Source organism: Triticum urartu, chromosome 4A (assembly GCF_056163025.1).
Source record: "Triticum urartu cultivar PI428250 chromosome 4A, HENAU_Tu73, whole genome shotgun sequence".
Taxonomy (NCBI): Eukaryota; Viridiplantae; Streptophyta; class Magnoliopsida; order Poales; family Poaceae; genus Triticum; species Triticum urartu.
This window is the reverse complement of record NC_141876.1, coordinates 572,151,732-572,295,910: the sequence shown is the minus strand read 5'-3', so window position 1 is coordinate 572,295,910 and position 144,179 is coordinate 572,151,732. Positions and strand designations below refer to the sequence as shown.

The following is a 144,179-nucleotide window of genomic DNA, read 5'->3' as shown; positions in this document are numbered from 1 at the left end:
GGTCGACTGGATTATGCGTGGTAGTTACAGGGGGTGCGAACCCTTGTGCCAGATGAGGGGGTGGCTTATATAGAGTGCGCCAGGACCCCAGCCGTCGCTCGTTACATGATACGTCTCCAACGTATCTATAATTTTTTATTGCTCCATGCTATATTATCTACTATTTTGGACTATATTGGGCTTTATTTTCCACTTTTATATTATTTTTGGGACTAACCTATTAACCGGAGGCCCAGCCCAGAATTGTTGTTTTTGCCTATTTCAGTGTTTCGGATAAACTGAATATCAAACGGAGTCCAAACGGAATAAAATCTTCGGGAACGTGATTTTCTCACCGAACGTGATCCAGGAGACTTGGACCCTGCTCCAAGGAACAAAAGAGGCGGTCACGAGGGTGGGGGCGCGCCCCCTAGGGCGCGCCCCCTGCCTCGTGGGCCCCTCGTTGCTCCTCCGGCGTACTTCTTCCTCCTATATATACACACGTACCCCCAAACGATCAGAACAGGAGCCAAAAACCTAATTCCACCGCCGCAACTTTCTGTATCCATGAGATCCCATCTTGGGGCCTGTTCCGGAGCTCCGCTGGAAGAGGGCCGTCATCACGGAGGGCTTCTACATCATCATAGCCTCTCCGATGAAGTGTGAGTAGTTTACCTCAGACCTTCGGGTCCATAGTTAGTAGCTAGATGGCTTCTTCTCTCTCTTTGAATCTCAATACAAAGTTCTCCCCCTCTCTTGTGAAGATCTATTCGATGTAATCTTCTTTTTGCGGTGTGTTTGTTGAGACCAATGAATTGTGGGTTTATGATCAAGTCTATCTATGAATAATATTTGAATCTTCTCTGAATTCTTTTATGTATGATTGGTTATCTTTGCAAGTCTCTTCGAATTATGCATTTGGTTTGGCCAACTAGATTGGTAGTTCTTGCCATGGGAGAAGTGCTTAGCTTTGGGTTCGATCTTGCGGTGTCCTTTCCCAGTGACAGAAGGGGCAACAAGGCACGTATTGCATCGTTGCCATCGAGGATAACAAGATGGGGTTTATTTCATATTGCATGAATTTATCTCTCTACATCATGTCATCTTGCTTAAGGCGTTACTCTGTTTTTAACTTAATACTCTAGATGCATGCTGGATAGCGGTCTATGAGTGGAGTAATAGTAGTAGATGCAAAATCGTTTCGGTCTACTTGTCACGGACGTGATGCCTATATACATGATCATGCCTAGATATTCTCATAACTATGCTCAATTCTGTCAATTCCTCAACAGTAATTTGTTCACCCACCGTAGAATACTTATGCTCTTGAGAGAAGCCACTAGTGGAACCTATGGCCCCCGGGTCTATTCTCATCATATCAATCTCCATTGCTTTAATCTTGCTTTGCTTTTTACTTTGCCTTTACTTTTTACTTTGCATCTTTATACCAAAAATACCAAAAATATTATATCTATCAGATCTCACTCTCGTAAGTGACCGTGAAGGGCTTGACAACCCCTAATCGCGTTGGTTGCGAGTAGCTATCGCTTTGTGCAGGTACGAGGGACTTGAGCGTGGGCTCCTACTGGATTGATACCTTGGTTCGCAAAAACTGAGGGAAATACTTACGCTACTCTGCTGCATCATCCCTTCCTCTTCGGGGAAAACCAACGCAAGCTCAAGACATAGCATTACACATGGTTCAATGTACATTAAGACAGGGCGTTACTGATAACGCCAAATATAAAGAGATATAAATGATCTTAAATACTGCAGAGTGAACGCCTTACTGTTGCCATCCTGAGTGGCTTTAGATCTTTCGTACTCCGAGTGGTTTCTTGTATGGTTGAGTGACTTCTTCTTGGTCGAATGGAATTGGGGTATCTGAGTGAGATAATTGGTCGAGTGGATTGCACTCCATGGTTACTTCAGTCGGTATCCTTTGTTGCACTTTGAACGTTCTTGACTCTAAGGTAGTGAACTTGGGTAGGGCGTCTTGGCAGGCCCATGACCCTACCCTAGGTTAATGGCATCGTCAGTCGCTTAGCCTTTCAGTGAGCATTCCTAGTTCCCTTGTGATAGAGTGTTGAATTTCGACATCTTCTTCTTCTTGTGAACTGCCATAGTGTGAAGAATTTCCCCTTAACCTTCCGAATAAGATTCTAGATCTCCATTTTCAAGTTTCATCTTTTCTTCGTGAATGGACAATAGTTTCATGACCTCGATATAGTGAACTTCTTCATAGTTTGGTCTTTGCTTGATTTCAGCTACTATTGGATCGAAGGTTGCATCAAGAGCAGTCGGTAGCTTGTTGCCCACATCTCTATCGATGATATAAGTTACGCCTCGTTGATGAAGTCTTTCAACAATGTTGGTAAATTGATCAATGAGCTCCATGGCACTTTCCTTATGAAGACTCCTGAAACCAGCAAACATGGCACGAAGCATTTCAGTGTGAGAATCTGTTCTGGTAATAAATTCTTCATGCACATTTTTGACGGCATCCCAGAGTTGCTTTGCGGTGTCAAGATTTTGGAACCGAATGAAAATGTCCTTAGAGATACTTTCACAGATGATGTCTTTGGCTTGTGCATTCAACCGCAGCATAGCTTTGTCATTAGTATTTGGAGAATCAGCGTGTTGAATGGTATATCCATTTTCCACAGTCTGCCACAGTTCTACGTTGATAGCTTCAAGTCTGATTCTCATTCTTTCTTTCCAGTAAATATAGTCATTTCCATCAAACATAGGAAATCTCTCAGACTGCGAGGATCTACCTGCATACGACATACTCATAACTCCATGGTTGTTAGACCTTTAATAAACAGAGACAGGGAGTACCCGCTCTGGTACCAATTGTTAAGACTGAGAGTATATCGACCAGAAGGGGTGAATGAGAGATTCAAAAATTATTTCAATGTTTTTAATAGATCCCAAACATAGCAGCGGAAATAGGTTCGACAGAATATAACTTAACTGATCACACTAGAGAGGAACATATTTTTCGAAGAAGGCAACAATAATCATTCGAGCATGGGTTAACACAGGTTTGACTATGATGATGGTAACACAATATGCAAACAGGTGCAGCAGCATGAATGAAAACGGGGTATGAATGATGAAGGATAATGCGTGAATGAGCACGGACAACGTGAAAGAAAATGATATAGGGAAAGCACACCAGAGTAAGTAAGAGCGAACATAATGTATAAAACTAGAAGGACTAGATCAAAAGAAGAGAATGTGATAGGGTGAGTGACGAAGGACAACTGAAGGGATTGGTAGAGATGATAGATACGAATGATATACTATAAACAATAATAGATCAGATAAACTATCATCATAGAGCATTGATAATCCCCAAGTGCAGGGAATCATCGTAGCAATTTCCAAAGGTGGAAGTGATAAGAATGGAGTGTCGAACCCACAAGGAGCTAAAGGTAAGATCAATATTCTCTCAAGCCCTATCTGCCAGTGATACGACTCTACGTACACCGAACGTTTGCTTCCAACTAGAAACGAGAAATAAAACTATGTTGTGGGTATGAAGTGGATAACTTTGTATGATATCAGAGAGCTAAAATATATAAGTAGGTGATGTTATCATAAAGTTAGAATATATTACTAAATATTATAAATAGCGAGTGTGGAATAATGGTGGATCGGTGTGCGGAATTGTCCTAGGCAATTGTTAACAAGATCGGTAATCACTATTGCAGTTTCATAGGAGGGAGAGGCATAAGCTAACATACTTTATCTTCTTGGATCATATGCACTTAGATTGGAACTCTAGCAAGCATCCACAACTACTAAAGATCATTAAGGTAAAACCCAAAAATAGCATTAAAGCATCAAGTCCTCTTTATCCCATACGCAACAACCCCCTTACTCGGGTTTGTGTTTCAGTCACTCACGAAACCCACTATAAGCAAATCATAAACGTATTGCAACACCCTACAGCGGGAATCCCTCACGCTTGCGTGACTCGGAGGGCACCATAGGACAGCACCAAAGTAAAACATACAACTCATACCAATCTAGATCATCAATCAACCCAAAGACAAAGGATCTCTACTCAAAACATCATAGGATGGCAACACATCATTGGATCATCATATGTAGCATAAAGCACCATGTTCAAGTAGGGATTACAGCGGGGTGCGGGAGAGTGGACCGCGTAAAAGAGATGAGGATGGTGGTGATGATGGTGATGTTGATGAAGATGATCACCGCGGCGATGATTCCCCTCCCGATGGCACTCTGGTGCCACCGAGAGAGAGGAGGAGAGGTTCTCCCCCTTGTGCTTCCTCCTCCATGGACTCCCTCCTAGATGGGGAGAGGTTCTCCCTCTGGTCCTTGGCCTTCATGGTGATGATGGCCCCTCCGGGATCCTCCTCCATGCCCTCCGGTGATGATGGCCCCCTCCGGCAGGATGCCAGAGAGGGCCTAGATTGGTTTCCGGTGGCTACGGAGGCTTCTGGCGGCGGAACTCCCGATCTAGGTTATTTTCTGGAGGTTTCTGTATTTATAGGAATTTTTGGCGTCAGTCTCACGTCAAGAAGGTGCCCGAGTCGTCCACGAGGCAGGCCCACGCGCCTGGGGGGTGGGCGTGCCCCCACCCTCATGGACGCCCCGGGACTCTCCTGGCCCAACTCTTTTACTCCGGGGTCTTCTTTTAGTCCATAAAAAATCGTCAAAAATTGGCACGTCAATTGGACTCCGTTTGATATTCCTTTTCTGTAAAACTCAAAAACAAGGAAAAGACAGAAACTGGCACTGGGCACTAGGTTAATAGGTTAGTCCCAAAAATCATATAAAATAGCATATAAAACATCCAAGGTTGATAACATAATAGCATGAATACTTCATAAATTATAGATACGTTGGAGACATATCAGCATCCCCAAGCTTTAATTCCTGCTCGTCCTCGAGTAGGTAAATGATAAAAGAAATAATTTATGAAGTGTGGATGCTAGCAAGTGCATAAGTTTCATGAATGATAGTTCCAATCACTTTTTCTAGCATCATTATATATCATAACAGTAGCTCATTTTCATAAAACTTTTCATGATCAAGTAACAAGCTAATCACATGTTAAAGTATAGATCATAAACTCTCTTGAAACTAACAAACTATATTCTCAGTCATCAAACAATTACAATTCATCTTATTTTCAGGAAGGATCTATGTCAGAGCTTTGATTTAGCAAACTCCACATACTCAACTATCATTTAGTCTTTCACAATTGCTAACACTCACGTGATATTTATGGGTTCAAAGTTTTAATCGGACATAGAGAAAGATAGGGGCTTATAGATTCGCCTCCCAACCTTTTACCTCAAGGGTAATGTCAACAATAATAGTTCATGATAACTTACATCGAATTGGATATATATATATATATATCAGGATCTTTCCAACACAATGTGCTTGCCAAAGGAAAAAATGTAAAAGGAAAGGTGAAGATCACCATGACTCTTGCATAAGGGTAGAAGATAGAAGTAAAAGATAGGCCCTCCGCAGAGGGAAGCAGAGGTCGTCATGCGCTTTTATGGTTGGATGCACAAAATCTTAATGCAAAAGAACATCACTTTATATTTCCACTTGTGATATGGACCTTTATTATGCAGTCTGTCGCTTTTATTTCTTCCACATCACAAGATCATATAAAGCTTATTTTCTCCACATTAATAGATCATACATATTTAGAGGGTAATTTTTATTGCATGCACCGATGACAACTTACTTGAATGATCTTACTCAATCCATAGGTAGGTATGGTGGACTCTCATGGCAAAACTGGTTTAAGGAATATTTGGAAGAACAAGTAGTATCTCTACTTGGTGCAAAGAATTTGGCTAGCATGAGGGTGGAAAGCAAGCTCAACATGTTGGATGATCCAAGACAATATACTTTATTTAGGATATAAGAAAAAAACATAACCCATTACGTTGTCTTCCTTGTCCGACATCAACCTTTTAGCATGTCATATTTTAATGAGTGCTCACAATTACAAAAGATGTCCAAGATAGTATATTTATATGTGAAATCTCTCTTCCTTCAATATACTTTCATGAATTGTTCAAGTGACCAATTCTATGTTTGCTAACTTTCAATAAGTTTACTACCTATAATTATTCGATGTGAAGTAATTACTCCCCATGGTATAAGCATATCAAACATATATAAATTCAGATTTATGATATTCAATTCATTCAACCATTACTCATAGGATATATGTGAAGCACGTGAGTAAACGACAAACTACTCCAAAAAGATATAAGTGAAGGACAATGAGTAGTGAAATAATTAACTAGCCATGGGAGGATTCTTTTTTATTATTATTCAAGATTTCAGATCCAATGATTTTATTCAAACAGCAAGTAAAATTGAAAATATGCTCCAAGCAAAACACATATCATGTGATGAATAAAAATATAGCTCCGAGTAAGGTATACCAATAATTTTGAAGACGAAAGAGGGGATGCCTTCCGGGGCATCCCCAAGCTTAGGCGCTTGAGTCTTCCTTGAATATTACCTTGGGGTGCTTTGTCCATCCCCAAGCTTAGGGTCTTTCCACTCCTTATTCTCCTCATATCGATATCTCACCCAAAGCTTGAAACTTCAATCACACAAAATTTAACGGGACTTCATGAGATAGGTTAGTATGATAAAGAGTAAACCATTCACTTTAGTACTGTCAAAGACAAGGATCATAATTGTTCTCACACAATGCCTACTGTACCATATCATTTCTACAATTTATATTGAGGAATATAAGCCATAGAAACTAGAAAACAAGCAAACTATGCAATGAAAACAGAATCTGTCAGAAACAGAACAGTCTGTAATGATCTGAACACCAACCATACTTCTGCTACTCAAAAAATTATGAAATAAATTGGTGGACGTGAGTAATTTGTCTATTAATCTTCTGCAAAAAGAATCAGCACCAAATCACTCTTCTATAAAAATATGGCAGCTAATCTCGTGAGCGCAAAGTTTCTGTTTTTTACAGCAAGATCACATTAACTTTCACCCAAGTCTTCCCAAAGGTCTTACTTGGCACTTTATTGAAACAAAATCTATAAAAAATGATTACTACAGTAGCTTAATCATGTAAACACACAAAAATAGTAAGGGTAAATATTGGGTTGTCTCCCAACAAGCGCTCTTCTTTAATGCCTTTTAGCTAGGCATGATGATTTCAATGATGCTCACATGAAAGATAAGACTTGAACATAAAGAGAGCATCATGAAGAATATGACTAGCACATTTAAGACTAACCCACTTCCTATGCCTAGGGATTTTGTGAGCACACAATTTATGGGAACAAGAATCAACTAGCATAGGAAGGCAAAACAAGTATAACTTCAAAACTTTAAGCACGTAGAGAGGAAAACTTGATATTATTGCACTCCTACAAGCATGTATTCCTCCCTCATAATAATTTTTAGTAGCATCATGAATGAGTTCAACAATACTACCATCACATAAAGCATTCTTTTCATGATCTACGAGCATAGAAATTTTACTACTCTCCACATAAGCAAAATTCTCCTCATTCGGAATAGTGGGATCACTAGTTCCTAAAGTTGACACTCTTCCAAACCCGCTTTAGATAATAGTATTATTCATACTCCAAAAGATATAAGTGAATTTCATGGATCATTCTACAATTAATATAAACTAACCAATGTCCAATCTCAAAATGTATAAGTGAAGCACACGAAGCATTCTATAAAACCATACTCAAAAGATTTAAGTGAAGCACAAAGAGCAATTCTATAAGATCATACTTAAAAGATATAAGTGAAGCACACGAAGTATTCTATAAATTGATGAAGGGACATCTCATACTAGCATGGTTATTAAAGAAAAAGAAAAATACAAATGACACAAATCATGTGAACAAAACAAAAACCGAGGTATACCGATATTTGTTGAAGAAGAAAGATGGGATGCCAACCGGGGCATCCCCAAGCTCAGATGCTTGAGTATCCTCTAAAATATTTACTTGGGGTGCCTTGGGCATCCCCAATCTTGAACTCTTGCCTCTCTTTATTCTTCTCATATTGATAGCTCCTCGATCTTCGAACACTTCATCCACACAAAACTTTAACAAAAACATTGTGAGATCCGTTAGTATAATAAAGCAAATCACTACCTTTAGGTACTGTTTCAAACTCATTCCAATTTCATATAAGAACTATATCTATTGTTCCAACTTCACCATGGTTCATACCCCCCGATACTACCCATAGATTCATCAAAATAAGCAAACAACACACGAAAAACAGAATCTGTGTAAAACAGGACAGTCTGTAGTAATATGGAGATTTAGTAAACTTCTGTAACTCCAAAAATTATTAAATAAATTTGAAAATTTTGTACAGAAGTAATGTGCAAAAAGTTTCAGACACATTTTACTTTCTAGTAAAACATGTAAAATCACGCGCTACAGCCAAAGTTTCTGTTCTTGCTCTGCACATAGTAAACAAGCAATCTAATCATCCTAAAACCAAAGCTTGGCACATTATTTTTATAATACAATTGATATATATAAGGGGATAATTATTTACATAGAAACTTCCATGAAAAATTCTACATTGTTTCTGTGAGCATGAACACAAGTGCTCAAGGTTGACCCTCACTTCTTCAATGCATAACTTTCCGATCACTTCTCTTTTTGAAAAACTTTTTAGGCATGAGAGGCAAGTAATTTTTTTATATTTTTATTCTTTAATTTTTTTTGTATGTTTCACCCACAACTAAACAAAAAGAAAAAGAAAAAAACAAAATCTACTTAGTGAAGAAGGCAAACAAGCATACATGAGAATATCAACCCACGCTATTGCTCCCCGGCAACGGCGCCGGAAAAGAGCTTGATAATCCCGAAGTGCAGGGAATCATCGTAGCAATTTCCAAAGGTGGAAGTGATAAGAATGGAGTGTCAAACCCACAAGGAGCTAAAAGTAAGGTCAATATTCTCTCAAGCCCTATCTGCCACTGATACGACTCTACGTACACCGAACGTTTGCTTCCAACTAGAAACGAGAAATAAAACTATGTTATGGGTATGAAGTGGATAACTTTGTATGATATCGGAGAGATAAAATATAAAAGTAGGTGCTGTTATCATTAAGTTAGAATATATTATTAAATATTAGAAATAGCGAGTGTGGAATAATGGTGGATCGGTGTGCGGAATTGTCCTAGGCAATTGTTAACAAGACCGGTAATCACTATTGCAGTTTCATATGAGGGAGAGCCATAAGCTAACATACTTTCTCTTCCTGGATCATATGCACTTATGATTGGAACTCTAGCAAGCATCCGCAACTAGTAAAGATCATTAAGGTAAAACCCAACCATAGCATTAAAGCATCAAGTCCTCTTTATCCCATACGCAACAACCCCCTTATTCAGGTTTGTGTTTCAGTCACTCACGCAACCCACTATAAGCGAATCATAAACCTATTGCAACACCCTACAGCGGGAATCCCTCATGCTTGCACGACACAGAGGGCACCATAGGACAGCACCAAAGTAAAACATACAACTCATACCAATCTAGATCATCAATCAACCCAAAGACAAAGGATATCTACTCAAAACATCATAGGATGGCAACACATCATTGGATCATAATATGTGGCATAAAGCACCATGTTCAAGTAGGGATTACAGCAGGGTGCGGGAGAGTGGAACGCGTAAAAGAGATGAGGATGGTGATGACGATGGTGATGTTGATGAAGACGATCACCGCGGCGATGATTCCCCTCCCGATGGCACTCCGGTGCCACCGAGAGAGAGGAGGAGAGGTTCTCCCCCTTATGCTTCCTCCTCCATGGCCTCCCCCTAGATGGGGAGAGGTTCTCCCTCTGGTCCTTGGCCTTCGTGGTGATGATAGCCCCTCCGGGATCCTCCTCCATGCCCTCTGATGATGATGGCCCCCCTCCGGTAGGGTGCCGGAGAGGGCCTAGATTGGTTTTCGGTGGCTACGGAGGCTTCTGGCGGCGGAACTCCCGATCTAGGTTATTTTCTAGAGGTTTCTGTATTTATAGGAATTTTTGGCGTCGGTCTCACGTCAAGAAGGTGCCCAAGTTGTCAAGAAGACGCCCCTGGACTCTCCTGGCCCAACTAATTTTACTCCAGGGTCTTCTTTTGGTCCATAAAAAATCATTAAAAATGGGCACGTCAATTGGACTCCGTTTGATATTCCTTTTCTATAGAACTCAAAAACAAGGAAAAAAAGCAGAAACTCGCACTGGGCACTAGGTTAATAGGTTAGTCCCAAAAATCATATAAAATAGCATATAAATGCATATAAAACATCCAAGGTTGATAATATAATAGCATGAATACTTCATAAATTATAGATACGTTGGAGACGTATCAAGCATGAAAGTAAACTGCTGAATGTAATGCAGTAAATTAGAGTGAACTAGTGGTGCTCGATGGCGATAGAAGGACTTGGTGGACCAGCTCGCCCTTCTACCAAAGGACTACGTCTGGTTGGAGGGGTTGTGATTTAACACAGAAGATAAACTCTCTTCGCCCTATTCTCCTTCAACTCGGAGCTGATTGGACTCTAGTTGATTTCACTCATGGTACATACTTGTCGGCGATCTCCAAACCTTCAGACGAACTTCGCAAACCACAACAACTCTTGGTTGCTGAAGATCTAGCTCGGTGAAGAAAACGACTCTTCAATACTCGAGCCAAAACCTATCTGTCTAGAGAGTGCGCATCTCTCAAGAGTAATAGGTACAAGAACTCTAACTCAGATCTATTGTGATGCTCAACCACTATCTAAGTTTGGGATCTTGCTTTTTCTCTCGGTGGATCTTAAACTCAAATCACTCGGAGAGGGAATGCTCAATCAATCTTCTCAGAAATCTTAAATGGGGCATCCAACGGACAACGTTGGAGCGGGGTGACTATTTATAGCCGCAACCTTCCCAGATGGGAAAAGACCAAATTGGGCATGTGCAGCAGCCAATGGTCGAAGGACACGAGTCCAACGATCAGAATTGAGCACAACGGTAACATTACTTGCGGAGAAAGTAATGCTAACTCCTCGGTTCGAAGGATATCTCCTGCACCACGAAGAACAACGTCTACTGCTGCCAGGTAATCATTCGAAGCATAAAGAGATTTCTCTTGCATCTTGCATAGGTTTGGGCTAAGCATCATAGCGGATCTAAACTTCGAGAACCTATACCCCTATTAATAGTATAGAGGTCCTATGACTCAAATAAATGAAAGAAGAACAACGAAATGGATATTGCCTCTTCACTTGTCTTCGACTTCCATTCGATGCAGTCATTTTTCTTCGGTCAGAAACTCCGAACAAATTGCTTCACGTCAGCAATAAAGCTTCGAGAGGTTAACTCCTTCACAACAATATTTTCGCCTACATGTCTTCAATAGATGTAGCTCGTTCTTCTCTGCAATGCAGATATTCTTTGGTGAAGTTCCTCGAACTTGGCACCGGAGATAGCATTCTCTTCAATTCTGCATGGACTATTTCTCTCTGTGTGCACTAGCAAACAAATTAGTCCATGCATGTTTCTATCAACAATCTCCAAAACACAATAGGGCAAATATTGCACCAACATTAAGTTTGCATTTCATACTCGAACTATGTTAGTTTGCATGCTTTGTACTCAAACTATGTTTAGGTTTGCATGTTTAAAACTTTGAATGTTTGCATGTTTGGATCAAATTTGCAATGATGTAGGTTAGTTTCTATGGTTTGGTGATCTAAACTACTTTTTCAATGCCCTATTTTAGGGCAGTTGTTGGAGATGCTCTTAAGGAGTGAGACACCACTTTGTTCTAGGTTGGCATCTGTCAAGTTATACGGATGGATCCATCTCGTTTTAGACAAGTGGAGGGATCGAAGATGTCGATTAGAGGGGTGGGGTGTCATATAGGACTAAAAATTGTTAGCATAACTTCCTATTTTAGGGGTAATGTATATAAAGTAAGTTCCCTGGATATGCAATTGTGGTGAGAACAACCTGAATGGAAAGCAATCTAATGTACTAGATAAGAAAGAGCAATAAGATAGCTAGCAATCACAAGAAGTAAATGTACAGAAATAGATTAACCACACAGCTATGGACGATGATGTATCATAAAGTTCACACTCATGGCGAGTTGATAACTCCGTTGAAGAGGTGGAAATACAAAAACCCCGATGAGGAACAATAGATTAGAAAAATAAAAATAAAATCCTATGTCACATTTGTTTGGCTGCTTCTAGATGCTTCTATTGTAGTCCAGTACTTATTTTCTTTTCTCAACCCTAGCAACTGTTTTCTAGAGTCTTCTAGCTATGAGTAGAATGGTGAATCTTAGTAATGTTTTCGGGAGTGTTCTAGCCATAAGTAGAAGTGAGATGTGAAGAATTCCCAAATCCCTATAAATAGAGATCCTCACCTTTAGTTTGTAAACCAGAATATGCACCCCCACTACATATAATAGAACTTTGTGTTCTTATCTAAGACCTTGGACTAGATGTTGTGCTCTAGGAGTTTTGGAATGAACTTATGCTGCCATATTGACCCTATCTCTGCCTCTAGAGCGATATCTAGCACAACACGTTGAAGTTGTTCCTTCAACACTTGTGTTGTACACATTGTAGCATCAAGGTGGAGTTGCTCTTCCACATCCTTGTGCTACTTCAGGTGGTATCAGAGCCCTGATGATCCATACTAGTTCTTGTTGCTCTCTTTGAGAGCGAGCTACACCAAGCAATTGAGCAATTGGAGAAGAGGATGGATGTTGCAGAATGACTAATCAAAGAGTTGCGTGAAGATCTTAATCAAATATTAGACTAGCTAGTTGAGATGATGATAAAGGGTGTTCCCCTGCTGCCAATGAAGAATATTCATGTAAAGAAGAAGAAGATTTCAATGCTCAAGAAGGGGAGGTAATCTTGGAGGAAGACCACCACAACAACATGCAGTTCATGTGTACTTCAAGAAGGCCAATTTACTTTGAAACTTCTGAAGGTGAAGAATATGATGATGCCCTTGAAGAAGCCGATCTCTATGCATATCGGAGAGTGCCAAACCCTACATATGTAAGGGATACATACAAGGTGAAAGTTGAGATCCCCACTTTTAATGTAAATATTGATATTGAAGGGTGCCTTGATTGGTTATATGAAATGGAGACTTTCTTTGAGGTCATGGAGGTTCCGAAAGATTGTAGAGTTCCTTTGGTCGCGTACAAGCTGGAAGGAGGAGCCGGTGCATGGTGGCATCGTGTTCAAGAAGAACACAGGCTAAGAGGAGAACCTTGTGTGAGAACTTGGTGGTAAATGAAAAGTCTTTTGAAAGGGAGATTTTTACCCGCTGACTATGATCATACCTATTTATCCAATTCCAAAATTATGCTCAAGGAAATAGGACTGTACTACAACAGCCTATGCTTTTGCAGGTCATCAAGTATTTTCTCACGCTTTTGCCGGAGAGCATAATGCTTAGTCATTACCTACCCGCTTGCATATAGTTTAATTTGTTCATTCCTATTATCTTACTGTTTTATCCTTAAAACAAAGCAAATAAATAAAATACTAATCATGTCTTCCGAGATTTATCTCAATGAACTGAAGAAACATGTGATGGAGGACAAAAGCGACACAAGCCCACACCATTGGCTATCGACCCTTTCGAAGAGGAAAAAAGATGACGTGGTAGTTTTTTGGGGGGAAATCTCGCCATCTTTATTAACTTAGAGCAATGTTCATAGGTACAATAGCTAGATCATGTGGTGACCGAACCAAATATGACGACCACTATCTATAGAACTAGCCTATTTGGCAAGATTGTGAGCTTCAAGACTAAAATTCCTACACTCAATAACAAAATTACAAGACTGAAATAAAGTCCTACGATGTCCTATTTCCGTTATGACCGCTCCATGAGGGTCGTCCGGGCCCCGAAGATTGTCTTGGATAACACCTTGGCAATCTGATGCAACACAAATGTTGTGCAGTCCAAGATCTTCAGCAATTGACAAAGCTTCCCCACATGCAAATGTTTCAAGTATACTAGGATGGGCAATACTACTAAAAACTACCAGTGAGGACCCAAGGTAGCCTCCCGTGTGCTCTCTACAAATTGCAGCCGCTGCTCCTTTGTGTACGCCATATGCTCAAAAGCTCCATCAACATTAATTCTCATTGTGCCCGCAGGTTGTGGAACCCATTGTTCAGCCACAAACCAGCCTTGAAGTCCTGGTGCTGCGAGACTGTTTCACCGGTTGAGCCGCCGTTGCGAGATCACGCAGGCGCAAGTCGATAAAAAGCGGGGGTATCACTACTGGAATCAGGTACTTTGCCATCTGCTAGCTCTTTGCCGTCAGCTAGAGGACGGCAAAGAAGCTCTTTGCCATCAGCTACCAAAAAGCAGACGGCAAAGAACTGGCTGATGGCAAAGACCTAATTTGCCATCAGCCAGTTCTTTGCCGTCGGCTAGCGGACGGCAAAGAGGGAGGGGGCCCCACTGACGAGCTGCTTAAAAAAACCTAATGCCCCCCCTCCCTCTTTGTCGTCCGCTAGCAGACGGCAAAGAGAAAATAAGCGAACGGCAAAGGGGGGCGGACGGCAAAGAGGGAGGGGCCCCACTAACGTTAACGGCCGCGCCCCACCCCGCCCCCCTCTCTCTCTCTCTTTCTCTTCTTCACACGCGCGACGCCGCCCCCAGCACTCGCCGCCGCCCCGTCGCCCCACCACCCCGCGCGCAGCCCCCCCGCTCCGTCGCCACTGCCGCCCGGCGCCCCACCGGCCCCCCGCCCCGTCGCCCCCGCCGCCCTGCCGTCTGGGCGCCGCCACGCCCCAGTGCCCCGGCCCCCCCGCGCCCTGTCGCCACTGCCTCTCGGCGCCGCCGCCCCAGGCCGCCCCGCCCCCCTCCTCCACCCCAGGTGAGCTCTGCCTCCTTTTTTCCCTTTTTCTGTTTTTTTAGTTTAAGGTTTATGTTTATAGGTTTAGTTTTAGTTTAGTTTTAGGTTTAGATTTAGTTTTTTTCCTTTTTTCTGTTTTTTTAGTTTTAGGTTTAGGTTTAGTTTAGTTTTAGGAAAGAAGAAGAAGAGAAAAAGAGGAGAGGAGGAGAAGAAGAAGAGGAAAAAGGAAAGGAAGAAGAAGAAGAGGAGGAGGAGAAGAAAAAAGAAGAAGAGGAAGAAGAAGAAGAAGAAGAAGAAGAAGAAGAAGAAGAAGAAGAAGAAGAAGAAGAAGAAGAAGAAGAAGAAGAAGAAGAAGAAGAAGAAGAAGAAGAAGAAGAAGAAGAAGAAGAAGAAGAAGAAGAAGAAGAAGAAGAAGAAGAAGAAGAAGAAGAAGAAGAAGAAGAAAGAGGAGAGGAGGAGAAGAAGAAGAGGAAAAAGGAAAGGAGGAGGAGGAAGAAGAAGAAGAAGAAGAAGAAGAAGAAGAAGAAGAAGAAGAAGAAGAAGAAGAAGAAGAAGAAGAAGAAGAAGAAGAAGAAGAAGAAGAAGAAGAAGAAGAAGAAGAGGAAGAATAAGAAGAAGGAAAAAAAGGAAGAAAAGGAAGAAGAGGAATAAGAAGAAAAGGAAAAAAGAGGGGAAAACCCGTGTAAGTGCATCTAGTCCCACCCCTAGTTGGTTTTGGAGTATTGATGACAAACCTAGTTGAGGGACTAATGTGTTTGTGAGAATTGCAGGATAACACAGGTAGAAGTCCCTCATTGATTCGGTTTTCCTACCAGAGATGACCCCTAAAAATGTATGAAGACATTGATGTCAAAGGTGGTATGTGAAGATATTCACATTGAAGAGTATGACAAGAGAAGACATCGCATGAAGCCTATGGAGCTCGAAGACTTAGATCTTTCGTAGTTCTCTTTCTTCTGTGTGAGTCATAGGAACCACCGTACTGTTAAGTGGGGTCCAAGAGAACCAGTCAGAATGACTGAAGTGATGCTTAACCAAAACCTATGTCTTCGAGTGAAGACTATGAGAGCGAATCTTGTCCAGAGTCGGACAAGTCAGCTTTGCTTGTAGCCCAAGTAAAGTTGCCGTGTGTGTTTGAAATCTGACTGTTGGAACACGTGTCAATTCCTTAGTGACCCAGGGTCATTTCGGACAAATCAGGTCGGGTTGCCTAGTGGCTATAAATAGCCCACCCCCTACAACCATAAACGTTGGCTGCTCAGAGTTAGAGTACGGCTTTTGTCGTTTGAGAGCAACCCACCTCGAAGCCTTTGAGAGAGAATTCCTTGCGAGGATAAAGCCCTAACCACCCAGAGCCAAAGAGTGTTAGGCTTCACTTAAGTCTTCCTGTCTGTGTGATCTGAAGACTTATTACACTTGAGGACTGTGAATCCTCCAGCCGGTTAGGCGTCGCATTCTGAGCATCCAAGAGTCATTGTGGATTGCCGGTGAACGAAGTCTGTGAAGGTTTGGGAGTCTACCTTGCAGACTTACCAGAGTGATTGGGCGAGGTCTGTGTGACCTTAGCTCAAGGGGAATACGGTGAGGACTGGGTGTCCTGAGCTGCGTGTTCAGGACTGGGTGTCCGGGACTGTGTGTCCTCAGGTTTAAATACCTAGCCGCCCTAACTAGACGTACAGTTGTCATAGCAACTGGAACTAGTCTAACAAATCATTGTCTTCAACGAGTCACTGGTTTCATCCTTCCCTTCCCTTTACTTACTGTTGGTCCTTGTGAAGTCATTGTATGATTGCACTATGTTTTGTCTTCACTGAGTGACTGCGTGTTCTGTTTGGCTTCATAATATCTTCCTACCTGATCCTAACTACCTAGCTGCTATAGGTCATTGTGCTTTCACTTCATTGAATACTTGACTATGGTTTGCCTAGTGTAGTCTACCTTCCGCTGCATGGTAATAGGTCTATTTCTATCGTTTGTCTTCGAAACTTCCACATTTTGAAGACTTTCATAAAATCGCCTATTCACCCCCCCTCTAGTCGATATAACGCACTTTCAATTGGTATCAGAGCAAGGTACTCCCTTGTTCTGTGTGATTCGGTTTAACCACCTGGAGTTTTAGCTATGTCGACTGCAGGGATAATTAAAGTCTCCGCTGCATGTCCCGTCTTCGATGGAACTGAATATCCCTACTGGAAGAATAAGATGCGCATGCACCTTGAAGCCATTGATGTCGACCTATGGTATGTCGTCAAGAATGGCATTCCTAAGGCTGGTGAAGGTGTCACCGCTGCTGATGTCAAGAAGTTCGTTCAACTGGACTCCACTGCAAGAACATCATCTGTGGTCATCTGACCAAAGGACAGTATGGCCGTGTAAGTGCTTTGGAAACATCTAAGCTAGTATGGGACTGGCTCTCCAAGGTCAATGAAGGCATCCCAACCCAGAGAGATCAGAGAATTAGCGTCCTTCGCAACCTCTTCAACCGCTTCAAGAGAAATGACAATGAGAATGTCCAGCTCACATTTGATCGACTCACTGATATCACAAATGAGCTTCAAGCTCTCGGCGCCACTGAGATCACCAAGCATGAAGTCGTCAAGACACTCCTGAGATCACTTGATAGCTCGTTTGACACCCTAGCCCTGATGATTCAAGAACGTCCTGACTTCAAGACACTCGATCCGTCTGACATACTTGAGAGGCTCAACACACACGAGTTTCAGCTTTCTGAGAAAAGAGACATCTACGGTCCCAACTATGGGCAAACTCGTGCCTTGAAGGCAAAAGTTGTCTCCACATCTGAAGAAGAATCCGATAGCAGTTCTGATGATCCTGAAGACATTGGAAAGGAGCTTGCTATGCTTGTGAAGAAGTTCCAAAAATTCACCAAGAAGAAAGGCTTCAGAAAGTCTTCACGTTCAAGCTCAAGGAATGATGAAGCTTCTGCTTATGACTACAAGAAAAGATCATGCCACAAGTGCAAGAAACCTGGCCACTACATCTCTGAGTGTCCGCAGTGGGACAATGAGAACAAGAAGAAGAAGAAGAAGAAGAAGAAGAGCAAGGAGTATGACTCTGACGACAAGAAGAAGAAGAAATACTCAAAGTCTTCTTCCAAGTCTTCCTCCAAGTCTTCATCACACAAGAAGAGCTCATTTGGCAAGCCACGTGCGTTTGTTGGCAAGGAAATGGATTCAGAGGAGGAGTCTGCTTCTGAGGAGGCGGAGGTGGAGTCTGAGGAGGAGTCTGATTCTGGCGTTGCGAGTCTGGCTACAGCATACGTTGTCAAGTCCATCTTCAACACTGAAGACATCGACTTCATCACCGACACCGATGCAAATGACAAGGACTACTCCGCTCCTACCTACTGCTTCATGGTACGCGGTGCCAAGGTAAACACACGCACTACTCTCTGTCAAACATCTAGTGAAGATGACTCTGATTGTGATTCCAAACCCAGCTACAAAACACTTGCTAAAATTGCAACTGAACAACAGAAAGCTATGGAACATATTCAAAAACTGTTAGACAAAAGCGATGATATGCTAGACGCTGAAATGACTCGATCTCAGTCCTTAATTAAAGACATAAAAAATCTTCATCTTAAGTATGAGGAACTTGAAAGTCGTCATGAAACGCTCTCAACAACTCATGAAAGGCTTTCCTATGATTATCTTCAAAGGAAGCAAGATCTTGAGAAATTGAGAGCGGCTCATGAAGATCTTCAAAAGGAAAACGAGTCACTTCGTGCCAAACAGATCAGTTCCGCTCAGGAAGGATTTGAACCACCATGCCTTAAATGCATTGAGCGTGATAACGCTACCTCTGTTGCTGAATGTTCTACTGCTGCTACTATTGCAATATCTTCAACTGTTGATGTGGTAACTAACCCCTCCGCTGAGGATACCACTGCTATTGCTGATGAGAATGCTAGGTTGAAGACACTGCTCGAAACAGGGATGTACAAAAGTCTCAAAGGGCATCAGACACTATGTGATGTCCTCAAAAGGCAGATCCTGAACCGAAACCCTAGGAAAGAGGGTGTTGGGTTCAAAAGGAAAATGAATGTTGATGGCTCTTACTGGAAACCTGAGCAGTACCCAAAACCACGTGGGTTGCTGCAAAGGAACCCTCAGCGGATCCATCCACCCTATCTGGGTTCACTTGTGCTAATCCCATCGTTATTGATGAATCCTTTGATGCAAACTATAAACTGTTTAAGAATCAAAATGGTGAAGTGTTTGCCAGGTATATTGGTACTAACTGCAGGAATGGACCGCCTATGAAGAAGATCTGGGTGCCGAAAAGGTGTTTGGAGAATCTTCCTATGAATGTCATCATGACACCACAGGTGAAGAAGATAAACCCCAGACCACAGGCTTCATACGGTCCAAAGGCTTCATACAGACAGAGGACTCACCTTAGTCGCACTAACGCAAATGTTTTGCAGGGAAGCCATACTCAGGCCTATGAATATGAGCGCGGTTCATCAAACCGCCATGTTCATAAGACCAAGAACTGTTATGCTTATTCTTATGAGTACTATTGTCCTCCTGCAAGACTTTTTGCTAGGGCTCCAAAGCCAAAGTTCTCAGATGCTGCACTTAGACTTATTGCTTCTAAGCCACCCTTGAAGATGTGGGTGGCTAAGAAAGCTTAACTCTCTTTTGCAGGGAAGGGTCTCCAGCAGAAAACCAAAATCGTCTGACGCTATTGCTGGGGACCTTAAACATCTTGTAGGGCGCAAGATCAAATGCCCGAATGGTCTTATTATGTACTTTGTTCCTGAATCGCTTGCGACTCGCCCTATCAGTCCAAATCTCGATCTAAGCTTTCATAACCCACTGGTTCGTCAAATGTTTTTGCTTCACAATTCTCTTCGTGAAGCCTATCCCCCTAACTGCACTGTAGGGTACGACACCAGCAGCTTTAGAATGGATTATTGATAGTGGGTGTACCAATCACATGACTGGCAAGAGAAGCCTTCTTATGGACTGAACCTTACGTCCATCCGACAAGAGTCACATCACATTTGCTGACACTGGTAAAAGTAAGGTATTGGGTCTAGGTAGAGTTGCAATCTCAAAGGATCAACACATGGATAAAGTCATGCTTGTTGAATCCCTTAGTTTCAACTTAATGTCTGTCTCAATGCTTTGCGATTTAAATATGATCATGATGTTTGGAAAATATCATTGCCTTGTTCTAATGGAATCTGACAAGTCTCTAGTGTTTGAAGGGTATAGGAAAGATGATTTGTACATGGTAGATTTCTCAGCAGGACCACAGCTTGTCGTATGTCTTCTGGCAAAAGCTTCAGAATGCTGGCTCTGGCATCGGAGGCTAGGGCATGCTGGCATGAGGAACCTCCACACCCTTGCAAAGAAGAAGCATGTCATAGGCATCGAGGGCGTCAAGTTCAAGAAAGATCACTTATGCGGTGCCTGTGAAGCAGGAAAGATGATGAGGGCCAAGCGTCCCTCGAAGACAATCATGACAACAACTCGACCCTTCGAACTGCTACAGATGGATCTTTTCAGTCCCACTCATTACTCAACTCTTACTACTACTGCTTGTCTCTATGGCTTTGTCATTGTTGATGATTATTCTAGATATACTTGGGTGCACATAATCCTCTACAAGACTGAAGTGCAGGATGTCTTCAGACGCTTCGCCAATCGAGCAATGAACAACTATGGCACCAAGATAAAGCACATCAGAAGTGACAATGGCACTGAATTCAAGAACACTGGCCTTGATACATATCTTGATACTTTGGGCATCACACATGAATTCTCAGCCCCGTACACGCCACAGCAGAATGGCGTCGTCGAACGCAAGAACAGAACACTCATTGAGATGGCCCGAACGATGCTTGATGAATACAAGACTCCAAGAAAATTCTGGCCTGAAGCCATTGATACTGCATGCCATACAATCAACCGTGTTTATCTTCACGAGCTTCTGAACAAGACATCTTATGAGCTCCTTACTGGCAAGAAGCCAAATGTCAGTTACTTCAGAGTATTTGGCTCCAGGTGCTGGATCAAGGATCCACATCACACTTCAAAATTTGCACCAAAAGCACATGAGGGTTTTATGCTTGGATATGGAAAGGATTCGCACTCCTACAGAGTCTTCAATCTCTTTCATTATAAAGTGGTTGAAATAGTGGATGTGCGGTTCGATGAGACTAACGGTTCACAAAGAGAGCACCTGCCAAATGTGCTAGATGAAGTTCCTGTTGGAAATATGCCCTAGAGGCAATAATAAAAGCATTATTATTATATTTCTTTGTTCATGATAATTGTCTTTATTCATGCTATAACTGTATTATCCGGAAATCGTAATACACGTGTGAATACATAGACCATAATATGTCCCTAGTAAGCCTCTAGTTGACTAGCTCGTTGATCAACAGATAGTCATGGTTTCCTGGCTATGGACATTGGATGTCATTGATAACGGGATCACATCATTAGGAGAATGATGTGATGGACAAGACCCAATCCTAAGCATAGCACAAAGATCGTGTAGTTCGTTTGCTAGAGCTTTTCCAATGTCAAGTATCTTTTCCTTTGACCATGAGATCGTGTAACTCCCGGATACCGTAGGAGTGCTTTGGGTGTATCAAACATCACAACGTAAATGGGTGACTATAAAGGTGCATTACAGGTATCTCCGAAAGTGTCTGTTGGGTTGACACGGATCGAGACTGGGATTTGTCACTCCATATAACGGAGAGGTATCACTGGGCCCACTCGGTAATGCATCATCATTATGAGCTCAAGGTGACCAAGTGGTTGGTCACGGGATCATGCGTTACGGTACGAGTAAAGTGACTTGCCGGTAACGAGATTGAACAAGGTATTGGGATACCGACGATCGAGTCTCGGGCAAGTAACATACCGATTGACAAAGGGAATTGAATACGGGGTTGATTAATCCTCGACATCGTGGTTCATCCGATGAGATCATCGTGGAGCATGTGGGAGCCATCATGGGTATCCAGATCCCGCTATTGGTTATTGACTGGAGAGTCGTCTCGGTCATGTCTGCTTGTCTCCCGAACCCGTAGGGTCTACACACTTAAGGTTCGGTGACGCTAGGGTTATGAAGATATGTATATGCAGTAATCCGAATGTTGTTCGGAGTCCCGGATGAGATCCCGGACGTCACGAGGAGTTCCGGAATGGTCCGGAGGTAAAGAATTATATATAGGAAGTGCTGTTTCGGCCATCGGGACAAGTTTCGGGGTTACCGGTATTGTACCGGGACCACCGGAGGGGTCCCGGGGGCCCACCGGGTGGGGCCACCTGTCCCGGGGGGGCACATGGGCTGTAGGGGGTGCGCCTTGGCCTATATGGGCCAAGGGCACCAGCCCTACTAGGCCCATGCACCTAGGGTTTCCACCACGGAGGAGTCCAAGTGGTGGAAGGCACCCCGAGGTGCCTTGGGGGGGAGGGAAACCCTCCCCTGGCCGCCGCACCTAGGAGATCAGATCTCCTAGGCTGCGCACCACCCCCCCCCCTTGGCCCTCCTATATATAGTTGAGGAGAGGGAGGAATTCATACCTCAGCCTTTGGTGCTTCCTCTCTCCCCGTTACGTCTCTCTCTCGCAGTATAGGCGAAGCCCTGCTACTGTGACGCCCTGCATCCACCACCACGCCGTCGTGCTGCTGGATCTTCATCAACCTCTCTTCCCCCCTTGCTGGATCAAGAAAGGAGGAGACGTCATCCGTTCCGTACGTGTGTTGAACGCGGAGGCACCGTCCGTTCGGTGCTAAGATCATCGGTGATTTGAATCACGTCGTGTTCGACTACATCATCCCCGTTCTTTGAACGCTTCCGCTCGCGATCTACAAGGTACGTAGATGCATCTAATCACTCGTTGCTAGATGAACTCATAGATGGATCTTGGTGAAACCGTAGGAAAATTTTTGTTTTCTGCAACGTTCCCCAACAGTGGCATCATGAGCTAGGTCTATGCGTAGTTCTCTTGCACGAGTAGAACACAAAGTAGTTGTGGGCGTTGATTTTGTTCAATATGCTTGCCGTTACTAGTCTTATCTTGATTCGGCGGCATCGTGGGATGAAGCGGCCCGGACCGACCTTACACGTACTCTTACGTGAGACAGGTTCCACCGACTGACATGCACTAGTTGCATAAGGTGGCTAGCGGGTGTCTGTCTCTCCTACTTTAGTCGGATCGGATTCGATGAAAAGGGTCCTTATGAAGGGTAAATAGCAATTGGCATATCACGTTGTGGTCATTGCGTAGGTAAGAAACGTTCTTACTAGAAACCCATAGCAGCCACGTAAAACATGCAAACAACAATTAGAGGACATCTAACTTGTTTTTGCAGGGTATGCTATGTGATGTGATATGGCCAAAAGGATGTGATGAATGATATATGTGATGTATGAGATTGATCATGTTCTTGTACAAGGAATCACGACTTATATGTCGATGAGTATGACGATCTACAAGGATGATCATGGAGCCCCAAGATGGAGATCAAAGGAGCTGTGTGATATTGGCCATATCATGTCACTATTATTATTTGATTACATGTGATGTTTATCATGTTTTGCATCTTGTTTACTTAAAACGACGGTAGTAAATAAGATGATCCCTTACCACCGTTGCTACAGTTCGTCGCTTCGAAGCACCACGGGTTAATCGGGTGTGATAGATCCTTTCGTTCACATACAACGGGTGTAAGAAGTTTTACACATGCAAAAACACTTAGGGTTAACTTGACGAGCCTAAGCATGTGAAGACATGGCCTCGGAACACAGAGAACGAAAGGTCGAACACGAGTCGTATGGAAGATACGATCAACATGGAGATGTTCACCGACGATGACTAGTCCGTCTCACGTGTTAATCGGACACGGATTAGTTGACTTGGATCGTGTAACACTTAGATGACTAGAGGGATGTCTAATCTGAGTGGGAGTTCATTAATAATTTGATTAGATGAACTTAATTATCATGAACTTAGTCTAAAATCTTTACAATATGTCCTGTAGATCAAATGGCCAACGTTGTATTCAATTTCAACGCGTTCCTAGAGAAAACCAAGCTGAAAGACGATGGCAGCAACTATACGGACTGGGTCCGGAACCTGAGGATCATCCTCATAGCTGCCAAGAAAGATTATGTCCTACAAGCACCGCTAGGTGATCCACCCGTCCCACAAAACCAAGACGCTATGAACGCTTGGCAGACACGTACTGATGACTACTCCCTCGTTCAGTGCGGCATGCTTTACAGCTTAGAACCGGGGCTCCAAAAGCGTTTTGAGAGACATGGAGCATATGAGATGTTCGAAGAGCTAAAAATGGTTTTTCAAGCTCATGCCCGGATCGAGAGATATGAAGTCTCCGATAAGTTCTTCAGCTGTAAGATGGAGGAAAATAGTTCTGTCAGTGAGCACATACTCACTATGTCTGGGTTACATAACCGCTTGACTCAGCTGGGAGTTAATCTCCCGGATGATGCGGTCATTGACAGAATCCTCCAGTCGCTTCCACCAAGCTACAAGAGCTTTGTGATGAACTTCAATATGCAGGGGATGGAAAAGACCATTCCTGAAGTATTTGCAATGCTGAAATCAGCAGAGGTAGAAGTCAAGAAGGAACATCAAGTGTTGATGGTCAATAAAACCACTAAGTTCAAGAAGGGCAAGGGTAAAAAGAACTTTGAGAAGGACGGCAAGGAAGTTGCCGCGCCCGGCAAGCAAGCTGCTGGGAAGAAGAAGTCAAAGTATGGACCCAAGCCTGAGACAGAGTGCTTTTATTGCAAAGGGAAGGGTCACTGGAAGCGGAACTGCCCCAAATACTTAGCGGATAAGAAGGCCGGCAACACCAAAGGTATATTTGATATACATGTGATTGATGTGTACCTTACCAGTACTCGTAGTAACTCCTGGGTATTTGATACCGGTGCCGTTGCTCATATTTGTAACTCACCACAGGAGCTGCGGAATAAACGGAAACTGGCGAAGGACGAGGTGACGATGCGCGTCGGGAATGGTTCCAAGGTCGATGTGATCGCCGTCGGCACGCTACCTCTACATTTACCTACGGGATTAGTTATAAACCTCAATAATTGTTATTTAGTACCATGTTTGAGCATGAACATTGTATCAGGATCTCGTTTAATACGAGATGGCTACTCATTTAAATCCGAGAATAATGGTTGTTCTATTTATATGAGAGATATGTTTTATGGTCATGCTCCGATAGTCAATGGTTTATTCTTAATGAATCTCGAGCGTATTACTACACATGTTCATAGTGTGAGTACCAAAAGATGTAAGGTTGATAATGATAGTCCCACATACTTGTGGCACTGCCGCCTTGGTCACATAGGTGTCAAACGCATGAAGAAGCTCCATGCAGATGGACTTTTAGAGTCTCTTGATTATGAATCATTTGACACGTGCGAACCATGCCTCATGGGAAAAATGACCAAGACTCCATTCTCAGGAACAATGGAGCGAGCAACCAACTTATTGGAAATCATACATACTGATGTGTGCGGTCCAATGAGTGTTGAGGCTCGCGGAGGCTATCGTTATGTTCTCACCCTCACTGATGACTTGAGTAGATATGGGTATGTCTACTTAATGAAACACAAGTCTGAAACCTTTGAAAAGTTCAAGGAATTTCAGAGTGAGGTTGAAAATCAACGTGACAGGAAAATCAAGTTTCTACGATCAGATCGTGGAGGAGAATACTTGAGTCACGAATTTGGCACACACTTAAGAAAATGTGGAATAGTTTCACAACTCGCGCCGCCTGGAACACCTCAGCGTAACAGTGTGTCCGAACGTCGTAATCGCACTCTATTAGATATGGTGCGATCTATGATGTCTCTTGCCGATTTACCGCTATCTTTTTGGGGCTATGCTTTAGAGACCGCCGCATTCACTTTAAATAGGGCTCCGTCGAAATCCGTTGAGACGACACCATATGAATTATGGTTTGGGAAGAAACCTAAGCTGTCATTTCTAAAAGTTTGGGGATGCGATGCTTATGTCAAGAAACTTCAACCTGAAAAGCTCGAACCCAAGTCGGAAAAATGCGTCTTCATAGGATTCCCTAAAGAAACTATTGGGTATACCTTCTACCTCAGATCCGAAGGCAAGATCTTTGTTGCCAGGAATGGATTATTTCTAGAGAAAGAGTTTCTCTCTAAAGAAGTAAGTGGGAGGAAAGTAGAGCTTGATGAAGTATTACCTCTTGAACCGGTAAATGGCGCAACTCAAGAAAATGTTCCTGAGGTGCCTGCACTGACTAGAGAGGAAGTTAATGATGATGATCAAGATACTTCTGATCAAGCTCCTACTGAAATTCGAAGGTCCACAAGGACACGTTCCGCACCAGAGTGGTACGGCAACCCTGTCTTGGAAATCATGTTGTTTGACAACAGTGAACCTTCGAACTATGAAGAAGCGATGGCAGGCCCGGATTCCGACAAATGGCTAGAAGCCATGAAATCCGAGATAGGATCCATGTATGAAAACGAAGTATGGACTTTGACTGACTTGCCCGTTGAACGGCGAGCCATAGAAAATAAATGGATCTTTAAGAAGAAGACAGACGCGGATGGTAATGTGACCATCTATAAAGCTAGGCTTGTCGCTAAGGGTTATCGACAAGTTCAAGGGGTTGACTACGATGAGACTTTCTCACCGGTAGCGAAGCTGAAGTCCGTCCGAATCATGTTAGCGATTGCCGCATTCTATGATTATGAGATATGGCAAATGGACGTCAAAACGGCATTCCTTAATGGTTTCCTTAAGGAAGAGTTGTATATGATGCAGCCGGAAGGTTTTGTCGATCCTAAGAATGCTAACAAGGTGTGCAAGCTCCAACGCTCGATTTATGGGCTGGTGCAAGCATCTCGGAGTTGGAACATTCGCTTTGATGAAATGATCAAAGCGTTTGGGTTTACACAGACTCATGGAGAAGCCTGCGTTTACAAGAAAGTGAGTGGGAGCTCTGTAGCATTTCTCATACTATATGTAGATGACATACTTTTGATGGGAAATGATATAGAACTCTTGGACAGCATCAAGGCCTACTTGAATAAAAGTTTTTCAATGAAGGACCTTGGAGAAGCTGCTTATATATTAGGCATCAAGATCTATAGAGATAGATCAAGACGCCTCATAGGTCTTTCACAAAGCACATACCTTGATAAGATTTTGAAGAAGTTCAAAATGGATCAGTCCAAGAAAGGGTTCTTGCCTGTTTTGCAAGGTGTGAGATTGAGCTCAGCTCAATGCCCGACCACGGCAGAAGAGATAAAAGAGATGAGTATCATCCCCTATGCCTCAGCCATAGGTTCTATTATGTATGCCATGCTGTGTACCAGACCTGATGTAAACCTTGCTGTAAGTTTGGTAGGAAGGTACCAAAGTAATCCCGGCAAGGAACACTGGACAGCGGTCAAGAATATCCTGAAGTACCTGAAAAGGACAAAGGACATGTTTCTCGTTTATGGAGGTGACGAAGAGCTCGTCGTAAAGGGTTACGTCGATGCTAGCTTCGACACAGATCTGGATGACTCTAAGTCACAAACCGGATACGTGTATATGTTGAATGGTGGAGCAGTGAGCTGGTGCAGCTGCAAACAGAGCGTCGTGGCGGGATCTACATGTGAAGCGGAGTACATGGCAGCCTCAGAGGCAGCACATGAAGCAATATGGGTGAAGGAGTTCATCACCGACCTAGGAGTCATACCCAATGCGTCGGGGCCAATCAAACTCTTTTGTGACAACACTGGAGCTATTGCACTTGCCAAGGAGCCCAGGTTTCACAAGAAGACAAGGCACATCAAGCGTCGCTTCAACTCCATTCGTGAAAATGTTCAAGATGGAGACATAGAGATTTGTAAAGTACATACGGACCTGAATGTAGCAGATCCGTTGACTAAACCTCTCCCTAGGGCAAAACATGATCAACACCAGAATTCCATGGGTGTTCGATTCATCACAATGTAACTAGATTATTGACTCTAGTGCAAGTGGGAGACTGTTGGAAATATGCCCTAGAGGCAATAATAAAAGCATTATTATTATATTTCTTTGTTCATGATAATTGTCTTTATTCATGCTATAACTGTATTATCCGGAAATCGTAATACACGTGTGAATACATAGACCATAATATGTCCCTAGGATCCACATCACACTTCAAAATTTGCACCAAAAGCACATGAGGGTTTTATGCTTGGATATGGAAAGGATTCGCACTCCTACAAAGTCTTCAATCTCTTTCATTATAAAGTGGTTGAAACAGTGGATGTGCGGTTCGATGAGACTAACGGTTCACAAAGAGAGCACCTGCCAAATGTGCTAGATGAAGTTCCTGTTGGAAATATGCCCTAGAGGCAATAATAAAAGCATTATTATTATATTTCTTTGTTCATGATAATTGTCTTTATTCATGCTATAACTGTATTATCCGGAAATCGTAATACACGTGTGAATACATAGACCATAATATGTCCCTAGTAAGCCTCTAGTTGACTAGCTCGAAGATCAACAGATAGTCATGGTTTCCTGGCTATGGACATTGGATGTCATTGATAACGGGATCACATCATTAGGAGAATGATGTGATGGACAAGACCCAATCCTAAGCATAGCACAAAGATCGTGTAGTTCGTTTGCTAGAGCTTTTCCAATGTCAAGTATCTTTTCCTTTGACCATGAGATCGTGTAACTCCCGGATACCGTAGGAGTGCTTTGGGTGTATCAAACGTCACAACGTAACTGGGTGACTATAAAGGTGCATTACAGGTATCTCCGAAAGTGTCTGTTGGGTTGACACGGATTGAGACTGGGATTTGTCACTCCATATAACGGAGAGGTATCACTGGGCCCACTCGGTAATGCATCATCATTATGAGCTCAAGGTGACCAAGTGGTTGGTCACGGGATCATGCGTTACGGTACGAGTAAAGTGACTTGCCGGTAACGAGATTGAACAAGGTATTGGGATACCGACGATCGAGTCTCGGGCAAGTAACATACCGATTGACAAAGGGAATTGTATACGGGGTTGATTAATCCTCGACATCATGGTTCATCCGATGAGATCATCATGGAGCATGTGGGAGCCATCATGGGTATCCAGATCCCGTTGTTGGTTATTGACCGGAGAGTTGTCTCGGTCATGTCTGCTTGTCTCCCGAACCCGTAGGGTCTACACACTTAAGGTTCGGTGACGCTAGGGTTATGAAGATATGTGTATGCAGTAACCCGAATGTTGTTCGGAGTCCCGGATGAGATCCCGGATGTCACGAGGAGTTCCGGAATAGTCCGGTGGTAAAGAATTATATATAGGAAGTGCTGTTTCGGCCATCGGGACAAGTTTCGGGGTTATCGGTATTGTACCGGGACCACCGGAGGGGTCCCGGGGGCCCACCGGGTGGGGCCACCTATCCCGGAGGGCCCCATGGGCTGAAATAGGAGGGAACCCAGCCCATAGTGGGCTGGGGCGCCACCCCCTATAGGCCCATGCGCCTAGGGTTTCCACCAAGGAAGAGTCCAAGTGGTGGAAGGCACCCCTAGGTGCCTTGGGGGGGAGGGAAACCTCCCCTTGGCAGCCGCACCTAGGAGATTGGATCTCCTAGGCTGCGCACCACCCCCCCTTGTCCCTCCTATATATAGTTGAGGAGAGGGAGGACTTCATACCTCAGCCTTTGGTGCTTCCCTCTCTCCCCGTTACGTCTCTCTCTCGTAGTATAGGCGAAGCCCTGCTACTGTGACGCCCTGCATCCACCACCACACCGTCGTGCTGCTGGATCTTCATCAACCTCTCCTTCCCCCTTGCTGGATCAAGAAAGGAGGAGACGTCATCCGTTCCGTACGTGTGTTGAACGCGGAGGCACCGTCCGTTCGGTGCTTGATCATCGGTGATTTGAATCACGTCGTGTTCGACTACATCATCCCTGTTCTTTGAACGCTTCCGCTCGCGATCTACAAGGTACGTAGATGCATCCGATCACTCGTTGCTAGATGAACTCCTAGATGGATCTTGGTGAAACCGTAGGAAAATTTTTGTTTTCTGCAACGTTCCCCAACAGTGGCATCATGAGCTAGGTCTATGCGTAGTTCTCTTGCACGAGTAGAACACAAACTAGTTGTGGGCGTTGATTTTGTTCAATATGCTTGCCGTTACTAGTCTTATCTTGATTCGGCGGCATCGTGGGATGAAGCGGCCCGGACCGACCTTACACGTACTCTTACGTGAGACAGGTTCCACCGACTGACATGCACTAGTTGCATAAGGTGGCTAGCGGGTGTCTGTCTCTCCTACTTTAGTCGGATCGGATTCGATGAAAAGGGTCCTTATGAAGGGTAAATAGCAATTGGCATATCACGTTGTGGTCTTTGCGTAGGTAAGAAACGTTCTTGCTAGAAACCCATAGCAGCCACGTAAAACATGCAAACAACAATTAGAGGACGTCTAACTTGTTTTTGCAGGGTATGCTATGTGATGTGATATGGCCAAAAGGATGTGATGAATGATATATGTGATGTATGAGATTGATCATGTTCTTGTAATAGGAATCACGACTTACATGTCGATGAGTATGACGATCTACAAGGATGATCATGTAGCCTCAAGATGGAGATCAAAGGAGCTATGTGATATTGGCCATATCATGTCACTATCATTATTTGATTGCATGTGATGTTTATCATGTTTTGCATCTTGTTTACTTAGTACGACGGTAGTAAATAAGATGATCCCTTACAACAATTTCAAGAAGTGTTCTCCCCTAACTGTGCACCGTTGCTACAGTTCGTCGTTTCGAAGCATCACGTGTTAATCGGGTGTGATAGATCCTTACGTTCACATACAACGGGTGTAAGAAGTTTTACACATGCAAAAACACTTAGGGTTAACTTGACGAGCCTAGCATGTGAAGACATGGCCTCGGAACACAGAGACCGAAAGGTCGAACACGAGTCGTATGGAAGATACGATCAACATGAAGATGTTCACCGGCGATGACTAGTCCGTCTCACGTGTTAATCGGACATGGCCTAGTCGACTCGGATCGTGTAACACTTAGATGGCTAGAGGGATGTCTAATCTGAGTGGGAGTTCATTAATAATTTGATTAGATGAACTTAATTATCATGAACTTAGTCTAAAAATCTTTACAATATGTCCGGTAGATCAAATGGCCAACGTTGTATTCAATTTCAACGCGTTCCTAGAGAAAACCAAGCTGAAAGACGATGGCAGCAACTATACGGACTGGGTCCGGAACCTGAGGATCATCCTCATAGCTGCCAAGAAAGATTATGTCCTACAAGCACCGCTAGGTGATCCACCCGTCCCACAGAACCAAGACACTATGAACGCTTGGCAGACACGTACTGATGACTACTCCCTCGTTCAGTGCGGCATGCTTTACAGCTTAGAGCCGGGGCTCCAAAAGCGTTTTGAGAGACATGGAGCATATGAGATGTTCGAAGAGCTTTTTCAAGCTCATGCCCGGATCGAGAGATATGAAGTCTCCGATAAGTTCTTTAGCTGTAAGATGGAGGAAAATAGTTCTGTCAGTGAGCACATACTCACTATGTCTGGGTTACATAACCGCTTGACTCAGCTGGGAGTTAATCTCCCGGATGACGCGGTCATTGACAGAATCCTCCAGTCGCTTCCACCAAGCTACAAGAGCTTTGTGATGAACTTCAATATGCAGGGGATGGTAAAGACCATTCCTGAAGTATTTGCTATGCTGAAATCAGCAGAGGTAGAAGTCAAGAAGGAACATCAAGTGTTGATGATGAATAAAACCACTAAGTTCAAGAAGGGCAAGGGTAAAAAGAACTTCAAGAAGGACGGCAAGGAAGTTGCTGCGCCCGGCAAGCAAGCTGTCGGGAAGAAGTCAAAGAATGGACCCAAGCCTAAGTGCTTTTATTGCAAAGGGAAGGGTCACTGGAAGCGGAACTGCCCCAAATACTTAGCGGACAAGAAGGCCGGCAACACCAAAGGTATATTTGATATACATGTAATTGATGTGTACCTTACCAGTACTCGTAGTAACTCCTGGGTATTTGATACCGGTTCCGTTGCTCATATTTGTAACTCACCACAGGAGCTGCGGAATAAACGGAAACTGGCGAAGGATGAGGTGACGATGCGCGTCAGGAATGGTTCCAAGGTCGATGTGATCGCCGTCGGCACGCTACCTCTACATTTACCTACGGGATTAGTTATAAACCTCAATAATTGTTATTTAGTACCATGTTTGAGCATGAACATTGTATCAGGATCTCGTTTAATACGAGATGGCTACTCATTTAAATCCGAGAATAATGGTTGTTCTATTTATATGAGAGATATGTTTTATGGTCATGCTCCGATAGTCAATGGTTTATTCTTAATGAATCTCGAGCGTATTACTACACATGTTCATAGTGTGAGTACCAAAAGATGTAAGGTTGATAATGATAGTCCCACATACTTGTGGCACTGCCGCCTTGGTCACATAGGTGTCAAACGCATGAAGAAGCTCCATGCAGATGGACTTTTAGAGTCTCTTGATTATGAATCATTTGACACGTGCGAACCATGCCTCATGGGAAAAATGACCAAGACTCCGTTCTCAGGAACAATGGAGCGAGCAACCAACTTATTGGAAATCATACATACTGATGTGTGCGGTCCAATGAGTGTTGAGGCTCGCGGTGGCTATCGTTATGTTCTCACCCTCACTGATGACTTGAGTAGATATGGGTATGTCTACTTAATGAAACACAAGTCTGAAACCTTTGAAAAGTTCAAGGAATTTCAGAGTGAGGTTGAGAATCAACGTGACAGGAAAATCAAGTTTCTACGATCAGATCGTGGAGGAGAATACTTGAGTCACGAATTTGGCACACACTTAAGAAAATGTGGAATAGTTTCACAACTCACGCCGCGTGGAACACCTCAGCGTAACGGTGTGTCCGAACGTCGTAATCGCACTCTATTAGATATGGTGCGATCTATGATGTCTCTTGCCGATTTACCGCTATCCTTTTGGGGGTATGCTTTAGAGACTGCCGCATTCACTTTAAATAGGGCTCCGTCGAAATCCGTTGAGACGACACCGTATGAATTATGGTTTGGGAAGAAACCTAAGCTGTCATTTCTAAAAGTTTGGGGATGCGATGCTTATGTCAAGAAACTTCAACCTGAAAAGCTCGAACCCAAGTCGGAAAAATGCGTATTCATAGGATACCCTAAAGAAACTTATGGGTATACCTTCTACCTCAGATCCGAAGGCAAGATCTTTGTTGCCAGGAATGGATCCTTTCTAGAGAAAGAGTTTCTCTCGAAAGAAGTAAGTGGGAGGAAAGTAGAACTTGATGAAGTATTGCCTCTTGAACCGGTAAATGGCGCAACTCAAGAAAATGTTCCTGAGGTGCCTGCACTGACTAGAGACGAAGTTATTCATGATGATCAAGATACTTCTGATCAAGCTCTTACTGAAATTCGAAGGTCCACAAGGACACGTTTCGCACCAGAGTGGTACGGCAACCCTGTCTTGGAAATCATGTTGTTAGACAACGGTGAACCTTCGAACTATGAAGAGGCGATGGCGGGACCGGATTCCAACAAATGGCTAGAAGCCATGAAATCCGAGATAGGATCCATGTATGAAAACGAAGTATGGACTTTGACTGACTTGCCCGTTGAACGGCGAGCCATAGAAAATAAATGGATCTTTAAGAAGAAGACAGACGCGGATGGTAATGTGACCATCTATAAATCTCGGATTGTCGCTAAGGGTTATCGACAAGTTCAAGGGGTTGACTACGATGAGACTTTCTCACCGGTAGCGAAGCTAAAGTCCGTCCGAATCATGTTAGCAATTGCCGCATTCTATGATTATGAAATATGGCAAATGGACGTCAAAACGGCATTCCTTAATGGTTTCCTTAAGGAAGAATTGTATATGATGCAGCCGGAAGGTTTTGTCGATCCTAAGAATGCTAACAAGGTGTGCAAGCTCCAACGCTCGATTTATGGGCTGGTGCAAGCATCTCGGAGTTGGAACATTCGCTTTGATGAGATGATCAAAGCGTTTGGGTTTACGCAGACTTATGGAGAAGCCTGCGTTTACAAGAAAGTGAGTGGGAGCTCTGTAGCATTTCTCATACTATATGTAGATGACATACTTTTGATGGGAAATGATATAGAACTCTTGGACAGCATCAAGGCCTACTTGAATAAGAGTTTTTCAATGAAGGACCTTGGAGAAGCTGCTTATATATTAGGCATCAAGATCTATAGAGATAGATCGAGACGCCTCATAGGTCTTTCACAAAGCACATACCTTGATAAGATATTGAAGAAGTTCAATATGGATCATTCTAAGAAGGGGTTCTTACCTGTGTTACAAGGTGTGAAATTGAGCTCAGCTCAATGTCCGACCACGGCAAAAGATATAGAAGAGATGAGTGTCATCCCCTATGCCTCAGCCATAGGTTCTATTATGTATGCCATGCTGTGTACCAGACCTGATGTAAACCTTGCCGTAAGTAGGAAGGTACCAAAGTAATCCCGGCAAGGAACACTAGACAGCGGTCAAGAATATCCTGAAGTACCTGAAAAGGACTAAGGAAATGTTTCTCGTTTATGGAGGTGACGAAGAGCTCGTCGTAAAGGGTTACGTCGACGCTAGCTTCGACACAGATCTGGATGACTCTAAGTCACAAACCGGATACGTGTATATGTTGAATGGTGGAGCAGTGAGCTGGTGCAGCTGCAAACAGAGCGTCGTGGCGGGATCTACATGTGAAGTGGAGTACATGGTAGCCTCGGAGGCAGCACATGAAGCTATATGGGTGAAGGAGTTCATCACCGACCTAGGAGTCATACCCAATGCGTCGGGGCCAATCAAACTCTTTTGTGACAACACTGGAGCTATTGCACTTGCCAAGGAGCCCAGGTTTCACAAGAAGACAAGGCACATCAAGCGTCGGTTCAACTCCATTCGTGAAAATGTTCAAGATGGAGACATAGAGATTTGTAAAGTACATACGGACCTGAATATAGCAGATCCGTTGACTAAACCTCTCCCTAGGGCAAAACATGATCAACACCAGAATTCCATGGGTGTTCGATTCATCACAATGTAACTAGATTATTGACTCTAGTGCAAGTGGGAGACTGTTGGAAATATGCCCTAGAGGCAATAATAAAAGCATTATTATTATATTTCTTTGTTCATGATAATTGTCTTTATTCATGCTATAACTGTATTATCCGGAAATCGTAAATACACGTGTGAATACATACACCATAATATGTCCCTAGTAAGCCTCTAGTTGACTAGCTCGTTGATCAACAGATAGTCATGGTTTCCTGGCTATGGACATTGGATGTCATTGATAACGGGATCACATCATTAGGAGAATGATGTGATGGACAAGACCTAATCCTAAGCATAGCACAAGATCGTGTAGTTCGTTTGCTAGAGCTTTTACAATGTCAAGTATCTTTTCCTTTGACCATGAGATCGTGTAACTCCCGGATACCGTAAGAGTGCTTTGGGTGTATCAAACGTCACAACGTAACTGGGTGACTATAAAGGTGCACTACGGGTATCTCCGAAAGTGTCTGTTGGGTTGACACGGATCGAGACTGGGATTTGTCACTCCGGATAACGGAGAGGTATCACTGGGCCCACTCGGTAATGCATCATCATTATGAGCTCAAGGTGACCAAGTGGTTGATCACGGGATCATGCATTATGGTACGAGTAAAGTGACTTGCCGGTAACGAGATTGAACAAGGTATTGGGATACCGACGATCGAGTCTCGGGCAAGTAACATACCGATTGACAAAGGGAATTGTATACGGGGTTGATTAATCCTCGACATCGTGGTTCATCCGATGAGATCATCGTGGAGCATGTGGGAGCCATCATGGGTATCCAGATCCCGCTGTTGGTTATTGACCGGAGAGTCGTCTCGGTCATGTCTGCTTGTCTCCCGAACCCGTAGGGTCTACACACTTAAGGTTCGGTGACGCTAGGGTTATGAAGATATGTGTATGCAGTAACCCGAATGTTGTTCGGAGTCCCGGATGAGATCCCGGACGTCACGAGGAGTTCCGGAATAGTCCGGAGGTAAAGAATTATATATAGGAAGTGCTGTTTCGGCCATCGGGACAAGTTTCGGGGTTATCGGTATTGTACCGGGACCACCGGAGGGGTCCCGGGGGCCCACCGGGTGGGGCCACCTATCCCGGAGGGCCCCATGGGCTGAAATAGGAGGGAACCCAGCCCATAGTGGGCTGGGGAGCCACCCCCTATAGGCCCATGCGCCTAGGGTTTCCACCAAGGAAGAGTCCAAGTGGTGGAAGGCACCCCTAGGTGCCTTGGGGGGGAGGGAAACCTCCCCTTGGCAGCCGCACCTAGGAGATTGGATCTCCTAGGCTGCGCACCACCCCCCCTTGGCCCTCCTATATATAGTTGAGGAGAGGGAGGACTTCATACCTCAGCCTTTGGTGCTTCCCTCTCTCCCCGTTACGTCTCTCTCTCGTAGTATAGGCGAAGCCCTGCTACTGTGACGCCCTGCATCCACCACCACACCGTCGTGCTGCTGGATGTTCATCAACCTCTCCTTCCCCCTTGCTGGATCAAGAAAGGAGGAGACGTCATCCGTTCCGTACGTGTGTTGAACGCGGAGGCACCGTCCGTTCGGTGCTTGATCATCGGTGATTTGAATCACGTCGTGTTCGACTACATCATCCCCGTTCTTTGAACGCTTCCGCTCGCGATCTACAAGGTACGTAGATGCATCCGATCACTCGTTGCTAGATGAACTCCTAGATGGATCTTGGTGAAACCGTAGGAAAATTTTTGTTTTCTGCAACGTTCCCCAACACATAGTTGTTCATTGCTCGATTGGTGAAGCGTCTGAAGACATCGTGCACTTCGGTCTTGTAAAGGATTATGTGCACCCAAGTATATCTAGAATAATCATCAAAAATGACAAAGCCATAGAGACAAGCAGTAGTAGTAAGAGTTGAGTAATGAGTGGGACCGAAAAGATCCATGTGAAGCAGTTCGAAGGGTCGAGTAGTGGTCATGATTGTCTTCGAGGGATGTTTGGCCCTCGTCATCTTTCCTGCCTCACAGGCACCGCATAAGTGATCTTTATTGAACTTGACGCCCTCGATGCCTATGACATGCTTCTTCTTTGCCAAGGTGTGGAGGTTCCTCATGCCAGCATGCCCAAGCCTCCGATGCCAGAGCCAGCATTCTGAAGCTTTTGCTAGAAGACATACGGCAAGTTGTGGTCCTGCTGAGAAATCTACCACGTACAAATCATCTTTTCGATACCCTTCAAATACTAGAGACTTGTCAGATTCCATTAGAACAAGGCAACGATATTTTCCAAATATTACGATCATGTTTAAATCGCAAAGCATTGAGACAGACATTAAGTTGAAGCCAAGGGATTCAACAAGCATGACTTTATCCATGTGTTGACCCCTTGAGATTGCAACTCTACCTAGACCCAATACCTTACTTTTACCAGTGTCAACAATGTGATGTGGCTCTTGTCGGATGGATGTAAGGTTGAGTCCATAAGAAGGCTTCTTTTGCCAGTCATGTGATTTGTACACCCACTGTCAATAATCCATTCTGAAGACGCTGGTGTCGTACCCTACAGTGCAGTTAGGGGGATAGGCTTCACGAAGAGCATTGTGAAGCAAAAACATTTGACGAACCAGTGGGTTATGAAAGCTTAGATCCAGATTAGGACTAATAGGGAGAGTAGCAAGCGATTCAGGAACGAAGTACATAGTAAGACCATTCGGGCATTTGATCTTGCGCCCTACAAGATGTTTAAGGTCCCCAGCAATAGCGTCAGACGATTTTGGTTTTTTGCTGGAGACCTTTCCCTGCAAAAGAGAGTTAAGCTTTCTTAGCCACCCACATCTTCAAGGGTGGCTTAGAAGCAATAAGTCTAAGTGCAGCATCTGAGAACTTTGGCTTTGGAGCCCTAGCAAACAGTCTTGCAGGCGGACAATAGTACTCATAAGAATAAGCAGAATAGTTCTTGGTCTTATGAACATGGCGGTTTGATGAACCGCTCTCATATTCATATGCCTGAGTATGGTTTCCCTGCAAAACATTTGCGTTAGTGCAACTCAGGTGAGTCCTCTGTCTGTATGAAGCCTTTGGACCGTATGAAGCCTTTGGTCTGAGGTTTGTCTTCTTCACGTGAGGTGTCATGATGACATTCACAGGAAGATTCTCCAGACACCTTTTCGGAACCCAGATCTTCTTCATAGGCGGTCCATTCCTACAGTTAGTACCAATGTACCTGGCAAACACTTCACCATTCTGATTCTTAAACAGTTTATAGTTTGCATCAAGGGATTCATCAATGATAATGGGGTTAGCACAAGTGAAGCCAGATAGATTGGATGGATCTGCTGAAGGTTCCTTTGCAGAAACCCACGTGGTTTTGGGGTACTGCTCAGGTTTCCAGTAAGAGTCATCAGCATTCATTTTCCTTACGAACCCAACACCCTCTTTCCTCGGGTTTCAGTTCAGAATCTGCTTTTTGAGGACATCACATAGTGTCTGATGCCCTTTAAGACTTTTGTACATCCCTGTTTCAAGCAATGTCTTCAACCTAGCATTCTCATCAGCAATAGCAGTGGTATCCTCAGCAGAGGGGTTAGTTACCACATCAACAATTGAAGATATTGCAACACTAGTAGCAGTAGAACATTCCACAACAGAAGTAGCATTATCACGCTCAATGCATTTAAGACATGGTGGTTCAAATCCTTCCTGAGCGGAACTGATCTGTTTGACGCGAAGTGACTCGTTTTCCTTTTGAAGATCTTCATGAGCTGCTCTCAATTTCTCAAGATCTTGCTTCCTTTGAATATAATCATAGGAAAGCTTTTCATGAGTTGTTGAGAGAGTTTCATGACGACTTTCAAGTTCCTGATACTTAACGTGAAGATTTTTTATGTCTTCAATTGAGGATTCAGATCGAGTCATTTCAGCACCTAACAGATCATCTCTTCTGTCTAACAGTTTTTGAATATGTTCCATAGCTTTCTGTTGTTCAGTTGCAATTTTAGCAAGTGTTTTGTAGCTGGGTTTTGAACCACAATCAGAGTCATCGTCACTAGATGTTTGATAGTGAGTAGTGCGTGTGTTTACCTTGGCACCGCGTGCCATAAAGCAGTAGGTAGAAGCGGAGTAGTCCTTGTCATTTGCATCGGTGTCGGTGATGAAGTCATTGTCTTCAGTGTTGAAGATGGACTTGGCAACGTATGCTGTAGCCAGACTTGCGACGCCTGAATCGGACTCCTCCTCAGACTCCACCTCTGCCTCCTCAGAAGCGGACTCCTCCTCCGAATCCATTTCCTTGCCAACAAACGCACGTGCCTTGCCAGATGAGCTCTTCTTGTGTGATGAAGACTTTGAGGAAGACTTGGAAGAAGACTTTGAGTATTTCTTCTTCTTCTTGTCGTCAGAGTCATATTCCTTGCTCTTCTTCTTCTTTTTGTTCTCATTGTCCCACTGTGGACACTCAGAGATGAAGTGGCCAGGTTTCTTGCACTTGTGACATGTTTTCTTCTTGTAGTCATGAGCAGAAGCTTCATCATTCCTTGAGCTTGATCGGGAAGACTTTCCGAAGCCTTTCTTCTTGGTGAATTTTTGGAACTTCTTGACAAGCATAGCAAGTTCCCTTCCAATGTCTTCAGGATCATCAGAACTGCTGTCAGATTCATCTTCAGATGAGGACACAGCTTTTGCCTTCAAGGCATGAGTTCACCCATAATTTGGACTGTAGATATCTCTTTTCTCAGAAAGCTGAAACTCATGTGTGTTGAGACTCTCAAGTATGTCAGACGGCTCGAGTGTCTTGAAATTAGGACATTCTTGAATCATCAGGGCTAGGGTGTCAAACGAACTGTCAAGTGATCTCAGTAGTGTCTTGACGACTTCATGCTTGGTGATCTCAGTAGCGCCGAGGGCTTGAAGCTCATTTGTGATGTCAGTGAGTCGGTCAAATGTGAGCTGGACATTCTCATTGTCATTTCGCTTGAAGCGGTTGAAGAGGTTGCGAAAGACACTGATTCTCTGATCTCTCTGGGTTGAGACGCCTTCATTGACCTTGGAGAGCCAGTCCCAGACCAGCTTAGATGTTTCCAAAGCACTCACACGGCCATATTGTCCTTTGGTCAGATGACCACAGATGATATTATTGGCAATAGAGTCCAGTTGAACGAACTTCTTGACATCAGCAGTAGTGACACCTTCTCCAGCCTTGGGAACGCCGTTCTTGACGACATACCATAGGTCGACGTCAATGGCTTCAAGATGCATGCGCATCTTATTCTTCCAGTAGGGATATTCAGTTCCATCGAAGACGGGGCACGCAGCGGAGACTTTAATTATCCCTGCAGTTGACATAGCTAAAACTCTAGGTGGTTAAACCGAATCACACAGAACAAGGGAGCACCTTGCTCTGATACCAATTGAAAGTGCGTTATATCGACTAGAGGGGGGGTGAATAGGCGATTTTTATGAAAGTCTTCAAAACGTGGAAGTTATGAAGACAAACGATAGAAATAAACCTGTTACCCTGCAGCGGAAGGTAGACTACACTAGGCAAGCCATAGTCTATTGGAAATATGCCCTAGAGGCAATAATAAATTGGTTATTATTATATTTCCTTGTTCATGATAATCATTTATTATCCATGCTAGAATTGTATTGATAGGAAACTCAGATACATGTGTGGATACATAGACAACACCATGTCCCTAGTAAGCCTCTAGTTGACTAGCTCGTTGATCAATAGATGGTTACGGTTTCCTGACCATGGACATTGGATGTCGTTGATAACGGGATCACATCATTAGGAGAATGATGTGATGGACAAGACCCAATCCTAAGCATAGCACAAGATCGTGTAGTTCGTATGCTAAAGCTTTTCTAATGTCAAGTATCATTTCCTTAGACCATGAGATTGTGCAACTCCCGGATATCGTAGGACTGCTTTGGGTGTGCCAAACGTCACAACGTAACTGGGTGGCCATAAAGGTACATTACAGGTATCTCCGAAAGTGTCTGTTGGGTTGGCACGAATCGAGACTGGGATTTGTCACTCCGTGTGACGGAGAGGTATCTCTGGGCCCACTCGGTAGGACATCATCATAATGTGCACAATGTGATCAAGGAGTTGATCACGGGATGATGTGTTATGGAACGAGTAAAGAGACTTGCTGGTAACGAGATTGAACAAGGTATCGGGATACCGACGATCGAATCTCGGGCAAGTATCGTACCGCTAGACAAAGGGAATTGTATACGGGATTGATTAAGTCCTTGACATCGTGGTTCATCCGATGAGATCATCGTGGAACATGTGGGAGCCAACATGGGTATCCAGATCCCGCTGTTGGTTATTGACCGGAGAACGTCTCGGTCATGTCTGCATGTCTCCCGAACCCGTAGGGTCTACACACTTAAGGTTCGATGACGCTAGGGTTATAAAGGAAGTTTGTATGTGGTTACCGAATGTTGTTCGGAGTCCCGGATGAGATCCCGGACATCACGAGGAGTTCCGGAATGGTCTGGAGGTAAAGATTTATATATAGGAAATCCTGTTTCGGCCATCGGGACAAGTTTCGGGGTCATCGGTATTGTACCGGGACCACCGGAAGGGTCCCGGGGGTCCACCGGGTGGGGCCACCTGCCCCGGGGGCCACATGGGCTGTAGGGGGTGCGCCTTGGCCTACATGGGCCAAGGGCACCAGCCCCAAGAGGCCCATGCGCCTAGGGTTTCAAGAAAAGGAAGAGTCCCACAAGGGGAAGGCACCCCTAGGTGCCTTGGGGGGGGGAGGGAAACCTCCCTTGGCCGCCGCCCCCCTAGGAGATTGGATCTCCTAGGGCCGGCGCCCCCCCCCCTTGGGCTCCCTATATATAGTGGGGAAGGAGGGCATCTCAAAACACACCTTTTGCCTTTGGTGCAGCCCTTCCCCTCTCCCAAGTCCTTCTCCTCTCCCGTGGTGCTTGGCGAAGCCCTGCAGGATTGCCACGCTCCTCCACCACCACCACGCCGTTGTGCTGCTGCTGGATGGAGTCTTCCTCAACCTCTCCCTCTCTCCTTGCTGGATCAAGGCGTGGGATACATCGTCGGGCTGTACGTGTGTTGAACACGGAGGTGCCGTCCGTTCGGCACTAGGATCTCCGGTGATTTGGATCACGATGAGTACGACTCCATCAACCCCGTTCTCTTGAACGCTTCCGCATAGCGATATACAAGGGTATGTAGATGCACTCTCCTTCCCCTCGTTGCTAGATTACTCCATAGATTGATCTTGGTGATGCATAGAAAATTTTGAATTTCTGCTACGTTCCCCAACATAGTCAAGTATTCAATAGAGTGAAAGCACAATGACTAATAGCAGCAATGTAGTAAGGATCAGGTAGGAAGATATTGTGAAGCCACACAGAACACGCAGTCACTCAGTGAAGACAAAAGATAGTGCGAACATACAATGACTTCACAAGGAGTAACAGTAAGTAAAGGGAAGGGAAGATGAAACCAGTGACTCGCTGAAGACAATGATTTGTTGGACCAGTTCCAGTTGTTGTGACAACTGTACATCTAGTTAGGGCAGCTAGGTATTTAAACCTTAGGACACACAGTCCCGGACACCCAGTCCTCATCGTATTCCCCTTGAGCTAAGGTCACACAGACCTCGTCCAATCACTCCGGTAAGTCTTCAAGGTAGACTCCCAAACCTTCACAGACTTCGTTCACCGGCAATCCACAATGTCTCTTGGATGCTCAGAACGCGACGCCTAACCGGCTGGAGGATGCACAGTCCTCAAGTGTAATAAGTCTTCAGATCACACAGACAAGAAGACTTAAGTGATGCCTAATTCTCTTTGGCTCTGGGTGGTTAGGGCTTTATCCTCGCAAGGAATTCTCTCTCAAAGGCTTCGAGGTGGGTTGCTCTCAAACAACAAAAGCCGTACTCTGAATCTGAGCAGCCAACCATTTATGGTTGTAGGGGGTGGGCTATTTATAGCCACTTGGCAACCCGACCTGATTTGTCCGAAATGACCCTGGGTCACTAAGGAACTGACACGTGTTCCAACGGTCAGATTTCAAACTCACACGGCAACTTTACTTGGGCTGCAAGCAAAGCTGACTTGTCCGACTCTGGACAAGATTCGCTCTCATAGTCTTCACTCGAAGACATAGGTTTTGTTTAAGCATCACTTCAGTCATTCTGACTGGTTCTCTTGGACCCCACTTAACAGTACGGTGGTTCCTATGACTCAACACAGAAGAAAGAGAACTACGAAAGATCTAAGTCTTCGAGCTTGATAGGCTTCATGTGGTGTCTTCTCTTGTCATAGTCTTCAATGTGAATATCTTCATATACCACCTTTGACTTCAATGTCTTCATACATTTTTAGGGGTCATCTCTGGTAGGAAAACCGAATCAATGAGGGACTTCTACCTGTGTTATCCTGCAATTCTCACAAACACATTAGTCCCTCAACTAGGTTTGTCGTCAATACTCCAAAACCAACTAGGGGTGGCACTAGATGCACTTACAGCTCTGAAGATGATCTTCAAGAGGATGGCTTCTCTGAACGCTTCAAGTTTGACTCCACACCTCCCCGAAGGGCAGTGCTGTGACGAACTCCATCTCTTGAAGACTCTGAGTTCTCTTCCTCTGCAGCAACTGTGAATGCCCGAGTGATCGAGGACGAAGACGATGCTACTTCACCACCCCCTCCTTCAGCACGCTTCGACACTGCTCCAAGTTCTTCTGCACCGCCGATCACCACAGATGACCCTGCTGCTTCACCTACTCTTCATGGGAATGAGTAGATGCTCTATGTCTTCAAACCGTTTTGGTCCTTACTAACAAAAGGGGGAGAAGCATATGGGTTTGATAGTCTTCAAGCGGGTCCATATGGGCGGTTGCTTTATATTTTGCCTAGTGTTTACAACTCTCGTTTTGATACATTTGGTTCCTTGAGTTGTAACACTTAAACTCGATGGTCGTCTGCTACTCATTTGCTACCTTGTGATGCGATGATAAATTCCGCATGTGCGACGATAAATTCTGCACTTAGATCATTTTGCATACGTCCATTTTCCTTTATGCATGTCATTATCTTCACATACCTTCACATGCATAATGAATTGTCATCATAAGTTGAAGAGGATCTCCACAAGTACAACCTGCCATGTGCATTTGCATTCCAAAAGCAAATTACTCATATGCACATCTTCAAGGGGAGCCCTTGCAACTTATGAAGACAATTCCTTATCCTTTACAATTTCACATTATATTCCCCGTTGAAAACTTCAACTAGTTTGTCATCAATCACCAAAAAGGGGGAGATTGTAAGTGCATCTAGTCCCACCCCTAGTTGGTTTTGGAGTATTGATGACAAACCTAGTTGAGGGACTAATGTGTTTGTGAGAATTGCAGGATAACACAGGTAGAAGTCCCTCATTGATTCGGTTTTCCTACCAGAGATGACCCCTAAAAATGTATGAAGACATTGATGTCAAAGGTGGTATGTGAAGATATTCACATTGAAGACTATGACAAGAGAAGACATCGCATGAAGCCTATGGAGCTCGAAGACTTAGATCTTTCGTAGTTCTCTTTCTTCTGTGTGAGTCATAGGAACCACCGTACTGTTAAGTGGGGTCCAAGAGAACCAGTCAGAATGACTGAAGTGATGCTTAACCAAAACCGTCTTCGAGTGAAGACTTTGAGAGCGAATCTTGTCCAGAGTCAGGCAAGTCAGCTTTGCTTGCAGCCCAAGTAAAGTTGCCGTGTGAGTTTGAAATCTGACCATTGGAACACGTGTCAGTTCCTTAGTGACCCAGGGTCATTTCGGACAAATCAGGTCGGGTTGCCTAGTGGCTATAAATAGCCCACCCCCTACAACCATAAACGGTTGGCTGCTCAGAGTTAGAGTATGGCTTTTGTCGTTTGAGAGCAACCCACCTCAAAGCCTTTGAGAGAGAATTCCTTGCAAGGATAAAGCCCTAACCACCCAGAGCCAAAGAGTGTTAGGCATCACTTAAGTCTTCCTGTCTGTGTGATCTGAAGACTTATTACACTTGAGGACTGTGAATCCTCCAGCCGGTTAGGCATCGCGTTCTGAGCATTCAAGAGTCATTGTGGATCGCCGGTGAACGAAGTCTGTGAAGGTTTGGGAGTCTACCTTGAAGACTTACCAGAGTGATTGGGCGAGGTCTGTGTGACCTTAGCTCAAGGGGAATACGGTGAGGATTGGGTGTCCTGAGCTGCGTGTTCAGGACTGGGTGTCCGGGACTGTGTGTCCTCAGGTTTAAATACCTAGCCGCCCTAACCAGACGTACAGTTGTCACAGCAACTGGAACTGGTCTAACAAATCATTGTCTTCAACGAGTCACTGGTTTCATCCTTCCCTTCCCTTTACTTACTGTTGGTCCTTGTGAAGTCATTGTATGATTGCACTATGTTTTGTCTTCACTGAGTGACTGTGTGTTCTGTTTGGCTTCATAATATCTTCCTACCTGATCCTAACTACCTAGCTGCTATAGGTCATTGTGCTTTCACTTCATTGAATACTTGACTATGGTTTGCCTAGTGTAGTTTACCTTCCGCTGCATGGTAATAGGTCTATTTCTATCGTTTGTCTTCGAAACTTCCACGTTTTGAAGACTTTCATAAAAATCGCCTATTCACCCCCCCCTCTAGTCGATATAACGCACTTTCAACCCGACCCGACACGGTACCCCGACCCTGACCCGGCACCCCGACACGACACCCCGACCCCGAGACCCCGACCCCGACACCCCGACCCCGACCCCGACCCCGACACCCCGAGCCTGACCCGACACCCCAACTCGGCCACCGACACGGCACCCCGACCCCGACCCGGCACCCCGAGACCCGACACCCCGACCCCGATAACCCGACCCCGACCCCGACCCCGACACCCCGACCCCGAGCCTGACCCGACACCCCGACCCCAACACCGACACGGCATCCCGACCCCGACCCGGCACCCCGACCCGACACCCCGACCCCGAGACCCCGACCCCGACCCTGACACCCCGATCGACCCCGAGCCTGACCCGACACCCCGACCCCGAGCCTGACCTGACACCCCGACCCCGACACCACACCCCGACCCCGAAACAGCACCCCGACCCCGACACGGCACTACCCCGACACCGACACGACACCCCGACCCCGAAATAGCACCCGACCCCAACACGGCACCCCGACACCGACACGACACCCCGACCCCCGACACCTCCCAAAAAGGTGTTCTTTGGCCTTGCAGAGGCCGACGGGGTCATATATTTGTGAATTATTAGTTAGGTCATATATTTTTCGATTTTCTTATGAAAAACATCATATCTAATTGTGTTGATCGGGTAGTTTTAAATGTGCAGTTGTTTCATCGCTATGAGGTTTGGTGTTCGACGACCTCGCCGTGCGTTTGACGAGCTCTGCCCCTTCATTCGTGGGTGAGCACAAATGACATGTCCTCCTCCCCCATTAATTATTTGATCTATTCCGATGAAACTTGATAGCTAGCTATATATGTGTCTTGAATCATCAGTATGCATAACCAATATGTGTCTCCCGTTCGAAAGCGTCATAGTTATAAATATGCATGCATTTGCATATTTATAACCTTGATTCTTTCGAATTGTCCAACACTATCCATGGACAGCCCGAGTATGTGTAGATTGGGTTCGTTTTCCCATATGCTTTGCTCCGGATCCGACGCATAAATTTCGTCAGTGCCTCCCCTGTTGTTCTCCGGGTACACATCCTCTCTGTTTATTGCAGAGATGTGTATCAGGAGAACAGCGGGGAGGTGCTGCCGAAATTTTGCGTCGGATCCGGAGCATAGCATGGGAAAATGAACCCAATCTACACATACACGGGTGGGATTAGGACCTATCATTACCTATTAGAGTGTAGGTTGCATGGACGTAATAAAATTGACAAAGTAGATCAACCGATGAATATATACATGGTGAATTACATATATAATTGTTGTGTGTCCAGTAGCTCTGAAAGTCAAGATGAGTGACCGTGCGTGGATGTATACCGGTCACACTGGTCAGAACAAATGGAGCGTTGAATGGTTCATAAAAACCAAGGGGTTTGTGCAAGCCGCATTTGCAAATGGCCAGAAGAAAACCTGGTGCCCCTATTTCCGGTGTGGAAATTGGGAAAAGAAGATAGAGGCTAAAATGGGCAAACACCTGCAGAAGAGTGGTTTTACGCCTGATTATACGGTGTGGACATTTCATGGTGAGTCTGTCCAACGTGACCGAGCTGAGGTGGATCGTCGTCGCACCGACGAGCATGGTACCAGGATGGAAAACATGGTGCAAGACTATGATGATGCTCGGGATCCGGACGAGGAGATGGAGGAATCTGCAAAGGCCTTCAATGAAATGTTGGAGTCTTCAAAACGTCCACTCCACGAGCACACTGAGCTTTGTCAGTTGGATGCCATCTCACAAGTAATGGCTCTGAGAATGCTATGACGCAATTATGACAGTATTTGGACGCTTTCTACCCAAAGGCCATGTAATGCCTGCAAACCTGTACCAGTCGAACAAAATCCTCCGTGCACTGAAGATGCCCTATGAGAAGATACATGCCTGTGAGAAAGGATGTGCCTTATTTAGGCTTGACTATGCGGACTTGAACTATTGTCCCATTTGCAAGTCTTCCAGGTATATTGTGGTAGACAACGGTATGGGTGAGAAGACACAGACCAAAATCCCCGTTAGTGTTCTTCGGTATATGCTAATCGTACCAAGACTTCAACGTCTTTTCATGGTCGAAGAGACGGCCAGACAGATGACATGGCACAAAACAGGCAAAAGAACCGAACTAGATGCAGATGGGAATCTGATGATGGTACACACATCGGATGGTGTTGCATGGAAAAAGTTTGATGAATTACATGCTGACAAAGCGGCAAATCCGAGGCATCCTCGAGTCGGCATCAGCACGGATGGGTTCAGTGTGTTTGGTATGACGGCAGCCCAATACAGTTGTTGGCCCGTATTTGTCTTTCCACTCAATCTCCCCCCCCCCCCCCCGGACAGATTATGCAAAGAAAGAACATTTTCCTGACGTTGATAATTCCAGGGCCCAACTATCCGGGGGGGAATATGAATGTGTACATGCAGCCGCTTAAGGACGAATTGCAAGAAGCCTAGGATAATGGGTTCAAGACATACGACGCCTTTAGCAAACGGAACTTCATAATGCGTGTCTCGTACATGTACTCTACGCATGACTTGCCGGCGTATGCGCTATTCATTGGCTGGTGTGTGCATGGAAGGTTCCCGTGCCCCACATGCAAGGGAGCTCTTGAGTTTCGTTGGCTTCAGGCCGGTCGCAAGTTTTCTTGCTTCGACATGCATAGACAGTTCCTGGATCCTCGCCATAAGTTCAGGAAAGACAAGAAGAACTTCATCAGGGGTAGAGTTGTCAAAAACTCTGCACCACCTGCATTGACAGGCCAACAGACCCTGGATCAGTTAAACGCTCTCGAGCCAGATCCACAACGTCCAGGGTACTTCAAGGGGTATAATACTAAGCACGCATGGACTCACAAAACATGCTTATGGGATCTGCCTTACTTCAAAGACCTCCTTTGCCCACACAACATCGACGTGATGCACACTGAGAAGAATATCGCCGAGGCACTTTTTGGTACATTGTTCGGCATAGATGGGAAGTCAAAGGATAATACTAAGGCTAGAGTCGATCTGGAGGCGCTATGTGATAGGCCATTACAAAACATGAAAGAACCGAAAGGAAAGCAGAACTGGACGAAGCCAAAGGCATGGTTCAATCTTGGAAGGCCAGCTATGAGGGAAATTATCTTGTGGGTGCAACAGCAGTTGATGTTCCCCGATGGGTATGCAGCGAATCTACAGAGGGGAGCGAATCTTGATAAACTGAAGATATTTGGTCTCAAGAGTCATGATTGGCACATATGGATTGAGCGGGTAATGCCGGTGATGTTGCGTGGCTTCATCCCTGAGGATGAATGGCTAGTACTGGCAGAACTCAGCTATTTCTTCCGTGTTCTTTGTGCGAAAGAACTATCGCCTGGCGTGCTAGAAGAAATGGAAGAGTTGGCGCCGGAGTTGATCTGCAAGTTAGAGAAGATCTTTCCACCGGGCTTCTTTAATCCAATGCAGCATTTGATTTTGCATCTCCCGATCGAGGCAAGATTGGGGGGGCGTGCAAAATCATTGGTGCTACCCAACTGAGAGGATGCAGAAGACGCTTCGAGAAAAATGTAAAAATAAACGTAGAATTGAAGCATCGATGGCTGAGGCATTCATCACAGAGGAGGCGGCAAACTTCATAACAACGCACTATGAAGCCAAAAATCGTCATTTGCATAATCCGTAGCCTCGGTACAATGCTGACGACCCTAAAAAGGGTGGATCCAACCTCAGCCTATTCAAAGGAAATCTCGCACCAGCTAGTGTTTCACATCCAGTATCTTTGGATAACGAAGAATGGCGGACCATTTCGTTGTATATCTTCAACAACCTGATAGAAGTGCGGCCGTACATCGAGTAAGTTCTCGGTACATTGTTTCGCAACTTCTATTTCCTTTGAACTGCTCTTATTCCTGGATATGTCATACAGTCGATACGTCGCCATATTCTCGTATGGAGCGGAGATCCAAAAGGATTCCGTCGAAGAGTATGAGCTTCTCGCAAAGCAAGGAGGCGGCTATCCCGGTTTCATCTCTTGGTTCAAACAAACGGTAATTTCTATTAGACAATTTCATTTCATTCGCTAATTTATGCGTAATGCAACAATCCTTTCATATTAAACTTGTAGCTAATTCAGAGTCTATGGACGCCGAATTGAGACAAGTCGCTAATGGTTTTGACTATAAGGTCCGTTAATTTGACAAGTACGACATCAACGGGTATCGCTTTTGTACCTATGGCAAAGAGCTATCTATGGCCGACCGAAAGTCTACAAATTGTTGTGTATCTGCTATCGGCGAAGGAGGTACCGAGTATTATGGGAGAGTTGAAGCAATTTATGAACTTCTATTCTATGGTGAAAACCCACCGAATGTCGTAGTCTTCAAATGTTATTGGTTTCAGCCAAAGGAGACTAGAAGGACTCGTGAACATATAGGGCTAGTTGAAATCAACCAAAGCACCCATTTAGATGTTCCTGATGTCTATATTACGGCTCAACAGGCGACCCAAGTATTCTATCTACCGTGGGCCTGCCAAACTAATCCAAATCTGAAAGGTTGGGATGTCGTTTATGAAGTGCCGCCACGTGCTAGACTTTCTCCCTCAAAGGAAGAGGATTATGAACCTCACATTAACCCAGACACATATGAAGGAGAATTCTTCCAAGAGACACGTCTTTCCAAAAAGCGTTTCAAGAACCGCTATACTTCACCCCAAAACATTGAAGTAGACAGCGACAATGAATCCGACATCACCCCGGAGGAGGAACAAGAAGAGCCGGAACAAGAAGAGGTTACTGCTGCGGATGACCTGTCAATGCTTGACCGATTACGTCAAGGTGGCCTTGCACATGTTAATGCCAATGAACCCTATGAGCCCATCATTGATTATAGTGATGATGATGATTATGCATTTATTGATGATACTGATCGAGATTATTAGTAGTGTCAGGTATTCAATTTTTTTATGTTGTACTTGATGATGATACACTTAAGTGATATAAATATTATTATTCATGCCGGTACTTTTTTTGTGTTGTACTAATTTCGTTTATTCTTTGTCATGGCAGGTGTTGAAAGATGGTGGGCGCTGGTCGGGAGCGCGCCGAGGCCCCTTCTTCATCAGCGCGTGGTGCGAGGTCTTCCATTCCACACGCACCTCTCCGCCGAGCGTTGCTGGACAGTATGGCGACACCGCCGGGCCCTTCTTCATCCGACCAGCAGGGGACGAGGTAAGAAGAAGAGAGGAGGTGGAGCACATGGTCGCGGGAGAGGAGGTAGGGTGACTCTTACGGCACCTTCCTCGCCGCCGCCCCCAGTTGTTTAACCCGAGCACGTGACTGCTAGGGTGGACTCGTCTGAGGAGGAGGCTACACGGACTCCGGTCCACGAGCCTCCGATCCACGGGTCTTCGGCCCACGAGCCTCGGGTCGACGGGCCTTCGGCCCACGAGACTTGGGCCCACGAGGCCCCGGAGGAGCACACGTCTGGATGGGGTAACTGGTCGGGTCAGCCTGAGGAGCCGAGTGGCCATGCTGATGATGGCGGGGAGCCGAGTGGCCATGCTGATGATGGCGGGGAGCCGACTGATGAGGAGGGGAGGAGGGGGCAATGTCTACCAGCGTGGTGCTACACGGCTCCCATCTGTGCCGGCGACCCGCGAGCAGAGGTGGTTGATTTTCCCTGATGGGGAGAGGTAAGTGCATTTAATCTTTTTGTACCTTCTGCATTCACGTTTCTTCAAATAACTGATGTGTTGGCCTTGTCATGCTGCAGGGGTTGGAACCACCATGAAAGTGTCCGCCGGCCCAACTCCGTCCTTGGAGTTCTGATTCGGTAAAACTTCCCGGGGTTTGTCACGTTGCCTGGTGAGGGTCGGCTTCCAGAGGTTGGATTGACTTGGGAGCACTACTTGGCTGCCCCGGCCCCGCCGGGTGAGATTATCGACGGTGTCTTGTGCAAGACGAGGGCAGACGTGGTGATCAGAAAGTTCTGGGTAATTGCTCCTTTACACAATTAAAAATCTTCAATTAGCTAGTTATTAATTGTACTAATCAATATTGTCTCATTTGATTGCAGACATTCTACAGGTGTGAGGAGGTATACGAGGAGGAGGCGGCAGATGTTATCCACAAGAGTGCAAGCGCCTACTTCAGAACTTACGGCATGAGGTTCGGGTGCAGGCTGTTCGAGACTACTACGCCGGGTGTGGTATCAAGAAGCCCAAGCAGGAGTGCCGCGATAAGTTCTTGAGTAAGGAGAAGTACATGAAGGTAATTCTTAAGGGCTTGTACTTACTTCCTTCATTTAGTAATTCATAGCCGTAGCGCTCAAGTTTCTATTTGCTAACTTAGGCCCCTCCGAGATGGTGTGCGGATCGGATGGATTGTTGGGAGGTGTTGGTCAATGCGTGGTGCTCAAAAGAATGGCTGGCCACCCACAAAGAGGCCAAGGACAAACGTGCCCAAATGGAAGGTGTGCCACACCACCAAGGCAGCTCCAACTTATTTCAATACGGGCGGAACTGGGTATGTGGTTTGCTTCATGATTCATGCAATTCATTCATCATGCTAGCTTTAGCCCTTTAATTACTAATTTACTTTGTTTCTCTCTTTCAGGCACGCTACAATAAGGCGGATAAGGTGCCAGAGGTGTACGACCTGTATGCCATGGCCCACACTGGCCCTTACAAGAAAGTCAAGGCATTCTCTGCGTCTGACCTCGATGATCCAAAGAACTTCACCAACATCTCCGCCCACGACAAGCTCGTGCAATATAGAGATCAGGGGAAGGCGAGGAAAGGGGAGGACTTTAACCTGAGCCAGGGTCCCATTGATACAGAGATGCTGATGATATCTGGTGACGGGAGGTCCCATGGCTCCATAGCCATGGGAGATGGACTTATTCGTTGTCCTAGCACTCTCTCGGAGATCAAGGCGCACTAGTCGAGCTCCGCTCCTGAGATAAGGCCTCGTGAACGGCCAGTCCAACTCGCCTTCAAGGTTAGTTATACGTACTCAGCTATCTTTCTCCATTACATTGTGTGCACTTCCATCAATGATTACAAATGGTCATGTGAGTGGTGTTGCAGGCTGCTATACAGAGTGAGAGAGATAGAACGGAGAAACTTCTGGCGGAGGCGGCGGAGAGGCAGCGGGAGTTGGAGGAGAGGACGACAAAGATGTTGGAGGAGGAGAGGGCACGGAATGACATGCAGGCAAGGGCCATGTATGAGCTCCTTGTGGTAAGTTTCTTCTGCAGATTACTTGCTAGTCTTAACATTTGAGTCTCATTACTAACTAGTATGACTCTGTTGTGAAAACCAAATGTGCAGTCTGTGTGCGAGAAGTCCGGTCAGACCGCTCCGCCGATGCCAGTGATTGCTCCTGGGAGCACGGTGAGTTTAATTTGAATGGACATTACTTGCTAGTCTTAACATTTGAGTGTCATAATGCTAACGAGACATTGGAAATGATATTTGGTGTAGCTTAACTCCAGAAACGCATCGCACGATCCTTCTCCAGCTACCGGCGCGAGCCAGCCCGCTCCTACACCTCTGTGATCACGGTAAGTTTCTCTAGTGTTTTGCTTAACAAATGCATAAAGACCTAGACTTAGCTTTATTTCCTCCAATATGCTTACCATAATGACCTAGAGTTAGCTTCTTTTCCTCCAAAATGACTTAATAAGCTTACTGACCTCATAAACCATCCATTTTACCTAAGTTAGCTCTAAAACGATATGTACTTAGCTTACTTATGTCAAAAATTGCATAATTAACTTAGTTAGCTCATAAACGATCCATTTTACCTAAGTTAGCTCTAAAATGACTCATTTTACCTTAGTTAGCTTATAAGTGATCCAATTTATCCAAGTTAGCTTTAAAATGACCCATTTTACGTAGATTAGCTCCTAAATGATCCATTTTACCTACGTTAGCTTTAAAATGACCCATTTCACCTAGGTTGGCTCCAAAATGACCCATTTCACCTAGGTTAGCTCCAAAATGACCCATCTTACCTAGGTTAGCTTATAAATGATCCAGTTTATCCAAGTTAGCTCTAAAATGACCCAATTTACCTAGAGTAGCTCCTAAACGATCCATTTCACCTAAGTTAGCTAAAAACGATCCATTTCACCTAAATTAGCTCTTAAATGATCCATTTCACCTAAGTTAGCTCAAAAACGATCCATTTCACCTTAGTTAGCTCAAAAACGTGGCATTTCACCTTAGTTAGCTCATAAACGACCCATTTCAACTAAGTTAGCTCATAAATGATTCATTTCACCTAAGTTAGCTAAAAAACGATCCATTTCACCTTAGTTAGCTCAAAAACGATCCATTTCACCTTAGTTAGCTCATAAACGACCCATTTCAACTAAGTTGGCTCATAAATGATCCATTTCACCTAAGTTAGCTCATAAATGATCCATTTCACCTAAGTTAGCTCAAAAACGATCCATTTCACCTTAGTTAGCTCAAAAACGATTCATTTCACCTTAGTTAGCTCAAAAACGATCCATTTCACCTTAGTTAGCTAAAAACGATCCATTTCACCTTAGTTAGTTCAAAAATGATGCCCTTCACCTTAGTTAGCTCATAAACGACCCATTTCAACTAAGTTAGCTCATAAATGATCCATTTCAACTAAGTTAGCTCATAAACAACCCATTTCAACTTAGTTAGCTCATATATGATCCATTTCACCTAAGTTAGCTCATAAATGACATATACTTCTTGTTCTAGTCTTCTTCTTGTTCTATTCACCTATTTCTAACTTTCTTATTTACCATTTTGCAGATTTCACTCACTTCATGGAAGCTAGCTTGCTATGATGGAGTGCTTGCTTTTTCTTTGCTAAAACTTTGCATTGTATCTAGCTTGCTATGATAGAACTTGTTATGTTGATGAAACTTTGCTATGTAATATGTATATGGAACAATGTGTATGGATGGAACTTGATGGAACTTGCTATGTTGATGAAACTTTGCTATGTAATATGTATATGGAATTATGTGCTAGATATGTGATATGTTTGCTGTTAAATATATCTATATATGTCATATATATTTGCTGTGAAAATTGTTGGATTAAAAAAAATAGAAAAAAAGAGACAATATGCAGGCTCTTTGCCGTCTGCCACCGACGGCAAAGGGCTCTTTGCCATCAGCAGCCGACGGAAAAAAGGCCACGTGGCAGGCAACTGTGCTTCCTAGGAGGCTGACCAATTTGGTCAGTTTGCCTACAGTGGCTGACGGCAAAGGCTTTGCCGTCGGCAGCGGACGGCAAAGAGTAAAAACTTTGCCTACAGTGGCGGACGGCAAAGGCCTGTCGTGTAGTGACGTCGGCTGACATCATTCGGCGGACGGCAAAGGCCTTCCGAAGTTTGCCGTTAGCGGCGGACGGCAAAGGCCTGTCGTTAACCACCTAACGGAGTAACAACGCATTTATTGCCGTCTGCACTCTTTGTCGTCCGCTGCTGATGGCAAAGGCCCCTTTGCCGTCAGCCGCCCGAAGCAGATGGCAAAGTAGCTCTTTGCCGAACCTTACTTTGCCGTCTCCTTTTGCCGTCCGCGGCAGACGGCAAAGACCTTTGCCGTCAGCCATCCATGCCTTTGTTGTCTGCCGTGGCAGATGGCAAAGTAGCTGATTCATGTAGTGTATGGTGAGGACTTTGAGATACTGGTGTTCCCGTGCTGCTAATGAAGAATATTCATGTAAAGAAGAAGAAGATATTCAACGCTGAATAAGGGGAGGTAATCTTGAAGGAAGACCACTACAACAACATGCAGTTCATGTGTACTTCAAGAAGGCCAATTTGGCACGATTGTGAGCTTCAAAACTAAAATTCCTATACTCAATAACAAAATTACAAGACTGAAATAAAGTCCTGCGACGTCCTATTTCCGCCATGATCGCTCCATGAGGGTCGTCCGGGTCCCGAAGATTGTCTTGGATAACACCTTGGCAGTCTGATGTTCGGCAAGTAACAGCGCTTCCCGACATGCAAATGTTTCAAGTATACTAGGATGAGCAATACTACTGAAAACTATCAGTGAGGACCCAAGGTAGCCTCCCGTGTGGTCTCTACAAATTGCAGCCGCTGCTCCTTTGCGTACGCTATATATATGCTCAAAAGCTCCATCAACATTAATTTTCATCATACCCGCCGGTTGTGGAACCCGCCGTTCAGCCGCAAACCAGCCTTTGAGTTCTAGCTGGGAGACTCTTTCGCCGGGCATGGTGAGGACTTTGAAATGCTGATTCATGGATGGATGATGTGCTGGTAGTGATTTAAAACGTCTTGAAAAGTAGCACAAAACGTCACGTAATAAGGATTTTTAACGCCGTGGCGGTCGGTCCGTTCTGCAGCGCAAGGGGGGAGCCTGTCGCAGTCTCGGCCAGCAGCGGCCGATCCCACGCCCCTGGCTCGATCCGGGCCGTCGAATCAAGATAGACACGAGCCCCTTGAAATCCGAGCCCCTTACATGACGACATGGGTCGGTCGCAGATACCGCACCGGACCGGCCGGCAGCGTCCCCTTCCTCTTCCTTCCTGTGCTGCTGCTAGCCCAGCCCCAGCGGCACACACGCGCACGCTCCTTTTTATTTCGCCCGTTTCCTCCAAGCCATCCATCCGTCCGTCCCATTTCTTCCTCCTGCTCCAACCCCCCCGCCCACCGATCCCCAAGCCGGTACTGGCCCGCGCCACGTCGCACCGCATCGCCGGCGGTGAGGCCGATCCGTCGCCGCGCAGCGCTGCCGGGCAAATGGGAGTTGGGCGGTGATGGGCGCGGCGAGCTCGAGGCTGGAGAAGGCGCTGGGCGAGCAGTTCCCCGAGGGCGAGCGGTACTTCGGCCTCGAGAACTTCGGCAACACCTGCTACTGCAACAGCGTCCTCCAGGTACGGACGCCCCGGCCCCCCAAGCCCGAGATCGTCGCGCGCGCGAGCCTCGTTTCCTTCGCCCCCAAGGGCGGTGCGATTGATTCATCGTGTTCAATGCGTTCCCCGCGTCGGGAGGGACGCGGTTTCCCGTCGGATCGCGGAGCCTTGAATTCGATCTTGCGATGCCGGGGTAGATTTGTGTGCGGGGTGGTGAGCGGAGGCTGCGGAGCGAGTGGTGAGGTTCGAGTCCAGTCAGCCCCCTTGCATGGAGAAACTCACTCTTGGGGTTCGCCTGATGGATGATGAGATGCTGTTACCGTTTCGATTACGATGTTATGCTTTCGATGTGTGTCTGAACTTTTAACCGAGAGATTGCATTTTTAATGTTAAATTTTGACAATGGGGGATTGGGGGCACTCGTGGATTCCCCATAGACTGATGTGTGAGTTTTGCCCTGTATAATTGACCAATGTTCTCATCAGAAACTTTGTGACAAGGGAGAGGATAATATGTTTTCTCTATTTGTATTTGTACTCCTCGTGGGATTGGCTAAATTGTTTGTGATTATATCGCAGGCACTTTACTTCTGTGTTCCTTTCCGCGAGCAATTACTGGAGTACTATGCAAACAATAAAAGCGCCAGCGATGGCGAAGAGAACATGTTAACCTGCTTAGCTGACCTTTTCTCTCAGGTACCATTGCAGCTATCTGTTGTGGAAAATTGTTTATTCTGCCTCAGTTTCCTTCATTTGCATTTGCTGCATCATATAAAAATCACATGTAAAACATATTAAGTCTGAACTGGCACTTTTATTACATGTCCCCTGAATAACATGGGATTTCCTCTGGTTTATTGAGAGATTCCTCATCAGAGGCTTATGGTGTGAGTGTGATGCGTATGTTTCTTGAAAAGGTCAGCATTTGGCAGTATCTAGTAACCCCCTGGACTGGTGCTAGTGTCAAATTCAAGAATTTGGACTGTGGAGAAAGCCCAGGAGTCTTTAGTAATTAATTGATAAACCTGGAAGTGATTATAACTATAATGCATGTTAAATGGAGAAGATTCACAGGATAGCACTTGCTATTGTCTTGGTTGATCTCTATGGTTTCAGGGTTTGTTTGTGTTTAACTCTCTAGTGAGATGATATGTAGGTGCTAGTCAATTGCTTTCCTCGTTTATCTTTTAGCCTGAACATCAGTGTTCATTTGGGTAGCGCCTTTTATCTGGAGGCCTTCTACTAGTTTCAGTTGTGTGATTTGATAAAAGTTGCTGTGCTGGATTACACTGAAGCAGGAATTAATGGCACATTGCAAAGTATAATTGTCCTGTTCCTCTGTGCACACAGATCAGCAATCAGAAGAAGAAAACTGGTGTTATTGCTCCTAAGCGTTTTATACAACGACTGAAGAAACAGAATGAGCTTTTCCGCAGCTATATGCATCAGGTAATACATTACGTGATGATGACACATTTACTAGTGTGTTATGTCGCCTTAATCATCCCAATTGACCATGTTCTGTTTTACAGGATGCTCATGAATTCCTGAATTTTTTGTTGAATGAGCTAGTTGACATTCTCGAGAAAGAATGTAAAGCTAATAAAGAACCTTCTCAAAATTCATCTTCGAATAAGACTTCTAATGGCCCTAGTAATGGTCAGCCCAATGGTAGTCATAAAGAACCGGATACTACATGGGTCCACAAATGCTTCCAGGTGAGTTTTCATCCATTTCTGCCTATATCCTTTTTGTGTATGACTCGTGCTCTTATTGCAGTCTGGGAGATGTGCCTCATAGTATTTTATTTTTGTAGGGAATATTGACTAATCAAACAAAATGTCTGAGATGTGAAACCGTCACTGATAGAGATGAAACATTTCTTGACTTGAGCCTGGATATAGAACAAAATAGTTCAATCACCAGCTGCCTTAAAAACTTCAGCTCAACAGAAACTTTGAACGCCGAGGATAAGTTCTTCTGTGACAAATGCTGCAGGTATGTTATTCCATTTCTCTTGATTGCATGTTGTTTCCTCATGTAATGTCTAGTATCTCCATTTCCTCCTGGTCCACATCATGACTCAGTAGAGTAGCATCAGAGCTTGTGGAAATGTTGTTACTTATTACCTCTGCCTACTTGCTTGACTTATGTGCTTTAAGTTCATTCATTGACTATGCACTAGCATATCAAACTTCCAAGTTCAGTTATTTGGCAAAAATTGTGTATGTCACAGGCATTCATTTTCATTTCGCCTATCATAATTTGATCTGATATTGAATGTATCAAAATTGTTACATTGCCTGTCCATTTTTTGTGTGTTTGGATTATCTCTATTTATCTTGGATCTTGATTGAAGTTGTCATTAATTTCAGTTTACAAGAAGCACAGAAAAGAATGAAGATAAAGAAACAGCCAAACATCCTGGTAATCCATCTCAAGCGCTTCAAGTACATCGAGCAGCTTGGCCGCTACAAAAAGCTGACATACCGAGTCGTTTTCCCACTGGAGCTTAAACTCATGAACACGGTCGACAATTCTGACTTGGAATACTCCCTCTTTGCTGTGCTAGTCCACGTCGGAAGTGGGCCAAATCATGGCCACTACATCAGCGTGGTAAAGAGCCACAACCACTGGTTGTTCTTCGATGATGAGACTGTTGAGATGACCGATGAGTCCATGGTACAGACATTCTTCGGCTCGGCACAGGAGTTCAGTGGTAACACCGACAATGGCTACATACTCTTCTACGAAAGCGTCGCTAAAACAAGCTGATGCCTTCCCGCGTATCTCGTGATTAGCAACACAGTTTTTTCATTTTGTCCCCACACCTACTGCTCCCTGCTATATAGAAGATTCGGTAAAATTAGAATAATTCGAATGGCAAGACCATTCAACCTTAGATGCTTTGGTGGAGTCAGTGTTTAGCAATAAAGAAGCTGTGACGAGTTTTGCGGGTGGGTGCTGTAGCCGCCAAAGCTTGCAGTCTTCTTGCTGTTGTTTTCCGTTGTGGCACAAGTTTGTATCGATCTGGAATAATGTTTCTTAAGAGGATCTTATCATGTGAAGAAGAGATGCTTGTATCTTGAAGCCTTCTGGCTTTGTAAAATTTTGATTGGGAGAGCTTCTGCTGATTCTGACGTCTAAACGATATCTCTCTTATATGTAGCCGCTGTTTGCTAATTCGCGAACAAATCTACTGCCCTCCTTTCTTTGTCATTTGTATTCATATATACTGTCTACTCTTATTTGGGAGCTTGTTCCGACGTGCTAAGCTCCCGAAAATTGCGAGAAGCCAAATTCAGATATGTACTGCCACATAGTACATATGTGGTGTGCGACTGCATAGCCAATTTTCCAACTTGGTTGCAATGGACCACATGGATACTATAAGTGGTGAAGTTTGTTCGGCAAGATAGCATGAGGCCCAAGTGAGGAAGCAACACAGCTGATTCTGCATTTCGTGGGTGCCTATCTGGGCAGCTGGACACCGCTGCTGATCTCGACCGACTGTTCTCCTCCAGCCACAAAGTTCTTCCTGATTACCAATACAAGCAAGATATTTTCCCTAGAAACCATATGCACGCAAGTGCACAAGCTCAAACTGGAATCAGCAGTTCACCCAAACGACAACAGTTACGATACATGCACTGGGGAACCAGAATATTTCAGCTGATGGCTACTGATTGATTTAGATTTGTCCCTGCACTGGCGACTGGCATAGCAAAGTGAATCATCCGGCTCCATGGGTGAACGGGAACAGAGAGATTCACTGGCTTTCGAGTTTCGATAACGCCTGAAGGGTGGCTGTGCTACTGTGGATGACGATGTTTCCGACGTGAGACCACTCAGCAAATTATGTGTCAAAATTTTACGAGTGTGAAGAACACCTACTGTGGTGGAATCAGTGTTTATAGCAGTAAAGAAACTGAACTGTGATGGTGTTTCTAACAAGTTTTAATATAAGAAATCGTCTGTTCATGAGTGTCAGTTGCATATATCCATCAGGGGACGCAATCCAAATTTTCAGCTTCCCTGACATCTTCATATATTGTACTAGCACCACATAACACAAGGACCACTGCAGTTCATCTCCAGTTCATTTTTTACTTATGCCAGTGCTTTCAATCTCTCCTATTTCCAGAAAGCATGTGGCACTGGCAGTGCTTTGAATCGAACGAAAGCACACTCGGACGCCGGTGCCCTAGTTCAAAATGTGTCACATCTTCTGTTGCCTTTGAGTAACATAACACTACCACCTCAATTCAGCCAAACAGTCGTTCAACCAGGTCCCTTGGATCCACTGCAAGCTTCTCTGGCTAGAGAAGAGGGCTAAGTTGCCGAGTCTGGGATAGATCCTGAAACAATGAGAAGGCTCCTCATATTACAACATGGCCAGACGCAAGAGATCCTACACCACCTCTTCCAGCAGTGCCTCATGGAAATTGGTTCCTTGTACCTTGTGGGGGATGGCATGGACTCAGGGTTCTATTCAGAATCTGATACCAAGTAACAATCACTTCCATCTTACTTCCATGGTGGGGATATAACAATCCTATGTCCTCTGGCCCAACATCCATCTTTCTACTTTTCTTTTTGTTATTTTACAAACATTTGGAAGCATTTTCAGCATAAAACAGTGTATCTGTTGTTAGGCTTTATCAGGCCTCTTGATCAGATCCCCTCCATGGAGAAGTACCAGCAACCAAGACGACAATTGCCACGATAGACACACTAAAAATAGTAAAAGATGGGGGCACTGTAAGTTATAGTGCCAGTATTTTCCAGAGAGTGCAACACCGCAATAAGCAATCACATAAGAAAGGCAAAACATCAACAAGACATAACCAGCCAATCTGCAACTTGAGGAATTTAGGCATATGCATTCTCATCGCAAGCAGTGTAGCTCATATAGCACATATTGGTACTGTAGCTAATGCAAAAGTCGTTCCAACAATCAAAAACAGCAAGAAAAAAATAAATGATGCCCAACTGCATCTGGCCATGTGTGGCAATAAGAAAGAGCAATGCATCACAACCAGATCTGTTTAGTCTGATTGGAGTACGAAAAAACAAACCATTCACTATCAGAACAGCAGAAAAGGAGGATGAATGTGACGCTGATTGTGATGCACTGAGGTTTGATAGATGATGCAAGCTATATAGCAGAACATAACTTGAGAAACCAAGACTTGACTGTACTAGCAGTCACAATTACCAAGTGTTGCTCCATTCACTTTAGCTTCCACACTAGTACAATAAAACGCTCCAGAACGAAGTAAACAACAGGAAGGCACACACAGCTGCTGTAAACTGTAATACACTGTTTAACATAATTGCATATATAGCAAGATTCAACTGCATTCCACGACCAAAAGGGCAATCACAGGTTAAATGCATACGGTACCACATCTTATGGAGAATAGCACAGCTAAAGATAAAAGTCTTGTGTTTGAGCTGCATCCCCAAATTCCATACCTCAAGCTAACTTTTGCATCTAGTGATAGAGTACTGCAGCGGAATAACATAAAGACAAGAATATAATAGCATCACAAGGAAGCAGGGACAGACTCTTACAACACCGTATCAAAACATCTTCCTCTTCTTGTTTCCTGACTCGCCCTTCTGGTTGTTAAACCCTCTGAAGTCATTCGTCGTCTCAGCAGTGTTTTGCTTCTTCATCCCTTTGCGGCCGCCATGCCCAAACTTGGAATCCTTTGACCTATGGTTCTTTCCTTGTTTGCCTCGCTTAGCAAGACCACCAGACCTGTCACCAGGAGAAACGCCAGGCCTCTGCTTCTTGTGTTGCTTGAGTCCTTCTTCAACTTCAAAGTTGAGGTTTGGCCCGTCCTCCTTCCCCTTGGAAAATCCCCCCTGTTGCCTCTGCTTCCTCCACTTCTTGACCGACTCAATGCTCTCCTTCTTCTCCTTGGCCCTCTCCTTGAGCTTCTCTGCCTGCACCTCCTTTGATCTCTTCTTCGACTCCCGCGCCTTCTTCCTCTCCTCAGCCTCCTCAATCTTCTTCTTCTCAAACAGGAGCTTCCCCTTGATCTTGTGCATGTGAGTATCAGTCTTGACCATCTCCGCGTAGTAATCTGCCGGCCTGAGGAACCGGACCTTCCTGGACTGCAACTTTTCGAAGGCCTGCCTCGTGCCATCCAAAGCCTGGGTGTAGAAAGCGAGCTCACGGGTAAGATCATCGTTCACATCGACCTTCTCCCCCTGGTCATGGTCGACAGTGAGCTTGTGCATCCAGTCCACATTCTCTGGCCAGGCGATGTCCTCGAGCTTCTCAAGGAGCCCCTCTTTGTTGTACACGGCCTTCTTTGAAGGTTCAGCCTGCAATTCCTCCTCTGAATCATCATCCTCTGATTCCACATAGTCATCGTCAGTATCGTCGTCATCCAGCATGGCTTGGTCGTGGACCAAGGGGTCCTCTTCATTTTCAAGCTCCACCATTTTCGCTGTACAAAAGAAAACATGATATTAATCCACAGAACCATATAAGAAAATTCCGGCGGATAGGACGGCGCAACCTAGGGTTCAAAAGGGGGGCTTCGATTTCAGTTTGGCCTAGCCACTATGGCGGCTGACAAATAAGGCGGCGGTTGATTTATAGCGCAAAACGTTTTCTACTGGAACACTGCATCGTCGCATACGAATGAATCCTCTAGTGCATACATCGCTGCACGGCTAGGAAGAAAAGAAAAAGAGGGCTCGGTCGCTGCTAAGGCCTGGGCTGAGCTACCTGAACCTGTCCTCCTACTTGCTTGGGCATCATTCGCTAATTGACAGAACCGCAACGAGGCATCACCGATTGACGGTAGTTGTCCAGGAACGAAACCAAGAGGCGTAGAATGCAGCCAGCCATCACGCACACCATGGAAGCGAGCGACCAACCCTAGTGCTAGTGGCCGCCGCGGGCGGCGAGCAGGCGGACAACGGGAGAAGCGAAGGCTAGACAGAGCTCAGCCGCGGACGTAGGCGCTTGCGTAAGCGGCGGCCTGGCGGCGCTGTTGGCGGGCTGCGCTGGGTGGCACGGCGCCGCCGCGGGTTGTTGCCGGTGAAGGCTCCGCCGCACCTTAAGAATAATTCGTCCTCCGCCACTGGATAGAGGAGAGGGGCAGGTGCTCACCTTGCTTACGGGGAACCGTCATCGCCGGAGAGGGTCGCTGGCCGCCGGAGAGACGCGGGGACGAGAAGGGGGAGAAGGGGGCGTCGGGGTCGGGGTCGGGGAGGAGGCGCGCTACCAGAGGGGTCAGGGTTTAGGGTTAAGGAGCTCCCGTTGCGGGCTTTGCCGTCGGGCCGTGCAGGTGGGCTGGCGATAACGGCCCATCAACGGTGCTTTCTCGGGAGCTTTTTTTCTTCTTCTCCCGTTGCGTTGCTTTCTCTGGCCCATGCCTCCGCGTGTTTCAGAAAACTTCAGGATGGTCAAACCAAAACTTTCTTTTTGCTACATGTGCAAAAGTAAAGCTACCAGATGAACAAGTAGAGATTGCCTCAAAAAAAATGAACAAGTAGAGATTGCACACAAAGTAATTCGATAGTACTAATCAAGCTCAAATAAGCTTTTGAACCTAGTTGTTCTGGAAACGTTTCGGTGTATCACAACAATCAGATTGACAGTTTACAAAAAAAGTATCATACATGAGACATTTTCATTTTAAAATCAATTTTAATTAATGGATATGCTCATTTACTTAATTGAAAGTGTTCATGTGGAGCACGTAAACTGTTCTGGTAGTTAAAAATATGTCCCAATATTATTGTTTGTGAAATAAATTTTAATTCAATATGATGGTAAAAGAATAGAAAAGACATTGAAAAACTTCATGGTTTCACAGATATATGTGATTACGAATAAAAATGTAATAAACAAATCATGTGAAAAGATAACTCATAAAATCTATAAAATAAATGAATTTGAGACATAGCCAGACAAAATAAATTGTGTTATTTGCAAGAAGAAGAAGAAGAAGAAACATAAACAATAATGGGGGAAAAGGGACAAGAAACCGTAGAGTGGCTCCAACATATTTCGTAAATCCTAACGTCTTTAAAAATGCTAGCAATATAAAGGCAGAGGTAAAAAAATCAGACCCTATCTGATTTCCTAAACCCTCATCTAGCTCTAATATTTCTAGCGACACTTTAAAGCTCTGGTCTAACCTTATATTTAAAGGAAGGGGGAGTTACTATGGCTATACCATGGGAAATTGTTGTGTTCATGTTGTTTCCATTCCTATGCCCTCCCCCTCTCACAATGTCACTGTCACTACCACCCGCTGACGATGCCATGGCCCATGGACACCGTGCAAACCCTCGGGTCCGATCTGAAGCTCCTACCGCCTCATGCACCCCCTCGTCTGCCTCTACTTGTGCCAGCACGTCATACTCTCGGCCAACAACAACGCATGTACATTACTGCACGACGGCCTAGTGCCACACGATGCTCTGTTGCCGACAGCGACACCGTCCTTCAGGCTCCTCCCACGACCGCGTGGCTCTCCCTCCTCCATTTCATTCCTCTGGTGCCTCAATTTCCTCCATTCTTGTTGATCTAACGACGGCGATTAACTCCTCGACCTGGCAGGTGTTTCATGATATGTTTAATTGGTTCAGCTGTAATGTAACATAATGAGCTAGTATGTTCCAAAACCTCCTAAATCAATCAATCAAAAAAACATCTGGGAACATGATTTACCCATTTTTGTTAACTTGAGGGTCTAAATTAGACCAATTTGGATGTGAGGGAGCTATGTATCTATCGAAGCATTTTTACCTTTCTCTTCCAGGACACTTGGCGCAAGGCACACATAACAAGATTCACTAATACGAGAGCTCCTAAGTGGTGCCGGCCCAAAATGCGCTGGTTGGCTAGGCGGTCAACCATTCGTTCGTTGTGCTGGCTGGCTCCCTTGTTCGTCCGCTTGGTCCACGGCTAACTGGTCAAGCATTGATCATTGATCGTTTGATTGTTGACTTTTGCAGAAAAAAATCATAGGTCTAGAAATTTTTGCAAAAAATTGGAAAAAAATCATAACTATGAAAAAAGTCACGAGTTAGAAAAAACTTTGCGAATTTAGGAAAATTTCATGGAATTGAAAAAGATCACGAATTTGGGAAAAAATCATGGATTCAAAATTTCAAAGATTTGGAAAATCTTCATAGTTTTGATAAAGTTCACTATTTTGAAGAAGTTAATGAATTTGAAAAATGCTCATGAATTTGAATTGTTTTTCATGAACTTTAGAAAAGTTCACAAATTTGAGAAATTTCACATGTTTGAATTCTTTTCATGAAATTGATAAGAATTTCATATATTTTTTTCACAAATCTGAAAAGGTTCAAGATTTTAAAAGTATCCATGATTTAAAAAAATGTACCTACGCGCGTGTCTGACAAGGCCATGTCTCTACCACTAAGCCCACAAGGCCATGTCTGACAAGCCTACGCGCGTGTCAAAACTCAGATATTTTTTGTTGTTGGAAACTCCAAATAATAGTTACTCGTCCAACGGACTATCTTTGCGATGATCTTGACAAGAGAGAAGAATAAGAATGGTGTATACCGTGAAAGAAAATTGTTACTCCCCCTATTCCTAAATGTTAGACGTTTTGGCAGTTGAATAGTTACATTTGAAAACAGAGGTACTCGTACTAGTATTTGATTTGATCCACGAGAAAAGCGTTTACGGGCGGGTGTCGAGTCTGTCATCTGTCATGGTTGCAATCGGCCTACCGACCTGTAAACCCGTAACCACCTGAGTTGAGTTTGGCCGCTCACTGTAGCAGTATGATTTTGGCCTGCGTTGAGCGAATACTCTGACCCCCACCGCCCCACGGACTGTCGACGCCAACGCAGCGCTCCATCGCCGGCCGTACGTACTACCAGTTGGGTGCGTGGTCACGTCGCGGTCCCGCATTCCCGCGCGAGCGACGCCACACCACGCACGCACCCACACCCACACGTGCCGGCTGGGTTCGGCCGCTGCCCCGCTGGCGCCGGGCGACCCGTCAAGGAAGAACGTGGCGCGCGCGTCCCGAGCCGCAGACCATACGATACCACGACGGCGACGCAACCCAGCGCCGTCGACGGATGTGCGCTTGTTGTCGTCCGAGCAGGACGGCTGCTGCGGACGGAGCAGAGCCAAAGCTACGGCGGACGCTCGTGCCGTCTCCGTTTTGTCCTTGCCAGGCTACGTACTATACGTACTGCTACTACTACCTGGAGAGCAGTAATTGACCGTCCGTTGTTGTGTCCGAGGCTCCCCGAGTTCGAGGAGACGTCGCGTTACGGAAGCGGCCCTGCAAAAATGTTTCAGCGGAGCTATGCGCCTAGTTTTAGCATACTCATGGACAGAAACCGGAAGAGCTCCTGGCTTGCCAATGCTGACCGTCGAGCAATTAGACGGGCCACAAACGTGAAGAATGAGGTCCTGTAGTATCGGGAAGGCACGTTATTGCTACAGAGACCACCCATTAACCGGCTTGAGGAGGGAGACACGACAAGCACAAGGGGCTCTCTGGATAATTTTCCATAGCAAAGCAGGGTAGAGGGCTCTTATAGATAAAACAAAACTAAAAAGCTTCGTGATGTGGATGGTGCTAGGAAGGAGGCGAGTCTACCGACATGCAGAGAACGTCAACATCTTTCTTCGAGGAGTTGTACAGCCGAGACCCGAACATCTCCCCGGCAGAACTAACTGGGATAGACTCCCTCCGTCCTATAATATAAGACGTTTGATGAGTAAGAGCAACTCCAATGAGAAGATTCATTTTATCCGTTTGGATTATCCGGACAAAAAACTTGGCCTAATGGGACGACCCAAATGAATGTCCGTGTCCGCCTGCTGTCCGTTTCCCGACCCAAACCTGACCCAAATCTGTTAAAAATGGGTATGAAGTGGACGGAAGCGGACGCTCAGTCCATCGCTGTCGCCCGCTCGTATCAGCCCCTGGTCCCATATGTCAGCGACTACAACGCCCGCAGCAAGGCCGTCGGTGCTGGTCGCCACCGCGCGCTCGGCCGCTCCTCCGCACCGCAGCAAGGCCACCGGCGCAGGTCGCCGACGCGCCGCAGCAAGGCCATCGGCACAGGTCGCCGACGCGCGCTCGGCTGCTCCTCCGCGCCGCAGCGAGGCCATCGGCGTAGGTCGTCGACGCGCGCTTGGCCGCTCCTCCGCGCCGCCGCGAGGCCACCGGAGCAGGTCGCCACTGCGCGCTCGGCCGCTCCTCCACGCCCCTGCAGCAGAGGCGCGAGCAGAGAAAAATCTCGCGGGGGAGGGGGGTCGCGAGGAGGAGAGGAGGGGCGGCGCGAGGGAGAGAGAAGGGGCGGCGTGATGGAGATAGGACAGGCGCCACGACGAGAAGAGGACGGGCGGCGCGAGGGAGAGAGGAGGGGGCGGACGGCGTGGAGAGTTTGGGTCTGTTTTTGTGCCGCGCGTTGGATATAAGGCTTGTCCGCCCCATGTCCGTTAGGCGGACAGGTGATCCAAACGGACACGAAACAGATAAAATCGGTGTTCATTTGGGTTCTTGCATTGGAGTTGCTCTAACAACGTGCATGCAGTAGAAACTACCCGGGCCATTCATTTACCTATGATGAAAGCAAGTGCCAAATCCAGACGGTCGCAGCGGACGGCTGTTCACTTCCGGATCAAGACACTACACACAGGACCGGACAGGACAGGACAGCTTTCTAACACCAACATTTAGCAGGAAAAAAGAAAAGACATTGCACAAGCGTACACAACCCCCCGGTTTTGTCCGGGAACGAACGAGACACTGCAGAAATAGAAGGCCGCGCGCGAGCGCGACGGCGACCGGTGCGGTCACACATTGTGGCTTCCGGTCGCGTTCATGCATGTCCATGATTTGGTTGCGCATGTGGTTAACACCAACTCGACCATAACTTCAACGGGGCCCGCGGCCACGAGAGCTAGCTTGAGGTAGACCGGCGATGTGTACGTACGTACGTATATCTCCGGGGAATGACAGGCAGGGAAGCCGGCAATTCCGACCAGGCATCTCTAGCAGCTTAACCGAAGGAATTGGCACGGCTCCACGTGCTTGCTACTGATGTATGCTAGTATCTTGTTCGGTCAGTGAGTGAGAAACTCGTCCGATTTCCGTTTAGAGGTGAACCGATCGACCGCGCTGAGCGGGAGAGGAAGCAACTGCCACTCTCAGATGGTCAGTTCAGGTCAGGTGTGCATCGTCGTGCAATGGTCGGCAAAGGTCGATGGGTACGTACAGTCCTACTCGTACAGATGCACTGCACGTACATACCGTAGGTGGCACGTACGTGCGGTTCTCGGCACCTCAGGAACCACGAGGCATATATACATCTATTGTACTGCTCGTCGTCGTACTGTCGTGCAAGCTAGTACTATATATACGAGCCAAGGCGGTGAAAAAGGCTAGGTCTAGCCAGACTCATGCGACTGGTCGTTAAAGATCGACCCCATCACCGATGGTCTCCATTCAAGACGTGCAGCAAGAGGCGACCCGGATTCCCCACGAGATATATGCGATCGCGATAACAAAGGAACAACGGGCGTGCACCTTCCGTTCCGATACTCACTCATCCGTTATCCATCGGTCGCTCCCGGTTCCCCGACGTGCGTTCCAAGCCAAATTGCATGGCGCGACCGCCGAGCTCACCTCGGCGTAGCTAGCCTAGGGGAGCGCCGTCTGAAAAAAGAAGAAAAATATCCAGCAAAGATCGATCGTGTATGGTATGGGACCAGCCAGAGCGACGGACGGGCCAGTCGGACCTGTAGTCTGCACGTACGTTTCACTCCGGGGCCGTACGGGAACGGACGGGCGAACTAGGGAACGGGCGACACGAGGCGGCGGCCCCGGCGTACCGCGTACGTACGGCGGGGCTGAGCCGGACCGAACCCTCGCCGTCACGTCGCCCCGCGCGCAGCTGGCCCGGGCCGGGCCGCGGTGGACCTCTGCTTTTTTGTGCGGTGAGAGCTGCGGCGTAGCACGTCCTAGCATGTCCCCGATTGGATTTCCGGGCGGCGGCAGGCCTCAGGTTTCACGTCCGCCACATGTCGGGAATCATTCGGCTTGATTCCGACGGCTGAATGAATGCACCGTCACTCGCGTTGATCGTACGCTTTGCTTCCGTGCGTAAACGCCCGTGGGCTCGGCAAGGCGGGTGCGTCCGTTTCATGCTGTGATGAGATTCGTGCAGGATTGTAAAAGTAAATAAATTTTGGACTCTATAAGAACAAACAGTAAAAAAAATTGCACCATTTTTCATAACATGGTGACCATTTTTGTACGTTTATACCAACGGACTTATAAAACCAATAAAAATAATGCACTAGTGCATGATGACCGAACTATACTAGTAATAAGTCCCCTCTAAAATAGATAAATGGACCCAAAACGAAAAATAATACTAATACTACACTAATAAGGGCACCCCCAATGCATTATATATTGATCTAGCCATATCTTATGCATTAAATGTGTATTGAGATATAACTCCTCCTATGGACCGTATCTTGTTGTTTTTGTATTTCTAAAATATCTCTCATTTAATATGACTTGAGAGAGACAAAGTACGAGCTGTTATAGTTTTAGTGCTAAGAGCTATATCTAGGTTAAGATATGGAACTCTCTCTTTTCTCCTTAATCAGGGTGACACATCAGAGTTTACTTAGGTGTCACAATCAAGATATAGTCTTAATCAGGATGCATTTGTTTAAGCCGGTCCTTACTTTGTGCTTATTGGTCAATATTTAATGTTTTCCTTGTGGCATAAGGCATGAAATCTTTTCCCAGCTGGAGCATTAATTTTTATGATCTCAGTTGATGTGGAGTATGCAACGAGATTGCCCTTATGAACATCAATTAATCGGTCCATATTAACGTTTGGTTTCATGATAGACACTCCTACCGCTACCGGACATCGCCGAGCACGATATGGTAACGCTATACGTTTGGCCTTCTCGTGCCGCCAAAAAATAAATTAATAGTGCTAGCACAACATCCCAAAGCCAGAAAGAAGCCAGTGGCTCCATGCGAGCCTCAAAGTCCCGTCCCGTGAGCAGGTGAGTGTCCCATGTCCTACTCTACCCCAACGGCAATCGGAGCAACACTTTGAGGAGCACAGCCGGCCGCCGGACATGGGCACGGCGGAGGCGAACGACCTCCAGTTAGATTAAGTTTCACGTTGCATGTAATTGTATGGATTTGAGGTTTCTAAATTGATGTATCCGGTAGTGGAAATGATTTTGATGCGTGACCAGTCATTGTTCACGGACGCGCTCGGGCGCGCCCACGGGCGATTGAGGGGTTAGATTTGTTGTATCTGGCTGCAAATGCTCTAAGGGCACCCCAATTTACGGGAGAAAAAAATGAGTTGTCATTGTTTTAGTGCTAAGAGCTATATCTAGATTAAGATATGATAACTCTATCTTTTTCTCATTAAATAGGTTGTCACATTAGATTTTACTTAGAGCAAGTACAACAAGATGACATAGACGGGCTATAAGGATTTAGATATTATATTTTTGCTTAGTTGGAGGAGAGAGAATATGAGAGAAAAAGAAAACGAGTTGAAGAATAAGAGCCGCAAGACACTTTGTTAGTTGTAGAATAAGTTTGTGTATTTCTTTGACCAACTTCAGGATAATGTTTTCCTCAATTCATTCCATACGCTCGGAACAAAAATATCACAAATGAAAATTTTGTAATATTTTTTTTAGGTATGGAATTTGCAAATTTCTCTAACTTTGATAATGACCTATGCGAACCTTTTTTCTAGATTATTTCAAAATTGCACAAAGTGATATTAATGAGATATTTCTCGATAATTTACTAATTGTTATTTCTAAGTCAATGCACAACGTGGAAAATAATTCTATATAAAAAAATTAAATTCATTATTTTTTCGAATGTAACACCCTCGGTCCTGCGAACATTCATGCCCGAGAACTCTGAAATATTTAAATTCATCTCAATTTTATAATGTTAATTAATAAACTTGCAGTCAGAAGAAACATGCCATTTTATTGAATGGTAATGAACTTTGTATCATTTCATTCTTCAATCAATTCCATGTGTCTTCAATGATTATTCGAATTTGGACAAACCGGTTAATGTTCATGCTCAAGAACTCTGGAAAGTCCTGTTATGTCCCGATTCTTTCGTTTTGGCAAGTTGTGTTTTTTAGTAGGGCAACATAAACCTTTTTTTTCTTCCGTTGCAACACACGGGCATGTTTGCTAATGTTAATATTATAAATTAACATTATAAAATTGAGATGAATTTATACGGGAGTACTTGTATAAAGCATGATGATCCTATGGCCAGCTGGAGCACTAATTTTGTGATCTCAGTTGATGTGGAGCATGCAACGGGATTTGCCCTTACGAACATCAATGAATCGGTCCATAATAATGTTTTCATGATAGATAGGCACCTCCTGCCGCTACCGGACAGCGCCGAGCACGATATTGATATGGCAACGCCATCCAGCCCTCTCGTGCCGCCAAAAATAAATTAATAGCGCAGTGTCCCAAAGCCAGAAAGGAGCCAATGTCTCCATGCGAGCGCCGAAGTCAAACCCCAAACAAACATCCGCGCTTCCGTCGCTCGCCGCAACAACGGTCCGGACCCGGAGCCAAAGGACACAGACGGTGCACGCACGCGCGGGTGGGTTGGGTCCTGGGTAGACGCGGGTGACGTCGGAGGCCGTAGCTGCCGTGCCGCGCGCGCGCGCAGCCCGTCCCTCTCCCTCCCCCCCCCCCCCCCCCCCCCCCCCCCTCGCTCGCCTATAACTACCGCCCGCGCCCCCCCGGCCGCTCCCACTCACTCGTCCTCCCGCTCGATCCCCACACTCCTCGCCCGCTCGCTCGCTCGACACCGGCCGGGGCTGACAGCGAGATCGCCGCCGCAAACGGCCACCGGTTCTAGGTTCCCTGACTGATCCTTGCTGATCTCGCCGGCTCGGTTCCTGCCAGGTAATGGCCTCGTCTCCCTGATATTTTTCTCGCCATTTCTAGGCCACAGCACGCACGGCCCAGGTTCCACATCACAGAAAGACGATGATAGCATCGACGATCCTAGATCAGCACCAAGATATCTTTGTTCGGCCAGAGAGAAGGTCGGAATGGACTCTCCGCTATTCTTCCTAGGCGCCAGCCAGCCAGCCAGCCTGCCCCTGCCACCGCATCACAACCACCGCCCGCCCGTCGCTACCAGCGGTATAGAACATGACGGACACATAGTTTTCCTGCCATTACCCGACGATCGCGAGATGCTGATAGGACACCACTAGCCTACTCTGCGCTGCGGAAAAGGCCTGAATCTGATCGTCCATCGCGCTCTTCTTCTTGTCGCAGCGCCCTTCACTCTGGACTTCTCCCCGGCGGTGCCGCGCGGCGCGATCACCGGCGTGCCGGCGTGGGTGGATGCGGGCGCCCTTCCTGCCCCGGCGCTCCTCCTCTTCAAGGGATCTCCGATAGACAACGGCTGATTGAGCACCTGCACCTTCATCAGAAACAAGTAATTCAAGAAGAATTGGGGCGTGAAGAGTCTTGATCCGAGATGGCCAAGATCGGCTGCTTCTGTGCTCTGCTCGGTGGCAAGGGCAAGAAATTCAAGGTCAGTGCTTGATCTCCTCTGCTTTTCATTAATTATCAATGATTAATTAACCAGTTTGTGTGTGCGTCTGCGCGTGCACTACTGTACACAGGCTCTTTAGTCTTTACCAAGTCTGTTAATTAACTTGTAGTACTTCGTCACGTGTTTGCACCGTGTTGACCTCTGTAGATTTCAACTAGTATATTTAATTGGTTTTGGTATGGTCAATCCATGGCGTGTTCGCAGGACGTGAAGAAGGTTCCGCACGCCAAAAGGGCCAACGGAAGCGACTGGCAGAAGGTGAAGCCGGTGGAGTCCATGGACGGCACGGTCGCCGCCTCCGTCGACAACAGCGCCCCTGCACCAGCATGCCGCGACACAAAAGTTGTCGCAGTGACAGCCGCCGAGCTGCCATGCCAAGGCCGTGACGACGACAAGGCCTCCCCAGCGAGGGACGTCGGCCTCGTCGGAGGCGCAGCCACGGACTCGTCCGGCTACAACAGCGACAAGGATGCTGCCGGCACCGGCACACCGGACGTCGTGAGCGAGCTGCCGTTGCCGGCGACTCCAGCGAGGCTGGAGCGCTCGTGCTCCAACATCGAGACGGCGAGGCCTGGCTGGAAGGCGTTCGACCTGCTGCCGCCGCCGGCCAAGTCGCGCTCCCACGGCGACCTCGCGACCTTGCCCGCCGGCGCCGGTAGCTTGTTCGCCAGCCCCAACGGCGGGCCGGGCGGCTCCAGCCCGGCGCCGTCCGTGAGGTCGACGTGCAGCGCGGACCGCGTGATGCTCAAGAGGAGGTCGTCCAGCCAGGTGCTCCCGTCCCGGAGCCGGAAGCTGTGGTGGCGGCTGTTCATGTGGAGCCACCGGAACCTGCACCGGCCGGGCGCCGCCACATCGAGCACCTTGCCACCCGCGGACACACACCACCAAATGTTCCACTCCCATCGCCAGCAGCACGACGGGTACACGTCCGACACCTTCGGCACCGCGGCGGACGGCAACTGCAAGAACAAGGAGATCGCCGCGGTGGAGGAAGAGCCGACGTGCCCGAACCAGTGGGTGGCGTTCTCGGCGGAGGTCTCGTCGTCGCTGGACCGCGTCAGCGCGTGGGTGAGCAGCCTCGGGGACAGCTCGCTGCTGATCCACGCCGAGGAGCAGGAGGAGGAGGACGACGAGGAAGAGGAGTGGAACGGCATCACCGAGACCGAGATCGGCGAGCCGTCGGGTACGACGACGAAGGGCCACGCGCAGGCGCAGACGCGGCAGAAGCGGCGCAGCAGGGCGGCGGAGGAGGCGGTGCAGCAGGCGAGCAGCATCGTGCAGACGCTCAACGCCTTCTCCTCGGTGGCGCACATCTCCGGCATGGGGCTCAAGGCCGTGCCCATGATCTCGGCCTTCTCCAGCCTCCGGGCGGTGAACCTCTCCGGCAACTTCATCGGTAAGCACACCCGATGATCCACCGGCAGTGGTAACAGAGGTGCAAGTGACTGACATGACATTCGTCGGTTTGCTTTGGCATGCAGCTCACATCTCGGCCGGGTCGCTGCCCAAGGGGCTGCACTCGCTGGACCTGTCCCGGAACAGCATCGCCAGCATCGAGGGCCTCCGGGAGCTGACGCGGCTGCGCGTGCTCAGCCTCAGCTACAACCGGATCGCGCGCATCGGCCACGGTAACCATTTCCGTTCCCTTCTCTTGGCAACGGACCATGAACCAATCCACCATGGATCGCGCCCATTATTTTGCATGCCCTTCCTTCCTTCATTCCAGTACTACGTGTACGTGCTCTGGTGAAAGCCAGCTGGGCTTGGGGCTATACCTTGTACATTGTTGATTGTTCAGTGTCGCCGTGTCCACAGGGACCGCCCGCCCGGTAGCATTACGAGCGAGCTGCCAGATCTTGGCCCAGCCTAGCTCTGGGGAAGGGGAAGGGTGGTCCGAACGAGCGAGCGACAGGCTACTCGTACACACAAATTGATGAGCGTACAGGGGGCAGTGGTCGTGTCATCGGCCGGTACCAGTACGCCGCGCTGGAAAGAACCTCCCTGGTTACGGCCGACCGACATAGACATCTCGCATTCTGCTTTTTTCCTTCTGATGCTGCTCTGACGATCCTCGTCACACACTCACACAGTACCTGGTACTAGAGTAGTAGCAGCAGCAGCAGCTTTGCTCATCCCAGATGTAGATGTATGTGACACATCGTGGTCCACTCGAACGTCGTCCTTTGTTGTGCAGAATTATGATCCTGCCAGAATTTCACCAAACATCTTTGAGCTTTCAAAGACTGACCAATAACCCTATCCTGTTGAAAACATTCCAGGGCTGTCGAGCTGCACGGCGCTGAGGGAGCTGTACCTGGCGGGGAACAAGATCAGCGACGTGGAGGGGCTGCACCGGCTGCTCAAGCTGGCGGTGCTGGACCTGAGCTTCAACAGGGTCACCACCGCCAGGGGGCTCGGCCAGCTCGTCGCCAACTACAACTCGCTCCGGGCGCTCAACCTGCTGGGCAACCCCGTGCAGGCCAACGTCGGCGACGACGCGCTCCGCAAGGCCGTCTCCGGCCTCCTGCCGCTGCTCGCCTACCTCAACAAGCAGGCCCTCAGGCCGCAGCGCGCGCGCGAGGCCGCCAAGGACAGCGTCGCCAAGGCCGCGCTCGGGAACAACCTCTGGAGCTCGCGGCGGCGCGCGGGCTCCACGGCGCGCCGCCTCGGCCACAGCCCCGGCTCGTCGTCGGCCAGGAGGGAGGGGAGCGGCGGCCGGAGCAGGTCCCTGAGCGGGGTTCAGGCACGGAGGTGAGACGATCGGGCAAGGAGCAGCTTCAGATGCTACAAGATAGATGGCCTTGTCACGTTCATCACCCTGGACTTGGAGGGCGTTGAGTTGAGACTCGAGTCAAGATAGACTCTGCAAACGTTGTGAGACCGGGAAGGTGTACTGGGAAAACAAGTGTAGTTGTATTTCAAGCCTTTCCTGATGAGCCCAAAATGATTCAGGAAAGAGGAAATGGCATGCGGATGCAGTCAGGATTCATGTAAGTCGCGAGATCGACCTAGTTTGTAAAGTTAAGTAAAACGTTTGTAGATTGTTTTTTTTAGGTCTAAGCATTGTTGTTTGAAAATGTGGTCATTGGCTCCTAGCTACTTCCATTTCTCCATTGCCGTTGAGGAGCTCAATTTTACTCCCTCCACAAAGAAACATATAAAAGCGTTTAGATCACTACTTTGCAGTAGCATTTGAAGTTGGCGCTAGAGCTCGAGTGCCCAAGAAGGTTAGTTGTTCTTGTTCGTCAAAGCGCTGTGTACTGGTTTTCTGTTTTTCCTAATGCGGACTTTGCTGTACAAAATCTAATTGTAGAGACCGTGGGTAATCCTCCTTTTTTTAAAGGGTAGAAAATCTAATGAGAAAAGAAAAATATCAGACACTTGAAAATAATGAAGGGAGACTTGGCAAAAAGAAGCAAAAATAACATCCGACCTACCGGATTCGAACCAGTGACCTAAGGATTTATCTGCAACGACTACAGTCCTCCGCTCTACCAACTGAGCTAAGGTCGGTTTGTGTTTCCATTTGGATCAGAAGCCATAAATCTAAGGCATAAAGGACAAAGACAGGAATACCAAAGACCATATGTGCATCAGGGTGAATGATCGTGCACGCTATACGGGCACTGAACGGATGCACCACAAGTAAACTTGTTATCCTTGGGTCAATGTTCGTCTGTCTTTGCATGCAAGTCAATCATACTTTTTTTTTCCTGCAAGGGAAGTCATTCATAACATATTTGAGAAAATAAATAAATTATATGTACTAACATTTTACTGTTGGCACTCCTTTTTTTTGCAACTCTGTTGGCACTCCTCTAAACTGCCCAGTATTGTGCTTAGTTGCATGATGGTACGTTTAAAATCTCTCTTTCATTTTGAAGTTCAACCACATTTTATCAATACATTGATTGTGCGGATTTAGCCGGTCGATGAGCGGAGGCAGGGCAAATAAGCAGTGTGTGCCATTAGACGAAGGGAGCGGGTTCGCCTTTGACTGAGCTCGTGAGATCCGCCCTCTGTGATGGTGAAAGGTGATATACTCCACTCTCCTAGGACAACGACAAGTGCGCGTATATGATGGTGGCGTCCTGCTCTGCCAAAAGGTGCTTCATTTTGGTCCTCATAGATGCCGAGGGGATCATTGTCTACGTGCGACATGTACGGGCCGGTGTTTGAGATCCCGTGGGAGAGCAAATTTTGCCGTCTCATATATATGCATCACTAGCAAAAGCCAGGGCCGTCCAGGGGCCTGTGCGGGCTGTGCGACCGCACAGGGTCCCCAAATTCCAAGGGCCCCCGATTTTGGGCCAGCATCTAGTAGTATATTCTTTGTTTTGGGCCCTGTTTTCACAGCAAGAACAGAATTAGGCCTATGCACTCTGGACTTCCGAAATGAGGCTTTCTCTTAGTGCCGATCCACACACCTTGCCGGTCGATCGATAAATCTATCTCGAGCTCTGCTAAAAAAACCAGCAACTATCCATCTAGCTCCGCGCGATCTGCTTGGGTAAGGAAAAGGCCCTCATGAAGATGAACTGACTCCAGTACGGCGCCGTCCAGAGGGTAGCGACGTTGCCGGAGAAACGACGCACAGCCCTACCGGCATGGATAATTCTTCACACCATTCTGTTGGCCGCCGGTGGCCGAGAAAAGGTGAGGGCATCACCGATCTATTCACAAGGTGCGCTCAAACTAAATCCCTAATTAATTTAGACTATTTTGTCCTCACGGAGATAAACCGATTGAGGTGCTCAAACTGAATAACCGATCTGAATAATTATATGAGACAGTTCATAATCCAGTTTTTCTAGGGAATATATGGGTGTGCATATGCATCAATTCATCAATCCAGTTTTTCTAGAGAATATAAATAATAGGCTTGTTGATTAAGTTGTCACACACCAAGATTTCCAAGCTAGTTGCTCGTTCAAAATTCAGGGTTCAATCCCTTTTTTCATTTTGTTATCTTGGTAGACCTTTAACTCATGGAGTGTTTGAATTCGTTCATATTTTTTTTATAAACAAATCATCTATTCTAAAAATTCTAGGGCCTCATTTCGGGTTCTGCACCAGGGCCCCGAATTCCTGGAGACGACCCTGGCAAAAGCCGATGTCAGTAATTGAGAGATCGTGGCTATCCCGCTCTCCTAAGCTCATCATGCGAAGTGGTTGCATAGCCCATAGGTTTTGTGCCGATGGCGGACTGGGAGATGCATGATTTAGAGACTTTGGTGCAATCAAAGCGTGGATTAAACTCACATAGACCGGAGTTGTGTTCGATGGATTCAGACGGTGTAAGAGATAGCGGCGACGAACCATGTGTCAAAATTGTCGTCAACCAACAGGCACCGGAACCTAATAAATCATATGGGTTGCTATCGAGAAGTGCTTCCCACTTCACCGATAATGGTCGATGTGCTCCTGCCAATAAGGGCTTCGCAATGATGCAGATCTCTGAGCTGGAGGTGACGTCTTCAATGGCATGGAGATTGCGCTATGGATTTGGACGTTTGTCTTAGCAATTTCATAGACCGAAACATGTCACCATGAAACAAGTTCACTTAAGGGCAAGTAGCAGTCAGTGGGAAGAGGTGTAAATCTCTCGATCATTCGCTTATTTCCCATCCAACTCTAGACCAAGTACTCGTGGTTCCCCAGGTGGTGGCGGTAGCAACACACATGTGGCGGAGTGCACACCTTTAGTCTTGGGCTCAGTGTCTGTAAAGCATCACTTTACAAACAACATGTCCGTCAGAGTAGCAAAACAAAACATTATAGTGGGTTTGATAAATAAACAACACGATTAATTTTAAAAAATCAAATAAAATTTAACTATTACAATATTTTAAAACAATTATGTCCGTGAAGTTTCAATCATCATCAAGACTCTCTTCCATTTTGATCTCCTAATGTTCACCCCCTTGTGGTTTGAAGGGGTATTCCGTCTCTATCTTGGTGTATTCCGTCTTATGGTTGATTGGGCCTCTTTCACCCGCATAGAGGCTATCCAACTATTTCAAGACACAACACCTGACTGCAAAAAAGACCGATAATTGGCCCACTCGACCAAATGCTATCAACTTACCGGTCCAAAGTTTTTTTCCAGTTGCCAACATTTTTTCACTTCTTACATTTCTAACAAGTAAATGTTACTTCAGGAAAATCTACCTTTCTCATTTCGTACAACCATATATTTATCTAGAGTTATATCATTCTATCATCAGAATTGAAGAGTGTGGCAACGCACACATTGTGATCTACTTTCTATAGAGTAAATAGCATAAAACTATCACAATTCGGGTTAGAGTTCTAAATATTACTCCCTCCAAACTAAAACCACGACAATTTATTGTGGAATGGAGGGAGTATCACATTTTCTTACCGATGCTTAACACCCTGAGGGCACTACATTGCCAAAAACTACCACGGTGACCATTCGAGACGAAATTAATCACTATTATGACATGGTTGGTCCATTCGTCAGGGCTGATATGGCACACATGTGAACTCCGTCAGGTTGGACCATTAACTTGGCTGTTATGACCGATGGGCCCACATGCCAGTCCATAAAAGATATTTTAATATATAGTTTTTTTTTATAAAAGAGAACTCCCTTTCCTGTTTCATTTAACAGAAATCACAGTGTCTTGCGATTACAAACTAAGAGATAGCAAAGCAAGCCCAAAAGATATTTTAACAAAGTTACAAACACATCCATGGCATGTGCAAAGAGGACCCCAAATCTCAGATAAAAAAAATACAATCAGGCCCGTCTCATCAAGCTCCGGCCGCACAAGCTGGTCCGGATGGTGTTGTAGTTGTAGCTGCCGCAGGGCTGTTGACCGGGCTGCCAAAGTGATCTACTTTCTATATGGGCAAGCCTCGACACACTCATAACCTAATCGACGGCCTCTTGTGGGGGTGATGGTGGTGGTGTCCATGGATGTGATAGTGGTGGCCGTGGGGATGGTGATGGTGGTCGCTGTCGTGGAATTGTCACGGCAGATGTCTTTAGTGTCAGGACTTAGTCGCGAGGCCAACGCATCTATGTGGTAGCTTAAGAGGGGTTGAGCGGGACGAGAGACGCGATGTTTTACCCAGGTTCGGCCCCTCACGGTGGAGGTAAAAGCCTACATCCTGCTTCATTGATATTGATGATGATGATCACGGTTACAAGTGTGCTCTATCTCGAGAGCTATTGTCTAAACCTAATTTGTCCAACTTGTGGAACTTGTCAACCTTCTCCCCTTGGGGTGCCCTGCCCCTCCTTATATATGTTGAAGGGGCGGTTTACATAACTAGTCCTATTAGGACTAGGATTACTCTATTACAAGTGGAGTCCTAGTCTTGCCTCCTTTGTAAGGAAATATTCCTTATGCTTTTCTCATAAACCGGCCCACCATTAAGCATGAACTGGCCTTCTGGGCCATGGGCCTCGTCATCCATCTGACCCGCCCGCCGGGTTACTAATGAACCGCCAAGACCGGGCGGGTAGCCCGTGAACCGCCAAGCTCCGGGCGGGTTACCAGTGAGTCATCCAGTCCGACCGGTTTATACTTCTGGCCGGTTTATGCCACGGGGTATATCCCCGACATTAGCCCCCAGTTTAATTTGGATTTATCCATGTTAAACTGATCTGCAACATAAACTCAAGAGCAAATTTGACAGGTTATGCTCCGGGTTAAAAAATTTTGTAAACCGGTACCTGATCATTCTTAAGTCCTTGTTATTTCCTCCTTCTGGGAAATCTGGGTCAACAGACCAGCTTCATAATCAATTTGCCGACATTGGTTTGTCACCGAGAAATATTGTGAAGAATAACTCCTTTGACTCAACTCCCAAAGCGCCGGTTTAAGAAATATGGGTCTTGAAATACTTATCTGATATTCAGCCGGTTTGAAGATGTAAAACTTGCCGGTTTAATATTACCAAAATGGCCGGTTTATAAATATTGATGGCACCGGGTCATAATTGTTGTCGACACCGGGTCATGTAATTGATCTTCCTGATTTGCTCAAAACTGATAAAATGAAGATGTTCCTCCTTTATATGCATAATACCTGTAGCCCCCAAGTCTTAAGAGGAGAACATAGTGATAACGTAAGTCTTGTTCCAATAAGTGTTTCAACCTTGAAGAAATCCGGTTTGTTCATCTCAATCATATAAACTGAATACTCCATATATGTAGCCCCCAAGTGCCGGGTTGTCATGCTTGCAGCAACCTGGGACTTGTAATTGCTTATAAAAACTTCAATCATTGTAACTCCCAAGGGCCGGGTCATTATGCAATAATGAGCAGGGACTTTGTAAATATAATCATGTAGATTTTAGCAGTGATGTGTAGCCCCCAAGGGCCGGCTTAGTAAGATAATACTGAACCGGGACTTGATATGTACTTCAATGAAAATAACATCTTATAATGTAGCTTCCATCGTAGGGCTTGAACCCACATCCACAAGGTTAAGAGCTTTGTGCTTTACCAACTGATCAATGGATCCTTCAATATTATGGACGAAAACTTGTGTACCTTGAATTGTTGACATGAGCAATAGGTAGCCCCCAAGGGCCGGCTCATTATAATATGATGAGTCGGGTCTTTAATAAGACTAGTAAAAATGACTTTGCATTAGCCCCCAAGTGTCATGGTGCATGCTTGCAGCGACATGAGACTTGCATGTAATCTCAATTTGAATAATGTAGCCCCCAAGTGCCGGGTTGTAAGCCTGCAGCGACTCGGGATTATTCCTTCCATTGTAGAATAAATCATATCCTTTGATAAAATAATAGCCATTGCGCTAAAGCGACTTTGGAAACTCAATAATATTGGTTATTAATAACCATAAATCCAGCCATGTTGGCTATTCAAGATAATATAATCCAATGATTTATAAGCGCATGATTCCAATGGCGCAATTCAAATATATATACTGGCGAGTTATAGTCCAAAGCCAGGCCGGTTTAACAAACCTGTCTCTGCATACAACAAGTTTAAAGTGTTCTGGCGGTTTACCGCCGGACGGATCATAATGCCCAACATATAACCCGGGTTTATAACCAGGGCTGCACTTAAGAATAATCAGGTACCAGGGCTACACTTAAGAATAATCAAATATGAAATATATCATACCTGTGACATTGAATCACATTGTTGGTTTTACCAACTTTTTGTAGTAAAGGTGATAACCCCATTCTTGAGTACTGATAACTCCTTACATATTGTGCCGGTTTATGATAAAACCGTGCCGGGTTGTGATAAACACCGGTTTAACCATATATAATACTGGCGACTCGTAGTCAAACCAGACCGGGCTGATAGTCTCCGGATTATAACATGATCGTGTACTGACAACTTGTAGTTGAAAGCCGAGCCGGGTTGATAAACACCGGTTTACTCCATAATAGGATGGTAACAGAAAATCAAACTGGGCAGATAGTCTCCGGATTAAGATTTAACTGTGTTCCGTCAATTTGTAATTGACAGTTTGAACCGGTTTAAAACTTTGTCGGTTTAAAAAAACGCAATAAAAAGAAAGAAATATCTTTCAAAAAAAATGTGAAGCAAAGGCTATGACAAAACCGTTTGCAAAAAGAGGCTTATTTGAGCTGATCAGATGGCGTTACCATGGTTGGACACGACCAAGCTCCCGATAGGTGTAGCTATGGTTCAAGTTAGCCAGGCCCCCAAATGAAACCGTGGCATTTATGCCGATCAAGTGGCATGGCAATGGTTCGGGTTCGACCAAGCCCCCAAGTGATTCTGTGGCCTTAGGCCGATCAAGAGGCATGACTGGTTCAGACGTGACCAAGTCCCCAAGTGATCTGGTGGCTCTCGCCTATCAAGAGGTATTGCGTTGGTTCGGACACGACCAAGCCCCCAAGTGATATAACATGATGCTTTTGAAAAGCTAACTCAAGGGGTAAACCGGAGGCCGTTTTAGAACAACTCCGTGTAACCACACATGATGTAAAAGAACAGAGACCCCGCTTTATGAAGCAGAAGCCCCCATGTGATCAATAATATGTCAGGCCAGTAAGGCGGGATACCCATATTTGAACCGCGCATCATGGCAGTAGGTTCTCTTTGAAAACTTTTAACTTTTTGCAAGAGACAAGTTCTTCTTGAACCAGGATTTTGAACCGGATATTGAGAGTTTCAAAGCTTTGTGGGAGACAGCTTTCCCTTGAAACAGATTTTAAACCAGAATCTTCATTTTCAGCCGGAAATTTTCTGACGGCCTTTAAACTCGAACTTGTGAGAAGTTAATTACTTTTTGAACCGGACATTGTTAAACCGGATTTGAGCGCTTCAGAGCTTTGTGGGAGAATAAATTTCCCTTGAACCGGACTGTAAACCGGATATTTGAGAGCTTCAGTCAGACTGACTTCCCTTGAGTCGGATTTTAAACCGGAATCCTTTCTGATGACCTGAAACTTCTTCATCGAGCCGGGATTTTATAACTGTCATATACTTTCTAAGCCGGAAATTTTCTGATGGCCTTTAAACTTTCATCAATATAACAGTAGCCTCCGGGACCCGGTTATCCTTCCCTCCATCGTCCTGGGGTTCTTAAATTTGCTGAAACTGGCAATATTCGCTGAGTCATGTCATCGTAGCCCCCAAGTCTCAAGGTGACTTGAGGAGTTGGCTTGAGATTCTCCATATTTGACCGTGATATAAACCGGCATAACTTGTATATCATTGGCGTTGATAGCATGATGTGAATCCATAGAAGGTTGAGGTGACTGCGGCGGGTTGTAAATGATCCCATATGAGCCGTATCAGCAATTCGGCCAATGGTTCCTTCCAACTGGTGATTTGAAGTTAACCAAACTGTAATGGCGGCGATTTGTGCGCCTGCCCATTGAACCACCCAGTGCAGACGGCGGTTGATAGTATATAATGATTTGCCTCCATTTTGTTGAAAGAAAAAATCGGGCTACCCAAGCTGTGACTTACTCATACTCAATAAAAAGCTCATGCAGACAGGTGCGGCCCGGTATGTTGATGTAGACCAGGCCGCGAGAGACGGACGACAAGGACGACCGCAACATCAGAGGCAGCCTGGACAGATGAGTCGGCCGCGGCATTGTAAGCTGGTGCGGACGGGGAAGATCGGCACCGGTGTCGTAAACCGGCTCGGACGGGCGAGTTAATCGCGGGCGCGGTCCCGGCAAGCTGATGTAAACTGGGCGAACAGGGACGGCGACCTTCTCACGTTCATTCACCGGGTGGTATGACACGAACGAAATGCCGGTGCAGAATGTCGCTAGCGCGTGCTCCGTGCCCGTAATATAACGCCCCATTTGTAATGAACAATTGTCCTGCATTAACAAAATATACAGTCGAAAATAATCGTTCTTTTATAAAAACAATATATGTTAACAAAATAACTTAGATAAACATCACCTGACTTGTCCGGACGACGGGTAATCCATATATATAGCGCCCCTCAATATTCCATGGCAGTTTCACGGTGCTTTAACCACTCTCTCGAAGAGATCTTAAACCGGGGCGACTTTTATTTCAGGAGACCTTAAACCGGGGCGGCAGCGGTGGGTTACGACAGCAGGTCAACAGAGGAGTCCGACCCTGTGGAGAATCTGTTTCCAGGTCGTGGCCCTCCGGTTTTTTTTCCTCATCCTTGCGCGCAGGAGTTGCCGCTGCCTGTGATTTGCTTTGTCTCTTTTGGTTGCCACAATCCATGCTTCCACTACGTGATACTTCTCCTTCAACCATGTGAAAATATATACGTTTTTAGTTCAGCTAGTCTGCCTTGGACCGTGACTTCCCTTGCCTAGACTGCTAGCGGCTTGGAGTCAAATGCGGAGCAAGGCAAGTCACGGATCCTAGGTGGCTCTCCGAGTCGTAGCAGGTTGGACTCCTCTACGTCCAGGTCTCCCTCGAGGTCGGGGCCTTTTCCTTTTTTTTTCTTTTGCAACGAACAGGAATCGGCCGGTGGCTGCACCAGAGGCCACATGGGGGTACCGCCGTGATTACCCTCGGGATCCAGAGTCCATCATATCGCGTCCATTATCTGGGTCTTCACGCCGCAGAGGAAAAATCAACTTCCAAACTTGATCCTGACTCGGATGATGGAGTCGTCAAATCCTGTCGGTGTCGGCGATTTTGAACCTTTTCTCGGTTTGATCTCGTGCGTGCTTTCGATATGCGACAGCGGCGGCGCCGTACTCGACGCACCCTAATTTCTTTTAAACCTTAAATCCCAGATCTTAAACCTGGACTGATCAACTTGAAGCTGATACAAATCCTTCTGAACCGGCTTTCTTCATCCGGAAAACTGCAAAACTTCTCGATCCTTGGGAAAGATCCCTTCAAGAACTCAACACCACCGTGCGCAGACCCCACGGTGGGCGCCAATTGTCGTGGAATTGTCACGACAGATGTTCTTAGTGTCAGGACTTAGTCGCGAGGCCAACGCATCTATGTGGTAGCTTGAGAGGGGTTGAGCGGGACAAGAGACGCGATGTTTTACGCAGGTTCGGCCCCTCACGGTGGAGGTAAAAGCCTACATCCTGCTTCATTGATATTGATGATGATGATCACGGTTACAAGTGTGCTCTATCTCGAGAGCTATTGTCTAAACCTAACTTGTCCAACTTGTGGAACTTGTCAACCTTCTCCCCCTTGGGGTGTCCTGCCCCTCCTTATATATGTTGAAGGGGCGGTTTACATGACTAGTCCTGTTAGGACTAGGATTACTCTATTACAAGTGGAGTCCTAATCTTGCCTCCTTTGTAAGGGAATATTCCTTGTGCTTTTCTCATAAACCGGCCCACCATTAAGCATGAACCGGCCTTCTGGGCCATGGGCCTCGTCATCCATCTGACCCGCCCGCCGGGTTACTAATGAACCGCCAAGACCGGGCGGGTAGCCCGTGAACCGCCAAGCTCCGGGCGGGTTACCAGTGAGTCATCCAGTCTGGCCGGTTTATACTTCCGGCCGGTTTACGCCACGGGGTATATCCCCGACAGTCGCCGTGGGGGAGGTGATGTTTTCATTGGAGGTGATGAGCATGAAAGTGCTTGAGATGATGAGCACGAAACATGTCTTTGGTAGGGCTCGATTAACGACATACACATGCTATGTTGTGCTGATTTTGGATCAAACTTGACCGATGTTGTGCCTTTCTGATGAACTATTTTCATGTTATAATCTGAATTGCTCGATGTTATGAACTATACGCATTTTTATGGTTGATTTTTACTGTATATGTTGAATCTGAATCATTTGAATGGTTTATGAAATATCGTGCAATTGTGAGAACTGTACTCGACAAAGGGTATAGAATTTGTCAAATTTTGTTTTAAGGGAGCTAAAACTGTTACCTCATGAAAATTTAACTTTCTCGTTTGATAAAAGCATACATTTATGTAGAGTTATGTCATTGTATCGTCAAAATTGAAGAGTGCGGCAACGCACGTCATCGTGTTCTACTTTCTATATGGGCGAGCCTCGACATACTCTTTCCGGGATCGAATCACCAGCGCACGCAATGCAACGCATAGGTACATGTACCATCTCCAGCAGTTCATGCACCGATTTCGTGGCACCTCGAGCCAGTCACAACCACACGGTGGTCGATCAAATCATGGAGAGAAGTTGCACGGTGCAGGGCAGTCATTGCATTGCCGTTTCGGTGCACAGTCCGCTTTAGATGAGAGGTGGCTAGTGTTGCCATTTTTTCAGCTCCGGTTTCACATGCGGTGGTCATGCATGTGAGCGCCCAAACTCCACACGCGGTTTCCCCGAAACATGAGCCTATCGGGGCCGTCCTACTGGAGCCTCTGCTACACCCAAAACGAGAAACAAATTATTCTCCATCGGTTGGCTGCTGGCTACCACTACTCGGTTAGTTCCATCGCCTGGCCAAAGAACACTTCGCCGCACAGCGCATGCCCTTCTCCATCTCTCGCCACTCTCTCCCTCTCTCCCTCTGCAAGCGGGCACGGACGCGCGCCATGGACAATCCTCCGGTCGCGGCGGCGGCGGCCAACAACGTGGCCAATCCTCCGGCAGTGGCAGCGGCGGCCAACAACGTGGCCAATCCTCCGGCAGCGGCAGCGGCGGCCAACAACGTGGCCAATCCTCCGGCGGCGGCACCTGCGGTAATGTGGTTCACAAATCACAATCATTTCTGTCAATATATATCGACGCTCATACTTCCCTTCCTTGCTTGATTATGCCTAGTTTTCTCTACGTGATCGGTAGTAAATTAACTAGCAAACGATCTGACATATATGTAGTAGAGGATTGTAGGAGTACCTCGTCACGATCGCTTGATGGAATTAGTACTCCATAAGGCGTTCAGATTCGAGCAACACAACGACTCTACATGTAGGCCAATTTCAATTTTCTACCTCCCTGTTCTTGTTTCAATTTGGCCTGGCCAGATCAAATTAGAGCTATACAGCGACTCGATCCACGAGCTATATTTGCCTCTCGCTCTCTTTAGAAAATCTGCTGCTAGTAGACATAAGCAAGGCGGTGTTAATTTGGAGCTGTATAGTTTCCCATAGCTTGGTTGCAGATAAAAACCGTCGTTACTTTTCCTGACGATCGAACGGGCGAGGGACATGTGCTTGCAACTTTACTATAGGAGATTACTTTAAAAGGAACATGTGCTTGCACACTGGCATCGCCGTTGAGCTGAATGTCACCGCTAAAAACCCTTGTTAATTTTCCTGACGAACGGCCGAAGCTTGCAGCTTTCACATGTTGTATGCTGAACTGAACTGAACAGAACTGACCCGTTGAGCTCAACTGATGCAGGCTGCACCAGCAGCGAATGCCGCCGCCGCAGCGCGCGCCGCGCGGCACACCGCCTGGAAGAAGAAGGACAAGAAGGTTGCAATCATATCTCTGGTCGTTCTGGCGATCGTCCTGGTTCTGGTTGCGGTGCTGTGCCTCCAACCCTGGAAAAAGTAGAGAATCTATGCATCAAGATGCGTGGCGTGCTCTGAGTACTTCTGTGGGATCGAGCAACCTGATCGTGTCTGTGGTTAAGGAGTACTACTGCGTCCAACTTATATATGCAGTTTGTTATTGGGTTAATTATTCTTTTGCCCTCAGTGGTGTCGATGTGCTCAGTTTTGTTCTCAGATGCGAATTGTCCTCAGTTTTGCCCCTGGTCCGAGCACAGCAGCTATGACGAGGCCAAACGGCCATATTTGAGTCCATTCCGTCCGCCGGCGTTAGTGGTTGTGGGTCCGGAGCTTACACGTGGGACCGCCACTAGTAGAAAACGGAGCTTTAAAACCGGTTTGTAAGGGCCTTTAGTGCCGGTTATGGAACCGGCACTAAAGTGTGGGCACTAAAGGCCCCCCCTTTAGTACCGGTTCGGCACGAACCGGCGCTAAAGTGCCACCATGTGGCTTGAGCTCATGCCCTGGTATGGGGGACCTAAAGGTTTTTATTTTTGAAAATTTTGGAAAAAAATTGATTTTTTTTGATTTTTAATTTTTCTGAATTATTTGATGATTTAGTCTCTAATCACCTCTCTTAACTGCTCAAGTGTGGATCACTCATTCCAAATCATCTAACTTCCCGACCGGTCACCCATTCCTCTCACTACTCCAACCCGAGCACGCTTAACTTTCGGGTTCTATTCTCCTTCATTTCCAAGTCTGCACTTGTTGTTTTCCTCACAATAGTAAGATGTTAATCCTATTAACTCTCAGGAGTTTAGCTTGAGCATGAAGTCACACATTTCACCGTTTGAGTTTGAAACTATTATCCTAAAAAACAGTAATTATTTAGTAACGCTAATATTTCTTGAATAAGTTTGACCATAGTTTGACCACAGTTTGACCAGATTTGACCAAAATTCAAAAAATTGAAATAATTATTTAGTAACACTAATATTCTTGAATAATTATGTAGTAACATTAATTATTTAGTAACGCTAATATTTCTTGAATAAGTTTGACCATAGTTTGATCACAGTTTGACCAGATTTGACCAAAATTCAAAAAATTGAAATAATTATTTAGTAACACTAATATTCTTGAATAATTATGTAGTAACATTAATACTTCTTGAATAAGTAGTTTGACCAGATTTAACCAATTTTTTTTAAAAAAACTGAAATTTGACCATATCTTTTTTCCTTTTGGAATTTGAGGATTCTAAAAAATTCCAAACAGGCCATAAGCGGTTTCCATCGGATGCGGATTTTCGTGCTGAATTTTTTGATATATTATACGTTTTTTTCCGACATCGTATGCAAAAGTTATAGCCGTTTTACATTTTCCCTACACTTTTTGCAAAACATGTCCAAATTTAAGTTTTCAAATTTTCCTAACTGCTAGTAGATGTAGTAATATAACTACCTCTCGAAGGATTTTATTTTTTGAAGTTTTTATCATTTTCTTTTGATTTTTTCAGAACTGAAATGGCGACACAGCGGGGGGGGGGGGGTAGAGTTTGAAAATTGCCCTATAGTGCCGGTTTATTTCACAAACCGGTACTATAGGTCAGACCCCTTTAGTACCGGTTCGTGGCACAAACCGTTACTAAAGGTTAGCCCTTTATTACCGGTTTGTGACACGAACCGGTACTAAAGGTGATCGTGGGGCCCCGGCCTGACGCCAGCCTGCCATCACCCCTTTAGTACTGGTTCGTGGCACGAACCGGTACTAAAGGTTCAACACGAACCGGCATTAATGCATAGCCGTTCGAACCGGCACTAATGGTACAATTAGCACTACTGGAAAACAGGTTACTAATGGCGCACCTATTTTGGTTACTAATGGCGCACATTAGGTGCGCCATTACTAGCACGCCATTAGTAAGTTTTAGTAATGGCGCACATTTGGTGCGCCATTACTATCCCAGACAGTAATGGCGCCTCTAATAGTGCGCCATTACTAACCCTTAGGTGCCCCACTAGTAATAAAGCCAAGTGCGCCACTAGTAACCTTAGAGGTGCGCCACTAGCTAAAAAGCTAGGTGCGCCACCAATAAAGGCTGAAATGCGCCACTAATAGTATATTTGGAAAACAAAAAAAATGCAAATTTACAAAAAACAACCTATAAGGAAAAATAATTTAAAAACAAAAAAATGAAATAGAACCATAATTTTTATTATAGCAAGAATATTACCATGTCTTCACAAGTATCCAATAAAAAGAAAATTGCACAGAAATAAAACAAAATCCTATAACTAATCTTCTACTCCCTCCGTCCAAGAATACCTCTCGCAAGGGGAGGAAATTTTGAACTGAAGTGCATTTTACATTACAACCCGTCATATTTCAAATCAAATCAATCGAGTCCACGTCCGATCGGCAGCAGCGCCTCGTCCTGGCATCGAGGAGAGCCAGAACTCATCTCTTCGGTAGCTCGTCACCACCCTCCCGGCAGCCTCTGACATCACGTACCCACCCTCCCGGCGTCGATCAACTGCTTTGAGGTAGCAGATTCCTCCTCTGTGTCTGCTCCTGCAATTAACACTTTGAATGCAATTAACAATTTGAATGTTAACATGGGGCAAAGACAAGATGGATCAGTATATAACAATGGAGTACATGCACAATTAGATGTTCAAGCTGTTTAATGTCACTCCCATCATCACAATTTCATCTCAGGAAATGGAGTAGAATAGATTTAATTGGATGTTTGAATGATATGGTTACTTACAAGTGTCAGGGCTATTACGGTCAGTTAAGTAATTGCACCAGATTAAAGAGGAGCCAAAGAATTTACAAGTGGTCTAGTGCATATGCAACTGCAAGTTACTCAGTTAAAATTCAGTACTCCATTGCCCAAAATAATTCAGTTAAAATTTTGTTAAAAGATCACTGAATTAACCAAGTACTCCAGGTCAGGTCCAGTTACTCAATGCATAATTTCTAAACCTATCATCAATGGAAGGTCACCAATTTTAATTGAGCAGTAGCTAATTGAGCAAACACACCGAGCTTATGCATAACACATTAGCTGCAGCGGTGATTATTTCACAGGGATAAACCTCCAAATATAACCACTATACCACACTATATAAATTGTGAATCAAGGAACTGCTGCAATTGACATGAGAAGATCAACAATATATGCTCACCTCCAGGAACAAAGTCAGCTCCATATATATGCTAGCTCCAGGGTAAATATGCCACAATATCACACCTTGTGAAAAGAGCATCTTATTAAACAGTCGGTCACAAACATTCTAATTTCTTAACATAATTACAGTAAGTTACTTACTTGCGGTATACACAGGGGATAATTATCATATTAGTTACCTTGTTTGAGGTAAATTAATTGCTAAAGTTAACATAAAAATGTAAATTAGATGAACTGTAAACTGTTCAAGGAAACAGAAAGTGCAAACCGAATAACAAACAAAAATAGCAAGATTAGCCTCTTGTTTACCATTAAGTTTGGACTTTGGACAAAACGTGTTTTGATTGATCATACAGTAGATTTATGGGGCATCTCGCTGAAGGACGGGTCCTTGGCGATCTGCTCCGCCATCTCCTTGATGCTCGGGTCCTGCGCCCACGCCACAAAAAAATCCACGATTCAAGTTAATTTTCACACAAATTCCCATGAAATCGAAACAAATTCACAGGAAATTCGAGCTTGTGTAAATAAATCTTCCCAAGAACTCAACTTTGACAATGGAGAGAACAGAGCAGAGTATTTCTAGTTTTGCAGAAACTGTAAAATGCTTCAGTAGAGCTTGGTTACATTGAGCAAGTTCGAATATGTTAAAATGGACGCGAATATCTTTAGTGAAACCCAACCAAATTAACAACCGATTCAAACCTGTAGTATATGTAAAATCCTCCAAGAACTCGCGTTTGGAAATGAACAGAACAAAACAGAGTATGAAACTGTAAACGCTTCATTCAGAGAATTCAGTATAAGCTCTTGGTTACATTCAGCAAGTTCATCATGGTGGAGAAGTCGAAGGGGCTGGCCGGAGCAGCCGCCCTGCGCGCGGGCTGCCGCCTCTGCTCCTCCGCCGCAAGTTACAGTCATACACATTAAACTGATATTAAGTTATATTACCTCTCAATGAGTGTAACTGTGAACTACTGAACCCCATTTAGATCAGTAATGCATTTTATTTCTATCGTCTACCTACCACAGTTGGATATTAACCAATCATAACAATATCTATATGACATGGCTAAACAAATTGACGATCCCAAAAAATGCTCGAGAAACTCTGAGCATACTCATTGACAGGGAGCAAAGTATTACATCATATACCTGTATATCCTGGAGACATTAGCACAGCGCCACCCAAAGTCTTGTATAACAGTCTCAAGTTCAGAATTGCTCATATACCCACGAATCATTTTTCCCTAAATTTGTTGGAAAAACCATTGCGGGGCATGTTTCAACAAATATTCCCTCGCAAGAAGAACATGAATAGAAAGTGAAAGCTCTGATTACGAAGCATACGTGATCTCAGGCTTATCCTAAAGAAGAGTACGTGAAAATGACCCATGTTTTTCATCGATGATACCTGGTTAACAATAGCAGATTATTACTTGGGTGAACACCATATGCTAGAAATTGCATGTGAAGTTTATGAAGAATGAATAGACGACCAAATCGATGCTGATTTTTTTCCTATTCTTATTTTTTCAAGGAGCTGAATTATTCTATGGCAGGAAAGTGGCAGATCGATATGCGGCCGTGACTGATAAAGCGAGTTTGGGGAAACAGAGAAGATATTCATTTGGTAACATTAATCGCGGGAGCTGAATTAACATGTGGCCAGCAAGTGGCAAATGGATGCATAGTCTTGACTGATAGAGCAAGTTTGGTGACAGACATAGAGAAGATATGTGCCATTTCAGGAATCTAGGTTTACGAATTAGTGTAGGAGTCACTCCAAATCATGCATCCGGAGAGCTCTTGCTCTTCATCACTGCCACTGCCAGTGCACTGAAAGTCTGTCTTAACACCAGTCCCAGTCCGTGAATAACAGCGGCATAATCCATGAATTCAAGCCAACTAACGGATCCGCGTCCTATCGAGCTAGCCACAAGTACGATATCGGTCGCCGGTCCAGCAAGCGCGGCGTGCGTCGCTGCGCGCAAGGCCCCGGGAAACGGAATCCAGAGGACGGACACGGAGGGTGTGAGAGCGGAGAGAACCTGAGGAAGACGGGTCGAGGCTGCCTCTCGCGGCGGCCGGGATGGGGAGCGAGGCGAAGGCGCGGAGGAGGAGGAGCGGGGGCGGAGCAGGGCGAGGCCGCCGTTGCTGCAGGAGATGGCGGCTGGACCATGCCGATACGGGACGGGGGAGGCCACCATGGCTGGTGGTGGAGGGGGTGGCACCTGTGAAGCTCGTGGGGCGGATCTGGCCAGTTCCCGGCGAGTGGAGACGGTGGAGGCTCCACCACTCCCAGATCCAGCGCCGATGCTGCCTTCCGATCCGTCGCCACCGAGCTCGGGCTCCTTGGCTGCGACTGCCGCGAGGAGGCGCGAAGGGGACCAAAGAGAGAGGAGGGCAAGGGCCGTCGCGCAGTAAGAGGAGGGAGCACTGGGAGGCGGCATGGATCGGGGCCGGGGCGAGGCCGAGAGACGTGTGTGTGTGTGTGCGTGGGGTGAGGAAGAAGAGGACAGGGTTCCGTGCGAGAGAGAGAGGAGAGAGATGGTGGGCGTTCAGGCTGCGGCACTTACCTACAAAACCACAATGGCGCACCGCAGGGAAACGTGCGCCATTAGTATCAAAAATAGCAATGGCGCATCAGGGAAAAGTGCGCCATTACTATGCTTAGAAGTGGGTCAAAGCTTGGTCAAACATAGTAATGGCGCACTTTTTACTAGGTGCGCCATTACTATTTTAGATACTAATGACGCACTATGTATAGGTGCGCCATTACTATATAGTAGTGGCGCACCGCATGTATAATGCGCCATTAGTGTCTATATCATCTATAGCCTGTTTTCTAGTAGTGTAGTGCTGGCTCAAATTCAAACCGGCACTAATGTGCTTCACGTTTGACCCTTTTTCTACTAGTGCGCGTGGACGTGGGTCCGGAGCTGACATGTAGGCCCGTGCAACTAAATCCCCAAATCATTGGCAACCCATCCGCCCGGTCGGCTGTCCTGCGTCGCCGCCACCGCCACCTGCGCCGTGGCCAGCACCTGCCCCGCCACCAGCTGCACGGCCTGCTCCGCCGCTACCTCCCTGCGCCTATGCTGCATGGCTACCTGTGACGCCCACCACCTTCCTGCGACGCCACGGGTGGTGCGCCCGCCACCTGCTCGATCCGCGGCGCGGCCTCCTTTTGTGCGCCCGGCCGGAGCGCTCAAAGGTGGGGGGCTGCTGGAGCTATTTAAACTAGGAGGAAGAACCCTAGGGCGAAATGGTGAGCAGCGGTGACCCCGGAGTATTTGGCGAGGTAGGCATCGGGCCGGAGATCCGCCGCGTCCACGACTGGGTTCCCGAGGGGTAAGTCTCGCCTCTTGTTTAGATTGAGCTTAGTTGTGCATTTGAACACTCGATTCGAGTAGGTTTGCCCAATTAGTGTGCTGATTGCGTCTCTATTTTTCGCCGTTTAGGATGGAGTTGCGGTTTGCTTTCATGGTGCACATTAGAAGGGACCGGTACATGTTCGATGCAAAGGATAAGAAGAAATACCAAGGAGGTTTTGATTATCGGTTGCCAATGGCTAGTAATTGGAGTTTCAGACAATTTGGGGAGGTAATTTGTAGCCAATATCGGTTTGCTTGATGAAGTGGTATACAAATACTATGATGGGGAAAAGAATTGGGTGACAGTTAGTAATGATGAAGAGCTAGCTACCATGTTTGTTAGGCATAAAGAGAAAGATAATTTTCATGTGAGGCTGCAAGTTGATGTGCTTGAGCAGGCATTTGGACCTAGGATGGCGGGTGCAACATCTCGGGGAGAACCAAGTCGTCGTAATGGCATCTCTAGCCAGAACAGTTCAGTTGGTGCATGGCGACGTGGTGGCTCGACAAGTGTGGGCAACAGCAGTAGGGTCCCCCTTGAAGTGGAGCCTGATGGCTACAATTCTAGGGTTGATGAAGAGAAGCTATATTATGATGTTATTCGGAATTTACGACGGGCACCTCGGACTGAAAATCAAGATGAGGCTCACAATGCAGTCCGTGTGGATGATGACGCGATGGGTGAGGACGAAGACCTTGCAGCTGTTGAATGGGACCCTTTGAACCCTCATATGGAAGAAGGTACAGTTTTTGCATCCATGAATGAGTGTAGAAATGCACTTGTGACATACTGCATCAAGGTAGAACGTACTTTCAAAGTTGACAAGAGTGATCAAGTACGTTACAGAGTGCACTGTCCGACTGAAGGTTGTCCATGGAGGCTGCTTGCATCTAAAATGCGGAATAGCACTAATGTTTAGGTCAAAGTGAACCCTTTTAAGCACACATGCCAGGAATCAACCCTTAGGAAGGATACAATCAGTAGAGCCAAGTCAAGATGGGTGGCAGAAGAAGTAAAGAAGTGGGTGAAAGAAAACCAGCAAGTGGGTCCAAAGGAATTGCAGAAGAACATCAAAGATAAGTTCAAGATAGATTTACCATACATGAGGTTGTTCAATGGTAAACAACATGCTATGGATTCTATTTATGGTAACTGGTAGGAAAGTTTTCAATTGTTGTATTCATTCAAAGGTGAAGTGGAGAGGACAAGCCCAGGTAGTATTGTAGATATTGATCACCACACCGTGGAGTACACATTCAGGGGAGTGACAAAGACCAAGGAATGCTTTAGGAGGGTTTTTGTCTGCTTTGAGGCTTGTCGCCAGGGTTTTTTGGCAGGCTGCAGGCCTTATTTGGCTATTGATGCCACTTTCCTCACAGGGAGGTTTAAAGGACAGTTAGTAGCAGCTTGTGCAGTTGATGCACATAGTTTTGTATTTCCAGTTGCCTATGGTGTGCTGGAGACAGAGTCTGAGGAGAGCTGGACTTGGTTTTTGCATAATCTCCGTCGGGCTATTGCACATCCCAATGGGTTGGTCATTCATACAGATGCCTGCAAAGGTTTAGAAGTGGCCATGGATAATGTGTTCCCTGGAGTAGAGCATAGGGAATGCATGCGTCACCTTGCTGCAAATTTCATGAAGAAATTCAAAGGAAAGGTGTATACCGACAATTTATGGCCAGCATCTTTGACATGCAGTGTGAAGAAGCACAACTACCACTTGAGGCAGTTATACATGAATCCCAAAGTGAAAGAATACTTGGAAACACACCACTCCAAGTTATGGGCCAGAAGCCAATTCAGTGAAGTGAGCAAAGTTGACTATGTGCACAATAATCTAGCAGAGTCTTTCAACTCAACGATCCGGAAACTAAAGGGTCATTATGTGGTGGATTTGCTTGACAGGATAAGGATAGAATACATGCATAAATTTCATTATCGTGGAGGAATAGCCGAGGCAAAATTCATGGGCCACATTATCATCCCTGCCGTGATGAATGAACTGAAGCAGAAGACAACAGGCTTGGAAATGAACATGACTCTTTGCTCGGGTACCATAGCAGAGATATCATATTTGGATAAAGAGAAGAGGGAATGGAGATATCCAGTGGATTTAGAAGCTAGAACTTGCAGTTGTAGGCAATGGCAGATAACTGGGTTGCCATGCATTCATGCCTTGTTTTTCATCACTTCTCTCCCAGGTCCAGCAGGGAACATACAGCAGTATGTGCATGATTACTACTCTGTTGCAAGGTTCAAAGCCACATATGCTTATGCCTTGCCTGCTATGGAGGGAAAAAAACAATGGGACATGGTGGACCCTGGATTCAAGCTTTGCGCTCCAATTCTGAAGAGAGCAGTAGGTAGACCAAGGAAGAGTCGAATCAGACCTCGCAGCGAAGGAGCTGGACTTGGAGCGAGGAAGCGTAAGTGCACAAGGTGTGGTGGGTCTGGTCATTTTGGTAACTATTGTGATAACACAGTAGATCCAGCGTTTGGAGAGAGTTTTGATGAAGGCTTCGATGAAAATGTTGGTCAGCAGCCGATTGCCTCAACAGATGATGAAAATGATGGTCAACAGCCGGTTGCATCAGATGAGGATTTTGATGAGGTTCCAAATGATGATGGTCAACAACCGCATGATTTTGACGATGATCCAAAATATCCTCCAAATAATGATTCAAGTGAGGCTCCAAATGGTGATCCAAGTGAGGCTCTAAATGGTGATCATGGTGATCCAAGTGAGGCTCCAAATGATGATCCAAGTGAGGCTCCAAATGGTGACCAACCTTCTGTTGTTGTGAGTTCTGCTAGGTATGTAAATCTTGCAAGGGTCAAATACTACTGTACATCTATCACTTGACATGATCTCATTACCGTTTATGTTTTGCACAGCTCTATGGTAGGTTTGAAGAAGACGCGCAACGTACCGACAACCAAGAGAAGAAGAGAAGAAACAATGAGCACAAGATGCACGAGGAGCAAAGTGATGGCAAGAAGCTCAAGGAACAGACAGAAGCCCCAACGCTATCTATGAATAATTATGAAACATTATGAATAAGGGATGATGTTGTATTATGAAACATTTATCACTTTACATGTTGTATTTCTGTTGGATGATGTTGGACCTATGTTAGAAGTATGTTTGACATGATGTTTAAATATCTGTTGGATGATGTTTGAATGAGCACATGGTTTTTCCTTTTTTGATTTTTGTTTTGCTCATTTAAATTCTGGTCAAACCTAACTTTGACAAAGATTTAAACAAGTCTAAAACATCAAAATGAAAAACTAAGCCTGGATACTTCTTAGTCAATCCAAAATGAAGTTGTGGTGAGCTTTTTGAAATTTTCATGAAAAATGTGCTAAAAAGAGGGGTCCAAAGGTAGGGTAAACGGCCTCATTTCTAAGAAATTTTTTTTGACCTTGTCTAAATCAGCCAAATAACTTTCCTACACATATATTCTATATGTACAGACTATGTGCGCTGGTTTTTCCATTTTTTGATTTTTTTTAATTTGTTTTACTCATTTGAATTCTGGTCAAACTTAACTTTGACCAAGATTTAAACAAGTGTAAAACATCAAAATGAAAAACTAAGCCTGGATCCTTCTTAGTCACTCCAAAATGAAGCTGTGGTTAGTTTTTTGAAATTTTCATGTTCATTTCCCCAAAACACTTCTCTTCACTTCATACAAGAGAGTTTGAGATACTCGAGATATCATACAATACACATGAACTTATCATTTAAATATATGTAAAGCTTGTTTATCAACTTAAATCGTTAGTATATGACATAAGAAGACTATGTGCGCAGGTTTTTTATTTTTCTGTTTTTATTTAATTTATTATGCTCATTTGAAATCTGGTCAAACATAGCTTTGACTGCTCCAAACCCCTCCTAAACCCCGCTAACCCTAGCGCTGAATAAGGACCGTTCATCTAACCCTAGCGGCGATCAAGGGCCATCGATCTAACCCTTCTAGAAGGAATCTGCGGGGAGGAGGGGGGCGATCCGCGAGATGCAATCTGATTGGCTGGGAGACCCATTGTTTTTTTAACAAATACCGGGCGTGCTGGATGGACCGTTGGGCCGTCTCGTGCTCTGGGCCTGAGACCGCAGTAAATAGCCCGTCTCAGCCTTTCCAGGCCTTGCATGCATGGAGGCGGCGACGTGGGTTTGCATGCGCGGGAGGCGGCGACGTGCATGCATGCGAGCGAGGCGAGCAAGGCGCGCTAGGTGGTTCAGTGCAGTGGTTCAGGGCAGCGATTCACATGCACCGCCCGGTCAAAGAGCTATGTAGTGATTCAGATGCACGCACGCGCCCCATGCATCATTTTGTGCAAAAATTTAAGTGTGCAAAACGTAACGGATACACACACGCGTCCGGATTCACACACGCACCATTCTCATCCTTTCTCTCTTCCTCTCCCACGCACAGGCCTATAAATGGGGTGCCTCTCTTCCTCTCCCACCCACAAGCCAGATCCGATCCTCTCCAACTTCAAACACCCAAGCGACCGAGCCCTCCCCAAGCGAGACCAAGTGAAGATGCAGTTCAACGGGCCGACCTTCAACCGTCTGCCTGTCGTGCCGGAGCTGCGCTACCCACCGGGCGTGCTCGTGGAGAGGGAGCTCCGTGTGTGGGCTATTTCATGAAGGAAATATGCCCTAGAGGCAATAATAATGTTATTATTTTATTTCCTTATATCATGATAAATGTTTATTATTCATGCTAGAATTGTATTATCCGGAAACATAATACTTGTGTGAATACATAGACAAACCAAACGTCACTAGTATGCCTCTACTTGACTAGCTCGTTAATCGAAGATGGTTATATTTCCTAACCATAGACATGTGTTGTCATTTGATTAATGGGATCACATCATTAGGAGAATTATGTGATTGACATGACCCATTCCATTAGCTTAGCAGCCGATCGTTTAATATGTTGCTATTGCTTTCTTCATGACTTATACATGTTCCTATGACTATGAGATTATGCAACTCCCGTTTGCCGGAGGAACACTTTGTGTGCTACCAAACGTCACAACGTAACCGGGTGATTATAAAGGAGCTCTACAGGTGTCTCCAAAGGTACATGTTGGGTTGGCGTATTTCGAGATTAGGATTTGTCACTCCGATTGTCGGAGAGGTATCTCTGGGCCCTCTCGGTAATGCACATCACATAAGCCTTGCAAGCATTACAACTAATGAGTTAGTTGCAAGATGATGTATTACGAAACGAGTAAAGAGACTTGCCGGTAACGAGATTGAACTAGGTATTGAGATACCGACGATCGAATCTCGGGCAAGTAACATACCGATGACAAAGGGAACAACGTATGTTGTTATGCGGTCTGACCGATAAAGATCTTCGTAGAATATGTGGGAGCCAATATGAGCATCCAGGTTCCGCTATTGGTTATTGACCGGAGACGTGTCTCGGTCATGTCTACATTGTTCTCGAACCCGTAGGGTCCGCACGCTTAAGGTTTTGATGACAGTTATATTATGAGTTTATGCATTTTGATGTACCGAAGTTTGTTCGGAGTCCCGGATGTGATCACGGACATGACGAGGAGTCTCGAAATGGTCGAGACATAAAGATTGATATATTGGAAGCCTATATTTGGATGTCGGAAGTGTTCCGGGTGAAATCGGGATTTTACCGGAGTACCGGGAGGTTACCAGAACCCCCCGGGAGATATATGGGCCTTAGTGGGCTTTAGTGGAAGAGAGGAGAGGTGGCCAGGGCTGGGCCGCGTGCCCCTCCCCCCTAGTCCGAATAGGACAAGGAGAGGGGGGTGGTGCCCCCCCTTCCTTCTCTCTCTCCTCTTTCCCCCTCCCGAATCCTATTCCAACTAGGAAAGGGGGGGAATCCTACTCCCGATGGGAGTAGGACTCCTCCTGGCGCGCCCTCCTCCTGGCCGGCCGCACCTCTCCCTGCTCCTTTATATACGGGGGCAGAGGGCACCCCTAGACACACAAGTTGATCCACGTGATCATATTCTTAGCCGTGTGCGGTGCCCCCTTCCACCATAATCCTCGATAATATTGTAGCGGTGCTTAGGCGAAGCCCTGCGACGGTAGTACATCAAGATCGTCACCACGCCGTCGTGCTGACGGAACTCTTCCCCGACACTTTGCTGGATCGGAGTCCGGTGATCGTCATCGAGCTGAACGTGTGCTAGAACTCGGAGGTGCCGTAGTTTCGGTGCTTGATCGGTCGGGCCGTGAAGACGTACGACTACATCAACCACGTTGTGCTAACGCTTCCGCTGTCGATCTACAAGGGTACATAGATCACACTCTCCCCTCTCGTTGCTATGCATCACCATGATCTTGCGTGTGCGTAGGAATTTTTTTGAAATTACTACGTTCCCCAACAGTGGCATCCGAGCCTAGGTTTTATGTGTTGATGTTATATGCACGAGTAGAACACAAGTGAGTTGTGGGCGATATAAGTCATACTGCTTACCAGCATGTCATATTTTGGTTCGGCAGTATTGTTGGACGAAGCGGCCCGGACCGACATTACGCGTACGCTTACGCGAGACCGGTTCTCCCGACGTGCTTTGCACAAAGGTGGCTAGCGGGTGACAATTTCTCCAACTTTAGTTGAACCGAGTGTGGCTACGCTCGGTCCTTGCGAAGGTTAAAACAACACGAACTTGACAAACTATCGTTGTGGTTTTGATGCGTAGGTAAGATCGGTTCTTGCTTAAGCCCGTAGCAGCCACGTAAAACTTGCAACAACAAAGTAGAAGACGTCTAACTTGTTTTTGCAGGGCATGTTGTGATGTGATATGGTCAAGACATGATGCTAAATTTTATTGTATGAGATGATCATGTTTTGTAACCGAGTTATCGGCAACTGGCAGGAGCCATATGGTTGTCACTTTATTGTATGCAATGCAATCGCGCTGTAATGCTTTACTTTATCACTAAGCGGTAGCGATAGTCGTGGAAGCATAAGATTGGCGAGACGACAACGATGCTACGATGGAGATCAAGGTGTCGCGCCGGTGACGATGGTGATCACGATGGTGCTTCGAAGATGGAGATCACAAGCACAAGATGATGATGGCCATATCATATCACTTATATTGATTGCATGTGATGTTTATCATTTATGCATCTTATCTTGCTTTGATTGACGGTAGCATTATAAGATGATCTCTCACTAATTATCAAGAAGTGTTCTCCCTGAGTATGCACCGTTGCAAAAGTTCTTCGTGCTGAGACACCACGTGATGATCGGGTGTGATAGGCTCTACGTTCAAATACAACGGGTGCAAAACAGTTGCACACGCGGAATACTCAGGTTATACTTGACGAGCCAAGCATATACAGATATGGCCTCGGAACACGGAGACCGAAAGGTCGAGCGTGAATCATATAGTAGATATGATCAACATAGTGATGTTCACGAATGAAACTACTCCATCTCACGTGATGATCGGACATGGTTTAGTTGATTTGGATCACGTAATCACTCAGAGGATTAGAGGGATGTCTATCTAAGTGGGAGTTCTTTAAGTAATATGATTAATTGAACCTAAATTTATCATGAAACTTAGTACCTGATAGTATCTTGCTTGTTTATGTTTGATTGTAGATAGATGGCCCGTGTTGTTGTACCGTTGAATTTTAATGCGTTCCTTGAGAAAGCAAAGTTGAAAGATGATGGTAGCAATTACACGGACTGGGTCCGTAACTTGAGGATTATCCTCATTGCTGCACAGAAGAATTACGTTCTGGAAGCACCGTTGGGTGCCATGCCTGCTGCTGGAGCAACACCAGATGTTATGAACGTCTGGTAGAGCAAAGCTGATGACTATTCGATAGTTCAGTGTGCCATGCTTTACGGCTTAGAATCGGGACTTCAGCGACGTTTTGAACGTCATGGAGCATATGAGATGTTCCAGGAGTTGAAGTTAATATTTCAAGCAAATGCCCGGATTGAGAGATATGAAGTCTCCAATAAGTTCTATAGCTGCAAGATGGAGGAGAACAGTTCTGTCAGTGAGCATATACTCAAAATGTCTGGGTATAATAATCACTTGATTCAATTGGGAGTTAATCTTCCAGATGATTGCGTCATTGACAGAATTCTCCAATCACTACCACCAAGCTACAAGAGCTTCGTGATGAACTATAATATGCAAGGGATGAATAAGACTATTCCCGAGCTCTTCGCAATGCTGAAAGCTGCGGAGGTAGAAATCAAGAAGGAGCATCAAGTGTTGATGGTCAACAAGACCACTAGTTTCAAGAAAAAGGGCAAAGGGAAGAAGAAGGGGAACTTCAAAAAGAATAGCAAGCAAGTTGCTACTCAAGAGAAGAAACCCAAACCTGGACCTAAGCCTGAAACTGAGTGCTTCTACTACAAGCAGACTGGTCACTGGAAGCGGAACTGCCCCAAGTATTTGGCGGATAAGAAGGATGGCAAGGTGAACAAAGGTATATGTGATATACATGTTATTGATGTGTACCTTACTAATGCTCGCAGTAGCACCTGGGTATTTGATACTGGTTCTGTTGCTAATATTTGCAACTCGAAACAGGGACTACGGATTAAGCGAAGATTGGCTAAGGACGAGGTGACGATGCGCGTGGGAAATGGTTCCAAAGTCGATGTGATCGCAGTCAGCACGCTACCTCTACATCTACCTTCGGGATTAGTATTAGACCTAAATAATTGTTATTTGGCGCCAGCGTTAAGCATGAACATTATATCTGGATCTTGTTTGATGCGAGACGGTTATTCATTTAAATCAGAGAATAATGGTTGTTCTATTTACATGAGTAATATCTTTTATGGTCATGCACCCTTAAAGAGTGGTCTATTCTTATTAAATCTCGATAGTAGTGACACACATATTCATAGTGTTGAAACCAAAAGATGCAGAGTTGATAATGATAGTGCAACTTATTTGTGGCACTGCCATTTGGGTCATATCGGTATAAAGCGCATGAAGAAACTCCATACTGATGGGCTTTTGAAACCACTTGATTATGAATCACTTGGTACTTGCAAACCATGCCTTATGGGTAAGATGACAAAAACACCATTCTCCGGTACTATGGAGAGAACAACAGATTTATTGGAAATCATACATACAGATGTATGTGGTCCGATGAATGTTGAGGCTCGTGGCGGATATCGTTATTTTCTCACCTTCACAGATGACTTAAACAGATATGGGTATATCTACTTAATGAAACATAAGTCTGAAACATTTGAAAAGTTCAAAGAATTTCAGAGTGAAGTTGAAAATCATCGTAACAAGAAAATAAAATTCCTACGATCTGATCGTGGAGGAGAATATTTGAGTTACGAGTTTGGTGTACATTTAAAACAATGTGGAATAGTTTCGCAACTCACGCCACCCGGAACACCACAATGTAATGGTGTGTCTGAACGTCATAATCGTACTTTACTAGATATGTTGCAATCTATGATGTCTCTTATTGTTTTACCGCTATCGTTTTGGGGATATGCTCTAGAGACGGCCACATTCACGTTAAATAGGGCACCATCAAAATCCGTTGAGACGACGCCATATGAACTGTGGTTTGGCAAGAAACCAAAGTTGTCGTTTCTGAAAGTTTAGGGCTGCGATGCTTATGTGAAAAAACTTCAACCTGATAAGCTCGAACCCAAATCGGAGAAATGTGTCTTCATAGGATATCCAAAGGAAAGTATTGGATACACCTTCTATCACAGATCCGAAGGCAAGACTTTTGTTGCTAAATTCAGAAACTTTCTAGAGAAGGAGTTTCTCTCGAAAGAAGTGAGTGGGAGGAAAGTAGAACTTGACGAGGTAACTGTACCTACTCCCTTATTGGAAAGTAGTACATCACAGAAACCAGTTTCTGTGACACCTACACCAATTAGTGAGGAAGCTAATGATAATGATCATGAAACTTCAGAACAAGATACTACTGAACCTCATAGATCAACCAGAGTAAGATCCGCGCCAGAGTGGTACGGTAATCCTGTTCTGGAAGTCATGCTACTAGATCATGATGAACCTACGAACTATGAAGAAGCGATGATGAGCCCAGATTCCGCAAAATGGCTTGAAGCCATGAGATCTGAGATGGGATCCATGTATGAGAACAAAGTATGGACTTTGGTTGACTTGCCCAATGATCGGCAAGCAATTGAGAATAAATGGATCTTCAAGAAAAAGACTGACGCTGACGGTAATATTACTGTCTACAAAGCTTGACTAGTCGCAAAAGGTTTTCGGCAAGTTCAAGGGATTGACTACGGTGAGACCTTCTCACCCGTAGCGATGCTTGAAGTCTGTCCGAATCATGTTAGCAATTGCCGCATTTTATGATTATGAAATTTGGCAAATGGATGTCAAAACTGCATTCCTGAATGGATTTCTGCAAGAAGAGTTGTATATGATGCAGCCGGAAGGTTTTGTCGATCCAAAGGGATCTAACAAAGTGTGCAAGCTCCAGCGATCCATTTATGGACTGGTGCAAGCCTCTCGGAGTTGGAATAAACACTTTGATAGTGTGATCAAAGCATTTGGTTTTGTACAGACTTTTGGAGAAGCCTGTATTTACAAGAAAGTGAGTGGGAGCTCTGTAGCATTTCTGATATTATATGTAGATGACATATTGCTAATCGGAAATGATACAGAATTTTTGGATAGCATAAAATGATACTTGAATAAGAGTTTTTCAATGAAAGACCTCGGTGAAGCTGCTTACACATTGGGCATTAAGATCTATAGAGATAGATCAAGATGCTTAGTTGGACTTTCATAAAGCACATACCTTGACAAAGTTTTGAAGAAGTTCAAAATGGATCAAGCAAAGAAAGGATTCTTGCCCGTGTTACAAGGTGTGAAATTGAGTAAAACTCAATCCCCGACCAATGCAGAAGATAGAGAGAAAATGAAAGATGTTCCCTATGCTTCAGCCATAGGCTCTATCATGTATGCGATGCTGTGTACCAGACCTGATGTGTGTCTTGCTATAAGTCTAGCAGGGAGGTACCAAAGTAATCCAGGAGTGGATCACTGGACAGTGGTCAAGAACATCCTGAAATACCTGAAAAGGACTAAGGATATGTTTCTCATATATGGAGGAGACAAAGAGCTCATCGTAAATGGTTACAATGATGCAAGCTTTGACACTGATCTGGATGATTCTAAATCACAAACCGGATACGTGTTTACATTAAACGGTGGAGCTGTCAGTTGGTGCAGTTCTAAACAAAGCGTTGTGGCGGGATCTACATGTGAAGCGGAGTACATAGCTGCTTCGGAAGCAGCAAACGAAGGAGTCTGGATGAAGGAGTTCATATCCGATCTAGGTGTCATACCTAGTGCATCGGGTCCAATGAAAATCTTTTGTGACAATATTGGTGCAATTGCCTTGGCAAAGGAATCCAGATTTCACAAGAGAACCAAGCACATCAAGAGACGCTTCAATTCCATCCGGGATCTAGTCCAGGTGGGAGACATAGAGATTTGCAAGATACATACGGATCTGAATATAGCAGACCCGTTGACTAAGCCTCTTCCACGAGCAAAACATGATCAACACCAAAGCTCCATGGGTGTTAGAATCATTACTGTGTAATCTAGATTATTGACTCTAGTGCGAGTGGGAGACTGAAGGAAATATGCCCTAGAGGCAATAATAATGTTATTATTTTATTTCCTTATATCATGATAAATGTTTATTATTCATGCTAGAATTGTATTATCCGGAAACATAATACTTGTGTGAATACATAGACAAACCAAACGTCACTAGTATGCCTCTACTTGACTAGCTCATTAATCGAAGATGGTTATATTTCCTAACCATAGACATGTGTTGTCATTTGATTAATGGGATCACATCATTAGGAGAATGATGCGATTGACATGACCCATTCCATTAGCTTAGCAGCCGATCGTTTAATATGTTGCTATTGCTTTCTTCATGACTTATACATGTTCCTATGACTATGAGATTATGCAACTCCCGTTTGCCGGAGGAACACTTTGTGTGCTACCAAACGTCACAACGTAACTGGGTGATTATAAAGGAGCTCTACAGGTGTCTCCAAAGGTACATGTTGGGTTGGCGTATTTCGAGATTAGGATTTGTCACTCCGATTGTCGGAGAGGTATCTCTGGGCCCTCTCGGTAATGCACATCACATAAGCCTTGCAAGCATTACAACTAATGAGTTAGTTGCAAGTGTTGGGGAACGTAGCAATAATTCAAAATTTTCCTACGTGTCACCAAGATTAATCTATGGAGTCATCTAGCAACGAGGGAGGAGTGGATCTACATACCCTTGTAGATCGCGCGCGGAAGCGTTCAAGAGAACGGGGTTGATGGAGTCGTACTCGTCGTGATCCAAATCACCGATGATCCTAGCGCCGAACGGACGGCACCTCCACGTTCAACACACGTACGGAGCAGCGACGTCTCCTCCTTCTTGATCCAGCAAGTGGAAAGGAGAGGTTGATGGAGATCCAGCAGCACGACGGCGTGGTGGTGGAAGTAGCGGGATTCCAACAGGGCTTCGCCAAGCGCTGCGGGAGGAGGGAGATGTGTCATGGGAGGGAGAGGGAGGCGCCAGGGCTTAGGTGTGGTTGCCCTCCCTTCCCCCCACTATATATAGGGCCAAGGGAGAGGGGGGGCGCAGCCTTGGCCCTTCCTCCAAGGAAGGGTGCGTCCAAGGGAGGAGTCCCTCCTCCCCAAGGCACCTCGGAGGTGCCTTCCCCCTTTAGGACTCTTCCTTTCCCTCTTCTCTTGGCGCATGGGCCTCTTGGGGCTGGTGCACTTGGCCCATATAGGCCAAGGCGCACCCCCTACAGCCCATGTGTCCCCCCGGGGCAGGTGGTCCCACCCGGTGGACCCCCGGGACCCTTCCGGTGGTCCCGGTACAATACCGGTGACCCCGAAACTTGTCCCGATGACCGAAATAGCACTTCCTATATATAATTCTTTACCTCCGGACCATTCCGGAACTCCTCGTGACGTCCGGGATCTCATCCGGGACTCCGAACAACTTTCGGGTTACCGCATACTAATATCTCTATAACCCTAGCGTCACCGAACCTTAAGTGTGTAGACCCTACGGGTTCGGGAGACATGCAGACATGACCGAGATGACTCTCCGGTCAATAACCAACAGCGGGATCTGGATACCCATGTTGGCTCCCACATGTTCCACGATGATCTCATCAGATGAACCACAATGTCAAGGACTTAATCAATCCCGTATACAATTCCCTTTGTCTAGCGGTACGATACTTGCCCGAGATTCGATCGTCGGTATCCCGATACCTTGTTCAATCTCGTTACCGGCAAGTCTCTTTACTCGTTTCGTAACACATCATCCCGTGATCAACTCCTTTATCACATTGTGCACATTATTATGATGTCCTACCGAGTGGGCCCAGAGATACCTCTCCGTTTACACGGAGTGACAAATCGCAGTCTCGATTCGTGCCAACCCAACAGACACTTTCGGAGATACCCGTAGTGCACCTTTATAGTCACCCAGTTACGTCGTGACGTTTGGCACACCCAAAGTACTCCTACGGTATCCGGGAGTTGCACAATCTCATGGTCTAAGGAAATGATACTTGACATTAGAAAAGCTTTAGCATACGAACTACATGATCTTGTGGTAGGCTTAGGATTGGGTCTTTGTCCATCACATCATTCTCCTAATGATGTGATCCCGTTATCAATGACATCCAATGTTCATGGTCAGGAAACCGTAACCATCTATTGATCAACGAGCTAGTCAACTAGAGGCTTACTAGGGACATGGTGTTGTCTATGTATCCACACATGTATCTGAGTTTCCTATCAATACAATTCTAGCATGGAGAATAAATGATTATTATGAACAAGGAAATATAATAATAACTAATTTATTATTGCCTCTAGGGCATATTTCCAACAGTCTCCCACTTGCACTAGAGTCAATAATCCAGTTCACATCGATATGTGATTAACACTCAAGGTCACATCCCCATGTGACTAACCCCCAAAGAGTTTACTAGAGTCAATAATCTAGTTCACATTACCATTTGATTAACACTCGATGAGTTCTGGGTTTGATCATGTTATGCTTGTGAGAGATGTTATAGTCAACGGGTCTGAATCTTTCAGATCCGTATGTACTTCGCAAATCTCTATGTCATCTTGTAGATGCAGCTACTACGCTATATTTGGAGCCATTTCAAATAACTGTTCTACTTGGAGCTATTCTAAATTGTTGCTCCATTATACATATCCGGTATCTCTACTCAGAGCTATCCGGATAGGTGTTAAGCTTGCATCGACGTAACTCTTTACGTCGAACTCTTTATCACCTCCATAACCGAGAAACATATCCTTATTCCTCTAAGGATAATTTAGACCGCTATCTGGTGATCTACTCCTAGATTACCTTTGTACCCTCTTGCCAGATATGTGGCAAGGCACACATCAGGTGCGGTACTCAGCATGGCATACCGTATAGAGCCTATGACAAAAGCATAGGGGACGACATTCGTCCTTTCTCTTTCTTCTGCCGTGGTCGAGCTTTAAGTCTTAACTTCATACCTTACAACTCAGGCAAGTACTCCTTCTTTGACTGATCCATCTTGAACCCCTTCAAGATCATGTCAAGGTATGTGCTCATTTGAAATTACCATTAAGCGTTTTGATCTATCCCTATAGATCTTGATGCTCAATGTTCAAGCAGCTTAATCCAGGCTTTCCATTGAAAAACACTTTCCAAATAACCTATATGCTTTCCAGAAATTCTACATCATTTCTGATCCATAATATGTCAACAACATATACTCATCAGAAATTCTATAGTGCTCCCACTCACCTTTTTGGAAATACAAGTTTCTCATAAACTTTGTATAAACCCAAAATCTTTGATCATCTCATCAAAGCATACATTCCAACTCCGAGATGCTTACTCCAGTCCTTAGAAGGATAGCTGGAGCTTTGCATACTTATTAGCATCTTTCAGGATTGACAAAACCTTCCGGTTGTATCACATACAACCTTTCCTCAAGAAAATCGTCGAGGAAACAATGTTTTGACATCCTATCTGCAAGATTTCATAAATAATGCAGTAATCGCTAATATAATTCCAACAGACTCTTAGCATCACTACGAGTGAGAAAGTCTCATCATAGTCAACTCCTTGAACTTGTCGGAAAACATCTTAACGACAAGTCGAGCTTTCTTAATGGTGATACTTACCATCATTGTCCGTCTTCCTTTTAAAATCCATATGTACCTAACAGCCTTATGACCATCAAGTAGTTCTTCCAAAGTCTACACTTTGTTTTCATATATGGATCCTCTCTCGGATTATATGGCCTCGAGCCATTTTGGAATCCGGGCCCACCATCGCTTCTCCATAGCTCGTAGGTTCATTGTTGTCTAGCAACATGACTTCCAAGACAGGATTACGTACCACTCTGAAGTAGTACGCATCCTTGTCATCAAACGAGGTTTGGTAGTGACTTGATCTGAAGTTTCATGATCACTATCATAAGCTTCCACTTCAATTGGTGTAGGTGCCACAGGAACAACTCCCTGTGCCCTGCCACACACTAGTTGAAGAGACGGTTCAATAACCTCATCAAGTCTCCACCATCCTCCCACTCAATTCTTTCGAGAGAAACTTTTCCTCGAGAAAGGACCCGATTCTAGAAACAATCCCTTATTGCTTTCGAATCTGAGACAGGAGGTATACCCAACTGTTTTGGGTGTCCTATGAAGATGCATTTAGCCGCTTTGGGTTCGAGCTTATCAGCCTGAAACTTTTTCACATAAGCGTCGCAGCCCCAAACTTTTAAGAAATGACAGCTTAGGTTTCCCTAAACCATAGTTCATACGGTGTCATCTCATCGGAATTATGTGGTGCCCTATTTAAAGTGAATGTGGTTGTCTCTAATGCCTAACCCATAAACTATCGTGGTAATTCGATAAGAGACATCATGGTATGCATCATATGCAATAGGGTGCAGTTATGATGTTCGGACACACCATCACACTACGGTGTTCCAGGCTGTATTAGTTGTGAAACAATTTCCACAATGTCTTAATTCTGTGCCAAACTTGTAATTCAGATATTCATCTCTATGATCATATCATAGATATTTTATCCTCTTGTCGTGATGATCTTTCAACTTCACCCTGAAATTACTTGAACCTTTCAATAATTCAGACTCGTGATTCATCAAGTAAATATACTCAACATCTTACTCAAATCATCTGTGAAGTAAGAACATAACGATATCCACTACACGCCTCAGCACTCATTGGACTACACACATCAAAATGTATTACTTCCAACAAGTTGCTTTCTAGTTTCATTTTACAGAAAATGAGGCTTTCAGTCATCTTGCCCATGTGGTATGATTTGCATGTATCAAGTGATTCAAAATCAAGTGAGTCAAAACGGTCCATTTGCATGGAGTTTCTTCATGCATATACACCAATAGACATGGTTCACATGTCTCAAACTTTTCAAAAAATGAGTGAGTCCAAAGATCCATCAACATGGAGCCTCTTCATGCGTTTTATACCAATATGACTTAAGTGGCAGTGCCACAAGTATGTGGTACTATCATTACTATCTTATATCTTTTGGCATGAACATGTGTATCACTATGATCGAGATTCAATGAACCATTCATTTTAGGTGCAAGACCACTGAAGGTATTATTCAAATAAACAGAGTAACCATTATTCTCCTTAAATGAATAACCGTATTGCGATAGACGTAATCCCATCATGTCTATGCTCAACACAAACACCAAATAACAATTATTTAGGTTTTAATACCAATCTCGATGGTAGAGGGAGCGTGCGATGCTTGATCATATCAACCTTGGAAACACTTCCAATACATATCGTCAGCTCACCTTTAGCTAGTCTTCGTTTATTCCGTAGCTTTTATTTCGAGTTACTAACACTTAGCAACCGAACCGGTATCTAATACCCTGGTGCTACTAGGAGTACTAGTAAAGTACACATTAACACAATGTATATCCAATATACTTCTATCGACTTTGCCAGCCTTCTCATCTACCAAGTATCTAGGGTAATTCTGCTCCAGTGGCTGTTCCCTTTATTACAGAAGCACTTAGTCTCGGGTTTGGGTTCAACCTTGGGTTTCTTCACTAGAGCAGCAGCTGATTTGCCGTTTCATGAAGTTTCCCTTCTTGCCCTTGCCCTTCTTGAAACTAGTGGTTTCACCAACCATCAACAATTGATGCTCCTTCTTGATTTCTACTTTTGTGGTGTCAAACATCGCGAATATCTCAAGGATCATCATATATGTCCCTGATATATTATAGTTCATCACGAAGCTCTAGCAGCTTGGTGGTAATGACTTCGGAGAAACATCACTATCTCATCTGGAAGATCAACTCCCACTCGATTCAAATGATTGTTGTACTTAGACAATCTGAGCACAAGCTCAACAATTGAGCTTTTCTCCCTTAGTTGCAGGCTAAGAAAATCGTCGGAGGTCTTATACCTCTTGACGTGGGCACGAGCCTGAAATCCCAATTTCAGCCCTCAAAACATCTCATATGTTTCGCGACGTTTTAAAACGTCTTCGGTGCCTCAACTCTAAACCGTTTAACTGAACTATCACGTAGTTATCAAAATGTGTATGTCAGATGTTCGCAACATCCACAGACGACGTTCGAGGTTCAGCACACTGAGCGGTGCATTAAGGACATAAGCCTTCTATGAAGCAATGAGGACAATCCTCAGTTTACGGACCTAGTCCGCATAATTGCTACTATCAACTTTCAACTAATTTTTCTCTAGGAACATAACTAAACAGTAGAACTGAAGCGCGAGCTACGACATAATTTGCGAAGACCTTTTGACTATGTTTAGGATAATTAGGTTCATCTTATGAACTCCCACTCAGATAGACATCCCTCCAGTCATCTAAGTGATTACATGATCCGAGTCAACTAGGCCGTGTCCGATCATCACGTGAGACGGACTAGTCAACATCGGTGAACATCTTCATGTTGATCGTATCTTCTATACGACTCATGCTCGACCTTTCGGTCTCTTGTGTTCCGAGGCCATGTCTGTACATGCTAGGCTCGTCAAGTCAACCTAAGTGTTTCGCGTGTGTAAATCTGTCTTACACCCATTGTATGTGAACGTAAGAATCTATCACACCCGATCATCACGTGGTGCTTCGAAACGACGAACTTTCGCAACGGTGCACAGTTAGGGGGAACACTTTCTTGAAATTTTAATGAGGGATCATCTTATTTACTACCGTCGTTCTAAGCAAATAAGATGTATAAACATGATAAACATCACATGCAATCAAATAGTGACATGATATGGCCAATATCATATTGCTCCTTTTGATCTTCATCTTCGGGGCTCCATGATTATCATCGTCACCGGCATGACACCATGATCTCCATCATCATGATCTCCATCATCGTGTCTCCATGAAGTTGCCTCGCCAACTATTACTTCTACTACTACAGCTAACGGTTAGCAATAAAGTAAAGTAATTACATGATGTTTATGTTGACACGCAGGTCATAAATAAATTAAGACAATTCCTATGGCTCCTGCCGGTTGTCATACTCATCGACATGCAAGTCGTGATTCCTATTACAAGAACATGATCAATCTCATACATCACATACATCATTCATCACATCCTTTTGGCCATATCACATCACATAGTATACCCTGCAAAAACAAGTTAGACGTCCTCTAATTGTTGTTTGCATGTTTTACGTGGCTGCTATGGGTTTCTAGCAAGAACGTTTCTTACCTACGCAAAGACCACAATGTGATATGCCAATTGCTATTTACCCTTCATAAGGACCCTTTTCATCGAATCCGATCCGACTAAAGTGGGAGAGACAGACACCCGCTAGCCACCTTATGCAACTAGTGCATGTCAGTCGGTGGAACCAGTCTCACGTAAGAGTACGTGTAAGGTCGGTCCGGGCCGCTTCATCCCACAATGCCACCGAATCAAGATTGGACTAGTAACGGTAAGCATATTGAACAAAATCAACGCCCACAACTACTTTGTGTTCTACTCATGCATAGAAACTACGCATAGACCTAGCTCATGATGCCACTGTTGGGGAACGTAGCAATAAATCAAAATTTTCCTACGTGTCACCAAGATCAATCTATGGAGTCATCTAGCAACGAGGGAGGAGTGGATCTACATACCCTTGTAGATCGCGCGCGGAAGCGTTCAAGAGAACGGGGTTGATGGAGTCGTACTCGTCGTGATCCAAATCACCGATGATCCTAGCGCCGAACGGACGGCACCTCCGCGTTCAACACACGTACGAAGCAGCGATGTCTCCTCCTTCTTGATCCAGCAAGGGGAAAGGAGAGGTTGATGGAGATCCAGCAGCACGACGGCGTGGTGGTGGAAGTAGCGGGATTCCAACAGGGCTTCGCCAAGCGCTGCGGGAGGAGGGAGATGTGTCATGGGAGGGAGAGGGAGGCGCCAGGGCTTAGGTGTGGTTGCCCTCCCTTCCCCCCACTATATATAGGGCCAAGGAAGAGGGGGGGCGCAGCCTTGGCCCTTCCTCCAAGGAAGGGTGCGGCCAAGGGAGGAGTCCCTCCTCCCCAAGGCACCTCGGAGGTGCCTTCCCCCTTTAGGACTCTTCCTTTCCCTCTTCTCTTGGCGCATGGGCCTCTTGGGGCTGGTGCCCTTGGCCCATATAGGCCAAGGCGCACCCCCTACAGCCCATGTGGCCCCTCGGGGCAGGTGGCCCCACCCGGTGGACCCCCGGGACCCTTCCGGTGGTCCCGGTACAATACCGGTGATCCCGAAACTTATTCCGATGGCCGAAATAGCACTTCCTATATATAATTCTTTATCTCCGGACCATTTCGGAACTCCTCGTGACGTCCGGGATCTCATCCGGGACTCCGAACAACTTTCGGGTTACCGCATACTAATATCTCTATAACCCTAGCGTCACCGAACCTTAAGTGTGTAGACCCTATGGGTTCGGGAGACATGCAGACATGACCGAGATGACTCTCCGGTCAATAACCAACAGTGGGATCTGGATACCCATGTTGGCTCCCACATGTTCCACGATGATCTCATCAGATGAACCACAATGTCAAGGACTTAATCAATCCCGTATACAATTCCCTTTGTCTAGCGGTACGATACTTGCCCGAGATTCGATCGTCGGTATCCCGATACCTTGTTCAATATCGTTACCGGCAAGTCTCTTTACTCGTTTCGTAACACATCATCCCGTGATCAACTCCTTGATCACATTGTGCACATTATGATGATGTCCTACCGAGTGGGCCCAGAGATACCTCTCCATTTACACGGAGTGACAAATCCCAGTCTCGATTCGTGCCAACCCAACAGACACTTTCGGAGATACCTGTAGTGCACCTTTATAGTCACCCAGTTACGTTGTGACGTTTGGCACACCCAAAGTACTCCTACGGTATCCGGGAGTTGCACAATCTCATGGTCTAAGGAAATGATACTTGACATTAGAAAAGCTTTAGCATACGAACTACATGATCTTGTGGTAGGCTTAGGATTGGGTCTTTGTCCATCACATCATTCTCCTAATGATGTGATCCCGTTATCAATGACATCCAATGTCCATGGTCAGGAAACCGTAACCATCTATTGATCAACGAGCTAGTCAACTAGAGGCTTACTAGGGACATGGTGTTGTCTATGTATCCACACATGTATCTGAGTTTCCTATCAATACAATTCTAGCATGGATAATAAACGATTATCATGAACAAGGAAATATAATAATAACTAATTTATTATTGCCTCTAGGGCATATTTCCAACAGCAAGATGATGTATTACGAAACGAGTAAAGAGACTTGCCGGTAACGAGATTGAACTAGGTATTGAGATACCGATGATCGAATCTCGGGCAAGTAACATACCGATGACAAAGGGAACAACGTATGTTGTTATGCGGTCTGACCGATAAAGATCTTCGTAGAATATGTGGGAGCCAATATGAGCATCCAGGTTCCACTATTGGTTATTGACCGGAGACGTGTCTCGGTCATGTCTACATTGTTCTCGAACCCGTAGGGTCCGCACGCTTAAGGTTTTGATGACAGTTATATTATGAGTTTATGCATTTTGATGTACCGAAGTTTGTTCAGAGTCCCGGATGTGATCGCGGACATGACGAGGAGTCTCGAAATGGTCGAGACATAAAGATTGATATATTGGAAGCCTATATTTGGATATCGGAAGTGTTCCGGGTGAAATCGGGATTTTACCGGAGTACCAGGAGGTTACCGGAACCCCCCGGGAGATATATGGGCCTTAGTGGGCTTTAGTGGAAGAGAGGAGAGGTGGCCAGGGCTGGGCCGCGCGCCCCTCCTCCCTATTCCGAATAGGACAAGGAGAGGGGGCGGCGCCCCCCTTCCTTCTCTCTCTCCTCTTTCCCCCTCCCGAATCCTATTCCAACTAGGAAAGGGGGGGAATCCTACTCCCGGTGGGAGTAGGACTCCTCCTGGCGCGCCCTCCTCCTGGCCGGCCGCACCTCTCCTTGCTTCTTTATATACGGGGGCAGAGGGCACCCCTAGACACACAAGTTGATCCACGTGATCATATTCTTAGCCGTGTGCGGTGCCCCCTTCCACCATAATCCTCGATAATATTGTAACGGTGCTTAGGCGAAGCCCTGCGACGGTAGTACATCAAGATCGTCACCACGCCGTCGTGCTGACGAAACTCTTCCCCGACACTTTGCTGGATCGGAGTCCAGGGATCGTCATCGAGCTGAACGTGTGCTAGAACTCGGAGGTGCCGTAGTTTCGGTGCTTGATCGGTCGGGCCGTGAAGACATACGACTACATCAACCGCGTTGTGCTAACGCTTCCGCTGTCGGTCTACAAGGGTACGTAGATCACACTCTCCCCTCTCATTGCTATGCATCACCATGGTCTTGCGTGTGCGTAGGAATTTTTTTTGAAATTACTACGTTCCCCAACATTTCAAGGTGGAGGGGTTCCGTCGAACTCACCCGCACCTTCCTCAGAGCCGGCTATGCCCACCTCCCACGGGGCTCGCCGAGGATGTTCACCCTCAACGAGGTTCGTGACCGCGGCGGCATCCTCCTACTGCTCACGGTCACCTTCACCAACCCGTTTGACGCGCGCGAGCTCCTCGGCCAAGTCTTTTGGTGCGGCTGCGAGTCCATCTTCTTCACCGTCTACAACATCTACACCAACTACGAGCGCATCTTCCCCGCTCCAGGCCAGATGCACTCCCTTCCCTACGACGAGGAGGAGGAGGTGTGATGATGAAGGGGTTAATTGGATAGATGCCACTCAAATTCTGGCAATTCTGAGAAATGCCACTGCAATTTCCAAACTTTGAAAAATGCCATTGCAAATTTTGCAAACTTTGAAAAACGCCACTGCAGACTTTGAAAAATGCCACTGCAAATTTTGCAAACTTTGAAAAACGCCACTGCAGACTTTGAAAAATGCCACTGGAAATGGCATTTTTCAAAGTTTGGAAATTGCAGTGGCATTTCTCGGAATCGCCAGAATTCGAGTGGCATTTATCCAATTAACCCAAGATGAAGACGGTGTTGAAGGGGCGCGCGCGGCCAAGGTGGAAGAAGAAGGTCAAGATGAAGATGTTCAAGCCCGGAGTCAAGCTCGTCATGTTTCGTTTTTTATTTTGTTGCTTTTCTCTGTCGTGTCGTGTCGTGTCATGTTTCGTCATGTGTCTGTGAACTGTCCGTGAACTTATCATAGTTATTGCAATGGTACGGTGTGTTCCATCTTATCTAAGTTATTAGGGTTTATTATGTGTGTTAAAAAATGTCCGTGCCCAAACATATCATTTCTTCCCTAAACAAGTCATGAAGTTCGAGAACTTGTGGTTTTCATCAATGAAAATCGGAGGGGGTGAGAAGCCCTCTGTTTCATTCAAACAAAAAGTCATGAACTAACATGCAAATTTATTCCCTTTAAATCCTAAACCAAGTGCCACTCTAACCCTAAACCAAATGCCACTCTGACCAAAATCATGTGGTAGTGCAACATACATTTTCAACCTTCCAACCCTCCAAAATTTAAGTGCAAAACAATGGAAAACCACTTTCACGCGTGTGCAAACATTCACGGTCTCACTATTTTTAAAAAAAAAATCACAATCTCACTATGTATACCTTCCTTCCCTATCCATGTCAAAGTCTTGCCATCTGTCCTAGCGGTTACCAGCGCAGCCCTAAACACCACAAACCCACGCGGTTCTGGGTTTGAGTCTCTAGCCGCACCAATTTTTCGTGCATTTTCCATCCTTCATTTTTTTAGACAAATTATGTTTTTCTCAATGTAATGCCCTTAAAAATTGTTCATTTTATTTTGGCACCTGGCGTAAACCTCTACCACAACTGAGGCACATTTTCCATGATATTTTGGTCTTTAATTTAAATCACGGTGTATTTGAATTGGATTAATTAACAGCTCCAAAAAATTTCTAACTTTAATTGTTTGGCTCTGGAATAATTCAATTAGCTTCCACAAAAAGTTCCAGCATTATGATTTACTGCCTAAATTAAATCAGAATAGAAAACAGAAAAATACGCAAGAGAACCCCCGAATGGGCCTAATTGGATGCAGTTGGCCCATTAGTCTAGCCTGCACTTGGCTCTACGCTCTGAATTTGGCCCAAGAGCAACCTTTTTTTTGGACAGAAAGGCAGAGCAGAGAGCTGCATTTCATTGATCAAAAGTTTCTGAATTCCTAATTTCTTCACTTTTTTCCAACATATTTAAATGTTGGTCACTTCTTCTCTTTTTGTTTCAACATTTAAACAACTTTAACCAACATTTAAACTAGGTGGATTTCTCAAACAATTTCAAGATTACAAATTCCTCCATAATTCATGCCTTTCCATACATTTTCAACATTACAACCAGTGCGATTACCATACCTACAAATGCCCAAAAGTATTTGCAAATGGGTATTGGTAGTGCTTGATCTTCAAGCTTCCTAACCTTCTTCTTCAACATCCTAAGCTCAACAGCTAGCTCTCTCTCAGTGCGTGCTTCTCCCTCCATCCCTTCTTCCGGAGCTCGTGGTGCGGCCACTGCCGTTCGTGGCAGCATGTGCAACCATTCTTCATGCTCTTCTTGCAGTTCATTTATCAGAGTCTTGGCCAGAGCATCGACCCAAAGAAAGAAGCATGTCACCTGCATGAACACCAAACAGATCAACCCATTGCTCAAAGATCCCGACCAAGAAAATGGTGCAATTGCCCCGATTCTTACCCCATCCTCGCTGCACACGTAGAACGGACGATTCTGGTTCCTCGGTGTCTGAGAAACCCTCCGATCAACACCCGCCCGGCATCGCGGACAGACGAAGACAGGTATGTCCACACGCGCCCGGCTCTGCATCCGTGAGGTGGCGCGGGAGCTTGAGGAAGACATGTAGCTCGGAGCCGAAGGGATCTCAACGCCGCCGCGCCCTCCACTGCTAGCTTCCCACCGCCGCGCCCTCCACAGCTAGCTTCCCGCCGCCGTGCTCTCTCTCTCTCGTCGTGGTCACTGCCGTGCTCTCTGTCGCCGTGGTCACCGCCGCTGTCGCCCGCTTATATAGCACACCCGCCAACGGCTCTCTGCTCAACGGCTCTCTGCTGGGTCCCACAAGCCACGCGTGCAACGGTCTGAATAAAATTGTCAGTTTCTGTCGCCTGGTCCCACCTGTAAGGGCCGAGTCAGAAGGTTGACCTGACGGAGACGGCAGAGTTCACGGAACGAGTCGGTGCGCACGGACTAGGGGCAAAACTGAGCACAATTCGCATCTGAGGGCAAAACTGAGTACATGGACACCACTGAGGGCAAAAGGATAATCAACCCTTTGTTATTCGTACCATCTATGTAGTTCATTGTGGATCAAGTAAAATTTCAGATTGGTGTGCCGGCGGTGAACGGAACAGGTGCTTAGAGCTCACTGAAAGTCAGTACTGTGCTCTGATAATATCTTTTTCTTCGGACGTGCTTCTAATCTTCTTTGTGGGCTGTTGAAGCTAGGAGAGCCGAACTTCACCTAGCGATGTTCAAATTCACGTGCAATATATATTTGGTGAGATTCGCCGACTGTTTCTGGCGTTCATAAATTTTAATGTGCAATTAGGTTGTGCCCTCGTGTGATATTATGCTTGGAATCCCGCAAAAAAGAAAGAAATATTATATTCATGGTGTTGTGTGTCTGCGTCCAAAAAAGACCAAAACCCATACCCCTCCCCAAAATTGCACAATAAAGTATAAAATTGCACTAGTGAATGGTATGTAACTTTAGTGAAACTTTGGACCCAAGGGGTAGCTAAAAAGCTCCCTCGAGCATCTGAAAATAATAATAATAATAATAATAATAATAATGTAATATTTATATCAATTACAAAATTATATTTTACACAAGTACATATACCATTTAGCATGTTTGCTATATTTCACAAGCAAAGGACAAGTTTTGTCTCCAGAAAAAAGTCAGTGCTGTAAGCAACTTTTTAAGCATTAAATTCGTTTTTAATTTCCCGCAAAAAAATATGTTTTTTAACATAAACGACATGAAATGCGTACAAGTATAAATTTTAGGCAGTTGTATTAACACGTTTAGGCACATGATATGGCTATGTAGAGGCGTCGATGGTGTTTTTGGCTGGACCGACGATTTCTAGTGGCGAGCCGTCGGTGGATGTGATTCCACCTAATGGAATGCGATCGGCAACGACGTGCATTGTGTTCCAATGAGGTAGTCCTCCGCTTGGGAGCGCGTATGGCTCCATGGTCCTCCACTGCTAGGTAACTCTCGCAATGGCAGGAGGGTCTTGGACCTTCAAACCCGGCCAGAACGACGAGTTTGTTTTGTGGACCAATTCTATGCCACATGCGAGGATAGCGTAGCATGAGGACACTGCAAGAGTGCTGGAGTGTCCCGAATTGGGAATTTGGCGGTACCGGCGACCTTCCTCTCTCGCCAATCTTCATCTATGTGTGAAGGCGACCTTCATCTTTTGGAGCCTTTGATGGAGACTGGCACTTGTTGGGGCTTGACTGTCTACTTATGCGTGCATGGTGTTCACTTGCGTGGCATCTCAGGTTAATACTGTGCTACGCATGTAGCTACTATGATTTTGGAAAGTGGTGGCGACAACACATGATCACTTGCGTGGCGTCTCAGGTTAAGACCGTGCTACCTGTGATTCCGAAAAGTGGTGGCGACAACACATGATGACTTTGATTTGGTGGTGGTTCTCGAATACCTTGTCTCGAGCTCCGGGTGGAAATCTTAGGTTTGACCCTAGTCGGTTATACATGGCAATGGCGGTGTTTTGCATCTTAACCTTGTTGAAGGAATTGCTTAGATTTGCTCATACTTTATCTTCAGGTTGAAACCAAGGATCTGGCCATTGGTGATTGGATCCGCTGACAACGACGTCTAAGTGTTGTTCCCTTCCTGAAGACATTGCTACTCACTAGTGCAGAAATGCTTACACACAATCTTAATTGGTGGCACGCCACTTTCAATCTAGCTACGCCACCAGTATTTTTCCAAAATACCTGTTGTGTGGTCATACTCGGTACACCAAGACTAGTAGGTTACTAGTGGCATTCCTTCATTTTCACACGCCACTAGTGTGTGGGGCCAAGTGTAGATACCGGGCATATGTTATGAAGGAGTTTTGGAGATGGAGAAGGTTCTGAACACTATCCCTTGCAAGGTGTTGCAGGAGATGAACTTTTTATTGGCTGCACCATACACTGAATAGGAGATTAAATGCGCTCTTTTCCATATGTCTCCTTTGAAAGCTCCTAGCCCGGACGGTATCCTGGCCAAAAAAAAATTCAGCATCAATGGGAATTGTGTGGAATGGATGTCACTCAAACAGTTCTTAAGATTGTTGAAGGAAAGGACATCGTGGAGTTAATAACTAGTACTGTTTTGGTGTTAATTCTGAAGGTACCTGACCCCTCTAGTCTCTCTCAGTTTTGGCCTATTAGGTTGTGCAAGGTTCAGTACAAGATTGCCTCTAAGGTCTTGGCTAACTTGTTAAAGAACCCCCTATGAAGAGGAACAAAGTCTAAAAACACTGGTCATGCGCTCTAAAACTTGACATGAAGAAGGCTTATGACCTGGTTGAATGGACTTATCTTGAAGCAATTATGATCAAGTTGGGCTTTTCTCAACAGTGGCAATAGTTATGAACATGTTGAGCTCTATTTCTTTTTCTATTATGTTTAGTGAGAAGAAGTCGGATGAATTAAAACCCACCAGAGGTATCCGACATGGAGATCCTCTTTCACCTTACCTCTTTTTGCTGCAGCAGAGGGCTATTCATGCCTCCTGAAGTATTTTGACCAGTCATCATACTTAATAGGAATTAAAGTGGCTCAGTCACTACCTCTGGTGAATTCCTTATTGTTTGCATATGATAACCTGTTATGTTTGAAAGCAAGTAAAGAAGGGGCTGAAGAAGCATAAAACCTTTTGGAGACTTACTGCAAGGCTTTAGGACCAAAAATCAATTTAAAGAAGTTTTCTGTTTTCTTTAGCAAAGGGTGCCCTCATATTATCACGGATGAGGTAAAATCTAGGCTTAACATGCAAAATCAACCCTTAAGTGAAAAATATTTCGGTTTGCCTACTGATGTTAGAAGATCCTAAAATGGGACTTTCAAGTATTTTAAAGATATAATTTGGAACAAAAATTTAGGGCTGACTTGACAAACTCGTATCTGTGGGAGGGGAGGACATCTTGATCAAGTCTGTTGTGCAGGCTATCCTCTTGGGGTTGACTTAAATTACCTTGAGGTCTTTGTGAACACATGAATAAAATAATTAGAAAGTTTTGATGGGGCTCTAAAAAAAGTGGCATGAGTTTCATGGGAAATCATGATTCAACCTAAATCAATGGGAGGTTTGTTGTTCAGAGATTTGTAATTATTTAACTTAGTTCTGCTCGAGAGGCAGATGTGGAGGTTCGTACAAGACTCGAATTCTTTGGGTTCCAGAATTCTAAAATTTGTTATCTTCCTGGGGCCTTTGATTTCAGAAGCCAATCTTGGTTCACATGCTTCACAAATATGAAGATCTATTGTTGAGGGGAGGGATGTCCTTACCTAGGGCTTGATCAGGAATACCGAAGATGGTGTGACGACGAAGATACGGGTTCATAATTGGTTGCCTCGAGAGGAAGCAGTGAGATCGATTGCTACTCCAAATCATGCTAATGTCTCTATGGTGAGTGAACCTATTGACCAAACTACGACCTCTTGGAGGGAGGAGTTCGTGCACAACACATTCTTACCTATGGATGCCTCGGTGATCCTAGGAATCCCTTTGTGCACCTGTAATATATCTGATTTTTGGTCTTGGGCTCATGATAAAAGAGGCATTTTCAGTGTCCGCTTAGCCTAGAATGATGGTTCATCCCAAGTACAATCTAGAATGGTGGTTGTTTCATAAAGAGCAAAATACACAGAAGGTCCTAAAAGTATTCCAGGTGTATCAAAGGTCCTAAAAGTTTAAAATCATTCACTGTGTGTCATAAATGTGTGTAAGTCAGTTCACCGCGGGTCTTAAAAGTATTCCAAGTCCTAAAAGTTGTGGGTAAAATACACGTATAGGATCCGCAGTGAACGATTTCAAACTTTTAGGACCTACTTGACACACTTGTAATACTTTTAGGATCTCTAGTGCATTTTACTCTTTCATGAATCTTGGTCATCATCAACTGTAGCTGAAGCGAGAGATTGGTGTAAGCTTTGGAGTACTCTTGTCAACTTTCGATACACCTCACAATCGCGGTATGGCTCCCTCCCCTTGCTGCTCTTCGCGTGGAAGAGAAGACTTATGGCGTCATGCTCTTTTAGATTGTTCCATGTCGAGATGTCTATGGGCATTAGTAAATCCTGGAGTGGTGGAACATATGGTTTTGACAAATGAGGGCAATGCAAAACAATGGCCTTTTGCGATGAAGGCTTCCTTATCGCATGTTGACTTTGTGATGATGTCAGTCACACTTTGAGCGATTTGGTCGGCCCGCCGAAAAGCGATCTATGAAAATGAGTTCCAACCACCTGTTTCAACACATTTGTTTGTCCAAAGCTTTGCAAGTGTGTTGAGGGCAATTGCGGACAAAGATAAGAAATAAGTTCAGCCAAGGAAGAAAGAGTCTTGAAGGTTACCGTGGACATTGCCATCAATTGGTTTTGCCAAGTGTAATGTTTACGGAGTTGTTGCGCGACATGGGGGTGGAGGAGCAGTTTTAGCATTTTGTAGAGTAACAATGGCTTATACCTCAGGTCAACATCAATTACTTTCAACCGTATTACTGAAGCTTTGGCGTGTAGAGAAACTCAAGCCTTGGCAGATGATCAAAATGCTCGGAAGATCCTCATCTCATCCGATAGTGCAAGTATCGTCAAGGATATTGAGGAAAAAGGCGGAGGACAACATGCAGTGGTAATCAAGGAGCTTATTGCCCGCAAGGGAGATTTTGAGGTTTGGCAAAATTATCTTTTTCTTTAGAGCTTGGTACGTAAGAATGTCTGGTTGACACAACATCATGATCTTGTAACAACCCCTACGGACATTGATCAAAAAGGTAAAGTTGTTCCCTCAAAACAAAAACACCTAACAAGCAAAAATGTTGCTTCATGAAAAATTAACTTTCTCGTTCCATACAACCATATATTTATGTAGAAGTTCTATCATCCTAATCGTCAAAACTGAAAGGTTCGGCAATGCGCGCCATCCGGGTCTACTTACTATGCCCAGCAATCGACATTATTTTCATGGCATATCGGATCATCACGGCCTTAAATGCAATGTATACGTGCATCTCCCGTCTCCACATTCATTCATGTATACCGATTCCGTGACACCTCGAGCCAGTCACACGAACATGGCACTCGATGAAATCATTGAGAGAAGGTGCACCGTGCAGGCGGTCTTTGCGTTGCATAATTGAGTTGTCATTTCGGTGTATATGAGGGATAGCTAGCTAGTGTCGCCATTTTTTCAGCTCTGGTTTCACATGCATGCAATGCGGAGGTAATGGGGAACGTCGACAGTTCACACGCGGTTTCCACAATCCATCTGGAGCTTTACCCGGAATAGGAGCCTTCGTGGCCGTCCTACGGGAGCCATTGCTACACCCGAAACGAGAAGCAAATTATTCTCGATCGGTTGGCTGCTGGCTACAACTACTCGGCTCATTCCTTTGAGCACATACGCTTCTCTCTCTCTCTCTCTCTCTCTCTTCTCTCTCTGTCTCTCTCTCTCTCTGCACGCGCGGACGCCATGGACAAACCTCCGGCGGCAGCAGCAGCCAACAAGGCTGGCAATCCTCCGGCGGCAGCAGCAGCCAACAAGGTTCGCAATCCTCCGGCGGCAGCAGCGGCCAACAACTTTGCCAATCCTCCGGTGGCTTCGGTATGTGGTTCACAAATCACAATCATTTCTCGCAATATATATCGACGCTGATACTTTCCTCCCTTGCTTGATTGTGCTCAGCTGTCTCTACGTGATCGGCAGTAAATTAAGTAGCAAATGATCTGACATATAGTGTGTAGGACTATAGGACTAACCTGTGACAATCGCTTGATGGAAGTAATATAAGCCTTCAGATTCGAGCTAATTTCAGTTTTCTATCTACGTGTTCTTGTTTCTATTTGGACTGGCCAGATCTAATTAATATATTGGTTAGAGCTACACAGCGACTCTACGAGCTATATTTGATTAGCCCCTCGCTCTCTTTTGAAAATCTGCTGCTAGTAGTAGATCATAACCAAGGTGCTGTATATATAGTTTTCCATAGCTCGGTTGCAGCTAAAAAACCCTTGTTCAACAGCTGCAGGTGGTGGTGATAGCTCCTGCAGCGAATGTGGTCGTCAATGCACCAGCGAATGTGGTCGTCAATCCATCAGCAGAGGCGGCGTCAGCGTGTGGAGCTGCGGTAATGTGATTCCAACTTATTTCTGTCATACATCGATGCTGCTACCTTTTCCTTCCTTGCTTAAATGTGCTTTGTGTTTCTCTACGTTGTTGCCACTTGCCAGTAAACTAATTAGCAGATGTCAGTTTTGTATACGCGTTCTTGTTTCAGTGTCGCAGATCTAGAATACTGGTTAGAGCTACGCATCGACATAATAGATAGGAATGATGATCTTCTCAAGTACTGCTTCCCATCAGTTTCTAAAAAGAAGTACTGTGCTGTTTTCCACAGAATTCGCAGATAAAAAAAAGAGAGAAGTGCATTTTTCTATCCTGAACTCTTGCCCTAGTCTAATTTACAACCCCGAACTTCAATACCATCTAAATTACAACCCTCAACTCTCAAAATTGGTCAGGATTCAACCCTCCCCTCCTTGTTGACTGGTTTTGACCAGTCAAGGGGTCCAATCAGCATGCCACATCAGAAAAAAATTCAAAATTTCAAGAAAATATAATTAAAAATCTGTAAGATCGAGAAAAAATCCAAAATAAAATTTCCCCGGAAAAAAGTTTGCGAAAAAATTCGAGAACTTTTTCCTGTATTTTTCGGGAAAAAATAAAAATAATAACTTTTTTTTGGAAATTACTTTTTCTAGAAATTTTAACTTTTTTATTTTACATTTTTAAATATTATTCTTGGTAATTTGAAATTTTTCCCCGGAGTTTTTTTATTTTAAGTATTTTTTGGTTTTTCATGGAAATATTGATAATTTTGTTTTTCGGAAATTCGTTTTTTTATTTTTCCCTGATTTTTCCTGGAAATTTGAAATTTTTTATTTCTTTTCCTGGATTTTTTCGATTTTACAGATTTAAATTTTTTTTGCTGACGTGGCATGCTGACTGGACCTGTTGACGGGTCAAAACCGGTCAACAGAGAGGAGAGGATTGAATCCTAGCCGGTTTTGAGAGTTGGGGGTTGTAATTTAGACGGCATTGAAGTTTGGGGTTGTAAATTAGACCAAGGCAAGAGTTCAGGGTTGAAATATGCACTTCTTTCTAAAAAAAACTTGTTAATTTCCGTGACGAGCGAGCGTGAAGATTGCTGCTTTAATTACTACCCCCGGTGACTTGTTAATTCAGCAGTATTGCTTGCATGCTGGTACCACTGCTGAACTGAACTGACCCGTTGAACTGACTGCTGCAGGCTTCTGCAGCGAATGCCAATGCCTGGAAGAAGAAGAAGGACAAGTGTTGCATGATATTTCTGGTCGTTGGGCAGACCTTCCTGGCTCTGCTGCTGGTAGCTCATGCAGCGTACAATGCGGCCAATTCTCCGGCGCCGGGAGCAGCGGTAATGTGCTTCACAGTCATTTCTGTCAAAACATGTATCGATGTTGCAACATTTTCCTTGGATCATAAAACCAAGGTGTTTATTTGAAATTGCATAGCTTGTGGGGGGCGTGATCTTCTCAAGTATAGTACTGCATTCCATCATTTTCTAAGAAAAGGCACTATTTTCCATGGAGGTTGCAGATTAAGATCCTATCCTTGTTAATTTTCCTGACGAACGAGCGATGTTCGCAGATTTACTATCCCCGATGACTTGAGTTTGATTGAACATGTGCTTGCATGCTGGTAATGTTATCGCTGCTGAACTGAACTGAACTGACCCGTTGAGCTCAACTGCTGCAGGATGTTGCGCTGCTGACAATTTGGCTCATCTGTCTGGCGTTGAGCGTTGTTATGCTCGTGCTGCTGTGCATCGAAAAGTAGAGAATCTATGTCAGGTCTGGAGTAGATTGCAGGAGTGCGCGCGCCACCCGATCGATGAGGACGACGGTAAATAAGGTGGCGCAAGTGTGTGTTAAGTTATCGTGTGTGGCCTGCGTGCCACCTGTGTGGAACTTATATATAAGGCCCCGTTTGATAGCTCAGTTTTTTTAAAATATTCTAAGAATACTGCAGTTTTTAAGATTACCACAGTTTTAGTTATCATGAGGTGTTTGGCTGCCACTAAAAACTATGTTTTTAATATTGAATTATTTGCAAAACCGTGGTATTATCTCTGTATAAAAAAAAGAACCCAGGACCTCTTTTTTTAAAACAGAGCTCGTGAAAGAAAGGCGTCATCCTTATCTTCTTCCTTGCTCCAAGCCGTTGCTGCCCCCTCCTTCGTTCTCCCGTTGCTTTCGCTCGGCGAGCTTGTTTTGCCGGATGTCATTCAGTGTGGTCCCTAGCCGGAAGCGGTGCAGACCTTTGTCTTTGCTGCGCTAGCTGCTGCGGTGCCCTGTATGTTGGCTAGCTGCTGCGGTGCCCTGCTAGCCTAGAGGAAATAGGCAAGCAAATCCTGCTGGACTCGAGCTTGCTACTCAGACGTATGGATGCAAAGCTGATTTGCTGCTCTTCTTGCTCATGCGTTTTTTGTCTACCCGTGCTAGCCACAACACATGAGTGTTCATACCCAACTATATAATCCACTCTAATGAAGCAAAGTATGGAGTGGTTGCAACTAGCTAGGAACATGCGTGTTTGTAGCTGCTATCAACTGCCTAGCTAATTTACATTGTTGCATAAAGCACCAGCCAAACAGGTCACAGTATTCCCAATACGGCAAAATATTTTGGTATGTCAAAATTGTGGTATCTTGCACCTACGGACTAAAATACTGTGGTTTTCAATACTTCAGTTTTTGCAATACCTTGCTATCAAACACAGCCTAAGCTGTGTGTTGTACTACAATCAAGTCCGAAGATGAAAGTAAACTGAACTCTCGTAAGTCAGGCATAGTGAACCTCAGGTACGTCGGCAATCACGCCGGCAGTTGGTATCGACCGAGGCTGATTCCCGATTCTCGTGACCTTGAGCTGTAAATTCTCGTGCCACCTGTATATTTTCTCTTTGGTTTTTTACTTGGTTTTCAACAATAAATATGGCTGCTGCTTTTTAGAAGCTGGATAATTAAAACCTATTTAAAAATAAATAATATATTTAAGAAAAAAGTTCAGCCTGTGTTTTATAAAAAAGTTCAGTCTATATAAAAATAATTCATCATATATTAAAAAATGTTTTTTGTATCAATAAATATTAATCGTATAACTAAAAAAAGTTCACCATTTATTAAAAAATTCAATGTGTATGATAAATGTGCAGTTTGTATATGAACACTGTTCGCATATACTAAAAAAATCAGCCTGTATTCGAAAAAAAATGTTCACCATACACTGCAAAGAACCAAAAGAAGAAGAAAAACCAATCTAAAAAGAAGAAAAAGAAAAACAAACGAAAAAAATAAAAATTGAAGAAAAGGCCAAAATAGAAAACCCGCACATAAAAAACAAATGAATTTGCGTGCTCGCTGCTGAATGACTTAGCCCATCCCGTCTCTGCTTCAGCGAAGCCGCGCCTATATAACGCACGCGGACGTCATATAGGACTGGCAGTGTTACACCATGTCAAATGTGACTTTCGACCTTTGCAACCGACCCTTGTATGTGATACAACTATACATTTGATTATGAAAGCGTATTACCACATCATTATATATTTGATTAGATGCAATTTTGTTTATCCAAAGGGCCAAAATATTAAATTTATTATTTTATTTATTTTATGTCGATTATACATGCTTTGGTGCATGAGTTACATGGTCCTTGTGTAAAGGCCGATATTTATCTATCGCTCGGAGGGTCAACCTAGCAGGTGTGGAGTTTTAACATCATCACTGGTTTGATTGGAGACCGAGACAAGTCGAATAAACATTGTTATTCAGATTGGAGTTTTGCTTGAGTGCTACACATATTGAGGCTTCCAGTGATTCATTTATAGTAGTGCAACAAATATACCGTGCTTGTCAATGTTTTGCCGAATCACTTATTGATCATCTTCACATGTGTCTAGAATTATTCTACTTTTAAATGTGAATGGATAAGCATATAATAATGGCATTGGTATTACAATTATAGAAAAAATAATGTGAAATAATAACTAAAACAAATGAATATAATGAATTTTATTAGGAATATTGAAGTAATTGCATTTGTATTGCCTCTTAAGAAGAATAAAATGAAATAAAAATTTGAGAATTTGCACACAACTTTGCACTAAAATTGTACTTTTTTGTTCTAAGCAAAGAATAACCTTATAATCGTGGAATTTCACACATATTGCATAGTATTTTGTGAATACATTCATACTCACCCAACATCCAAGAATACTCAAGAAAGGAAATTATTTTGAAAACCGACTAATAGAGAAAAGAAAAAACACGTAAAAACAGAAAAACAAAGAAATTACAAAGGTAGAGAGGGAAGGACTGGGTCGTACATGTAATGGATCTCAGCCCATTAAGCAATTGACTGACCCAAATTAGAGGTCAGTCGGTTATTACCATTACAAAACAAGACACACAACACATAGAAAAAACACACAGGATAATCTTAGAGGAAAATCAATCGTCAAGAAATTGACTGACCCAAATTTATAAATCAGCTGACCGACATATAGCTAAAGTGACCGAGTACACCATGTTACAAAATGGTGATTGTTTGGCTGGACACATCTGGAATCAGGAAAAAATCGACTGACACCAAAAACAATTTCAGGTGATCGAGATATAGACGGCCCCTAAAATCATCGCTGGAAAGTGCACTTAGAAATGTTAAGCATTATGCCGGGAATGCAGAAAAAATAACTGAAAAAGCACAGAGTAAATGTTCGTGGCTTCAGTTTTTGGAAGTACACATTGATCTTACATGCACGGCCCCATTGGGTAAGAACTAATTAAGAAACAACTATAGCAATATACACTATGGTCTATATGTTCTACGGACGGATTAAACTTTCTTTGGAGAGTACTGGGATAACCTCCATGCCATCTAAGCGTTGTCCAATCGGGCAAATGGTGGTGAATGTCCTTGTCCTTGGGTAGTAATATCCCAACTCTTTGCCTGTGTTGAGAAATATCCAGTCACCTTGGGGATCAAGAGCCAATGGTGTAGTCTTGTCCGACGAGTACTCGTCCCCGAGCTCGATCCGATGACCCAACAACCAATCCACTCCTTCCTCCAAGATCCATATGTCCACAGCGTTGGCTCTGTCGTTGGAGCAAACAACACAAATGCTGCCTAGGAGCTCAACGATGGACGCAACGCGCTCATAGTCGCATCGAAGTCCCTGCAACACCTCGAACTCTTTGGTGCTAACGTCCAACACCACCACCTCGCATCGTCCTCTTGAAGGTTCTGTGCAAAGATCAGGATCCACCATCCAGTAGAGTTTACCTCGAGCGTATGCCGGCTGCATGTTGGCGACCGGCCTTGGAGAAGTGTTAATCGGAGTCCAGTAACACGATGTAACGTCCTCGATGCGGCTATAGCTCTCACATGTCGAGACACGATTTAGAGACATAACCGCATTAAAAGCAATGTCGCAAGTCAGGCAATCATTACAACATCCCATGTAATATATAATAAAAGGGGGAGATACATAGTTGGCTTACACTCGCCACGTCACATCAAAGTACATAAATAACATCCATCATACAAACACTCATGGCCCGACTACGGCGCCAAAATAGAAGAAAACCCAACATGCGACAAGGCCCTGAATCGAACCCCAACTAGGCACCACTACTGATCATCAGGAAAAGTCACGTAGTAACGCTGAGAGTCCTCGTCGAACTCCCACTTGAGCTCGTACTCGTCACCTGGAGCGGAATCACCTGGACCTGCATCTGGAGTTATAGTATCTGTGAGCCACAGGGACTCAGCAATCTCGCACCCTCGCGATCAAGACTATTTAAGCTTATAGGATTGGGTAAGGTAAATATAAGTGGAGCTGCAGCAAGCGACTAGCATATGGTGGCTAACTTATACGCAAAAGAGAGCGAGAAGAGGAGGCAAAGCGCGAGCGAGAATCTAGAAGAACAACCTGCGCAAGCATTACTCCAACACCGCGTCCACTTCCGGACCCCGCCGAGAAGAGGCCATCACGGCAACACACTCGGTTGATTCATTTTAATTAATTAAGGTTCAAGTTATCTACAACCGGACATTAACAAATTCCCATCTGCCCATAACCGCGGGCACGGCTTTTGAAAGTTCAATCCCTGCAGGGGAGTCCCAACTTAGCCCATGACAAGCTCTCACGGTCAACGAAGGAATAGACCTCCTCCCAAGACGTTCCGATCAGACTCGGTATCTAGGTAACTCAAGACACTTCGACAGGTTAAAACAAGACCAGCAACACCGCCCGAATGTGCCGACAAATCCCGATAGGAGCTGCACATATCTCTTTCTCAGGGCACACTCAGATAGGTCAAGCTACGAGTGAAACCAACCCTCAAGTTTCCCCGAGGTGGCCCCGCAGGCTGCCCGGTTCGGACCAACACTCAGAGGGAACACTGGCCCGGGGGGGGGGTTAAAATAAGATGACCCTTGAGTCTGCAGAACCCAAGGGAAAGAAAAGGCTAGGTGACAAATGGTAAAACCAAGGTTGGGCATTGCTGGACAAGCTTTAATCAAGGCGAAATATCAAGGGGTTCCCATTATAACCCAACCGCGTAAGGAACGCAAAATCCGAGAACATAACACCGATATGATGGAAACTAGGACGGCAAGAGTGGAACAAAACACTAGGCGAGAGGCCGAGCCTTCCACCCTTTACCAAGTATATAGATGCATTAAGATAACATAGCAATATAATGATATCCCAACAAGTAAATAAATGTCCCAACAAGGAACGGCTCCAATCTTCACCTGCAACTAGCAACGCTATAAGAGGGGCTGAGCAAAGCGGTAACATAGCCAAACAACGGTTTGCTAGGACATGGTGGGTTAGAGGTTCAACATGGCAATTGGGAGGCTGACAAGCAAATGGTAGGCATCGTAGCATTGGCATAGCAAGAGCGAGCAAACTAGCATAGCAAAGATAGTAGTGATTTCAAGGGTATGATCATCTTGCCTGCACAGTTGTCAGAGTTGACTGGATCCTCACAAGCAAACTCAACGGACTCCTCGGTAGCGAACTCGTCTCCCGGCTCTACCCAAACAAGACAAACAATCAACAAGGATACAATCAACCACGTGCAAGACCAAGCAATATGATGAAATGAAGATATGCTATGCGGGATGCGATGCGGGATGCAAAATGCAAGATATGACAGGAAATGCATGAACCTGGCCTCAACTTGGAATTCCAAGGGTGCCACTGGAAAGATGAGATGAAATCGCTTGAAAACGATATAAAGAACGCCGGAATCGGAGTTACGGTTTGGAAATGGCAAGCATTTCAAAAATGACACCGGCCTGCGATTTACAGCAATTAGGCATCTAAATGCAACGAAATGAACATGCTACAGCCACCAAACATGACAACAAAATACATGGCATGGATGCACACAAGATTCTTAACAAAAGACTAGCACTGAGCTACGGCCAATTCATCCATTATGAGGTTCAAACAAGTATGTCAAAAACGCAAATGCAAAACAGATTCCAGACTTAGTGAAATTAACACTTGTCTGCAATTTCAGATCACGAAGCCCTCTTCGGAGCAGCAAAATAACATGATACATGACCTGATTAGGGCAATTAAGAACATGACATGGAGCTACTCAACAATCTTAACAAAAGTCCCAAAGTGACCTGGGGCCAAAAGGGATCACAAAATATACCAACGGGCACACGAACATGGCTAAAACACAATCAGTTTTCAGACTTAGTGAAAACTGAGACATGCTGAAATATAACTCACGAAGGCATGTAAACGAGCTCGATGCACTCACTACGGTGCAAGTCATGGCAAGCAAATCATACATCCATTAAGAAGGCACAAAATACAAGCTATAAATGGCAATAACAATGGCATAGCATGCACGGATCAACAACAACAACATCGGCAAAATCGAAAACGAGTTGACGATCTGCCCAGATTCACCATGAAGCAAAAGTAGAGCTCGATTGACTCAAGCTAGGTGCTCCATAATTTCAAACAAAGACATGGATGGATAGAGCACAACATGAATAACGAAACTCCTTTACTGATCATCCTCAAAAGAGGCACGGATCACTAGGAAACAAGCTGAACATATGGCATCATGAACCAAATAATCCCAGACTTAGTGAAAACTACTAAGTCTCTGAAAACAGATTTCCCGTGTGCCTCACTTTGCAAGCTTGCACAAGTCACCACACACACCCTAAAAATGCATGGGTTGCACCTCTGGAAAGAAAACAAAATCCTTAACAAAACATATGAAGGACTCACAGGCATAGCATGCACACAATAATCATGGCAAAAATGACAAAAGTCTAAGATGAACTAGCAGATCTGACAATTAACTCAGGAAGCCTCCTTCTAACAGCATTTCGGGCATCAAGATGAGCTCAAATGAAAATGATGCAATGGAATGAAATGATGTAATCGTCGAGACGAACATTTTGATATATTATATGTCCAAAACGAAGCTACGGATGCAAAGTTGCGGCAGGTCAAAGTATGCATAAAAATTAGGGTTCAGGGATAAAAAGTCAACCGTCAAATTTCCAGATCCAGATCCAGATCCAGATCGGGCACGGGAACCGAGGCACGCCGGAGAGCACTGTAGCTGGCCGGAGTTTCAGCTCTCGCCAGAGTTCATGGTTGCCGGCGTCGGAGAGGAAGAAGAGGAGACCGTGGCGGTGGTGCGGCTCGGCGGAGGAGGCGGCTTGGACGGGGGCGGCGCCGGCGATGTGGAGGCGCGGGTGGCGGCGTGGAGGCCCGCGGCGGCGGCGGCCGGCGTCGGCGGCGGGGCGGCGGCCGGCGTCGTGGAGGAGAAGAAGCGGGGCGGCGGCGCGGCAGGTGAGGATGGCGGCGGGCGACGGGGCGGAGCAGGCGGCGAGGCGGCTCGGCCGGGCGGCGGCGGATCCGGGCCGCGGGGGCCGGAGTCGGGCTCCCGGGCCGCGGCGGCGGCGGGGACAGGCGAGGCCATGTGGCGGCCTACGGTAGGCTGAGGGGAGCGGGGCGGACACGTCCGGCTCGCGCGGACGTTGTCCGGCGGCGGCGGAGAGGTTTTTTTTAGGGTTTCGGGAAGGGAGAAGATCCGAAAACGGAGGGGTGTATATATAGGCATAGAGGGAGCTAGGAGAGTCCAAATGAGGTGCGGTTTTCGGCCATGCGATCGTGATCGAACGCTCTAGATGATGGAGCAGAGTTTGGTGGGTTTTGGGCCAAATTGAAGGGGTGTTGGGCTGCAACACACACGAGGCCTTTTCGGTCCCTCGGTTAACCGTTGGAGTATCAAACGAAGTCCAAATGATACGAAACTTGACAGACGGTCTACCGGTAGTAAACCAAGGCCGCTTGGCAAGTCTCGGTCCAATCCGGAAATGTTTAATCCCCAAACACGAAAGAAAGCTAGAAATGACCACCGGAGAAGAACGAAGCGCCGGAATGCAAAACGGACAACGGGGAAAATGCTCGAATGCATGAGACGAACATGTATGCAAATGCAATGCACATGATGACATGATATGAGATGCATGACAATGAAAACAACACACGGAGACAAAGACCCGAACCCGAGGAAATAAATATAACTTAACGCCGGAAACGGCAAGAGTTGGAGTACAAATAGGGAAAGTTGCATCCGGGGTGTTACACACGAGGTATCAATGAGCTGGACAAAGCAGTCGAGCTGGTAGCTCCGAGTCGCAAAGTTTCTCTCTCGGTAGGCGAGGAGCACTGGCACGTGCTTCTTCGTCCTTGCATCGTACCCCAACCCGATCCTTCCAGGAAAGAAGGATCCATCTTCGCTGTCGTACTCCTCGGATATGGGCTTGTAGTAGCCAACACTTGGATTGCAGATGAAATCCCATGAAGTGCCCTTCAGTCGATGCAGCTGCCGACGACTAGATCGTGCACAGGTTTCGAGGAGCATGACACTCTGCGATTAGAAGATGGCTGTTGGTGCTTGTCCATTGGCTGCAGAGGAAAGAAGACGCCAAGGTAGGGTTCTAGGAGCATCACTTTCAGTAATTTCTGGTTTGCGTCGTGGAGTAGTGTGTGTTGTTGCATGAATCTGTCGCTCTTGACCACTGCGTGCCAGTCTTTGCACACATGGCTCAGTGAAGCGAGGGAACGAGCCGACAGCCACTTGAGCACATCCGACCAAGCCTTTCTCCACGGTGACGAGAAGATCATCTCCTTGTTCGTGCGGCCTACCGACATCAGGCTCTCCTCAACAGGCCCATGGTATGTGTTGGATTATGGATGGGCTTAGACCCATATAAGACACTAATCCCTGATTAATCTTGAGGCCCATGTATGAGATGGCAGGTGGTGGGAAGTTTAGTCCCACCTTGCTAGTTGAGGAGAGTTGAGACCTCTTTATAAGGGCTGCTCTACCACTTGCCATTGGGAGCTTGGAAAGAGGAGTGGTACATGCGCGCTCCTCCTCCGCCGCCTGCCTCGCCTCGGGTCGGGTAATCAGGGATTAATTAACGAGTCGCTAACATGTGGGCCACTGTCCAAGACGTTCCCAACTCTGTTCGCCTCTGCTTCCACTACTTCCTCTGCATCGACACCATGGTCGACGACGCCGAGGCTGCTGCTCATAGAAGTTTCGATTCTATGTTCTGTACGTGTTAGTATGCTTAGGTATCACTATGAGATGCATACCTTTTATGCGATGCTTACTGTTTACTCGTGGATAAGTCTAATCGGAAAAGTGCTAATATTTCCAACAATCCAAAAACCTTATTTTAGGCACTTCTCGATTCAAGGCTTTGTTGCTACTCTGAAACCGGAAAAGTTTACCGGGATGCATTTTAAGCGTTGGCAGACTAGGACCACCTTGTGGCTCACAGCGATGAACGTGTTCTGGGTTGGTGGTGTGTCCCTCACAGAAACGATTGCTCCTGATCAGGAGAAGGCATTTAGGGAGGCAACCACAATCTTTCTGGGAGCAGTTCTGAGTGTGATTGGAGACAAGTTGGTTGACGCCTATATTCATATGGGCGTTGCCAAAAACTTGTGGGATGCTCTCGAAGTCAAATTCGGCGCAACTGATGCTGGAAGTGAGCTGTATGCCATGGAGCAGTTCCATGATTACAGGATGGTTGATAACCGCTCTGTATTGGACCAGGCTCATGAGATACAGTGCATTGCTAAGGAGCTGGAGCTCCTGAAGTGTGAGTTACCGGACAAGTTTGTCGCGGGTTGCATTATTGCAAAACTCCCTCCTAGTTGGAGGAACTTTGCTACTTCTCTCAAGCACTTGAGACGTGAAATCTCTGTTGAGGATGTCATTGGTCATCTCAGTGTTGAGCAGAACTCGAGAGCAAAGGACTCACACGTGAAAGGGGCAGAGGGTTCTTCTAGCGCCAATGTGGTGTAGAAGAACTTCCACAAGTTCAAGGGAAAGAACTCTGTCCAGCAGAATACTACCTTTAAGAAGAAGGGTAAGAAGAAAGACAAAAAGAGAGATGGCTGCTTTACTTGTGGTTCAGATGAACATTGGGCAAACAAGTGCCCAAACAAGTATAAGAAGCCAGCATAGGACTCCAAGTCTGTGAATGTCACTCTGAGCAACAATGATGCGGCATCTGGGTATGGTAATCTGTTTACCATACTTTTAGTTTGTCAGTCCACCGATTGGTGGATTGACACTGGGGCCAATATTCATGTGTGTGCTGATGCGTCTTTGTTTTCATCCTACCAGGTCGCACGAGATTGTTCCGTCCTGATGGGGAATGGCTCGCATGCTTCTGTTCATGGTGTTGGCACGGTAGATTTGAAGTTTACTTCGGGAAAGATCGTGCAACTGAAGAACGTGCAGCATGTCCCCGCCATAAGGAAGAATCTCGTTAGTGGCTCCCTTCTATGTAAAGAAGGGTTTAAGTTAGTATTTGAGTCTAACAAAGTAGTCGTACCTCAGTATGGACTATTTGTTGAAAAAGGATATGATTGTGGTGGTTTGTTCCACCTTTCCCTGGAGGATTTCTGTAATAAAGTCGTGAACCAAATTCATTCTAATGTGAACGAATCCGAGGTTTGGCATTCACGTCTTTGTCACATAAATTTCGGTTGTATGACGCGGCTAGCTAAGATGGATTTAATTCCGAGTTTCACTTTAGCCAAAGGCTCTAAGTGCCATGCGTGTGTGCAAGCTAAGCAACCTTGTAAGCCTCACAGGCTTGCGAAGGAGAGACACCTGGCACCTCTAGAGCTCATACATTCAGATCTCTGTGAGATGAATGGTGTGTTGACTAAAGGTGGAAAGAAATAATTCATGACTCTGATTGATGATTCCACTAGATTCTGCTATGTGTATTTGTTAAATACTAAGGATGAGGCTCTACACTACTTTAAAGTCTATAAGGCTGAAGTTGAGAACCAACTTGAGAAGAAAATAAAACGAGTCCGGTCTGATCGTGGTGGAGAGTACTTTTCTAATGAGTTTGATTTATTCGGTGCGGAACATGGTATTATTCATGAGAGGACGCCTCCCTACTCACCCCAGTCAAACGAGGTTGCCGAACGGAAAAACCGTACTCTAACTGATTTGGTTAACGCCATGTTAGATACATTGGGTTTATCCAAGGCATGGTGGGGGGAGGCTGTATTGACATCTTGTCATGTCCTGAATAAAGTTCCCACAAAGGATAATGAGACTACTCCCTATGAGCAATGGGAAAAGAAAAGAACTACACTCTCTTACTTGCGCACTTGGGGCTGTTTGGCGAAAGTCAACGTGCCGATAATCAAAAAGCGCAAGTTGGGACCAAAGACTGTGGACTGTGTTTTTCTTGACTATGCCAAGCATAGCGTTGGCTATAGATTTCTAGTGGTGAAATCTGAGGTACCTTACCAGAAGGTCGGTACAATTATAGAGTCTAGGGATGCTACATTCTTTGAGGATATTTTCCCCATGAGAGATATGCAAAGCAATTCTAGACTGGAATCTGATGAGACTCCTGAACCTGCTATTCCGATGGAATATTATGAACATAAAAGTGATAAGAGTTCCACGGAGGATGACGAGGAAGCTCCTGTTAGGAGCAAGAGACAGAGGACTGCAAAGTCCTTTGGTGATGATTTCCTCATGTACCTCATGGATGATGATACTCCCAGCTCCATTTCAGAAGCTTATGCATCACCGGATGCTGACTACTGGAAGGATGCGGTCCGTAGTGAGATGGACTCCATCTTGGCTAACGGGACATGGGAGATCACTGATCATCCTTATGGTTGTCGACCATTAGGATGTAAGTGGGTGTTCAAAAGGAAGCTTAGGCCCGATGGTACTGTTGAGAAGTACAAGGCTAGGCTTCTGGCCAAGGGTTATACCCAGAAAGAAGAAGAGGATTTCTTTGACACTTATTCACCTGTGGCTAGACTGACAACCATTCGAGTGTTACTCGCTTTGGCTACCTCGCATGGTCTTCTCGTTCATCCGATGGACATTAAGACGGCTTTCCTTAACGGAGAGCTAGACGAGGAAATTTACATGCAACAGCCGGATGGCTTTGTAGTAAATGATCAGGAAGGAAAGGTGTGTAAGCTAGTGAAATCTTTGTATGGCCTGAAACAAGCGCCTAAGCAATGGCATGAGAAGTTCAACACTACTCTGACATCTGTTGGCTTTGTTGTGAACAAATCTGACAAATGTGTATACTATCGCTATGGTGGGGGCGAAGGAGTTATACTGTGTCTGTATGTCGATGACATACTGATATTTGGGACCCACCTCAAGGTCATTGAGGAGGTCAAGTCCTTTCTATCTCACAACTTTGAGATGAAGGTCCTGGATGTGGCTGATGTTATCCTGAACATCAAGCTACTGAGAAATTCTGAGGGTGGAATTACACTTTTGCAATCCCACTATGTTGAGAAGATTTTGAGCCGTTTTGGATATTCGGACTGCAAACATTCTGCAACACCATATGATCCTAGCATGCGGATTCGAAAGTTCGAAGGCACGGCTGTAGATCAATTGAGATATTCTCAAGTGGTTGGTTCACTGATGTACCTAGCATGTGCTACTCGTCCTGACATCTCATTTGCTGTGTGCAAACTGAGCCAGTTTGTTTCCAATCCGGGAGATGTGCATTGGCATGCTGTTGAGCGAGTGATGCGCTGTTTGCAAGGTACTGCGAACTATGGAATTCACTATTCTGGGTACCCGACGGTACTTGAGGGGTATAGTGATTCGAATTGGATATCTGATGCTGATGAGATGAAAGCCACAAGTGGACATGTCTTCACACTTGGTGGTGGTGCTGTTTCCTGGAAGTCTTGCAAGCAGACGATTTTAATCAGATCAACTATGGAAGCAGAACTCACGGCATTAGACACATCATGCGTCGAAGCAGAATGGCTTCGAGAGCTTTTGATGGATTTGCCGGTGGTTGATATGAAGGAAATATTCCCTAGAGGCAATAATAAAGTTATTATTTATTTCCTTATATCATGATAAATGTTTATTATTCATGCTAGAATTGTATTAACCGGAAACATAATACATGTGTGAATACATAGACAAACAGAGTGTCACTAGTATGCCTCTACTTGACTAGCTTGTTGATCAAAGATGGTTATGTTTCCTAACCATAGACATGAGTTGTTATTTGATTAACGGGATTACATCATTAGGAGAATGATGTGATTGACATGACCCATTCCATTAGCTTAGCACCCGATCGTTTAGTATGTTGCTATTGTTTTCTTCATGACTTATACATGTTCCTGTGACTATGAGATTATGCAACTCCCGTTTGCCGGAGGAACACTTTGTGTGCTACCAAATGTCACAACGTAACTGGGTGATTATAAAGGAGCTCTACAGGTGTCTCCAAAGGTAAATGTTGGGTTGGCGTATTTCGAGATTAGGATTTGTCACTCCGATTGTCGGAGAGGTATCTCTGGGCCCTCTCGGTAATGCACATCACATAAGTGTAAGTGCATCTAGTGCCACCCCTAGTTGGTTTTGGAGTATTGACGACAAACCTAGTTGAGGAACTAATGTGTTTGTGAGAATTGCAGGAAAACACAGGTAGAAGTCCCTCATTGATTCGGTTTACTACCAGAGATGACCCCTAAAAATGAATGAAGACATTGAAGTCAAAGGTGGTATATGAAGATATTCACATTGAAGACTATGACAACAGAAGACACGTTATGAAGCCTATGGAACTCGAAGACTTAGATCTTTCGTAGTTTTTTTATTTTTGTTGAGTCATAGGAACCACCGTACTGTTAAGTGGGGTCCAGGAGAACAAGTCAGAATGACTTAAGTGATGCCTAAATCAAAAACCTATGTCTTCGAGTGAAGACAATGAGAGCAAATCTTGTCCAGAGCCGGACAAGTCAGCTTTGCTTGTAGCCCAAGTAAAGTTGCCATGAGAGTTCGAAATCTGACTGTTGAGACACGTGTCAGTTCCTTAGTGACCCAGGGTCATTTCGGACAAATCAGGTCGGGTTGCCAAGTGGCTATAAATAGCCCACCCCCACAACCATAAATAGTTGGCTGATCAGATTTCAGTGCACGGCTTTTGTCGTTTGAGAGCAACCCACCTCGAAGCCTTTGAGAGAAAATTCCTAGTGAGGAGAAAAGCCCTAACCACCCAGAGCCAGAGTAAATTGGGCATCACTTAAGTCTTCTTGTCTGTGTGATCTGAAGACTTATTACACTTGAGGACTGTGAATCCTCCAGACGGTTAGGCGTCGCGTTCAGAGCATCCAAGAGACATTGTGGATTGCCAGTGAACAAAGTCTGTGAAGGTTTGGGAGTCTACCTTGAAGACTTACCAGAGTGATTGGGCGAGGACTAAGTGACCTTAGCTCAAGGAGATTACGGTGAGGACTTGGTGTCCTGAACTGTGTGTTCAGGACTGGGTGTCCGGGACTGTGTGTCCTAAGGTTTAAATACCTAGCCGCTCCAACCAGACGTACAGTTGTCACAGCAACTGGAACTGGTCCAACATATCATTGTCTTCAACGAGTCACTGGTTTCATCTTCACTTCCTTCTCTTGCTGTTACTCATTGTGAAGTCATTGCGTGCTTGCTTTATCATTAGTCTTCACAACGTGAATGCATGATCTTTTTGGCTTCATAACTTCTTCCTACTTGATCCTTATTACACTGAAGCTGTTTGTCACTGTGCTTTCACTCTATTGAATACATGACCATGGCTGGCCTAGTGTAATCTAACTTCCGCTGCATAGTAATAGGCATAATCTTCACTGTTTGTCTTCATAACTCCCAAGTTTTGAAGACTTTCATAAAAATCGCCTATTCACCCCCCCTCTAGTCGATATAACGCACTTTCAATAAGCCTTGCAAGCATTGCAACTAATGAGTTAGTTGCGAGATGATGTATTACGGAATGAGTAAAGAGACTTGCCGGTAACGAGATTGAACTAGGTATTGAGATACCGACGATCGAATCTCGGGCAAGTAACATACCGATGACAAAGGGAACAAAGTATGTTGTTATGCGGTCTGACCGATAAAGATCTTCGTAGAATATGTGGGAGCCAATATGAGCATCCAGATTCCGCTATTGGTTATTGACCGGAGACGTGTCTCGGTCATGTCTACATTGTTCTCGAACCCGTAGGGTCCGCGCGCTTAAGGTTTCGATGACAGTTATATTATGAGTTTATGAGTTTTGATGTACCGAAGGAGTTCGGAGTCCCGGATGAGATCGGGGACATGACGAGGAGTCTCGAAATGGTCGAGATGTAAAGATCGATATATTGGACGACTATATTCGGACAGCGGAAAGGTTCCGAGTGATTCGGGCATTTTCGGAGGTACCGGGGAGTTACGGGAATACGAGGAAGAAGCAATGGGCCTTAATGGGCCTTAGTGGAAAGGACCAGGAGGTGGCGCGCGCCCCTCCCAAGCCCAGTCCGAATTGGACAAGGGGTTTGGGGCGCGGCCCCTCTCTCCCTTCCTTCCCCTCTTCCCCCCTTTCCCCCCTTCTCCTAGTTGGACTAGAAAAGGTGGAAACCTACTCCAACTAGGAGTAGGAATCCTACTCCTCCTTGGCGCGCCCACAAGGGCCAGCCGGCCTCCCCCTTGCTCCTTTATATACGGGGGCAGGGGGCACCCCATAGACACAAGTTGATCCACGTGATCATATTCTTAGCCGTGTGCGGTGCCCCCTTCCACCATAATCCTCGATAATATTGTAGCGGTGCTTAGGCGAAGCCCTGCGACGGTACTACATCAAGATCGTCACCACGCCGTCATGCTGACGGAATTCTTCCCCGACACTTTGCTGGATCAGAGTCTGGGGATCGTCATCGAGCTGAACGTGTGCTAGAACTCGGAGGTGCCGTAGTTTCGGTGCTTGATCGGTCAGGCCGTGAAGACGTACGACTACATCAACCGCGTTGTGCTAACGCTTCCGCTGTCGGTCTACAAGGGTACGTAGATCACACTCTCCCCTCTCGTTGCTATGCATCACCATGATCTTGCGTGTGCGTAGGAAATTTTTTGAAATTACTACGTTCCCCAACAGTGGCATCCGAGCCTAGGTTTTATGTGTTGATGTTATTTGCACGAGTAGAACACAAGTGAGTTGTGGGTGATATAAGTCATACTGCTTACCAGCATGTCATACTTTGGTTCGGCGGTATTGTTGGACGAAGCGGCCCGGACCGACATTACGCGTACGCTTACGCGAGACCGGTTCTCCCGATGTGCTTTGCACAAAGGTGGCTAGCGGGTGACAGTTTCTCCAACTTTAGTTTAACCGAGTGTGGCTACGCCGGTCCTTGCGAAGGTTAAAACAGCACCAACTTGACAAACTATCGTTGTGGTTTTGATGCGTAGGTAAGATTGGTTCTTGCTTAAGCCCGTAGCAGCCACGTAAAACTTGCAACAACAAAGTAGAGGACGTCTAACTTGTTTTTGCAGGGCATGTTGTGATGTGATATGGTCAAGACATGATGCTAAATTTTATTGTATGAGATGATCATGTTTTGTAACCAAGTTATCGGCAACTGGCAGGAGCCATATGGTTGTCGTTTTATTGTATGCAATGCAATGGCGCTGTAATGCTTTACTTTATCACTAAGCGGTAGCGATAGTCGTGGAAGCATAAGATTGGCGAGACGACAACGATGCTACGATGGTGATCAAGGTGTCGCGCCGGTGACGATGGTGATCATGACGGTGTTTCGAAGATGGAGATCACAAGCACAGGATGATGATGGCCATATCATATCACTTATATTGATTGCATGTGATGTTTATCTTTTATGCATCTTATCTTGCTTTGTTTGACGGTAGCATTTTAAGATGATCTCTCACTAATTATCAAGAAGTGTTCTCCCTGAGTATGCACCGTTGCGAAAGTTCTTCGTGCTGAGACACCACGTGATGATCGGGTGTGATAGGCTCTACGTTCAAATACAACGGGTGCAAAACAGTTGCACACGCGGAATACTCAGGTTATACTTG

The 144,179-nt window shown here is 45.4% G+C and overlaps 6 protein-coding genes, 1 long non-coding RNA gene and 1 other non-coding gene across 11 annotated transcripts; 5 read left to right on the top strand and 3 right to left on the bottom strand.

Moving 5' to 3' along the window:
* The first annotated feature begins 56,292 nt into the window (after positions 1–56,292).
* LOC125529126 (ubiquitin carboxyl-terminal hydrolase 3) lies at positions 56,293–59,700 on the top strand. Its single transcript, XM_048693529.2, has 6 exons — positions 56,293–56,637; positions 57,195–57,311; positions 57,966–58,064; positions 58,148–58,333; positions 58,432–58,613; positions 58,991–59,700. The coding sequence occupies exons 1-6, from the start codon at positions 56,521–56,523 to the stop codon at positions 59,388–59,390; spliced, it is 1,101 nt and encodes a 366-aa protein (XP_048549486.1). The 5' UTR covers positions 56,293–56,520; the 3' UTR covers positions 59,391–59,700.
* A 2,258-nt stretch (positions 59,701–61,958) lies between these two features.
* Positions 61,959–63,890, bottom strand: LOC125529127 (rRNA processing protein-like protein). Its single transcript, XM_087519017.1, has 2 exons — positions 63,751–63,890; positions 61,959–63,079 (listed from the first exon to the last, which is right to left on the bottom strand). The coding sequence occupies exons 1-2, from the start codon at positions 63,770–63,772 to the stop codon at positions 62,202–62,204; spliced, it is 900 nt and encodes a 299-aa protein (XP_087375143.1). The 5' UTR covers positions 63,773–63,890; the 3' UTR covers positions 61,959–62,201.
* An 8,537-nt stretch (positions 63,891–72,427) lies between these two features.
* On the top strand, positions 72,428–76,387 carry LOC147976738 (uncharacterized). Of its 4 annotated transcripts, none has more exons than XM_087519016.1 (5): positions 72,428–72,600; positions 72,982–73,243; positions 73,481–74,660; positions 74,746–74,892; positions 75,544–76,387. In XM_087519016.1, exons 2-5 carry the CDS (start codon positions 73,187–73,189, stop codon positions 76,017–76,019), a joined length of 1,860 nt encoding a protein of 619 aa, XP_087375142.1. In that variant the 5' UTR covers positions 72,428–72,600; positions 72,982–73,186; the 3' UTR covers positions 76,020–76,387. The 4 variants fall into 4 exon arrangements, with proteins under 4 accessions (XP_087375142.1, XP_087375141.1, XP_087375140.1 ...); XM_087519015.1 differs by having other exon boundaries at positions 73,478–74,660; XM_087519014.1 differs by having other exon boundaries at positions 73,469–74,660.
* Positions 76,388–76,691: 304 nt separating this feature from the next.
* TRNAY-GUA (transfer RNA tyrosine (anticodon GUA)) lies at positions 76,692–76,777 on the bottom strand. The gene is given in 2 exon segments: positions 76,692–76,727; positions 76,741–76,777. It is a non-coding gene; the product is annotated as a tRNA-Tyr (tRNA).
* Positions 76,778–87,111: 10,334 nt separating this feature from the next.
* LOC147976736 (uncharacterized) lies at positions 87,112–88,778 on the top strand. The gene is made up of 2 exons (XM_087519842.1): positions 87,112–87,394; positions 88,059–88,778. Exons 1-2 carry the CDS (start codon positions 87,182–87,184, stop codon positions 88,212–88,214), a joined length of 369 nt encoding a protein of 122 aa, XP_087375968.1. The 5' UTR covers positions 87,112–87,181; the 3' UTR covers positions 88,215–88,778.
* Positions 88,779–90,571: 1,793 nt separating this feature from the next.
* Positions 90,572–91,788, bottom strand: LOC125516150 (uncharacterized). The gene is made up of 3 exons (XR_007287250.2): positions 91,659–91,788; positions 91,348–91,412; positions 90,572–90,727 (listed from the first exon to the last, which is right to left on the bottom strand). It is a non-coding gene; the product is annotated as an uncharacterized LOC125516150 (long non-coding RNA).
* Positions 91,789–94,617: 2,829 nt separating this feature from the next.
* LOC147976735 (uncharacterized) lies at positions 94,618–97,764 on the top strand. Its single transcript, XM_087520955.1, has 6 exons — positions 94,618–94,703; positions 94,814–94,955; positions 95,125–95,562; positions 95,680–95,845; positions 95,918–97,541; positions 97,623–97,764. The coding sequence occupies exons 1-6, from the start codon at positions 94,618–94,620 to the stop codon at positions 97,762–97,764; spliced, it is 2,598 nt and encodes an 865-aa protein (XP_087377081.1).
* Positions 97,765–125,016: 27,252 nt separating this feature from the next.
* Positions 125,017–127,720, top strand: LOC125554261 (uncharacterized). The gene is made up of 4 exons (XM_048717835.2): positions 125,017–125,227; positions 125,646–125,750; positions 126,933–127,079; positions 127,421–127,720. Exons 1-4 carry the CDS (start codon positions 125,096–125,098, stop codon positions 127,499–127,501), a joined length of 465 nt encoding a protein of 154 aa, XP_048573792.1. The 5' UTR covers positions 125,017–125,095; the 3' UTR covers positions 127,502–127,720.
* Positions 127,721–144,179: the final 16,459 nt, after the last annotated feature.

Coding starts and splice junctions, on each gene's coding strand:
- LOC125529126 (XM_048693529.2), top strand. CDS start 56,521: ATGGGCGCGGCGAGCTCGAGGCTGGAGAAGGCGCTGGGCGAGCAGTTC. Junction 57,312..57,965: donor TAGCTGACCTTTTCTCTCAG/GTACCATTGCAG, acceptor CTGTGCACACAG/ATCAGCAATCAGAAGAAGAA. Junction 58,614..58,990: donor TTCTGTGACAAATGCTGCAG/GTATGTTATTCC, acceptor CATTAATTTCAG/TTTACAAGAAGCACAGAAAA.
- LOC125529127 (XM_087519017.1), bottom strand. CDS start 63,772: ATGACGGTTCCCCGTAAGCAAG. Junction 63,080..63,750: donor GACGGTTCCCCGTAAGCAAG/GTGAGCACCTGC, acceptor TCTTTTGTACAG/CGAAAATGGTGGAGCTTGAA.
- LOC147976738 (XM_087519013.1), top strand. CDS start 73,187: ATGGCCAAGATCGGCTGCTTCTGTGCTCTGCTCGGTGGCAAGGGCAAG. Junction 73,244..73,411: donor GCAAGGGCAAGAAATTCAAG/GTCAGTGCTTGA, acceptor TGACCTCTGTAG/ATTTCAACTAGTATATTTAA. Junction 74,893..75,543: donor GATCGCGCGCATCGGCCACG/GTAACCATTTCC, acceptor AAAACATTCCAG/GGCTGTCGAGCTGCACGGCG.
- LOC147976736 (XM_087519842.1), top strand. CDS start 87,182: ATGCCCTTCTCCATCTCTCGCCACTCTCTCCCTCTCTCCCTCTGCAAG. Junction 87,395..88,058: donor CTCCGGCGGCGGCACCTGCG/GTAATGTGGTTC, acceptor CAACTGATGCAG/GCTGCACCAGCAGCGAATGC.
- LOC147976735 (XM_087520955.1), top strand. CDS start 94,618: ATGGTGAGCAGCGGTGACCCCGGAGTATTTGGCGAGGTAGGCATCGGG. Junction 94,704..94,813: donor CACGACTGGGTTCCCGAGGG/GTAAGTCTCGCC, acceptor TTCGCCGTTTAG/GATGGAGTTGCGGTTTGCTT. Junction 95,563..95,679: donor AAGTTGACAAGAGTGATCAA/GTACGTTACAGA, acceptor CACACATGCCAG/GAATCAACCCTTAGGAAGGA.
- LOC125554261 (XM_048717835.2), top strand. CDS start 125,096: ATGGACAAACCTCCGGCGGCAGCAGCAGCCAACAAGGCTGGCAATCCT. Junction 125,751..126,932: donor CGTCAGCGTGTGGAGCTGCG/GTAATGTGATTC, acceptor TGACTGCTGCAG/GCTTCTGCAGCGAATGCCAA. Junction 127,080..127,420: donor CTCCGGCGCCGGGAGCAGCG/GTAATGTGCTTC, acceptor CAACTGCTGCAG/GATGTTGCGCTGCTGACAAT.